Source organism: Rhinolophus sinicus, chromosome X (assembly GCF_036562045.2).
Source record: "Rhinolophus sinicus isolate RSC01 chromosome X, ASM3656204v1, whole genome shotgun sequence".
NCBI classification, from domain to species: Eukaryota; Metazoa; Chordata; class Mammalia; order Chiroptera; family Rhinolophidae; genus Rhinolophus; species Rhinolophus sinicus.
In genome coordinates this window covers 18,531,422-18,644,144 of record NC_133768.1, presented here as the reverse complement: position 1 = coordinate 18,644,144, position 112,723 = coordinate 18,531,422, and the positions used below count along the sequence as shown (strand labels likewise).

At 39.3% G+C, this 112,723-nt stretch overlaps 2 protein-coding genes, 1 non-coding gene and 1 pseudogene across 3 annotated transcripts; 2 read left to right on the top strand and 2 right to left on the bottom strand.

The window, feature by feature from the left end:
* Window positions 1–909: 909 nt before the first annotated feature.
* On the bottom strand, window positions 910–46,615 carry CXHXorf58 (chromosome X CXorf58 homolog). The gene is made up of 12 exons (XM_074324084.1): window positions 46,536–46,615; window positions 46,096–46,434; window positions 42,389–42,488; window positions 40,540–40,634; window positions 40,037–40,148; window positions 33,281–33,412; window positions 28,668–28,897; window positions 26,317–26,479; window positions 22,886–22,991; window positions 22,702–22,780; window positions 2,397–5,058; window positions 910–1,957 (listed from the first exon to the last, which is right to left on the bottom strand). Exons 1-9 carry the CDS (start codon window positions 46,613–46,615, stop codon window positions 22,902–22,904), a joined length of 1,341 nt encoding a protein of 446 aa, XP_074180185.1. The 3' UTR covers window positions 910–1,957; window positions 2,397–5,058; window positions 22,702–22,780; window positions 22,886–22,901.
* Window positions 23,480–23,634, bottom strand: LOC141569817 (U4 spliceosomal RNA; annotated as a pseudogene).
* Window positions 46,363–100,369, top strand: APOO (apolipoprotein O). Its single transcript, XM_019713813.2, has 9 exons — window positions 46,363–46,622; window positions 65,992–66,099; window positions 67,252–67,371; window positions 69,970–70,024; window positions 73,836–73,931; window positions 80,332–80,423; window positions 84,560–84,640; window positions 96,988–97,053; window positions 100,108–100,369. Exons 1-8 carry the CDS (start codon window positions 46,614–46,616, stop codon window positions 97,021–97,023), a joined length of 597 nt encoding a protein of 198 aa, XP_019569372.1. The 5' UTR covers window positions 46,363–46,613; the 3' UTR covers window positions 97,024–97,053; window positions 100,108–100,369.
* LOC141569791 (small Cajal body-specific RNA 3) lies at window positions 81,578–81,717 on the top strand. The gene has a single exon (XR_012493586.1).
* Window positions 100,370–112,723: the final 12,354 nt, after the last annotated feature.

Sequence of the window (112,723 nt, the reverse complement as noted above, 5' to 3'; positions counted from 1 at the left end):
TTTGCACCACAGGAAATTGGTAGATATGATTGCCATAAAAGTAAACTCACTTGTAAGCAATTAAAATTAAAAAAAAATTTTATTTGGACAAATTTTAACACAAATCTTCATGGTGACATTTTTTTATGAATAAACATTTTCCAGATGAAAGTAAAAGCAAATAAAAAATGTTAGAAATATTTTACCTGAATTATGTAGAAAATTGATATCAAGGGATTAAATTGATTTCATTTTGCTCAGGAAAATATGTTCTTCATAAAATTTCATCAATGCTGGCATGATTCTGATTAGAATGTTTTTACTCACAAACATGGAGTCACAGTGTCCTCAGGCTCAAAACAAGAGGAGGATCGAAACATCCTGTTCTTTAGTTGCTAGAGGCCAAAAAATGAAGAGGATTTGTGCCAGGGGAAATTGCATGGGTAAATGCAGAGTGGAAAAGCATATGGAATGCTTTGGGAATGATGAATTCCTCGCTGACAGAGCTATGGGAGCAGATGTTAAGAAAAAAAAAAAAAAAAGAAAAAAACCATATTCATGAATATTCTGTGGATCTGCAGATTTCTTTGTTGAAAGAGGATAAGATAAAAATTGGATCTTATAGCCCTCTAGTGTAACTCTTCACAGCTTTTCACTAAAATATCCCATGACCTTATAGGAAAAGAATAAAACCCATTAAAATAATGAGATTGACAGACAACATAATATAAAATTGTGAGCAGCCTTGAAAATAATCTTAAGGCAAATAGAGTTTTAGAAAAATAGATCCATATTTCTTCACCTTATGGAACACTTGGGCTTCCCTTAATGAGAGAGCAAGTGGAGAAGGATTTTTTTTTTTTAAAGATTTTATTGGGGAAGGGGAACAGGACTTTATTGGGGAACAGTGTATACTTCCAGGACTTTTTTCCAAGTCAAGTTGTTGTCCTTTCAATCTCAGTTGTGGAGGGCGTAGTTCACCTTCAAGTTGTTGTCCTTTCAGTCTTAGATGTAGAGGCCGCAGCTCAGCTCCAGGTCCAGTTGCCATTGCTAGTTGCAGGGGGCGCAGCCCACCATCCCTTGCGGGAGTCGAACCGGCAACCTTGTGGTTGAGAGGACGCGCTCCAACCAACCGAGCCATCTGGGAGGCAGCTCAGTTCAAGGTGCCGTGTTCAATCTTAGTTGCAGGGGGCGCTGCCCACCATCCCTTGCAGGACTCGAGGAATTGAACCGGCAACCTTGTGGTTGAGAGCCCACTGGCCCATCGAACCGGTAGCCTTCGGAGTTAGGAGCATGGAGCTCTAACCGCCTGAGCCACCGGGCCGGCCCGAGAAGGATTTTTTGAAAGGTACATTGCTCTTGCTCCACCAACTGTGTCCTGACTCAGAGATTCGGGCCTTTGCTAGCCAGAGGACTGGGCATTCGTCTCTTGATCCCAAGGAGCTCTACTGTGAGAGGGCAGTTTTGTTCCTGATTTTTGCCCTTTGCTTCGAAACCTCTGAGCCTCCCACCAGGCCTCTCACCCCCTGCTCCCAGCCCTCACCATGTTCCTCAGTCTGCCCACTGTCTTTTTCCATTTTTCCATTGAAACAGAACAACCCCAGTGACCAGCTAGGCAGAAGTAAGGGCAGACTGGCTGTGGTATAAAGCATATGCTCCCCCATTACTCACTCACTATAGGTGACAGACATAGGAAGAACGATTTCACTTACTGCCATTGGCTTCCAGTACCAGAGAAGGAGATGAAGAGAGGAGGGCGATAACCATCAGAGTACAAAGAGGTACAATAATAGAAAACCCATTAGAAGCTGAAACGTGGACTGGAAGCTGTGCCAATCAACTCACCCGCTTTCCAGCTGCAAGACTTATCAAGGGGGTAGGATCACTACCCAAAAGGACAGAAGTTGGGACTAAAGGTGACCCACACGTTCTGTTGCCACACTGAGACTGGAAGGGTCTTCCCTTGTTTGCATATGACCTAAGAGAAAAAACAAATTGGGGTCTACAATTTGGAAGGACCACATGGGATTGGACTATGGGATTAAAAAGCAAAAACTATGGGATTAAAAAAAAATAGTTGGAAGACTCAGAGAAAGGAAATATACTCCTGGAAAATTACTTGCATTCAAAGCCAGAAGAAAAAGTCAAACTATGAGGCATCTTCAAAAGACTGCACGAGAAGCAAAAGGTCATAGGTAGATGAAAAGCAGAAGTTGAAAAGATAGTTGACTCCAAGACTGTAAGAACATTCCAAAGGCAACACCACATTCAAATCCATATGCAGTCAGTAAAGAATAGAAAGGATGGTGTAGAAAATTCACCCACTGATGCGAAAGACATCCTTGAGATGCTTTCCGAGTGAAGATGAAAATGACAAAGAGATTCAATTCTTCACCACATGCTACATGAACACTTACTATGTGCCAGTCACTGTGCTAGATGCTGGATCTGAAAGGCTTTCACATTCTCTATCCTCAGTGTGTGACAGGCAGCCATTAAACCCTGAAACACAAATTAACATATAATTGCAAATTATGATGGTTGCCTCAACTGAAAACTGGCACTAAAGATTCCCCTTGTAGGCAGAGCCAGTTCTGATTGGTGGTTAGGGAGGGTCTGACGAAGGAATAGGTAGCTGGAGATACGAAGGATAAGAAAACTGCAAAGTAGACAGTGGCCAGGGGTGTGCAGCCCTGCAGCAGAAAAGTATGCGGAGCAGCAGAGTCTGAAAGAGGACCAGGGCACCTGGTTGAGGCGAGGAAGGGGAGGAATGGGGTGCAAGCTGTGACTGGACAGGTACTAGGGCCAGATCACACAAGGCCACCTAAGGCTGGGTGAGGAGTTGGTATTTTATTCTAAGGGAAATGGGAAGTTACTGAAGGGTTCTAAGTAGGTGGCTGATGCGATTTCTGTTTTAAAAGGTCAACTGGTCCCTGAAGTGGGGTAAGGATGACACTGAAGAGCTTACTGAGGGGGCCAGGGCAGTGTGAAGGGTGATGGCGACTTGGAGGATGGTGGCAGCTGACTAGACAGAAGTGAACAAAGTTAGTTTATGCTCTGGAGGTTACGACTGGCAGAACTTGGGTATGAATTGGGTATAGGAGGCACTGGGGCATGGATGGCCCAAAACAACTCCTGGGTCCATTTTGAACACAGGGCCTATGATGATGCCATTAATTACGAGGAGAAAGATGAGGAATGATTGAGGAGGGAACCGCAGGAGTGCAGGTTCAGGCCCATTAGGTCTCAGGTGCTTGTGAGGTGTCCAAGAGTGAAGAGGCCAAAAACATCTGGATATCTAAATCTGGATGCAGCTCAGAAGAGAGGTCAGACTGGACAGTCATCCACTGTTACAGATAGTACTTATTTATTTTGGGTTTTCTGTACCCTTTCCTTATGGAAATATTCGAAGATACACAGAAGTAGAAAAAATAGCACACTGAATCCCTATGTACCCATCATAGAGCAAACAATATTTTGTCATGAGAATGTAAGTCTCCTAGAGAAAGAGAAAGATGCCAATTACTCTAGTCTGAGTTTCCTCATCCAAAAAACTGGAATATTGTAACTGTGGAGTTCTGGTGAGAATAAAATGAAATTAACCATGTCAACAGTGTGCAGTAACCAATGTTAGCCAATCATATTTTGTTATTTTGGGGTGGGCAATATTGATCCAATATTGGAGAAAGAAAATATATCAAGGTTAGTAGGTGGAAACAAATTGAGTTAAGTTTCTAAACTCAGGAGAAAGTATTCAAATCATTGAGCTCTTGGAGAGAAGAACAAAACAGAAGCTGTTGACACAACTATGGCAAGTGTTGGAACTCTCGCAAAGGTGAGGCAAGCTGAGAACACAGTGAGAGAAAGCAAGTGAAATTAAGGTTCCAATAAAGTGTGAATTGTGCATATGACTCCTAGGTGCCCTGGCAAGGCAGCCCCCACCTTATGGTAATAACATTATCTTGAGGGAAAATGCACACAAAAATGGAGTAAGTAGTTAAGGGTCAGAACATTACATGATCTGGCCTGGTGAGGAGTTTGAGAAGCTTTTTGCTGTAAAGAATGACTTCGTGAGTAGACCCTCCCCACCCCCAAAACAAAACTGAATTATGAATAAGAGGGTTAAACTGAGCCTGTGCTCTGGAGCAGAGTCTCTCAAACTTGAACATGCACACAGCCACCTGGGGAGGTCGTGAAAATGCTCCTTCTGATGCGGTGGGTCCAGGATGGGGCCTGAGGGTCCGCAAGGCTTTCTGGGATCCTGCACAGCTGTTGCTCCTCCGTCTGACTTTGCATGAAGTCTGTCACTGAGAAGTTCTGTAATGCAAATACCTGCGCCTGCTGGCACTACTGCTAGAAAGACAATGGGACGTGGGACTGGACGACAGAAACCCATTCCCTCAGAAACCCTCCCGTAGAAAGGGGCTGGAGGCAGCTCACAGTCCTCCCGTGGGCATTATATGGCGCCGGAGGACTGGGAGAACAGGGAGGCAACAACTGTTGGCATTAACACTGTCACCCACGTGCGTGCCCTCAGGAACTCGACGTTCAGCGGAAGAGACAGGAAATGATGAGAGCAGAGCAAGATCGATATGGAGAACAGACAACGAACACCAAATTACAGGTGCTTGATGTTCCTGGCCAAGAGACGCATAATGAAAGATCTGTTAGAAAAAGGTTTTTCTAAGCTCAAGGAAGATCTCTATCTGCAGACTGAAAGAACTTACCCCATTTCAGGGAAAACGAACTATCAGACACAGACACATTTGGCAACAATTTTTAACTACAAAAGAAAAAAAACTGCAATCAAGACAGGAGAAAACAAATCATTTATTGAGGGCTTACCCTGCTCTGCACACTTGGTGCTTGACATGAATTCTCTCATTTAGAGGTCACAGCATTCCAGTAAAGGGGTGGTGCTGGCCTTTAAGTTGACTGGATTCAGGAACTCAAACCATATTGTCAGGATGCCTTTGCTCTCCAGCTGCCCTGGCTCTTTCAGTCCTCGTGGTGTCAGACAGGCTTCCTCCAGACGTGGCACAGGCAGCTCCGGGCTCACATTCTCCCAGCTCAGGGACCCTAGAAGAAAGAGACGGAGTCTCTCTCCTGGTTTCACCATAGAATGTCTTCAGTTGTCTTTACACCATGTGCTCACCCTTGGACCCATCACAGGGGCCGAGAGAATGGAGCAAGACAACTGGCCAGGGGCTGAGGGTACTATGGTTAGAAGTCCCACCAGAATTAAAAGGTTGGAGTGACAAAAAATAAATAAACAAATAAAAGAGAGCAAGGACAGTTTGGCCAACAGACGCAAGAGGTCCACGACAGGGAGGCCTATGAGTTGCCCCACTTTACAGATGACGACAGTAAGGATTAGAAAGGTCAAGTGACTTGCCCAAGGTCACACATCCAGTATAAGTTGAGGAGTCAGGATACAAACCAAGGTGGTCTGACCGGAACTCTTAACCGCTATGCTGTAAGGCAACAAAGTCAGTGTGGTTTCAGACTTCTCTGCAAATCAGCTTTCAGAAGAAAAGGGAGTGACAGCGAGACTTTTCAGAGAAAAAGACTGTGACCAATGATTCGTAGGCTCTGGCTCATTGTCTTTCACAATAATAGCTAACAAATATTAAACACACACTGTGTGACGGTCACTGTCCTACTCGTAAGTGCTTTTTATATATTGAGTCATCCAGTTCATGAACAACCCTGTAAGACAGGAATCTTATTATCCTCACTTTACAGATGAGAAAACTGAAGCCCAGAGAGGTTAGGTAAGTTACCTAAGACCCAGGATGGTGCCTCGGCAAGCTGATCTTGTGAGCCCATGATGGGAATCACTCTTCCATACTGCCAGGGTTCAAAAGCATATCAACGCCCACTTCTTGAAACACATTTAACAAAAATATTCACCACAATAATGAGAGAAAAAGAGAGAGTTCAAAAATGAGAAAATCATGTGAAAACTACAATGTTAGTTTTTAAAAGTGTAAATGACTCATCTGTATCTAAATGTAAGATTTTATTAACAAAGAGAAGGAGGAAAGTAAAAGTGAGTTCAACGTGGCTGAATCAAGGGGAACTAAAAGATTACCACTTCAGTTTAAAAATTCGGATAATTTAAGAAACATAGGCTGCAGAATGAATGCTTTTTAAATTATTGTTCTGCATGAATATTTTATTTAGCAGTTTTCTAAATATTGCTGATGCCATAAACTCCTCTACAGAGAAACAATAAGGTGTTTTTTAAGAAAGGTAAACAGTAGGTTTTTTTTTTAAAAAGTATGAACTCATGGATTCAAACTTATTTGATGAGTTTAATCCATGCAATTGTCTTTACTCACATTGTCCCAACGGTGACTAGTGGGAGCTTTAAGTTATATCCTGAGTCCTTGTGCCATAACCTAGAGGTCTCTGAAAGCTTTACTGCTATCAAAGCATCTTGTATATGTCCTTCCCCAGACCCACAGAATGCTTCAAGGTCATACTTACAATACTAAACGGTGTATCTATGCCTTCCAAAGCAATGAAGATAAAAGCAGAGAAAATACTCATAAGAGAGAAACAAATCATAAAACAAAGGAAATGGTAAAGAGGCATTAAAAATAGCATAGAAAGGGGCGGCTGGGTGGCTCAGTCTGTTGGAGCGCAAGCTCTGAACAGCCCTGAACAACAGGGCTACCGGTTCGATTCCCACATGGGCCAGTGAGCTGTGCCCTCCACAACTAGATTGAAGACAACGAGCTGCCACTGAGCCGCGGAGGGGCGGCCGGATGGCTCAGTTGGTTAGAGCACGGGCTCTCAGCAAAAAGGTTGCCGGTTCAATTCCCGCATGGGATGGTGGGCTGTGCCCCCTGCAACTAAAGATTGAAAACGGCAACTGGACTTGGAGCTGAGCCGTGCCCTCCACAACTATATTGAAGGAAAATGACTTGGAGCTGATGGGCCCTGGAGAAACACACTGTTCCCCAATATTCCCCAATAAAATGTATTTAAAAAGTAGCATAGAAAAAAAATAGCATAAAAAAAGGTGATGAACTAAATGTATTAGTTATGATGATAAATATATATGGAACCTACTACCATGTTTAAAAATAAAATTTCCATCTTACCATTTGCAACAACATGGATGGACCTAGAGAACATTATGTTAAGTGAAATAAGGCAGACAGAGAAAGACAAATACCATATGATCTCACTTATATGTGGAATCTAAAGAAAAGAATAAGTGAATTAATTAATCAGAAACAGTTTCGGAGACACAGAGGAAAAACTGAGGGTTGCTAGATGGGCGGGGGGGTGCGGATAAGGGGGAAGGTGAGGGGTTTAGAAAACAGTCAGTAACCACAAGATGGCCACGGGGTTTTGAAAATTAATTTGGGGAATGTAATCAATAATGTAGTAAAGATTTTGTAGGGTATCCAATGGATACTTGTCTCGTTAGGGAGACCACCTCAGGGATGATGTAGATGCCTGATCACTGCACTGTACACCTGAAGCTGAAGCTGAACAATAATGAATGTCAACTTTGTATGTATATATGTGTGTGTGTGTGTACTTACAAGAAGCGGAGTACAGCATTAGGAATAGAGACAGTGGAAATGTAGTGGCTCTGTGCGATGTCAGAGGGACAGTGGATGGGGGAGGGGGGTTCACACAGTGTGAGGGATATGAAAGATAAACGTCTAGTATTACTTTGTCTTGTGCACCTGAAACTAATAAAAAATAAATAAATAAATAAAAAATAAAATAAAATTTCCCAGACTGGATTTTAAAAAAATCAATTCTACGATATCTAAAAAAAGCACACAATGGCACAAGAAGATCAAATACAGAAAATGGGGAAAATATGCAAGACAGACACAAATGAAGGGAAACCAAAGATTAAATACTTAAATTAGTAGAATTTGAGACAAAAAGCTGAATGAAATGGCATTGAAATGTATAAAACCAAAATTAGAAGTATAGAGACTCAATAATACAATTCATAGGTCTTATTTCATAGCTTCTGGAAAGAAACATGCATACTAGACAATACACCTTTTTTTCCTAGTGCCCATGGAAGACTTAACAAAAATGGAATAGATAGCTACACTAACAGTGGCACTTAAGCAGGTTCACTTGCTGAAGAAGACTCATGACAAAGCTTACAAATGTACAGTTGTTTACCGGGCAAGGACACACTAAAGCCAGAGTGTGCAAGTCAGAATAAACATCACAGCGTATGACTCACAGCAGGGGTCTGGAGAGGCCAGGTGCAGGCTCCTATTGTCCCCTTTCTGTAAGGGCCAGGCCAGACGTCTCCTGGATGGGGCACCCCTGACATGTGCACAGACCATTTCGGAACCAGGGAGACAAAAGTGAAGTCTTTGCTAAGTTGTTTGTATTTTGCTGGTCACCTAGGCATAGCTCTGCTGCAGGCCCAGCAGAACTCTGGGGCGAGGGCTGGGGAGTATCACACCCAGGCCAGGTGCAACCCTTCAATCTCATTGTTATTAATAAACAACCGCTAACAAGTTGGGTCAAACTTCCCTGAAACTCTGTGGACTCATGGTTACACAGACACACTGTATACCAATGTTTCATGCTTTGACACGGAGTCAGTGTCAGGCAGGAGTTTTAATTTAACCAAACAACTCAGGTTAATTGCAGACCTGCCGTGATTAAGCTTTGCAGCACAATAGCAAAACATGAAGTCTATCTCAATCATTTCTCAATCATTTCCAAAACGCTGAAACCATATAAGCCCTATTTTTGGACCACAATTTAAAAAAGGAATAAATATGATAAATAGAAAGTAATCAAAATGCAAATTAAAACAAGGTGCTTTTTAAAAGACTATAAGTCTGATGAAAATTAATAAGAATGTTCATATCCAGTGTCAGTAAGAGGCCTAGGGGAACTAGGCCTCTTTATTCACTGCTCCTGGAAACATAAATTTATAGACTCTTTCTCAGGTCTATCTTGGTAATCTATCAAAATCATTAAAGGGTACATCCTCTCAGCTCAGAAATTACACATCTGGCATTTTATCTTGATATAGGCAGGCAACGGTGCTTGTTGCAGCACAGTGGATAATAGCAAAATGTCCAATAATATGGGGAGTGTTTCAGTAAGTTATATCCATATCCAATTATTCAAAATAATTTTGTAGAGGTCTGTTTGTGGCAGGCTCTGCTAGTTGCACGTCCACAATGTTTTCCCCTCTTCATCTACAGTAACAGAACCCAGATACTGTTCAGGGCAGCAATGTTCATTGCTCCAGGCACAATAGCACAGCAGTCCTGTTCCCATTTCCCCAGCTTACCTTGTACCAAGGAGTGGCCATGTGATCCAGTTCTGGTCGATGAAATATAAGGAGTCTACTGGGGGCTTCGAGAAAGTGTTTTGCTTTCCGAATAAACGGGAAAGATGCTGTTGATGTCAGCAACCATCTACCGCAGCCCTTATATTAAGTGAGAAAAATGAACTATTTGTTAAGCAAGAGCTGGTTGGGTTTTCTGTAACTTGGAGCCCAGAGAGTCGCTAGCTGTGGTAGATACTGTGATGTGCTTCCCCAGAACCCCCTTCAGGACTCCCAGATACTGGGGGTGCTACAGGCTGACAGTGTTCATTTGCCAGCTATCTCCAGGAATTGCACTCACTGAAGTTGGCTGCCTTACCCAGTGTCGCATCCCCTAGGAGTATAAAGGCTCAGTCTTCTTTCTTCCATTTGGGACAATTCTGCAGGGCCCTTCCAGCTCCAGAGCTGGAGCCCTTGCAACTACTGCACCATTGCCTAACTTCCCCTTCTGCCTAATGCTACGTTATTCCCTTTTCCTATGGTGTTGATCTTAAGAGCACTCCCTAATAAGCTTCCTGCGCTCAAATTTGTTGTCTCTGAGTCTGTTTCCTGAGTAACCTGTCACCCCCCACAGTATTAATGAAACATTTATTCATGTTTAAAAGATGTTGAAAATATATTGCTAAATGATAAACAGGTTATAAAGCAGTATGTATGGTGTTTTCTTATTATACAGATTATGTATCTGCATGGTAAAACTGTCTGCAAAGGAAAACACTAATATTTTAACTCCGGGACTTGTGTTTCCAACAATATGCTGGACTAGATGCTCAGAGAAACTCCTTCTATTAGGTTGGTGCAAAAGTAATTGTGGTTTAAAAGGTTAAAAATAATTGCAAAAACCGCAATTACTTTTGCACCAACCTAATAGTTCTATGAGATTAAATGCCAAAAAATTAATTGCCAAAAACATTAAATGCCAAAAAATAAGTTTTAATATTTTAACATATAGAGTAGTGGTGAGAAAGTAAGGGAATTCCAAGGGTGGGGTGAGGACACAGAAATGATAGGATAGCACAAATCCACAGGAGCTAGAGATCCTACTTCCTTTGGAGGTAGCTGCTGATTCCTGACAGCCCAGAGTCAGGTTTTCATGAGCCATTGCCGTGGGGAACAGGAGACAAAGCCTAGAGCCTGAGCAGTGTGCGAGAGGTCAGGATGGAACCCCTTGCCTTAAGCAGGACAGCCAAAGAGCAACAGCTTCAAGAAGTTCAACTGGAAAAGCCCACATTGCAGATGGCGCCGGGGGACGTCAACTCCATGGGAACAGCCAGGCACATGGGTGTGGGCCAGATCTGAACTGGAATCTCTGGGGCCCAAAATTAACACTATACCAAAGATAGAGTTCAAAATGGTCCTTGGTAGTGCCCACAACAAACTGCCAGAAGAAAACAAAAATTCTTCTTTGGAGGAATACATTTACAGACTTCAAAGAATTACCATAAAGTTACAATTTCAGAAAAAGAAATCACTAAATCCACGAGGGCCAGCAGAAACATCGCACTTCAGAATCAGGTACACACTCACACACACACAACTATAGATAGTGAGATATTTAGATAAGAACATAAAATAATGATGTTTATTGTCTATAAAGAATTAAAGGTAGGGTTGATAGAATAAGGGCACAAAGGTTACTAAAAGTGACGGGTAGATTTGAAAAAAAATTAAACAGGATTTTATACAATAAAAAAGTAATAATTTAAATTAGAAATGCAAAGGACATTCCAAACAGCAGATTGAACTAAAGAGAAAATCAGAGAATTAGAATATATATATATATATATATATATATATATATATATATATATATATATATATGATATAGGACAAAAAACAGAATGACAGAAAATATTAATTACAGGTTAAGAGAGGTCAAGAGAAATAGAGCATAGAGAAGGTTCAATACCACGTTCCCCCGAAAATAAGACCTAACCGGAAAATAAGCCCTAGCATGATTTTCCAGGATGACATCCCCTGTACATAAGTCCTAATGTGTCTTTTTTTTTTTTTTTTAGCTTAAGAAACAAATTTATTTTCTCATAGCTCTGGAGACTAGAAGTTCAAGATCAGGGTGCCAGCATTGCTGGGTTCTGGTGAGATCTCTTTCTCTGCCTTGCAGACAGCCGCCTTTTCCTAATGAGTCTTTTGGAGCAAAAATTAATATAAGACCCAGTCTTATTTTTGGGGAAGCATGGTATATGTTCCACATGGAATTCTAGAAAGAGAGAACGATAATAGAGGAAAAGGCAATAACAAAGAAAAAAGGTTTCAGAAATTATGAAAGGCACCAATCTTCAGATGCAGAAACCCAAGAATTCCAAGCAGGATGATTAAAATAAATCCACACTTAAACAGATTGTAATGAAACTACAGAATACTAAAGACAAGCAGAAGACTTTCCAGTAATGGTAGTCAGAAGACAAATAATATCTTTGAAGTGGCAAGAGAAATAGCTGTCAGCCTGGAATTTAATACCCAACAATTAAACTCTTATGAATGTGGGTGAAATAAAGATATTTTCAGACATAAACAGACATCATTAAAATAATTTTTAAAGAACACATCTCGGGAGGATAAAAATGATTCTAGGAGGAACATCTGGGATGTAAGAAGGAATAGTGAGCAATACTCAACATTATACTGAAAGTCCTAGCCAGTGAAAAAAGGCTAGAAAAAGAAATAAAGGGCCCACACATTGGAAAAGAAGAAATAAATGTAACAGTTTCTATTGACAAAAAACCTGTGCATGTAGAAAAACCCGGAGTCTACCAAAAAACTACTAGAACTAATAAGTGGGTTTATCAAGGCCATAGGAAACAAGCTCAATATAGAAAAATCAATTGTATGTCTCTATACTAGCAATAAACAATTGGAAATTGAAAATAGTACTATTTACAAGAGCACCAGAAACATGAAATTCTTAGGTATGATTCTTACAAAATATGTGCGAGATATGTATGCTGAAAATTACAAAACATCAATGAAAGAAATCAAAGACCTCAACACATAATGATGTACTGTCTTCATAAATTGGAAGACTCATAGTTACGATGTCTGTGGTAGGCAGCCTTTAAGATGGCCCCTAATGATCCCCACTTTCTGGTGTTCACACCCTTGTATAACTCCCTCCCTTTGAGTGTAGGCTACACCTAATCATATGTTTCTAATGAATAGGATACAGCAAAACTGCTGTCACTTCTTCGATTAGGTTGCAAAGAGTCTGTGGCTTTTGCCTTGAGCACTCTCTCACTCTCTCGCTCTCTTGCTCTGAGGAAAGCTAGCTGCCATATTGTGAGCTGCTCTAGGGAGAGGCCCACAGGTCAAGGAACTGAGGGAGGCTTCCAGACAACAGTCTGTAGGGAACTGAATTTTTCCAACAACCACATGAGCGAGTTTGGGAGCAGAACCTCCCCCAGTTGAGCCTTCCACTCAGCCCTGGCTACTAACTTGATTGCAACCTAATTAAAGGCCTTAAGGCAGAGGCATTCAGCTAAGATACACCCAGACTCCTGACCCACAGAATCTATGAGATAGTAAATATTTGATGCTGTAGCCTGCTTAATTTTGGGCTAATTTGTTATACAGTAATAGATAACACAATGGTAATTCTCCCCAAATTGATAAATTCCACGCAATCACAACCAGAATCCCAGAAAGACTTTTGCAGAAATTGTCAAGCTGACTCTAAAATTTATATGGTAAAGCAAAGGTACTAGAATAGTCAAAACATAGTTTTGCAAAAGAAAAACAAAGCTGGAAGACTCACAGTGCCTGATTTCAAGATGTGATAGCTAGAATAATCAAGATAGTGTGGTACTGGCAAAATAGACCCATAGATCCATGGAATAGAAAATGAAGAGTCCAGAAGTAAACCCACACATATATGGTCAATCGATTTTTGTCAAAGGTGCAAAGGCAATTTTTAGAAAAATAATCTCTTCAACAAATGTTGCTGGAACCTCTGAACAGTCATATGCAAAACAAACAAACAAACAAACAAAGAACCTCATTGTATACTTCACATCATGTACACAAATAAACTAAGCATAGATCACAGACCTAGATGTAAAACCTAAAACAATAAAACTTTTAGAAGAAAACACAGAAGGAAATCTTTGTGACCTGGGTTAGACAAAAATTTCTTGTCTATGACAATAAAAGAACAATACACAAAAAATTGGTAAGTTGGATTTCACCAAAATTCTGCTCTTTGAGAAACACTGTTAAGAAAAGGAAACTGGCCTGGTGGCTCAGGTGGTTGGAGTGCCGTGCTCCTAACGCCGAGGTCGCTGGTTCGATTCCCACATGGGCCAGTGAGCTGTGTCCTCTACGGCTAAGCTTATGAACAATGGCTCTCCCTGGAGCTCGGCTGCTGTGAGTAGCTGGAGGTCGGCGTGAGCTACCGTGTGCTGCCATGAGCAGCCAGTGGCCAGCGTGAGCGGCTGGCAGCCTGAGTGACTGGCAGCCAGCGTGAGTGGCTGGCAGCCGGCGAGAGCTGCCTTGAGCCACTTTGAGCCCAACAGACGACCGGTGACCAACTGCCTCAGCCGGGGGGGAGCACAAGGCTCATAATACCAGCATGGCCAAGGAGCTGTGTCCTACACAGCTACACAGCTAGACTGAGAAACAACGGCTTGAACTGGAGTGGGGGATAGGTGGAAGAAAGGGGGAAAAAAAAGAAAAACCTAGCCAACCCAGCATTCACCCACATGAAAGAAAAAAAAAAGAAAAGGAAAAAGAGTCAGTTGTCCTTCCATCACCATATATACTGACTCTGGGTGGTGAATATACAATGCAATATACAGATGATGTATAATATTATATAATAGAAATGTGCATTTGAAACCTACGTAATTTTACTAACCAATGTTACCTCAATAAATAAAAATTTTTTAAAAAAGGAAAAAGACAAACCACAGTCTGAAAAAAAACATTTTCAAAATATGTATCTGATAAAAGAATTGTAAGCAGAATACACGAAATTCAATTAATAAGAACACAAAATTCAATTAATAAGAACACAAACACCCAACTGAAAAATGGGCAAAATTTCTGAACAGCCACTTCAGTAAAGAAGATACATGGATGACAAAAAGCACAAGAAAAGGTGCTGGACACCATTAGTCGTTAGGGAAATGCAAATTAAAACCATAGTGAAACACCACTCCCCTCCCCTTAGAATGGCTAAGATGAAAAAGACTGGTAATGTCAAATACAAAGCAAGAATGTGCGGTAACTAGAACTCTCGTGGGTTGTTGGTGGGAATGTGAAATGTTATGGTCATTTTGGAAAACAGTTTGGCAGTTTCTTATAAAGTTAAACATACATAGGCTGAATAATGGCCTCCTAAATATGCTCACATCCTAATCCCGGGCATTTGTGAAAGTTATTTTATATGGTGAAAGGAACAAGTTGCAGATGTAATTAAGTTAAGGATATTGGAATGAGATTATCCTAGATTATCTGGGTGGGCCTGATGTAATCACAACGGTCCTCATAGGAGGGACACGAGGAATCAGGGTAAGAGAAGAAGGTGATGTGATGATGGAAGCAGAGGTTGGAGTGATGAACTTTGAAGATGGAAAAAGGGCCCTCCATCCATCTTCCTGTATCCCACCTGAAGAAGGAATACAAGTGGCCACTAGAAACTGAAAAAACAAGAGGAAAAGGATTCTCTCTGCAGAGCCTCCAGAAGGAATCAGCCCTACTGACACCTTGATTTGAGCCACTTATGACTCCTTTTGGACTTCTGACCTCCAGAACTGCAAAAGAATAAATTTGTGTTGTTTTAAGTCACTACATTTGTGGTAAATTGTTGCAGCAGCAATGGGAAATTAATACAACTTGTCAGACCACTCAGCAATCCCACTTCTAGATATTTACCCAGGAGAAATGAAAACATTTGTTTAGACAAAATCCTGCATGCAAATGTGTATGGTAGCTTTATTCATAATTGTCAAAAATTGGATACAAACCAGATATCCTTAACATAGTGAGTGCATAAACAAACGGGTACATCAACAAAATGGAATAATATTCAGCATTAAAAAGAATGAACTACTGATACACACAACAACATGGAATAATCTCAATGCCTTATGGTAAGTGAAAGAAGCTAGGCCCAAAAATCTACACACTGTGTGACTCCATTTATATGACATTCTGGAAAAAGACAAAACTATAAAGACAGAACAGAGATCAGTGGTTTCCAGAGGTAGGGGGTAAAGGTTGTACACAAATATCCATACAGCATTGTTCTTAATAGCCAAAAAGTAAAAACTATCCCGATGTTCAACTGATAGATAATAAAATGTGGTCCATCCATACAATGGAAGGTACAAAAACAAACAAAATCCTCAGTAGAAGAATGAGAAAGTTACTGGGGAAGTAAGACAAGGAAGGCAAGGCAGCCAATACAGGGCGATGTAAGTCCATTAACACTTTGGGTGACCGGAACTGACTCGTGCTGGGGAAATTCTGAGAACCAGTATAAAACACACACACATACCTTAGTTACTCCACAAATGACAGAAGGAGCTGGGCTATTTGTACACCAATTTCTTTCAGGCATTGATGGAGTCAGAGCCACTCCTGAGGGGCATACATTCCCTGGCACTTCTGGCCTGCTGTGTAAAAACCAGTGGCAGCGGGCTCCACAGCAGAATGCCCTAAACAAAGGTCAGTCCGCTTACCAAACACAAAAATGAAATCAACAGTTTTACTTGTTGGTCCCAATATTTATTCTTTTTCCAGATTTTGCATTTGTCTCTTAATCCACTCTTCTTTTTGTGGTTGTCTCTCTGTACTGACAATTTACAAAATCATATTTTCCCAGATTTAAATTTAAAAGGTTGTCTACCATTAGCACATTTCAGTGGTCTTCTTAATAATGCCATTAAATATGAATACAGAATTTTATGCCTAAGAAAATAAAGGTGGCCAGGGGCTGGTAAGTTGGAAGTTAGGCTCCATGCACAGAAGTGGTGAAGGCCAGGGGATATGGGCAGCAGAAACTACCTTCCAGAAAAAGATTTGTATTTTAGAAGGGAAATATGAATATCACAATTTAAGTTATTCCAAAATTACTCAAACTACAGGAATATATTCCTGGGAATGACACTGTAAATTTTTTGTCAAAAATAATATTTTTTGATGCTGTGCCTTCAGAAATAATCTGTGAAGGCAAAAAGTAACTGGCGATGCAGAGTCTTTGAATAGAGCATTTCTGTTGACTTTAGATTAATGCAAACCTGAATATCATCATTTGATCCTATTTTCCTTAGCATGTTAAAAGAATGAATGAACTTATTTGTGTTACGTGAGAAAGTACTTTGAATGAGAAAGTAATGGATTGCACGCTGAGAATAACCTATGGATTAATATTTAAAGTTTCTCAAGAGATGATGTCATAAAAAAAAAAAAAAAAACTCCTTGGAACAGATAGTATAATGGTATTAGTCATAGATTTCCAGAAATGCTGATCTAACAACTTTTAACACTGGAGGCTTTTTATTTATAGAAACTTGTAATAATTATTGATCCAAAATAAGCTCAGATTGTGTTTGATTCTTTCTTACTATTCTATGATGGAATGGTATAATTTAGGGTATTTATTTTTTTAGTCTGGTCCATAACCACCATTATCTTGATTATTTCATCACTTTTAGAAGTTTCTCGTATCTCTGCAAATGTTGGAGAATTTTGGAGATATAATTTGACAGGTTAATTTTAATGCCAAAGATTGCCATAATTTAATATTACCAGGGAGAAATGAATATTCACTTTTCCAAAAATACAGAAGGAAATGACTTACTTTTAGAGGACATTAAAAAATGACACACATGAATATTTTAAACTTAATGTCATTTCTATGAGTCATAGCTGAATAAAATACTGTAAATTTATATAGTGTTGAAAATTTTTGGTTTGGGGGCAATTTTCATTCTTTCACATCTTCCTGGTCCACAAATCTGAGCATCTTACACTACTTCCAAGCAAAGAATTAATAATAGTGGTGAAGAAAGTTCTCATTACTAAAACTTCATTAATTTTATAAATATATATAACATAAAACATTCACTAGTACACTATAAGAATAAGCCACAAAACTATTTTAAATTAAACCACACTTTCAATAATTTAGCCAAGTACTGTACGTAACAGGAAGCCTTAATGTTCGATTTTAAGCAAATCAACATTTCTTCCCGTTGCCAATATTAGTCTAGAAATAATTAGCATTAGTTAAGGAAACTATATTATTGGTTCATCATAGGAAAAAGTTATAGAGAGCCTCAAGTTATAGAATCGTATTATTCTGTGCCTTTAAAACTTAAGGTTCTGATTATTTAGAAATATGTAATGAAATTTCCTCCTGTTCTTTTAAAAATCCTTTATTGCTGAATTCCTACAAACTGTTCCTATGAAATTTGCAATCATTGTCCGTGGTGCTTGGTAAATGTACTATTATTAAAACCAGCCTTGAAAAACAGACAGAGGTTTCTATATAAGTGGGTTATACAGTTAATTTCTTCACGAAGACATTGCTATACTACTTCTATGTCATTATCAGGAGTCCGTTTGTCAGTTAATGTGTATTTCACACATAAGGCATAGGTAGCACTTTTGGAGATGCCTTCTGAGTTGGCGACCAAGCTAATGTTATAGAGTGAACTATAACAGTTTGTCCCTCAAGAAAATTCTGTCAGTTGCCTGAAATAATGAAAGTCTTCAAAAATTACTTTGTAATTTTATAGCATTCCATTCTGGCACACAATAAATGTTCAACATATATTTGCTGAGTTCATGTTTTTGTTGTTTCATTGTTGTTAATAATAAAGAATGAGTCCCTAGATCTGATCCACCCACCAATTTATAGGAAATACAGAGGGCAGAAGAACATGTTAAGCTACCCCAGAGGAATTCAGTCAGCAAAATCCAGATCATGGGAGATGCCACAGATAAACAATCCAGTTTTGTCAACAAATTGTAAAAGGACAAAAAAGAGGCAGACAGGGAACCTACAGATTAAAAAGAGGTAAAAGCCATATAAAAATAATGGGTGAAATTAAACCATAGTGTTTATGGATGCATGCTTAGGTGATGAAACTATAAAGTACTGAAATGATTACTATAAAAGTCAGAAGTACTCTTAGGAGACGGGGAGCAGATGGAGAGCTTCTGGGATGGTCAGCCATGGTTCTTTTCTTACATGGATGGTAGTTACAGAGGTGGCTTGCCTTACAATAATTCATTAAATTCTATATTTGTTTTATATAGTTTTTCTACAGATGTGTTATACTTAATAAAAAAGTTTAAGAAATAAACAAGAAATACATATATTTTCAAGTTACCAACATGACATCACAACACAGTTACAATAGGTACAAATAACATCAAGATAATAGATTATAGTAAAATGTAATAAAATTAGGAAGTGATGAGTTTTGAGTAACTGTGCTTTTAATATAATAGTTTACTTAGTTTATACAATTTAATTTATAATGTTAATTGTATTTAACAACTGGCTCACAAAATTCCTGGAAATTTAACCAGTTTGAACAAGTTAAGGATGAGCTACTCCAGCACACCCCTGCCTGTATCCCAACAATTCTGATTTTTTTTTTTTTTTTTTTTTTTTAGTATCTCGGCAAGTCTCTTGTTTTTGTTTTTTTTTTAAATTTATTTTTTAAATTTATTGGGCTGATAATTGTTAGTAAAATTACATAGATTTCAGGTGTACAATTCTGTATTACATCATCTATAAATTCCATTGTGTGTTCACCACCCAGAGTCAGTTCTCCTTCCATCACCATATATTTGGATCAAATATATGGTGAATTCTGATTTTTTGTATTTAAAAAAAAAATTGTTTCAAAAATCAAATGCATACTTGTATGCAGTTTTGAAAGTCAAACAGTTCTACAATAATTGTTATAAAATCCCCTAGACTCTACTCTTTCCCCCATTTTCTGACCCTTAGAGGCAACCATTTCAATTATTTTAATGGATTCTGTTTTTACATGGCTGTCTTCTTATAAAGATACTGGTCCTGTGACTATATATATATATATTAAATTATAGTTGACATTCAATATTATTTAGCTCCAGCTTCAGGTGTACAGTGCAGTGATCAGGCATCTACATCATCCCTGAGGTGGTCTCCCTAATAAGACAAGTGTCCATCGGATACCCTACAAAATCTTTACAACATTATTGATTATATTCCCAAGCTGTCTTTCATCCTATAATTTAATATATATATATATATATATATATATATATATATATATATATATATATATATATATATAGTCATGGGATGTGGAAGACACATAGGGAATAGAGTCAATAGAATTGTAACAGCTATATACGGTGTCAGAGGGGTAGTAGATTGGGGGAGGGAGATTCACTTTGTGAGGGGTGTAAATGTCTAAGTATTACATTGTTTTGTACACCTGAAACTAATTAAAAAATTGCAAAAAAAAAAAAAGATACCGGTCCTACTGGGTTAGGGGCCCACCCTACTCTAGTATGAGCTCATCTTTACTAATTGCAACTGCAACAGCTCTATTTCCAAATAAGGTCACATTCTGAGGTACTGGGGGTTAGGACTTCAACTTATCTTTTCTGGGGGAGAGGACAGGACACAATTTAACCCATAACAGTGGGGAAGGGATTTGGTGTTACAATTGCTTTTTAAACAGATTTTCAGCCAATTCTTTCTCCTTCATCCCTCACTTCCAAAGGTAAGCTGTTTGCTGTTGCCAATTCCTGAGTCTTCTGGAGGCCCCACAGTGTAAATTGGTTTGCTTCTTAACTTTCCTCAAAGCCAGTTTAAGATACAGTTTTCTCAGATCTGCTATGTCAATTACCACTCAAATTTTCCAACTGACAAAGTTCTGCCATTGTTTTCTCTGATCTGTCTTTATCATTGAAGGCTTCTGCCTTAAAAAACTCTTTATTGTTATTTTAGTGCGGTTTGAGGGAGGAGCAGAGACTTAGATATCTAAGCCAGCATTTTTAGCCAGAAGTTCTTCTACGTGTATCTTCATTCTCTCCTTATCAAGTGGTACCTTCTTTCTTAATTCTCTTGCATCTCAAACCACAACAAAACTCTTAAGGGTAAGAATTTCTCTAATTCCTATATATATGAATAGTGGTGTGATAGGGACGGGATAGGGTAGAGAATCAGATTTGGCTGATTCAGAGCCCATACTCTGATACTGCTTTGCTCCATGAAGTGAATAAGCAAACATGAATCTAATGCTCACCACTCAAAAAGTGAATGGCTGGAAAGCATTCTGACAATGCATATGAACAGCTCTAAAAATGTTTAAAATCTCTGATGCAGCTAAGTAGTACCACTCTCAAGATTTTATTGTAAGGATAATAATTCAACAGAATGAAGTGACAATGTGAACTTTCACTTGTGAGAAAATGGTAGACTAAATATTCTGAAAAACCATCCCACGGCAAAAACCATAGAAACCCTAGCCAAAATACACAAAAAAGAAAAAACAAAAAACAAAAAACTCTCCAAACTCATCCGATTTTTTAAAAGGTAGAGTTGAGCTTGTAAGAAGGAAAATCCTCAGGAGTGAAAAATAAAGCGGGAGCTACACACTAGCAATGAAAAGTGACTGATGACCCTGAGCTCATCCGTCACTTCCAGGACCTTAAAGTCTCGGGTTTGAATGACCTCATGATCTCATGTGAGTGGGAGACATGATCTTGGGCTCCGGGAAGGCCGGGGATTCGAACTGAGACCACTGCGTAAAGACAGACTCTCAAAGGACAGGAAGGTGAAACAAAATGGAGATAGGAGAAAGAGAATGTGGGAGAGTCAATATTCTTCAGTATAAATGAAAAGCGCAAAATACAATGAGAAAATCTTAAAAGCTGCCAGAGAGAATAATTGAGCAAAGTAAACAGCAATAGTCTCAGAGATATAGAAGAAAACCTGATGGTTGCTAGAAGGGAAGGGGGTGGGGATGAGGAAGAAGGGGAAGGGATTAGACAGCGTAAACTGGTAACTACAATATTTCCACGGGGATATGAAAGACAGTTTGGGGAATACAATCAATAATGTTGTAAAGATTTTGTAGGGTGTCAGATAGGCACATGTCTTATTAGGGAGACCACTTCATGGAGGGTGTAGATGCTTGAAGCTGAAGCTGAATAATATTGTATGTCAACTATAATTTAATATATATATATATATATATATATATATATATATATATATATATATATATATATATGGTCACGGGATATGAAGTACAGCATAGGGAACAGAGTCAGTGGAATTGTAATAGATATATACGATGTCAAAGGGACAATAGATTGGGGGAGGGGTTATCACTTTGTGAGGGGTGAAATGTCTAACCACCGTGTTTCCCCTAAAATAAGACCTGGTCAGACCACCAGCTCTAATGCGTCTTTTCAAGCAAATATTAATATTTTTGCTAATAACTGGGTCTTATTTTTGCTAATAACCAGGTCTTATTTTACTACATTATAAGACTGGGTCTTATATAACATAATATAATATAATACCGGATCTTATATAAGACCGGGTATAATATAATATAATATAATATAATATAATATAATATAATACCGGGTCTTATATTAATTTTCGCTCCAAAAGACGCATTAGAGCTGATTGTCTGGCTAGGTCTTCTGTTTGGGGGAAACATGGTATTGCATTGTTTTGTACACGGAAAACTAATAGTAATAATTTTAAAAAGCTGCCAGAGAGAAAAGAGAGATCATCCAAAAGGAACAACAATTAGACCGGCAGTAATAGTGGAACAGTAACTTCAGATTGTGGAGAAAAAACCACTGTGAATGTGGAATTTGATACTTACTTCACTTATGTATTTAAGAATAAGGGTGAAATGAGGAAAACCCCAAACTGAAGGAATTATCACCAAAAGAAGTGCATTAAAGGAGCTTCTAAGGGTGTACATCAGGATAAAGAAAAATGACCCCAGAAGGAAAGTCTGAGATTTATGAAACAACCATGATTTGCAGGTTAAAAACAAGATGGTACTAAAATATTGGATAACAATAACTTTTAAGACAAGAGGATGGTGATTAGCATTCTAATGCCCTTGGGTAGTTTTGGAGGGGTTAGAGCTATTTTGATTTAGACTTTAAGTACACATGCTAATATTTAAGAATAGAAATAGATTGTGTAACTTCCAAAACAATAGAGGGGGAGATGTGGAATCAAAAGAACAATCTGAAAGAAAACAGGAAAGGGGGAAAAACACATTAAAAAAAGCAGGAGAGATAGCACAAAACAAAATGGTAAAGATAATTCCATATATCAACAATTAAATCATAGTAAAGTGTAAGTGGTCTAAACTCACCAGTTAAAGGAAAGATAACCTCAAATTGGATCAAAACAAAACAAAACAATCCAGATATTTGCTGTATCCTAGAGAAAACCTAAAACACAAAGACATGGTATATTAGAATAATTAATGTTAGCTGCTATAACAAACAATCTCTAAGATCACTGGGGCTTAACGACAAAGTTTATTTCTTGCTCACATCACAATCCATCAGGTCAGGTTGCGGCTCCGGCAGTCGCTCCTTCAACCAGTGACAGAAATCTGGGATCCTTCAATCCTAGTTGTATCATCTTGGAGTTCCTTGCCTCAAGACATGTGAACAGGGGAGAGAACACATTGAAAACCATGCATGACCTTTCAGGGACCAAGCCTAGAAGTGGCATACATCACTTGTGTCCACATTCCTCTGCTGGTCCCAGCAGAACTGCAAAAAAAAGCTGGGAAATATAGTCTGTGTTCCCAGGGAGAATAAATGGAATTAGCACCGAGCCAGCTTCTGACACATAAAAAGGTTGCAAAAAGGGAAAAGTTGCAAAAGGATATGCCAGGCAGACACTAACCAGAAGAAAGCTAGAGTAGCTCTGCTCATATTGGACAAAATAGTCTTCAAGGCAGAATGCATTATTAGGAATAAAGATAGTAACTACATAAAGATAATAGATTCAATACACCAGGAAGAGACACTAATTCTGAAATTATATATGTACTTGATATTTTCAAATAACAAAAGACAGAATTATGAGAAACTGACAAGTCCACCATTATAGAATTTAACATATACCCTTCTCAGTAATTGATGTCACACAGACCAAAAATTAGTAGCACACAGGAAGGATAATACAATTAACAAGTTTCATCAAAAGGACATGTACAGGGAAAAGTTTTCAATTAGCAACAATTGTGCCTTGGATAAACCTCATGGCTATGATACTGCCACTGCACAAAGCTGAAAAAAGGACATGTATAGAATTTTGCATCCAACTACAGAGAATGCACATTTTTCCCCCCTCTGTATTGGATGCTTTCTTTCTTTTCTTTCTTAACAGTGCAAGAAACATTTATCTAAACTGACTATATACTTGGCTATAAAGCCAGTCTCAATTTTCCAGAATCAGTATCATACAAATCATGTTCTCTGATTATAGTGCAATTAAGTTAAAAATAAATAACACAAAGATAGCCAAAAGAAAGAAAACCATGTATAAAGATGTTCGTGCTAATGTTAATTACCTACAATAGTGAAAAATTAGAATCACTGAACTATCCAGTGATATGGGTATGGTTAAGTAAATTATGCCTCATCAACCCAATGGGCTATCATGTGGCCATTCAAAAGTATTTTTTAAATTAACTATGTTTAAGATACAGTATTAAGTGAAAAATGTAAATCTATGTGTTACTCATGATTATAACCATGTGAAAATATGTGTGCATTTAGACAGATTAGAAAGATATAAGCAAGTGAAAACAGTTGTTATAGTGATGAGATTATGTGTAATTCTACTTTTAAAAGGATTTTCTGTGATGTGGTTACATTGTTTAATGTAAGTTAAAAGAATCAATAGAAGACCTGATCTCTGGCAGCTGATGCTAGTTATATCTTAATATGAATTATCTTTTTATTATAACAATAGAATTTTAATTTAGTATACAACTGCCCACAATAAGAGTACATTTCCCAGCCTCCCTTGTAGCTAGGCATTATGATGGGACAGAGTCATAGCTAATGAAATATGAGAAATGGCTGCCCTTAAAAGTAGAGTCTGTCCTTCCTTTGTCCTTTTCCTTCATTTTGTTGCCTGAAATCTCGCTTAGGTTTGTTATTGCACATACTATGGGTGGACTAAATCTGATACACATTTGATTGAAATAGGGACTGCTTCTCAATTTAATGAATGAGAATATGTATGTTTTATATTCAACCAGCCTCGAGTACAAGCTCTGAAAACAAGGGGATTATTTTTGAGTATCAAATGAGGATATGTTAATATTGAAGAGTACACATTTATGTTAAATATGTTCTAGTGGGAATCATACACATTAACTCCAATCTTCTTTATCATTTAAGAGAATGTTTTAGCAAAGGATGAGATTAATTTATAGGCTGCTCTGCCTGAGTTAGATCAGTAATCAACCTCCACATTTTAAATGTTGAACAAAATCAAAAATTTAATTTTTAAAATTAAATAAATAATGCACTTTGTGTAATTATCACAGCTTCTGTTACGGTTTGATATAATCCAAGAACCGGGATCACAAAAAAATATCAATAATTTGTACTATATCAGGAATGAGAATTTATCAATTCAAAAGGAGATTGATAAATATTATTGAAAACAGTCTTTATACTTGAAATATATCCAGAGTACAACATTAAAGCAGATGCAACATTCTGTCCCAAGTACTTACAATGCTCAATAATGATTAGGTATGCTATGTCACGCTGACTGTAGCAACAAATTCATTATTATTTTTATTATAATTCAGAATAGGTCAATCACAAGCTGTTCTGTAAAAACAACATGCTACTAAAAAAAAGACACTGGAGGCTGACCCGACAGTAGCCTTTTATTCTGTGAATTCTAATATTTATGCTAAGCATGGCCTGTTCAGATATTTTTTTTTAATGAAGGAAAATCAAAATTGAAATAAAAGTTCTCGGGACTAATTTACTCATCATTTCTTGAACAAAACTGTATATGGCTAGTTCGAGGGCATCTAGTTGAAATAATTTATTCAGATTAAAATTCTGTCAGTAAAAAATATGGTACTACAAAAAGGGCCTAACAATCTGTGACGCATTTGGTGAAGAGAGCACACTGAGGCCTTGTTTATATTTTGCTTTCCTTTAGTGCTCATATTCATCATTTACAGACAGACAAGCAAATTGTTAAATAACTCGGTTTTCTGTCAATTAGCTGTGCATTAACATGATGGAAAATGATGAATATACAAGTCTTGACACCAGGCAAATAATCCCTTTTCCTTTTTTTCCAATTTGTCATCTGACTTGAGTTCATTAATTTTCACAATGTCAAAAGAGGGGGTGCAGAAGAGAGTCATCTGTTGTTCTTTTGTACCTGTTGTTCCTGCGGTTCCTAGGTAGAATTATAAATAAAAGCAGCAAGTGTTTTATATTTGGTTTTAAACACTTCGTTTTTATATTTGACTGTTTATACTTAGCCTCATCTCAAAAATATTTATAGCATCTTTTTTTAAAAATTACAAATACATGAATACATGTTCATTGTAAATATTCCTACAGAGTAAGAGTAAGGCAGACTTTACACTGTATAGCTTTCAATAAGTTCAAATACAAATGACTTCCACTGTGAGAATAGCCTGATTAGAGAGGTGCTGAATCCACAGTATCAACATACAGAGACAATAGGGGTTATTTTTTTGCCAGCTCAAGCTAATGTGGAGCCAAAACAGGTGGTATTTATCAGGTTTAACAATTTAAAAAATACCTGTTACCAAGAGGAATGTAGCTTTATACTAACCAAGGTATGTATATACCAAAGGTGTTTCAGCCTTGAACTTGAAGGTGAGGAAAATTCTACTTATGGAAGTAGAATTACTTTGTTTGCATATTGTCTAAAACAATGGATTCAGTACAAGTGAACTTACAGTTCCCACAGAAGCGTTTATTTCTTTAGCCATCTTATAAGCTTTTCTCATTTTTTCAACTTTCATTTGAGCTTGCTTGGATCGACGACCCAGATGTTTAATTTGACTTTGCTGTTGGTAAGGTCGATGTAAAGGTTGACAAATTGATGGGGATGAAGAATGCCTAGGAAATATTTGTATTATAGACAGAAAAGTTGCACACAATAAAATTTAAATGTAAAGCAAGTTCAAAATTTTATTAAAGCATCCTCTAGCAATATAGCATAGATATCAGTACTTGGAGCAATACTGCATGCATATTTTTAGGCCAAAGTTCTCATTTCTGCTTGAGTTACATAGCACAGTTCTTTATCTGCCACTTATGAAGGTGTATAGATAATGACATTGATTATGATGACGATGATGAAAATTATTAAAAAATCAGTTTTTCTGGAAAATACCGTGTAGTAGCCTAGCCATAGTAGCCATTTGCATCTTTTTTTTAACACATAGTAACACAAAAAAGTATTAAATTTCATATAGCTAAAAAAAAGCCGTTTTTATCAGTGTTGGGCTCAGACACAGCTGGTGCCACGCCCATAGCCCCCTTGGCCTTACCAACGCAAAGCACACAGGCCCAATTTCCAACTGTTAGCATCAACCTCACTCAGGCTGAGAGCTTTCTTGTGAAAACAAGAGCACATGTGTGGGGAAAGTGCCCGAGAATTAATACCTCCCCTCTGAAGTAACCCCTTCATCAATGACTAATGCGTATTGGTGTATAAATAGCTCAACTGCCTTGCCCCCATTGGATAACTGGAGTTGTATGTTCTATACTGGCTCGGACATTCCGGGGAGATAAAGCTCCAGTTACCCACAGTGGTAATTTGCTTGCTAACACACACTGTTCTGGCTGTCTGCCCTTCCGTTTCATTTCCTTACCTCCCATCTTATCAGTGGTGCCTGGGATCACCTCCCAAATCAGCTACTCATACGCAAATCCTTGTCTGATAGTTTGCTTCTGGGAGACCCCAAACTAAGACTACATTCAAAGAAGCCTTTAAGGAAGTACTTGTCCCTCTTCAGTTGATTTAGAGTTTGGCTACTTATCTGGGTCTTTAAAGTGAATTATTCTTGGATAATCAGTAGCATGAGTCCAAATAGCAAGGAGTCTAGGGTTATATATGGTGGCAGAGAAAATTACATCATTTATTTGACCTTGGTGGTAATAGGGTTAAGTTCTATAATCAGTGCTTACATGGATGAGTTAGAGAACATCTATTTCATGATGACAGACTGCGCCCTACACCAGGCCATCTGTCTGGCAAATGTATAGCTTTGATCATAAAAATAAGTGGGCTAAATTATGTTATTGGGTCAGCACCACTCATCTCTAGTCCTGAAAAAAAAAAAACCCAGCGTGTTTGTGTGACAATGAGTCACCAGTGTCTTCTTCATGTACTAAAGGAGCATTTCTCATTTCAAATATGATTGTGTGAAAACACACTACCAATAGGTCCTCTTCAGTCTTATTAGCTCTTTCTTTTTCTTAAAAAAAGAAAGCTGAATCTGTAAATGAGATGGGCTAGGTGAGACTTGGTAATGGAAAGAAAAAAAACATCATTGGTGCAATCATATTATGTTCATGTTGTTTCATATTAGAATACCGTCTATTTTACTACAACACGCATCTCTGTAATGTTAATTGGCTCACATGCTATGGGTAAAGAAGGGAATAGTGTCACTGTAATTTATATGCAATTTATCCTTGGCAAGGGAAGCCAGAATAGCAAGAATTGTAACCTTCAGCAGAAAAGAAAAAAGCTCTGTGCAGCATGGGCAATGGGAGCCCTTTTGGCTGTATTTATAAAAACAAGCATTAGCACGGGCACCTAGGGCTCTCTCCCCAGGGGCACCCCACCCCCACAATCTACCCTTACTGTCCTCCACCCTACTCCCGGCCTTGAGTGGCTCTTGGTTCTTGGCAGGTCGCACTGCTTCTCATGTCCACTTAAAAGGCAACCACCCTGGTCTAGGGCTCCACTTCCATCTGCACTATCTCAGTGCCCACTACCTGCTCTATTTAAAGAGTTGCCAGCATTTCTACTCCATTGCTGTACATTTTTTGTATTTGCTGTGGTGGCCTCCAGCCATTCCGAACTGCCTGTCTGGTGGTACAAGTTCTCTCTCAAGGTACCAACTGTCCTTTTTGTTAGTGCTCTGTTTACAAAGTTGCACAAATTTTGAGCAATCTGCCCCAACCCTATTTTTCCCATATGCCCTATTATTAACTTTTGTGAGCTATTTGGCAGAATGTGAACATTTTCAGAAATGCTCTTTATATTATAATCCCAGTAAAAGATCACTTTTACCTAACTTCAGAAACAATCCGCAGCTGGTCCCGACGCATCTCTTCTGTTCTTGGTCTCTGTGATAGATATTTCATTTCTTTTTGCAGACGGTTTGAAATTACTCCAGACTCTGCATAGTCAACTATGTCATGCATTATCATTGTCGTGGGAATGTTTTTGAGGTCTAATATTCTCCAACAGTTATTTCTGCCACCAGAAGATGCAGGGGTCTCATCCAGAAGTTTGGAATACTATACGGAAAAAAACGATTAAGAATGATTGGTTGTGGGTGCTCTAGAATGTTTTTAGACACATGTCCCAAGGTTCCACTCAAATGTCACTTCATCCAAAAAGTATTCCTTGATCTCACCTCTGAACTTTATTGGCATCTCTCTTCTATGACTCTTATTACTGACTACTTGATGTTTGGGCTATCTGTATACATCTTAGCTCCTCTACTGGAAGGCAGGATCCTTGTCACACTAAATATTTCTTTAATGTGTGAACATTTTAATGACAAATATAACTCAGACAAATTAAACTCAGGATGAGCCTAAACACTGATAATAGCTATGTGACCTGCACACCTGGTAGTGTTTGTTCATGACATGCTTGGGTTGAGTGGACATTTGTACAAACCTTTTTTAGAAATAACGAGTTCATCTCTGGAGCGAAATGGCAGATCTCACTATTTACATTTGGAATATTTGTAGAAATCCCACTTCTTTTTTAAAAATTTAAAATATCAAATTAGGAATTTAAAAATGCAAACATATATAATCAATTCAACCTGATAACTGTTCATTTAAGAAACAGGCATAGGGCAGGAGAAGCTATGGTGCTAGGAAACGGAGTAACAGCTAGGCAGATAGAGTCTCTCTCTGTCTCTCTCATCACACACACACTCACACAGACAGACAGACAGACAGTTCTCCCTCTGTATCATTTAGGCATGCATTAATTTTAATTACCACCATTTAGTTGAATAAGCCCAGTCCTCCAACACGGTTCCAATTTCAGTTACCACAGTATAATTGAGTAATTGCATCAAGTACAAGCTCTGCTGCTAGCTCTTCAGTCCATAGATCACTACATAAATAACAGATGTGTATGGTGATTAGTGACAAATCATGTTACTTCTTTCAAAGTGTGTCAGTGATTGGTCATTGCAGATCTGTTATTCAGTTCACACACAGACAGCAAAGTATGTGGTTGGGTTGCCTCTTTGTCTTCCAGTGAGAAAAAACGATTGTCCAAAGAGGGGATAGGCCAAAAAAGAAACAAAAAGTAGTGATGCTGGAAGTGAAATTCAAATAGAATGTAAGTGGAGTTCTAAAAGAAATAGGTGACCTTGGCGATGTTGACACTGCCATCATTCAAGAGACTGTAGCTAGGTATCTAGAGGTGAAGCTGAACTTATCAACATAAATGAGGAAACTGGCTGTGGTGAAAAGGATGAAGCTGTCCCAGAGGAGGTGATGCTGGCAAAAAGGCACTTCACATTAATGAAACTCTAAGATATAGCACAACATTTAAAGTGTAAAGGATAAAATGTTGGTGGGTGATTCAAACTTAGAAAGGCGTATAACAATTCACCAAGGCATAGAGAAGATGCTCACTCCATACTGTAAATTATATGAGAACAAGGAGGCAAGCACTTTGTAAACTACTCTAGTAAAACTGTTTTTTATGGCTTTATTGAGATTCACATCCCATACAATTCACCCATTTAAAGTATATAATTCAATGGTTTTTAGTCTAGTCACAGTTGATAAGTTTTTTTATACAAAGAAATAAAACACTGTAATTCTCAATGTTTCCAACGTTTTATAGTGTGCTAAATACATGTTGTTGTTTTTCATGTTCCTATGTATGTGTAACAGACAGTAGGAGAGTTTTTAATGTTTTGACAAGATTTATTTAAGGGTATGGGCAGTTTGGTTTACATGGTTTCAGCTTGCACAGTCTTCTTTGTGGCCCTTCACTACTGCACAAAGGGAAGACTGCCTGTATATTTTATTTCCTGAGAGTGGTGTAGTAAAATGGGTAAACATCTCTGAACTGGCAATGATCTGGTCTGCACTTACTAGCTATGTGATCGTAGGCAAGTTTCTTTAACCTCATTAAATTCAATTTTTCTCATGTCTTAAAAACTGTGCTGTGTCCATAAAAAGCTCACTAAATATCAGCAATCATCATCTCTGTCTTCCAGTATCTCAATCTGGGGACTTCTGTCTATCTATGACACTAATCCTTGACATAGTCACAATCTGCCAAGTATGAGACCCACGTCCTTAGCAAAGATAGTTGGCATCCCCAAGCTCCACTTATTTTCTGGTCCAATTCCCTAATATTCTAGGTTAAGGCTCTAAAACAAAGAAAACAGAATTGGGAGTCTCTAAGGTACTACTTTAATTTCATGTTTCACATTGAAGCAACTGAGTAAACAGTTAAGGCCATATATTATTATTATTATGAACTAGAATTTTGGGATCCCTTGTTTTTAGAACTTATAAAATGGAATAATAATAGTACCTACTTCTTAGGGTTATGAGAAGAAAAGGAGCTGGGATTCAGTCAATGATGGATCACATATATGATGGTGGTTCCTTAAGATTATAATGGAGCTGAAAAATTCCTATCACCTAGTGACATTGTAGCCATTGTAACATCATAGCTCAATGCTTTATTCACGTTTGTGGTGATGCTGCTGGAATCAAGCCTACTGCATTGCCAGTCATATAAAAGTACAGCACACACGATTGTAGTAGTGGGCTAGACCACCTAGGTTTGTAAGTGTACTCTAGGATGTTCACACGATGAGGGAATCGCCTTAGGACACATTTCTCAGCACGTATCCCCATCGTTAAGTGGTGCACAACTGTACAGCAGCACTTGCTATTATTATTATTAAGGTATCTAGTTTAAGTTCCCTGATTCAGCACTGCTCTCCTATCAGTTACGCAAACCAGAAACTTGAGAACCACGTCGGACACCTTCTTTTTGTTTACCTCCCTGCCTGTCACTAAGGCCCACTGCTTTTATTTTCCCATTATCTCTTGGTTTTCAGCCTTCCAGCCCTAAATCAAGATACCACCATCTTTCCTAAAATACTGCAGGAACCTCCAAAGTAGGAGAAGGCTTTTGCTGTCCTCTAATCCATTCTCTACACTGCAGCCACGTGGATCTCTTCCCTCATCAGATTAGAAGACCTCATTTCTTGAAACACTGCCCCAGCTTCTCATTGTGCACAGAATGAAGAAAAACACCACCTTACTATGGTTGAAAGCCCTGCATGATAATCTCTTACCAGCCCTCCAGACTGACTACATACCACACCCCACGTGCTCTCTCTCCACAAGCCCCACAGACCTGTTTTCAGGCCCTGCGGCTGAGACTTTGCCTTGGGTGTGCCACCTGCTCGGCCCCAGACTGGGGCTGTGACACACTGCTGATTGCCTGCCTATCAACCATTTCCTACTTCTCCCTTGCTCATGGAGCCCTGGTTTGTTTGTGTTTTTTTGTTTGTTTGTTTGTTTCAGGTATGGAACAGTAATATGCTCTGAGAAGGAGGGCCTTAGCACATGAGCCATGGTTGTTCAAAGTCAATCATGGGAAATGCTCCTATTTCCTTTGATTGGTGACAGGTTTAGGGGGAGCATGTGATCCAGTTATGACCAATGGGAGCCGAGGGGAAGTCTATGGGGGGCTTCTGGGAAAAATTTTTATTCTTGAGATAAAAGGATGCTAGGAGTCCCCTTCTTCTTGCTTAGGAATGCAGTTGAGAATGATAGTCATCTCGTTACCACGTGAAGGAAGCCAAGAGAACTATAGAGAAGCTAACCCAGAACCCTGATGTCCTTGAACTGCTGCATTAGCTCATCTAGGACCCTCCTATCCGGAGCCTTCTTACATGGGGCAATACATGTCCTTTAGTGTTTAAGACTTGTGGTTGGGAATATTCTGTTGCCAAACAATAATACAACCCTTCTTTACTAGGTCAAATTCCCATCCACTCTCCTAATAGAAAATAATAGTGAATGTCAACTGTAATTGGAAAACAAAATGCCTGTGCACTCTCTTATTACCATGTATTTACTTTGTATTTTCTATTGAGATAAAATTTACATAATATAAAATCACCATTTTAACCATTTTAAAGTGTGCAATTCAGTGGTTTTTAGTAAATTCACACTATATATCACCACTGTCTAATTCCAAAACATTTACATCACACCAAAAAGCAACCCCACATTCCTTAGCTGTCACTGTGCAGACACAAAAAGCCACATATTATATGATTCCTTTCACATGAAACAGCCAGAATAGGCAAATTCAGAGAGACAGAAAACAGATTAGTGGTTAAATAAGGGCTGTAGTAATGGAGAAATGGGGAGTGACTGCTTAATGGATGTGAGGTTTCCTTTTGGGGTGACAAAAAGGTTCTGAAACTAGATGGTGGTGATGTTTGCACAACGCTGTGAATGTACTTAACACCACTGAATTGTACACTTTAAAATGGTAAATTTTATACTGTGTGTATTTTACAATAAAAAATATATGATTCTTGGGTCAGAAGGCTTTCTTGTTGTTGTTTTTTGTTTGTTTTCAATATCTAAATCTAAATTCCTTACTTGTATGTAATCTTTCTGGGTGACAATATCTAATTCATCAGTTATTTTGAACTTTTGGAAAAGACGTTCATCTTCCATAATTTGATCATAAAATTTCTTTCTCCCCATTATTTTGGAAGCATCAACTGCTGCCTATAAAGAGAGTAGAAAAAAGACTTTTAAAATAGTAGAATGGCAATAATTATCAGCATACACTTTACATATTTTTCTGACAAATACATCAAATATTGTTCCTTCCTTCTAGCAGCTTGTTATTCAATAAATGGACTGTATTTACAAATAAAGTATCATATAGGGATTTTAAAAACTGCTTAAAATGTTTCCACAACCATATCTACATAGTTTTTAAAATGTTTTCATAACCATATCTACATAGTTTTAAAACGTAGCTAGAGGCGTAGCTGAGTCTACCATCCTCAGAGGACCAGTTTTTAAAAGATCTGGGTTTCTTCCCCTTTAAAAAAACATTCTTTTCCCTTAAAAAACAAAACAAATCTATAAGGCCATTCATGCTGTCAATGCAGAGAAAGCTTATCTGGTTATTAAATAGGTTGCCCTAGGAACTGCAATGAAAGGTATTATTGGGCCAACTCTCTTTTATGTGTTAGTTAATACATGGCCCCCAAATGGAAACATGTACATTTCAGATTGCTTGGACCTCCATCTCATCCTTTAGACTTCGTTCTCAGTAGTCAAAGATTGACAAACAAAGGGTTTTTTATATTTTGTACTCAAGGAAAGCACCTGAGAAGACAGATCGAAGAATCACAGAAAATACGGAGGCTCAAATCCTGTCTGGCCCTATCTGTACCAAACCCTTCTGTGCACATCTCTCCTTGTGCTAAGAGCTACACATAGACTTGAGTAGAGCCTTAAGTTTCCCCACCCTCCTTCCCACTCCTCATAAGCATGCACTGCCTCTTCTAACACATATTTGTATTATGTATCTGTGCTTTTGGCCACAAAGGGTGTGCTTCTGTGAGGGGAGATTGACGTAGATGCAAATTCAAATATCTTTTGATTTGAGATCAGTTTCCCTTTTCCGTTGCATCTCAGAATGTGGTATTTGTGAAAGTATGGGAACTCTGCTGATATGGGCCATAGAGGAGTGGTTGATCAAAACTCGGAATCTGTTCTTTTTACTTAACAATACAACAGTGAGCATTAATGTATTTTCTATTTCAATTCTCACTTTTGTTATCCAGAATATTCCTTTTTTATTTTTTTAAATTGCAAAGCTTAGAACTATTTTCCATATATGGAAAGAAAATATTCAAATGGTTGTTTTATTCCTAATGCACTAAATTAAAAGGGACAGAAATAGTTTACTAAAAATGTGATGGAACCTCCCTTTAGGCAGATCATTTTGGTTTTCCATTTCAGTAGATTCTTTATACACCATGCATCTAAAGAAAAGGCAGTATTGGCACGTATCTCCATTATGCTTCTTGCAATTAATTTTCTGTGGGTTCTAATTAATCATCCCTACAAGGATACTAAAGGTAAAAGCAAATAGTTGTACACTGAACAGGTCTGAAAACCATTTAATTTCTGCTTTGAGAATTTGTTTAGATACGATTATATTTTACTTTAGCTTAAGTTACTTAGAAAGGTATTTCTTGTCAGTTCCTCCCTACTCTAGTCCACTCAGCCACTACCCCGATCTCCCCAAGCCCCGGTTTCTTTATTTGTACAGTGCCTCTCAGCTGTGTGGTTCAGCTGCGTCAGGCCCATCCCAGTCTCTCAGCCAAAAAAACCCTATGCCTGGCAGCACAGGGCAGGCTCGCTGCCCACTTGTGACAGGGGTTTGAAAAAAGTTTGCCATACAATGGCCAAGATGTTTTTGCTCATACATCTGCCATGTATGGCCAGATTCAGGAAAGTCCTTTTGGAGAGGAAGGAATGGGAAAGAAGAGCCCAGCCCCAAAAGGAAGGGTGAAAACTAGGCAAGGATTCCAGGATAGCAGCCAATCAGACTAGGATTCAAGAGGCAGGTTCCATTCTTAGTGGGTGACTCAAAGGGTCAGAGGGGGGCATCTCTAAATTTGACACCTCTCCTGATACCCAGCATCAATGTGGCCCAGAAGCCCCCAAAGCCCTGTGGCTACTTGCTGGCCTAGATCCATACTTGGGCTCATCAAGTTACTCTATCTCAAGTCACTTCCCCACCCGGCTGGAAATCCTCCTTCATGAAGGTAGTAGTAACTGGTATCCCTGCATGGGAACAGTTTCTTGGTTTGGGACAGTTCAATTATATACAGGCTCAGCATTAATAAAACCATCATAACTGCTGGTGCTGTGTCGACTTCACAATGTGCAGACTACAGTGGAAAACACAGAGAAGTGTTCAAGTCTCAGTTCTGCCCCTGACAAGCCTCTCCAAGTTTTAGCTTCCTCATAGGCAAAATGGGAGTAGCATGTTATCAGGGGGCCGTAGAAGAGAACGTATTTCATGGGGTTGCTGACTCAGGAGGGGTTCAGAGCATGGGCTCTGGAGTCAGGCTCACTGGGTTTTGATGTCAGTTCCTTCCCTTTCTAGTTATAAGACCTCAGCAAGTTACTCAGTCTTTTAAAAATGAATGTAACGACAGAATCTACCTTCTAGAGTTTATGAGCATTAAATAATAATGCACATAAAATGTTTAACATCGTACCTGATAGTGTTCATTAAGGGCAGCTATTAATAATAATATTTTTCCCTTTTACAAAAGTTCCCAAGCCTCAAAAATAATGGGATCTTCCATTTAAAACAACAGTTGCTGAATGTTAACATTTAAGAGTTGTCAATTACCCAGAGGCGTTCCAGGCCATCGTGGGGGCACCTTTAGCACAGTGCACGTCAAACTACATTGTGCCTACGATCAGCTGGGGGTCTTGTTCAAAGGCAGACGCTGATTCAGTAGGTTTGGGGTGGGGCCTGAGAGTCTGCATTTTGAATAAGCTCCAGGGGAGGCTAGTGCTGTGGGTCTGCAGACCACATTTGGAGTAGCGAGGCTTCAGAATATTCTAAATATAGTCAGTGGACTAACTACAGTGACAACCCTCTGTAAATAAGTGTTGCTCTGAAAATAGATCATCGAAGTAGGTAACTGAAATGAGATCTCTTTTTTTTGTACACATGGCTATCCAATTGTTCGAGCACCGTTTGAACTGCCTTAGCACCTTTGATGAAAATCAACTGATCATCCATGTGCGGGTCTATTTCTGAATATTCTATCTCACCGATCTACTGGGGTGCCAAAAAAATGCATGCACATGACTTGTATTCATCTTTTGTTATCAGTATATCTTGAGTATTACAATTTTAATACAGTTTTTTTCCTTTCTTAAAATGTGTACACATTTTTTTGCACCCTCTGTATATATCTATCTTTATGTCATCACTACACTGTTGGGATTACCGTGGCTTTTAGGTCTTGAAATCAGGTAGTGTAAACTGTCTAACTTTGTCCTTCTTCTCCAAAGTTTGTTAGGCTATTCTATATCCTTTTACTTGTTTTTGATTTTTTTTTTAAATACATGAGACATGCCATTGAAAAATGATAAGGAAATAAAACTAGAGATGGAAATAAGAACAAGGGAAAAGCTGGAACAACAACAACAAACATCTGTGAAACTCCCCTCCTTCATAAGTGAACTTAGATTAAACATCTGAATAGACTAAAACTGACTTATTTCTTTCATATTAAGAAATAGGTAAACTTATGGGGTGGCTGGTTAGCTCAGGTGGTTAGAGCATGGTGCTGGTAGCACCCAGGTTGCCAATTCGATCCCTGTATGGGCCACTGTGAGCTGTGCCCTCCTCAAAATAAAAATAAAAATATAAAATAAAATAAAATCTTAAAAAAAATAGGTAAACTTAGGAAAGTTGGATCAGTTTGCTAAAGACACAATTTCTACATTCAAAGAACAAAGGAGTTGAGTAAACTCACAGTGAGAAAAATTCTACTTCTACAGGTTCTTCTATCAACCATGAATCCAAGTGTTACCAGAGTTTGTTCTGAAGCTGAACTAAAGGGAAAAAAGAACCTTAAACTGTTCTGTCCAAGTTGGGTATGTTCCAATCATTTAAAACCCTTAAAAATGTTTAATGAAAAACTCAAGCTGAATGGTATGATCACATTTTTACAATAAGAACAAAACATTTAAAAAATATATTTGAGTGTGTGTTTTCATGGGGAAAAAATGAAGGATACACAGCAAACTATTAACACTGATCACCCCAGGCGAGTAAAAGCTATAGTACAGAGAAGAAAGGCATAAAGGCATATTTTCCTTTTCTTAAATCTCTGTGCTATTTCCTTTTTTTCCAACAGTTACTTTGTAATTTAAATAAAAACTTAAGTTATTATACAGCATTTTTTATGAGCTTTAATATACACATTGTGCTTTCCAGTCACGGCCTCGAAGGTTCTCATTTGCTCCAGCCTGGGGACAGTAGGGGCCTCCAGGAGGAGACCTGGGAGAAATTCAATTCCTGGAAAAGCCCCATTATATAACCTCAGAAAAGCAACAATTGACAGTATTTTATAGGGCCGACTACAAGCTTACTCTGTAGATAAATGTGGCATGAAAGCAGCATAAATATCCACTTTGGCATCTGAAGTTATTCTATATAAATGAACAAATATTAATGTTTCTGAAACACCATATTCTATATGAAGACACATAATCCGTTTTGATACATTTCTGAAACTGAGTTCAATTTTCTCTGACACTGCCTGAGAACAGAGAGAAAAGCAGTCTCTTTTCCTTTTCTAATATTCTTCAGAGAATAAATGCTGCACATTCTGGATCTGATCAGAAACTGCCAGGCTGTGTGGTCTTCTAGCCTGAATTCATGCCATTACTGATGATTTCAGATGGGCCATACTTTTCATGTAAAATATTTCCAGAAGGCTATAGGGAGACAACCTTTGATGTACGGTTTATAAAAGGCTAAATGTGAGAATGCACACATTTTTTACTCCATTATAGACATATATAAGGGTTAAAGGAGTAAAATCTGTGCTGTAGATCTTTGCTATTAAAAGTATGGTCCCTGGACCACCAGCAGCGGCAGCCCCTGAAAGCTGGTTACAAATGCAGAATCTCAGGCCCCATCCCAGATCTACTAAATCAGAAACTGCATTTTTAACAAGATTCTCAGGTGATTCCTATGCCGTAGACACGATTTTGGTGAATATTCATTAAACTTAAAAGTATGAGAGCACATACAAAAAAGGATAAATATTATAAAAGTTCATTTCCAATAGTCCAGCACAGTTTTTCTAAATATGGTACCAGAATTAAAGAAACAATGATAAAATGCCATTAAAACAATATGGCATCAAATGTTCTGCATCCTCATATTGGAGTCCCCACTTTTTTTCGCCCTATCCCTACTTCAAATCAGTCATGTACTTCTGTCAATTTTATCTCTACAAGACCTAATTCCTACCATTAAGACTCTTATCCTCATCATTACGATACAGGCTTTTCCCGCTTGGTCTTCAACTTCCTACCTCTTTCACAAAGTGTCCTTTGAGTGGTTCGGGCCAGTTTGCTATGCTCTCTGTCTAAAGTTCTACAGCACTCACAGATGCGCTGTACAGCTTCATAGCTAACCGTCAAGTGCCTCATTTACTTATTGGTAAATGTGTATTTGTTCTCATTTCCCCAAATATATTCTAAGTTCTTTGAGGAAACAGACAGCTTACATTTTTTTTATCTCCCCATAGCATTAGCACAATACTTAAAAGTGCTTCATTAGATCTTAGCAATCATCTGGATTAGGTAGTTCCAGCTCCAAAAACAAACAGGAAAAAAAAATTGACCTTTTCTTGTCAGTTGAATTATTACGATAGGAGTTTATGATAACAGACCAAGTCCTTATGTCAAAAACCTACTGAGAATTTTGTGTATATTTAAATTTTTACTAACTCACTAACTGAATTCCCCAAGTTATTCAGTCACGGTTGTTCTTACAATGTTCCTTGTGGTTAAGAAAACCATGGTCATGGTTTTCTCCACTGTGACACGTCTGTTTGTCCTCATAGCCACCACTTACTTACAGCCCAGGGCCTGACATACAATAGGTGATTAATATATTTTGTTAGAGGAATGTTGCTTGTGCCTGGAAAGCAGCTCATTTACTTTAAAAAGCTTGGGAATGTGCATAGGTTATTACAAATACAGATTACAAAAACAAATACGATAAAAGCTTTGTAAAAAATAAAAAAAAAGTCTATTATTGGGGCAGCTGGATGGCTCAGTTGGTTAGAGAGCCGAGCTCTTAACAAGGTTGCTGGTTCAATTCCCACCTGGGATGGTGGGCTGTGCAACTAAGACTGAAAATGGCGACGGGACTTGGAGCTGAGCTGCGCCCTCCACAACTAGATTGAAGGACAATGACTTGACTTGGAGCTGATGGGTCCTGGAAAAAACACACTGTTCCCCAATATTCCCCAATAAAAATTTTAAAGAAATATGCTATTATTAAGAAACCAACATTTTAATACAAAGAATATTGGTGGGTATTTTCTACGGCCTTATATAAGTAATTATTCCAAATTATTTTTAGCTAATAAATAGAGACACTTTGAAACATGATGTTTTAAAAAAAATACTGCCTGCTTGCTGGGCTGTTTAATGGTGGAATAACTTAGTCTGTATATTTAAATGCAATTCAGATCCTACCTATCTACATTAAGATGTTAAGATGTATAAGATGTTAAGAAGCTAAGTTAACATAAAATGTACATCGTGAAACATCACCTCACTTGATGGCTTTAACATATTTTTTCCGCTGAAATACTTGTAACCATGGCCTTCAGTATGAAGAAATATTTTAAACACGATAAAAGGTGGAAATGTTTCGCCACTAAATCTGAAATAAAGACCAAATATTAGTCATTTAGCATCAGGTTTGGGGCTCAGTTACTTCTCAGTATTGAAGATAGTTCACGTAGTTTCTTGCATGCAGGGTAAAGACTATGCCAGAGCATGGAAAGAACTGGTAATGAAATGGATTAGAGAAGATGAAAGAGCCATACTTTGGTGTGTGTGCTCCCAACTATTGTCATACATGTGTCAGACTGGACACATCATGGGAGATGAAAGCCACTCGTTTCTTCACATAATAAATGTAAATAAAAGCAACCCATTTACTTTGTAATTATATCCTGAGAAGTTATGAGGACTTAAGAAAATAAATGTCTAAGATTTATTTTCCATATTAACGAAGTACATCTTGAAATAAATCAGCATAGAAACATTACCTGAATTTAACTTTACACTTCATGCTTGGATCTTTAACAAGATCAGCCTCTAAGGGGCTCACTTTCTTCACTATTTCATGTGTCACACAATGTTCCTGAAATAGACGATGGTGCTATAAATGGAAGGTGGTACCCTGCCCAGACGCAATTTACCGAAAATAACAGAGGTGGCATGATAAAGTGAACAGTATACCAGACTGGGAGTTCTGAAGACCTGGGTTCTAGTCTTGGCTCCTCTACTTATCATCTGTGCAGCCTTGAGTCAATTACTTTATCCTTTTGGCCTCCAAGTTTGGGTATGTGTTCCTCCTTGAGGTCCCAGGCACTGTTCTTTCCCTATGACAATACTTTTCACTATGTATTGTAATTAATTGTAAACTTGTTTGTGTCTCCTACTAGACTGTAAGCTTCATGCAGGTAAGGGGGTGCCTTTCTTCTTTACCACTGTATTTCTAGCATCTAGTACAGTGCCTGGAACACAGCAGATGCTTAACAAGCATTTGATGCAAAATGAGGAAGATAATAGTACTGATACTGGCTTTTAAGCACCTTTTATATACCACATACTACATTAGTTGCCTTATATACGTAACCTCATCTAATCCTGACAACTCAGCAATATCATTCAAATATTACCATTCCCATTTTACAAATGAGCGGGCTGAGGCTCTGGGAATACCAAAACTTATCCAAAGGCATACAGGTAGTAACTGGGGAAGCCAGGATTCAAACTGACATCTGTTTGACTCTAAAGCCCCCACTTTTCCCCCCATGAGACTCTGCCCAACCTTTATGCCTATGACAATCACATAAAAATGTAGGCCAAAGGGCTTTTACAATGATAAAACATTATCAATATGAGGTAGTAACTTGAAGCATTAGGATAACAGATGAAAAAAAGACTTAATTTTCTGTTACTAAAATTATGACAAAACCAGTATTATGACACTTAAATACAAGTTCTGTATGTGAAGACAATGGACAATGGATCTGCAATGTCACAAGTTTACTTGGGTGTGTTTTCTCTGAGGTATTCTGCTTTTACTGACATCAGAAATGGGTCTGTGGGTCAGATGAAGTGTACACATTGCTCAGACTGTATGATTTTTTTCAGAGCTGCTAAAATTCCCTTAAGGTGACTATTACTAATTATAGACTACTGTAATCATGGCTGACTTTATTAGGAGAATATCTGGTGTTATATGAAGGAAGGATTAATACTCTGCCAGGGTTGCCAGAGTTGTTTTTTGGGGGGAGTGGGAGATACACATTTTTCTTTTTATTCAAATAGGACCACATTACTCATATTGCTCTGCACTTGCCTTTTTCACTAACACAATATCTTAGCTATCTTTCTACTGCAGAACCATATGCAAGGCTTCAAGGTTTAACACTATGAAAGCACCAATACTTCTTTAACCAGCATCTTATTGATGGACATTATATAGTTTACTTTTTTTGCTGCTACAAGCAATACTGCGATGAAATTGTACATATATTGTACAATAGATTCCTAGAAGTGAAACTGCCGTGTGGAAGGTAAGGGCACTTTTAATTCAGAAATTTTTACTGTTGGAAGATCACTGTCTCACATCTTTAAATAAGAAACTGAAATTTTAAGAAACATCATATTGGTTTCAGAAAAAGAAATAATAGTCACCTATGTTAAAAACAAGTCCAGAAATAGTCATTTAGGGCTAATCAAAGAAGCAATCCCAGAACCCCACGCAATAATATTAGATTTAAATAGGAGAGAAAAAAAGGTTATATATTCTATCTTGACTTAACAGATCTTTTAGCTTGATAAGTAATTAAATCTGTCAGAGAAAACAAAAAGCAAAATACATACTGCTGCACAAACTGTTCGCTTTAGGAGTCGAAATGTTGTTTTGTTCAGATGAGACACCCAAGCTCTCTGTATCGTTAGAGCTGAAATATCTTCACGAGTTCTGAAAGGAAAATAAGAGGTTAAGATTTGTGAGGTCGTCGTTTTCATTTTCCTAAAATCTTGGGGAACTCTGAATTTATGCTTCCTCCTTTTGTACCTCCCCACCCCCCACCCTAAGACTGACATAATGAGGAACATTTGGATGTGGAAATTGGAACTGGTCACTTGCAGAATCTAGTTAAACTGAGGATATGAAATACTTGAGAATCTTTTCCTTGAGATTAAAAAACCATCCTGGCTAAAACTGTATCATCAAAAGGCATATATATCATAAATAAAAAAGTGTGAGACAAACTTGCTTTCTAAAAACATCCATGACCTAAAATGATTCTGTTATAGTTAATTCTTAAAAACACTGTCCAACTTGTTCAAGTGCTAAGAAAATAGAATGTGGAATTGTAGAAGTTATGGGCCCAATTCTCTTCTGGGAGCAGCTGGCCATGCTCTTGAAAAAAAAACTCCTTTCCCTGATCTTTGCTTGAACCAGGTTCATCCCAGTCAGGTCAGAGAATTATTTTGTGATCATGTCCCAGCACTGGCAGGTTGTAGGGATCTCCCTCTCCCAAACCCTCCAATCCCATCATTACCGGTCACAGGGCTACATGCAAAGCGAGGTCCTCCTGTATCATGTCGCTGTTGGCTGGCAAAATGCAGACTACAAGGTGTGGAGTAGAAAAGTCTTGGAGTATGGAAACAAACCTTTGACTCCGTGCCGATGACATTTATTAGCTGTTTAACCTTCTGCAAACCACTTACCTTCTCCCAGTTGCTGCTTCTCACTTATAAAACATAGTAATAATAAGACTGCTTCACAGGGTTGTGTCAGGATCAAAGAGATGCGTGTTAACATGCTTTGTAAATTAAGAAATACTATAATTATAATAATTATTCAATTCAAAAGTAATTTTAAAACATACAAAAAAACCCTCTAATTTACAAAACAAGTGCTTGATGTTACTGGGTCAATATGGTATGGAAACGGTTCAGTTGTAGAAAATGATACAAGGCAAATGATGGCTACTTACGGTGGTACTGCCTTTGTCTTTACGTTATCTGAGAAACGTACTTTGCAGCCTTTTCCCAAGCGTGGCTTATTGGATTTTTGTGTATGTGCCGCTGAAGAGAGCACAGGATTATTGGATTTTTGAACACCAGTAACTGGTGCCTTTGAGGAAGGATTCATTTTCCTTAACAATGAAGTACTCTGAAAGTACATAAATTAAGGATTTGAGATCATAATCTATATTGTTACTTTGGATGAGACTCAAGTGTCATATGATTGTTGCACTAATTCCAGAACCTCTTAAAAAGGAAGGCCTCGTGGATCTCTCAATGTTTACAGTCTTTGTGTCCCCAAAATATTATGAAGAATATGGGAAAGAAAAGTGGATCCATCCATCGCCTTCTTACTGGTCTCCCTGTCTCCAAGCTCTTTTGTCCTCCTATTCATCCTGCACAATGCAGCTGGACTTCACTTTTTAGAGTAATAATCCAGCCTTATCGCTCTCCAATTTAAAATCTTTCAGGGACACCTCATTTCCTCCAAGCTGAAATCCAGACTCCTTAGAATGGCATTCAACTCTTCACAATCTAGTTCCCTTCTCTTTCAAATCTCAAAATACCAACTCACACCAACATTCCTGTCTACACTCTGGGAGAACAGGAACTTCTTGCCAAAATCAATCAATGTTTTACAACTCTGGGCCACTGATCATGCCCTATCCTCTACTTGGAATGACTTCCCTGCCACCAGGAAACATCGATTCACCCTTGAAGACCCTAGCTAATGAATGCCTCTTCTTTGAAGTTTTCACCTTGTTTACAGAACAGCTCACTCCTGTCTCCGAGGTCCCATAATACTGTATGTTTTTTCTCTTACAGTACTTCTTATGTTGCACCATAATTTGTTTTCTTGGCTGTCACCCCAACAAGCTCATTGAGGGCAGGAGGCAGCTTGCTAACGATGGAATCCCCAATGCCTAGCAGAGTGAAGGGTTTTTACACGCTCATCTAAAACTTTTCCACCCTGGTTTCATCATGGAATAGCTGTGAGACTTTGGGCAAATCCCTTAACCTCTCCATAGCTCAGTTCCCACCTTGGTAAAGTGAGAGGGTGTGTACTAAATGATCTGATTCCACCTCTGATTTTCTATCCTTTGATGCTTTACTCCAATTTGGGTGCAGTTCCCAAATTCTTAGTCACTGTTTAGATTCTTCTACTAAACCAGGGGCTCTTCATCTTTTCTTTTGGTGCCATGTACCCCTATGGACAGACTCCTTCCAAGAACTAGGTTTTTAAAAATGCATAACATATATAGGATTACAAAGAGCTTCAATTATATGGAAATCATTGTTGCAGTATTTTCAAAAACAAAATTATATAAATGAGTCTTCTTTATGCATTAAACAAGAGCTCTAATAACTACTGTACTTGTGAAGTGGTAATGAGTAGAAATGATATTTCAAAAAATCTGCCATGACTATAACATGATGTGAAAATATCTGTGCTTTTTATTGATGGCAAAGTCACAGGTACTGCTGGTATTACTTTGGTTTTTTGCCTATTCTATAATTGAAAGAAATGCTAAAGTTCAGTTAGAGGTTAGTGAAAATAAAGCTGTAATATTTTCCCCATCCAAGTTCATGTACCCCCTGAATTAAGAACTACTGCCCTAATTTATCACTATACTTCATTTTTATATACATATGACATTCCATTACTAATGCAGAGCCTTCTCAATATTTTTTGTTAGAGATGTGGATGGGGGATGGCTTGGAATACACAATTCACTTGAGAAGGAGAAAAGGAGCCCTTAATGTCTAGGAGCTGGCCTGGCACTCACAGTTAGGCTTTGGTGTTACCCTGGCGTCCTAACCGCACCCAATCCAGAGCAAAAGTCCTGCTTCCTGGAACTCGTCTCCAAATTACCCAACCAAAGCCCAAATCCTATAATAAATCTTTCTGACACCCTCTTACTGAGATGCCCTGCTGTTTACCAAGGTGTTTGTTTTCCCCACATCAATGAGAAATAAACCCAACTTATTCAATTACATTGGTGCTCCTAGTGGTCTTTGCCTGGAGGGCAGTGACATGCCACCACACAACTCCCCCCAAATCTTCTGGATGCCGGCCTGGATGGGTTTACACTTTCTATGTAATCCCATAATACAGAATGAAATATGAACACACCCCTATCACAGGCTTTAAAGGTAGACTACCTAGGTTTGGATCCTGGCTTCTCACTTTTCCTCTGTGGGGCCTTGTACAAATTACTTCTTTGTGCCTCAGTTTCCACATCTAATAGATTAGGAATAATAATCGTGCCCACCTACTTGGGTTATTGGAAAGATTAGATATGTTTAAGAAGCTTAGAACAGAGCTAGGCATATAGTAAACGCTGTGTTAGAGCTTGCTATTCTTGTTAATAAGATAGTTATTGTCATTATTACTTATTTCTTCTAGTATTAAGGGACAAACATTTGATTCCCAGTGGGGGGGGGAGGGGTAAGGTCAGGTCCTTTCGAGACTAAATGATGTGGCCAAGTAGTTTAAATTTAAAATCTCAGAAACGTCCAGCCCATGGTAAAAAAACAAAAAATCTGAAAACCTTTTGTGAGGTAAATCCAGGCCCCCGAGGTCAGCCGTTTCGGCCTGCCGGGCTTTCGAAGACGCCGGAGGCCCTCCGAGCGCCCCCGCCCGGCAACCTCCGCGCACAGGATTCCCAGCCCACGCCGCCGGGCGCCCAATCACCGCAGCGAAAGCCGATTCCCAGAGCCGCGCGGCGCGCGGCGCCTCCCTTCTCGCGCCCCAGTGTGCCGCCCACACTTGAGCTGGCGCTTTCCAGCCGCCTAGCAACCGCCGGCGCAGGGGCGGAGCCTCTGGGAGGCGGGGCTTGAGTCCGCCCGCCGCGTGAGGCGCGACGCGCTGCAGCTTAGCGACGTCGCTTCCAGCTCAGGCTTCCGAACTGAGCCTTCGCGGGGTCGACTTGGCTGTACCACCATCACCCACACCGCGGCCCACTTGCGTTCGGAGGAATCAGGGCCCTACCCGGCCGCCGTAGCCGCCTCTCTGTAGTGGGCGGGGCCGAGGCTGGGTGACCCCGCCGGAGCCGCCGTTGCCAGCGACATGTTCAAGGTGAGAGCGTGAAGCCGGGTCACAGCTGTCGCCGCCCCCTCCCGGCCTCCCGGAACCCTTCCCGCGCTCTCGTGGGCCTCTCTGGGGGCCAGGCCCTGCTCACCCCGAGGCTTTTCCCGCCTCCGGGCTGGCTGCGTCCCGGCGCCGCGGTTCATTCACCTGTCCGCTTGAAGCCAGCGGCTGCCGGGCGGAGGGGTGAGACTCCGGGGTGGGTGGGTGCTGCCATTTGGGTCATGCTCTCGTGAATAAAACACTTTGAAACATTAAAGTGGCCCCCCAAAGTATTCACCCCCTCCTCAGCTGGTGCCCTCTTGGGCTTATGGGTAGGGTGAGGCTAGCTCCGGGCACTGCGGGGTTAGGCTTTGGTTGCCTGGCAGGGTCAGGTTTCAGAACCAAGTATGTGAATGGGGGAGGGCCGTTCTCTGAGAAGCTACTGCAGGATGTGGGGGAGGCTGGTATAGGAGTGGCTAGGTGAGGGGGGAAGCTGGAGCTTTGCTCCCCTCCTCAGCGAGCATTATTTAGTATTGACAAGTCGACCCCCTTTTTTACATTTTATGAGTTTGTGTCCTTTGAAAGAAATTGACTTGTACAGTGAAGACTTTGTTTGAAAACCTGCATTTTAACGTGAAGCTATTCTACTTTTAAAAAAGTAAATGATAGTTTCTATCATGAAAAACAAATCACAAGCTACCAGAAATTAGAGTACAAAATTGTCTTTAAGAAACATAGCACCCATAAAATAATGCTAATGAAATTTCAAAACTGTACTTTTTAGTTGTATTGTGCTCCTGCAATGTACTTTGGGCGTATTTTAGTACAGGCTGTAAAATCAGAACATGGATTTTGCCTTCCAGCCCTAGCGGTGTGACCTTGGGCAGGTCACTTAACTTTTCTGTGCCTGTTTTCCTATTGGTGAAATTGGGCAAATAACATCTACCTCATAGGATTGTTATAAGGAATAAATAAGTTAGTATGTGTAAAGCACTTGGAAGGGGCTCTGGCACACAGAAATACTATAAGCATTTGCTTTTGTTTTCTGCTCAGTTTAGTCAGGATGACAGATCCCATAAGCAACTTGCATTTGTTTGATTAATTTGTGTTGAACACCTATTATGTGCTACTAGGAACCCAGCTCAGTGTTAAGGTTGCAGTGACAAAGGATATGCTGTGATCAGTTTACATGGGTATCAGCAATGTAAAAAGTGGTAAAAAGGAGAGCCAGACCTACTCTGCTTAACCAGCTTTTTTTTTTTAACTTTATTTATTTAAGTGTGTTTTTCCAGGACCCATCAGCTCCAAGTCACATAGTTATTTCAATCTAGTTGTGGAGGGCGCAGCTCACAGTGGCCCATGTGGAGATCGAACCTGCAGCCCTGTTAAAACCACTGTGCTCTAACCAACTGAGCTAACCGGCCGCCGCCTAACCAGGGGTTTTTAACCTGTGGTCCTCAGCGTCTTAAAGTGTCTGGATAGAATCCAGGGAGTCCCCGGTGGAAAAAATATCTTTATTTTCACCAACCTCCAACTGAAATTTAGCAATTCCTTCAGTTCTGAATGTAGGGAACTGTCTCAGTTATCGATTGCTGGAGAACGAACCGCTGTAAGCCAGTGCCTTAAAACAACAATGATTTATTCTCACCATCTACCGGTTGGCTGGGCAGTTCTGCTGGCATCCCCCAATGGCTGAATTCAGCTGGTGGCTGGCCACACGACAAGGTTGTCTTGCTCCCATGTGTGGTACCCCTCAATGTGCCTAGCTTGGGCTTCCTCATGTGGTTACTGGGTTCCAAGAGGGCAAGTCCCAATGTGCAAACTTATCTTTGCATCGCATTTGCTGATGTCAAAGCAAGTCACATGGCTAAGCCCAGTGTCAATATGGTGGGGGACTACACCAGAGCATGAATAGGAGGAGGTGTGGTCCACTGGGAGCCATTCATTTCATCTACAGCAACAAATCAGAGTAGTATTAGCAGTACCTGTCACCAATAGAAGTCACAGGACCAACGCAAGTCACAGGTGTTACAGATCTCAAAATGTCATTTATGTTCATCACTACTTCAACATTATAGTAGTTATAGGACTCACTGTTAGATCTTTTTATTTAATAAGCTAATAAAGAAGCACATACGTATTACTATTGGATTTCGGATTTAAAAAATATAACTATTGCAACATAATTGGTATTTTATGCAATTAGAAGCATTATTTTGAGGGGTCCATAGGGCTCACAAGACTATTGAAGAGGTCCGTGGCACGAAAAAGGCAAGGAACCCGTGGCAACTTCAAGGGAGGCGTCACAGAGAAGGCATTTCAATTGAGTTGTGAAAGACAGGAGTTCCTGAGGTGGATGAGCTAGGGAACGTCAGCACCACTTCTCCATTGGAGGAAGTGCCAGTAACTCAGTTCTGCTGTGTCAAGGGAAAGAGAGTGAGCTGAAGGGATTCTAACATGTCGTTTGAATAGAAAAGATCCCAAGAAACCTCGGAGAACACCAAAATGTAAGGAGTAAGCAGAGGGAGAGGGAAGGCCAGAGGTGTTCGAGAAGCAACTTTTGAGAAGTAGAGGTAAAAGCACAAAAGAGTGATGTTTAGAAAATCAAGGGAGGAAAGTTTCAAGAAGGGCAGGCTATGTTAGGATGCTTTCAGCTGGGAAAACCCACTAGCTTAAATAGTAAGGAAAATTATACCTCAAGGGCCAGAGGAAGAGTGGATTCCTGTGCATCAGCAATGCCATCAGGACCCAGTCTCTTTCCTTGGGTTTCAACAGTAAGATCGGTTCCCCTATGGTTGCAGGATGACTGCCTGTAACACATGCTTTCCATTCACTAAAGCAAGAGAAAGGGAGAGGACAGCACTCCCATGCTTGGATTATGATGTTCCTTGACCATAACTTAGGTCAGGTATCTGCCCCTGACCCAGTAGTGAGTGGCGGGAATGCCGTGCTCTGATTGGCTTAGACAGGAGCAGCTCCGGATCTTGTCACTTTACCCTAATCACATGGGAGAGAAATGAAATAATGAACACAGTGGGGGAGTGGAGACTGGATGTGCAACCAAGAATGTCCATTGCAGAAAGATGAGTTAGATGAATTTGGAGAAGTGATCATTGATTTGGGCAATTTGAAAAGCTTCCATGATACATACCGGTTTACTGATGGAAGTGAGAGCTAGGTTAGTGTGGTTGGTGACTGAGATGTAAATGCACACAATGGCGCTTGATAAGCTTGACTGTCAAGGGAAAAAGAGAGACTATGCTAAGTGGAAGGACGTGTCGGGGCAAGATTCTAGAGTTGTTTTGTGCTGGTTGCAGCAGTCAAGATTTGGCAGTGTTTATGGCCTATGAAGGAATGTGGAAAGGGAACTTTTACAAGAGAACCCCTCCCTCCTGTGAGAAGCAAGAAGGATGGGAGTGATTGTAGACCAGTGGTTTTCATCTGGATGGTATCACCCATTGGAGTACACTTTGGAAACTCGGGTTGTCATTGACATCTTTAATTTAGTGGTGTTGGACATTTATATGCTGAAATATATAATTCTTACAGATCTTTCCTTTTTCTCCATTATGTTACCATCAAATCAGTCTACTGGTCTCTGTTTTTGGGGACTTATGTATGTAACTGGGTGATGAATTTTATTTCAAGATAGCAAAAGAGTTACTTAAAAATATTAGTCATAAAATGGCAGTGTTAGGTCTAGTCATTGAGAACTAGTGCTTCTCAAACTTTTAGTGTGCATGCAACTCTTGTTAAAATGCAGTTTCTGATTCTGTAGATCTGGGGTAGGGCCTCAGATTCTCCATTTTTAAAAAATCTTCTTTATTTATTTAAGTGTGTTTTTCCAGGACCCATCAGCTCCAAGTCAAGTAGTTGTTTCAGTCTCGTTGTGGAGGGCACAGCTCACAGTGGCCCATGGCGGGGATTGAACCGGCAACCTTGTTGTTAAGAGCACCGCGCTCTAACCAACTGAGCTAACTGGCCGCCCCCTGATTCTCCATTTTTTAACAAGTTCCTGGGTGATATAGGTCTGCTGGTCCCCCATCATACTTTGAATAGCAAGAACTGAGGTAAATGGGTAGATGAATGGTTTCTCGTGTTTTCAAGGTGAGTGATTTTCTGAGCGTGGTGGAATTTGGAAGAGGCACTGACCCAGGAACAAAACAAGATAAGAGAGGCTTTGAGGGCTCTGCTGAGAGCTGCTAGGGCAGGTCTGTCATGATTGCAGTCCAGGAGCGGGGACAGAGCAGATGGTAGGATTGATCTGGATGTCAGAGTTATCAGCTTGGGTCACCTAGGACTGGAGGGCAAAGGAGTTGATAGTATAGGTGTCGGTAGAGAAAGTACAGTGTGTGTGATTACTTATGTGCATATATACAATTAAAACATTTCAACTGTTAAGCATTGTTTTAGCTATTCATCTTCAGGTCAGTAGGGGGCACTAGTGGATTAAAAAACACGTGAAAAGCTGCCCAATATTTGCATTCTATCGCAGGAAGCAGCTTTTCTTTCTTTTCTTTTTTCCCTAGTTCCTTGAATTTATTCTATTTTTTATTATTATTAAATTTATTGGGGTGAACATTTATCCATAAAGGTATATGTACTCTGATGTTCATTGCAGCATTATTTACAGTGGCCAAGACATGGAAACAACCAAAGTGTCCTTCAGTAGATGATAGGAAGCAGCTTTTCTGTACTGATTCAGAAAGCTTGAATGCTGAATACATACACCCGGTCCCCAGATTCACAGTAGTAGATTTCATTCATTACACAAATGGTTATCATGTGCTGTAACCTGACGGGTACAAATGAAAAGACCCAGTTTTTACCTAGGAGAGAGTCCCCAAATATGACAAATAATTTCCAGGGCCCTAGCCACAGATAAGATTTAGTTATAAGTGAGGTCCAGGAACTACTAGTTGTTTCTTTTTTAATTTTTTATTGGGGAATATTGGGGAAGAGTTGTGTTTTTCCAGGACCCATCAGCTCCAAGTCAAGTCGTATTTGTTTTTTTTCAGTCTGGTTGTGGAGGGTGCAGCTCAGCTTCAAGTTATTGTTTTCAATCTAGTTGTGGAGGGCCCAGCTCGCTGGCCCATGTGGGAATCGAACTGGCGACCTTGGTGTTAGGAGCACTGCTCTCTAACCAACTGAGCTAAGCGGCTGCCCCAGGAACCTCTAGTTTTGAAAAAGCTCCCCAGGTGACTGTGAAACTTCCATTGCAGGAGCTCACAGTGCTGTTAGCAGCACCGACATAAACAGCCTATTCCGATGCAGTGGCATTAAGGGCTCTAGTGGAAAAGCTGGAGAATATAGATGGAGCAGTGGATCTCAACCTGGACTGCACATTAGCATCCCCCTGGGGAGCTTGGCAAGTCTCGATGCCCAGGCTGCCGGCAGAATCTCTATGGTTGGATTCTAGGCATCCAGTTTTAGAGCTTGCAGCCAACCTTGAGAGCCACTCACCCACTTGGAAGAATGAGCACCAGCAGGGGGCATCAGGAGACTGGGGGAGACTGCTGGCGCTGACCTTGGAAGCTGGGCACACCAGCTAGAAGGGGCCTTCCTGCCAAGTAGAGCAGAAGAGCACATGCAAGGACACAGAAGTGACACTGTTCAGCGCAATGTTAAGACTAGCACCAACCTGAAATTGTTGTGTGGGTTACATTAACTCAGGCCTAAAGCTTAGCACAAAGTAAGTCTCGATAAGTGTGAGCCGTTAGTAGTAACTCATAGTTGGCCTCTTGTAGGAAGGAGGCTGCTACGGGAGTATTATGGTGGTGCACATTCTCGGGGCTTTCTCCAAGAAATTTTCGTTTCCAAACTTGGTTGTTGACGATGTGGCAGACGAGGGAGAATTCAAGGATGCCGCCCAGGCTTTTGGCTTGGGAAATTCAGTGGCAGTTAGAACCATTCATTGAGATGGGAAAGTGGGAGAAGGCCAAGTTTGATTTGGGGGGAGATGATCATTTGATTTTTACGTGGTTGGGCTTGTTGAAATAATTGTGGAATTCAGAGGTGATCATTAGTTGTCATGGAACCCAAGGGCATGGAGTTTTCATGAGGTGTGGGCAGGAGATGGGAGAAGCATCGGATGCCTCGAGGGTGAGAAGGTGCCTCAGTGAAAGCTGGTCTGTATCCGTTCCTTCCTGAAGGACGTGACCTGTACTCAGAAGTCAGCGCTCAGAAGCTCCTAGGTGACTGTGACTGTATCCTTGACTACAGAGCATTATTATGTCACATAGTCTCTGGGGCTGTTTGCTCTTGATGTAATGCCCTTATTGCCTGTCTCAGTTTCTGAAATTAATTTTATCATGAATAATATGTTACTAGTACAAACAGGAGAATTACACTGCCAAATGGAAAAGGAAAATCCTCTGTAAATTGGAAAAGAAGTACTGTAACTTTATTTTACTTGATTATTTTAAATGCTACATATTTTGAAAGATAATATTTTTTTTTCCTTACAATGTAAGCATCTCTGAGGGAATTCTTCTGAAGGAATTATAGTGAATAGGTTTTTACTCACATAAATACATATTTATGTGCAGAATTAGTGTATTTTTCCCCCCTTTCTTACTCTTCAGAGATGTTGGGGTAGGTAGGTCACAAAGAAGAAAATACTGCCCCGCACCGCTGGGCGCGCTCAGAAAGCACAGGCTCTGCTTCTAGCTGTAGTGTTTCTGGTTTCTGGCTGAGTGACCTCGGTGAGGTTTCTTCATCTCTTGGAGTCCCCTTATCAGGGTACGGTGGGGGCAGTCATATGCTCATCCATGTTGCACAGGATCGGTGGGAGGTTCAAATGTGATAACGTATGTGGAAAGCACAGTAAACTACCAAGCACGATATGAATATGAAGTGTTTTCAGTGTCGTCTGCCTCACATCTATCCACTGAAGTGATCTAGAATTTCAGGTTAGCACTGTGGATTTAGGACTGCGGAAAGTAGATCAAACTTGGATAAATTCACTTCTCATTCAGAACTGAATTCTGCTTAGGCCACTGTAACATTCTTCCGTCTACTTCTAAAATGCACGTAGCCTCTCATGTGCAGCTGACACTGGAAGAGGAGAAGGAAGCAGTAGATGAATTATACCTTAAAAGCATGAGAGGCAGAGATAAAATGGAGAACAGCAGGTAATGCGCTAGACATTTATGACATATGAATTTATTACCCCAGGAGGCTTATGCATGTTTACAGACTTTCATGATATGAAGGTTTAATTTATAATCCGTATGTATATGTGCTCCACACCCGTGTCCTTTCTAGACTAAACTGAAGCTTCTTAGAGGCTAGGAATGAACTTTGGTATTTGTTTGTATGGTACATGTAAAATTACTGCAAGTAATTAGATGCATAGAAATCACTATAGCAAAGATATGTATCTGTTTCAAAAACTAGAGCGTTATTTATAATATGACAGGAAACTACCAAAAGATTTTTTTAAATGAAGGAATTACAGGAGTTTGCATCAGATGATTTTCTGCAATAGTGCTTAAGTGGAATTTTAGGGTTAATGCATACAGCATGAAACTATGTGGATACTTTCAGGGGGAAAAAAAAATCTCAGTCTAAAGATGTATTTTAGAATTTGGAAGTTGTTTTTTATTTTTGCTGAGGTTTCTTAATTTTTGCATGGCCTCATGCCAGTTTTATTAGAAAGCTTGAACGGTGCCAGTTTCTTAATGTAATTAATGGGTTTCAAAACTCGTCTTCAGTGTACACTAAAACTTGTAGAAACCAGAATTTAGAGCAAGGGTTATAGGGTTTTTAATATGCTTAAGAGCCTGTAACTTTGAATATTAAGCTGTATTTTCATGATAATACCATTACAGATGGTACAATTGTATTTTGAATGAATATTGTTTTAAAGGCACTTTAAATACAGTCACCCTTTGTTTTCCGACTTCTTTGTGACTCTTTGAAGCGACAAGGTGTATGTTTATTCAAAGCCCACGCTGGCTCCAACTTAAGAATGTCTTTGATTGAGTGAGGATAAGGAACCCTTGGTGGAGCTAGAGATAGATTCACAAGTGCATGTTCATTGCTTTAGTTGGGAGGGGTACCCAGTGGTCCCCTTTTTTCAGATTGCCTATTTGTTCCTTTCAATGGTCTTTTTAAATAGGACATATGAAAATAATAGGGGCGGCCGGTTAGTTCAGCTGGTTAGAGCGTGGTGCTGATAACACCAAGGTTACCGGTTCGATCCTGCATGGGCCACTGTGAGCTGTGCCCTCCTTAAAAAAAAACACGAAAAACAAAAAACAAAACAAGACAAAAAACTGGCTCTCCCTAGGAGGGCAATGCAGTGAAAATAATAAAGGTTCACTTTTCTTTTTTCCCCCATCCCACAAATGTCAGTCCTTTTGAAATATCAGCCTGTTTTTCTTTGTGCTCGTTGAAATGAATCTCCTCTTGCATTAGAAGTAGATTCGTGTGTCGCATTATGAGATAGGTTAAACTAGTGAGTAAGTAAGCACAAAGTGATAGGAGGACTCCAACAAGTTTACTAAGTCTTCACTAAGTTTACTTACCTCACTTGGCAAATATTGACTCTCAGCCTGTTTATGGAGTCACATCATTTGGGAACACTGTTAAAAATTGTTGTGTATAGTCCAAATATTGATGGACTTTTCTTGTTTTTGTTCCTTATTTTTGCAAAAATTTTTATTGTGATTCCAGATTTATCATAGCTGAATTGAGCCTTGCACATGACTTTTTTCCCCGAAAGAATTTTGCAGTTTCTTTTCCTTAAAGAAGAAGCTCATGACTAACTGAGATGAGGTCGAAGGCAGTTGTCGTCAGTGAATTTGGTTTTCTCTGTGCACACAGCGTCTATCAGGAAATGAAACCTATTGGGAAACGGTCGGTGCACACAGTGGTCTGTTAGGAAATGAAGCCTAGATAGACTGTACTTTGACAGAATAGCTCTTCCTCTTAGAAAATGTAGGGTTTTTTTAATTGCTTAAAAACATAGAAGCATTTGAAAGGCATGTCTTGAAGTAAATGTTCCCCTGTGATTTTTTGCTATCTATGTTCTCTTAACTCAGGAAAGAATGAATGGATCTTGGGATGCCATTTAAGAGAGAGAAATATATATATACACACACATACATACATACAGAGGCTGTCAAAAAATGTATACACGTTTTAAGAAAGGAAAACTATTAAAATTGTAATAATATATACCTGTAATGAAAGATGAATACAAATCACATTTGACTTCTGCAATGACAAGAGGTGCTCAAAGTGGTTACCATCAGCGTCCAGACACTTCTGATTACGGTGAACTACTGCTTGAGCAACGTTGACCAAAGCGTCTACTTGTATACATTTTTTGGCACCCCCGGTATATACTGGGGGTGCCAAAAAACGTATACACATGACTTGTATTCATGTTTTGTTATCGGCACATAGTAAGTGTTATAATTTTAATACAGTTTTTTCCTTTCTTAAAATGTGTATACATGTTTTTGTCTCATATATATATATATATATATATGTATATGTACATATACATATATATATATATATGTATATGTACATATACGTATGTATGTATTGGAGTTTTAGGTAAGCAGTGGTAAGTTTCTGTCTGCATGAGGAAGTTCAAAATAAATTTGAAACATGATAAATTATATGTCATCTGTGTTCCAAGTCTGTGAAACCAGTACATCCCAACCAGATGACTCAAAACCTGCCTGAAGGAACAATTATCTCATCACTCTTTGGCCCTGAGGTTTTTCTTCCTGTTTATCAGTCAAGTTTATTATTTTTGTGTGTGAATTTAACAAAATCTGGTAACTATTTTTAAAGAGCAGGAAATGAAACAATCACAGATGAAACAGGTTTTTTTGCTTTGCTGACCTAATTTTGTGGTGAATCCTGCCCTCCAAAGATAAAATAGAAGTTGGTTTTCTGTAAGAAAAGAATAATATTAATCTTGAAAACAGCCTCAGTTTTCTTCTTTCGTCATCTCTTCAGAGCATTCTGTTTGTAGTGGGTGAGGAAGAACAAGGAAATATAAGTTACTCCAGTACAGAATTAAAAGTTTGTCATAAAATAGTTCTGTGTTTGTTATAGTTGGAAGAGTTTTCCTTTTTGTTGGTTAAAGTCTGAATTCTTAAAACATTGGTTTCATAATCCCTTCACTATGAAACAGATTGAAATGATTGTGGTTTCTATCGTTGAAGTATAAGTGCTCCCAAATGTATACATCCAAATGAGTGCCCGTCAAAACAGTCTTTGAGAGGGCAGATTTAATTATCCTGTCTATTTCTTCCAAACACGCTGTCACTGATCAATATATTTATTCCAAAAATATCACCGTTCAAAACATTTTGTCCCTGTATGTTTGGAGTTATCTTTATAATTTCTGGCAAATTCTTTAGAATATCCTCAGGAGCCAGCCCTTTTTGTTCTTTGCATGTTACAACAGAGATCAATATTCACTGTAAAAACTTCAGGAAATACAGATAATACTAAAGAATCACCCTTAATCCCACCATCTATAGATAACCACTGTTAACATCTTTTCAGACTCTTCTTCTGAACATACTGATATATACCCTCAGTTTGACATTTTCAAAAAAACTCACAAACTTCTTCCCTCCCCCGCTTTTAAAACAAATGTCATTTTCTTATCTGCTTTTCTCATTTTTATTTCAAATATATTGAGACTGATTTTCTTATAAGCGTAAAATTTGACCTGAAGGCATTTAGAAATGGAAACCATAAGAGCACATGTTAAAAGTAAGTTTCCTTTATTAATTTGTTATATAAGTAGTTGCAATAGATTCTGACTCAGTATATGCTCTATCAAGGTTACTATTTTGAAGAAAAAACATTATTTTTTGAGGAGGCGTAGTTTATTTTTCTTTCCGGCTGCATTGATTTTTTTCTTTTTTACCATCTTAACCATTTTTTTTAGTTCCATATATATTTTTTGTTGTGATAAAAGAATCACATAACAAAATTTACCATCTTAATCATTTTTAAGTGTGCAGCTTGGTAGTGTAAAATATATTCATACTGATGTGGAAAAGACCTCCTGAGTTTTTTCATCTTGCGAAACTGAAACTCTATACCCATTAAACAACTCCCCATTTCCTCCTTCCCCCAGCTTCTGGTAATCACCTTCTACTTCCTGTTTCTATGAATTTGACTACTTTAAGTACCTCATGTAAACGAAATTATACAGTGTTTGTCTTTTGTGATTGGCTTTTTCACTTAGCCTGGTTGTCCACAGGTTCTGCTGTTCCTTGTGATGTAGGAATATTTCTCTCGGCGTCCCCAAAAGATGTAGGGGCCTTTGGAGTGAGTGAGTGAGGGCCAGGGTCCTGTCTCGTGAGACCGAAGAATGGAAACACGGACCCAGGAGAGGCAAAGAGTTTTAAAAAGAGGATAGTTTATTGAAAGCAAAGGGTCAAAGCTCCCAAACAGGAGGGGGTCCCGAGTGGGGGTGCCCCGTGACTGAGGCAAAAGCTCTTACTTTTGTCCCTTCCCTTGCCTGCTTGGGGAAGGGGCCTGGAGCCTTCTAATGGAATTCATCTATCAGGTTTGTCCTGTTTGCCCATCCTGAAGGGATTAACGAAATAACCCAGTCCTATCTATCAGATCTGCCCCTTTGTCCAGCGAAAAGGGATTTGAGATTATTTATTAACCCCAAGGCGCTCTCATACCTTTGTCCTGGAATGAAGGGGACATTCCAGAACCTGGAGTGTCAGGATATGGCTGCTTTTTGGTTTATTCCACCAGGAACCTCCGTGTCTACCTAACGACATGCTAACTAACCTGTCTCACTTGCATGTATATACACCACATTTCCTTTACCCATTCATCTTTTCGTGGACGCTTGGGTTGCTTCCACTTTTTGGCTATTGTGAATAATGCTGCTATGGACATGGGTGTGCAAATATGTCCCTGAGGCCTTGCTTTCAATTCTTTTGGACATATATCCAGAAATGGGATTGCTGGATCATATGGCAATTCTATTTTTAATTTTTTTGAGGAATCTCCATACTGTTTTCCTTAGTGGTCGCAGCACTTTACATTCCCACCCACCATGCATAAGGGTTCCGGTTTGTCTATATCCTCACCAACACTTGTTGTTTTCTGTGTTTTTGATTGTGGCCGTCCTAAGGGGTGTGAGGTGAGAAAATACCTATTTAAAAATTATAGAAGTAATATTGAAATAACTTTTCCTTGTAAAAAGTCAAAACAGTATAGTTAATTGTCAGGTTTCCATTGCCTCCTTCCCTCTAACCTCCTTCTCAGAGAAAGCCTCTGTTACCAGTTTGGTGTGTTGCCTACCAGATTAGAAAGGATTGCTGTACAAAATATAGGTACTATACTGGACACTCATTTTGGGAGGAGGACATATTCTTTTAATGTATCAAGACTATGGACTCATTTAGTTTCTCCGTTTTTAATTCAATTTATGACACATTACTAAGGCCAGCAATGTAACCTGATTTGGGCAAAATTATTGATTTTTTTCCATCATTTTGTTTTACCCTAAATTCTTTCACAGTTTATTTGTTGTTTTATGTTCTTTTTTTAGAACAAGAATAACCTCAAAAGCATTGTCAGTTTTCATAGCTCTTTAAAAAAAAATCCATTTTAGATTTTTACCTCTTAAATAACTGAAAAGAATCAGATTAAAAGCATTTTATTTTTAAATGAAAAATGCTTTCAGATGGAAATGATTGCAGGAAAGTTTGATTGAAGATCAAAGAACAGTGTAACATTTTGGGGGAAAACATATAATCGTGCATTTATTTTTAAAATGTCCCCAAATACATTTATTTTCCACAGTAATAGAAATAAAAATGATCTTCTGCAATAACTTTGGAAACAGCTGCACATTTTAATGTGCAGGTGATATGACAGCTATGTTATACAACAGCTAAAGAGCAATAATTAAAGCATTAGATTTATTTATGCAATTTTTCATACCAAACTATTTTGAGTAGATTATCATTGAAACCCCATCTGACCTTGATATTAAAAGGGAACTTTTTGATTGGGAATGTTTTTAACATTAATGCAGCCGCCATGGTTCATGATTGCCTATGTTTGCTCCATGTACAGATCGTATCTACTCATGGGTGTAGCTGAACAGACTGTGGTGTGTAGGAGTCATTCTCATGTTCCGAACCTGTGGTTTCGTTTGTTCCTGCTCTTTACAGAGGATGTACCTGGTGGCACTGAGTCTTAAGATCGAGCTGTTGGGTGACCCTGCTAAGGAAAAAGGAGGAAGGGAGGAAGGGAAAAAGGGCGGCGGGCAGGCAGGCAGGCGCCAACTTTCTGATGGTTGATTCTGCCTTCTCTCTGCAGTTGTTGCCCAGAATTTCCAGTTGTGGTACATTATTGCTTTTTCCGTGTTAGAACTTCTGTCCCTTGTCTGTTAGTGCACTTATCACGGCTGGTGTGATTATTTGTTTATCTGCTTTATTAGACTGTGGAGGCAGCGACCACACCTTATTGTCTTTGAAGCCCATTATTGTTTCATTAAAGAGTTGCTTTGATATTGTCTTTTGACTGTGGGGCTTGTGGGACCATTAAATGAGGGAGGGGAAACTCGGAAGAAAAGAGGTTTTGGAGGAAGATAATTCATTATGAGGTAGAAATGGAGAAACCTGGTGAAGATATCCATGGGAGTTAATCATACACGCCTGAGGCTTAGGGACAGGCTGGGGCTGGGAATACGGATTTGGGCATGAATAGCACAGGGTGGGAGTGAAAGACTTAGATGTAACAGAAATTGCTCTGGAGTGAGGAGAGGGTTAAGACGCAGCAACCTCGGAGAGATGGGCAGAGGAAGAGAAGGCCCCAAAGGAGCCCGAGAGAGTGCCCTACAAAGCCTGTAGAATGGAGCCAGAGTAGAATCTTGGAAACAAAGGAAGAGAGAGTTTGAACATGGTGGAATGGTCACCAGTTTGAGGGTACAGCCGAGATGCCAGATGTCCATTGGAGTTTAGTAACTTGGAGGCCATTGGTGGCCTTGGGAAGAACAGTTTTAGGTACTTTGAGTAGTGAAGGGAGGCGGGAATAAAGTAGAGAAAACGAATAGTCAGTCTTTCTAACTTGGAGTTGAAATGTAATGAACATACAGAAAAGTGCACAGATCACAAGTGAATTTTTACAAACTGACCAAACTAGTGCACTTGGCACTCTGGAAGCCCTCATGGCCCTTCTAGTCACCCCCTAGCTTGCCAAGGTGTCCACTGTTTTGCCTTCTAACTGTAGTCTATTTTAAAAATAAAAATAGGGTGATAGTTAGAAGGGAAATTAGGGGTGGAGGCTATTGGTTGTGTTTTAAGATGAGTAAGATGTTCTTGAATGTAAATAAATCCCATAACTTCTCTAGTGGGTGTCCAGTCATTTCTTTTTATGTCAGGACAATTTTCATTTCATTATTTTAGATGTTTTTAAAAGTAAGTATGTTTGAGTGTTTATACAAATTAAGTTGAATAACTGTTCCCCAAGCATCTGTTTGTGGAATAGTGATTTTCTAAACTTGGCTGATCATGAGAATAGATTCTTGGGCCCCTCTAGGTTTACTGAATGAGACACTCTGGGAATCTATGCTTCTAAAAAACTGCCCAGGTGATTCTGAAACCTTGTGCACACAGGCCTGCAAAGCAAGGCTTACATTTTATCAAAAAGGAAACTGGTACATATTTTAAATGGAAGGTCTACTAAGGTGATAGATCTGTAATTGTGGGTGAGTCAAGGGTTACCCTTTTTAAAAATGGAAGATATTATATACTGGATTCTCCATAAAGTTGAAAAAGAAAGCCAGTTGTAAGGGTTTGGAGACCCACCATTATTAAGCATCCTTGAATAATTCTGAGGGTGGCTTATTTAGCTTGAGGCTTTGTCTTTAAAGCAGTTTTACTGGCACACAATCAGAAAGTGGTCTTGGACCTAGAGTTCTGGGCAGTGTAGTTTTACTTGGAAAACAAGGACTGTTTAGGCCTCTGAGGACCCATTTTGATCTGAGTGTTTATGACCTTACCAGATTCGTATCTTTGTTAGCTGTGCCCAAGGCTCTGCCCTTGCGGCTGGAGCTGAACGCTGAATTCTATCTTACGCCTGCGTCCTTATACGAAAAATTTTATTTTGAAAATTCTGACCTGAGTCTTTTGAGTAAACTCATAAGCTTCCTGGAAACGCTGTAAGGGCAGGGGCCGCGTTTGCTTAAGTGTATGTGCTGGTTAGCACTATGCCTGACACAGAGGAGTCATGCAAGAAATCTTTCTTTCTGAAATAAAATTCCAGTTGACCTCTTCTAATTGTTATATATAACCTTGGTTACCTTCCCAGGTTTGTTTTGCTCTTATCAGTCCTTGATGAGCTTCAGTGGAGAGAGAAGCAAAAGCTGTTAAGACGGTGGCCTACTCTTTTACAATACTTCTTGTCAGGGCTCTATCCACCCAACTGCCAATCCTGGTGCTGTTTCCATTGACGATTAAGCCTCCTGTGGACTATGTAAAACAAAAGTTGAAAGACAGAGTCCAAAGGTCTAAGATGGAGAACATACCTTGATAGGGAGAATATAAGATATCTTGCTGGGGAATAGAATCAGACAGAAAGAAAGAAAGGTTTAGCCATATGAGCCAGAGAGCTTAATGGGACCCCCCCCCCCAGGTTTGCAGAGCTAAGGATCACCAACTCACTTTTGTTTGAGCCAAATTTTAGTTTTCCCTATGCTGTGTATCTCTTACAGCTATATTAAAAGCCTCAGACAAGCTAACACATTGGGGTCCTTACTTTATTAAAAGCCTCAGACAAGCTAACACATTGGGGTCCTTCCTTTGAGACTGACCCTTGGCCAGCAGTTCCCACCCATATTTGGGCCTGAATTTGGCATGGTTTAGGTGCGCATGGATTCTTTTTGAGATACAGTTTGCACAGATTTTAAGTTGTACAAATCTTACAACAATTTGAGTTTTGACATCCCACATCCCAAACAAAATACGGATCACCCCAGAAAGTTCCCTTGTGCCCCTCTCAGTAAGTCCACCTCCTCCACCCTTCACCCCCAGGCATCAACTGTTCTGATTTCTTCACTATGTATTAGGTTTGAGGCCGTGGATTTTAAAACATACGTATTTTCTTAAAGTCTGCATGGTGAGAAATGTCGCCAATAATATTTATTCAAGTAAATCAGTACCTCTCAGTGTGGGGTGGGGAATGCCCCCCAGGAGACTTTTGGCAGTGTCTGGAGACATTTTTGACTCATGACTGGGAGGGGGTGCTATTGGCGTCTAGTGGGTAGAGGCTAGGGATACAGCTAAGCCTCCTCCAGTGCACGGGACAGCCTTACAGCCGAGAATGATCCAGACCTAAACAGCAATCGTGCGGAGATTGAGAAACTCTGAAGTTCTGTGCTCTCTCTGCAGAGAGAATTCAGACTCTGTGGATTTCCCAAGTCTCCTGGGATGACGTTTGTTTTTTCTTTCTTTTTGTTTGTGGACAGCCTGCAGGAAACTGAAAGGGCAGCTACAGGAGGTGGCTTTCTTAGGTGCTACCGCCCTGTGGCCACAGTTCTTGCCATGGAATGGGAGTGAGGGTGGGCTTGGGGCAGGGGAAGGCTAACAGGAGAAAAAGAGGAAGAAAACAACTTGGGCAATAAAGGCAGGCTTAGCATAATAAAATGAGAAAAATGGATAAGAGGGAAAAATAAAGTACAAATTAATAATCTATAAAAGTTCAGTAAAATGTTACATTTAAAAAGTAAACGAATTGAGATTGAGAATAATCAAGTACAGAAAAAGTGGGAATCTGAATCAAAACAGTAGAAGGCCATGAAAAGAAAAATGGAATATGTGAAAAGTAGATAGTATTAAGGACTGAAAGCAGGGACTGAGAATTAAGAAGGTTAACATAAGGCATTATATCAGATGAGGGTGAAGATAGGGGACACTATGAGCCCCAAATGCTCGGAGGATCAAGTGCTCCATGGGGAGTGGGGAAGGGGCGTGGGAGCAGCTCCTGCCTGTGAGGAAGGGCCCAGGAAACAAAGTCCAGGGCGGGGCCAGCTGGCTCAGGGGAAAGTCCACGACTCAAGCAGTGTTGTCAGTAGGTCATGGGCAGCCCCAGGGAGGGGGCAGAGAGCACTGAGTGTGCTCCTCTCGAGCCCTGCAGCCTAACAGGCCCTCTGCTGGGGTGTTGGGAGGGGCCTCACGGACTGTGTCAGCACTAGCTGACTGACCTTTACCCTGGAAGCAAAAGAAATTTGTAGCAGTAGTGCCTGGAAATGAAGACCTTTCAAGATGAACACGTAATACTTCAGGGTGTGTTCATCATTTCTAAAACAGTTCAAGTAATAACCATTCTTTTAAATCACATCTAGCTCTTTATTTGCTTCTGCAATCTGGGAATTTCCTTTTTTGTGTGTGATTACAGGCATACAATTCAACAGACATTTTTGTTGTTGTTGTTGTTTTGGGGGGAACACCCTTTTTGTTTTGTTTTTTTAATTTTATATTGGGGAACAGTGTGTTTCTCCAGGGCTCATCAGCTCCAACTCATTGTCCTTCAATCTAGTTGTGGAGGGCGCAGCTCACTGGCGCATGTGGGAATTGAACCAGCAACCCTCTTGTTCAGAGCTCGCGCTCTCACCAACTGAGCCATCCGGCCACCCCATTTTTGTTGTTTTATCTAACGTGTTTGGTGAGTATTACAGAATAGCTTAGTCTTTCATATTACAGGCACTGCAAATCTCAGCAATATGATTTCTGTGATGCTAAGTCATGCCTAAGTAGTTATAACAAGTCAACCACTCATTTCTTTTTCCCCTCTTCCGTCCATTCATGCAGGCAGTACACAGTTACACAGTTACTGAGCGTTTATGTGCCAGGCACTAGGAACGCAGAGTAAGACACAGCCCCATCCTGAAAGGGCTTCCAGTCTGATAGGGAGAACTTGATCAGCATAAATAAATGGATAAATAAGAAAAGCAACGAATTTCCCTGCTCTTAGGCAGTTGTACAGAAAGACAAAGCAGAATAGAACATTCTAAGCCTAGGAATCAGCAGGTGCGAACTCATGAAGCTGGGAAACAACATGGGAGAAATATAGGGCGTTTCAGTTTAGTGGGAGAAGGCCGAATGACAGAGAGGAGCTTAGCGAAGGTGGTGGGGGACAGACCGTAATGGGCCTTGTTTGGTCCACATAAAAGTCCTAGGTAATAAATACTGAAGGAGCTCAAGTAAGGGTAGAAGATAATCAGGTTTGCAGGTTAGAACGATCGTTCTTGTGCATTGTGGTGCTTCGACTCATCAGAGGGCCAGGTGAGCAGTGAGAATGCTGCTAAAACAATGCAGGAAAGAAATGAGGGCCCAAGGGAAGGTTGTGCAGGAGGGGCTAGAGAAGGTGACTGGCGATCATTTAATGACCAGACTTAAGGACCAGTGGGATGGGGTTGGTGGTGAAGATGACCTCCGAGTTTCTGATCAGATTGTCTAGTTGGGTGTTTGTACCATTCCTGAGAGAGGAAGTAGAGGAAGAAGGCCATGTTTAGGGGGAAAAATGCTAGATGGTAAAGTGCTGTGTAGATGTAGGGGATAATTGAGGGAAAACTTGGACTTGATTCCACAGCACACAGGCCTCGTGTGGACTTGGAGGCACAGGCAAAGGCTTGCTGAGTTGGTTTTAGACATGCTTGGTCTGGGGAGCTGATGTCCCATCTAGGTGGAAATGTCCACAACTGATAGGATAAGTGAGTTGGGAGCTCAGGAGAAAGCTCCGGGCTGGGGCTGCCTTACCTGGGAGTCACTGGCTTCGTGGCAAAGCCATGGCGGTGAGTGCCCCAGTCGGGGAAAGCAAGGCACGGAGAGACTGAGTTTGTGAACCGAGATCGGAGAGACCAGCTCTGTATGGGAATGGAAAGGGAGAGCTTCTGAACGTTTGATTGTTAGAATTACAGCAATAATCTTCACTCTGTTCATTGAATTACTAGGTGAGATTATTAACAGTGCTTCTGCTTATTGTGTGTGTGTGTGTGTGTGTGTGTGTGAGAGAGAGAGAGAGAGAGAGAGAGAGAGACTATTTTATAATTTTAAATTTATTCCATAGCATTTTCTCTTATTTCTAAAAGTGCCTATGTCTATGTGTGTATGTACATATCTTTTATTTTACTTGAAAGGCTAAGTAGAAAAACTGAGGCATTACTGTCTTTGGGAAATTAAAGGTGACCTGAAATTTTAAGTCCATGAGAACATGTTTTTTAGGTTTTGACTTCCAGAAAACTTCAGGAATACAGCACAGTAAACCTTGCATGCAGGAGTGGCTGAGGTTGCGAATACGCTCAGGTTGTGCACACTCAGTTTGTAACATTGAGAGAAGACTTACGATTGCTTGTTTGTTTCAGGTAATTCAAAGATCCGTGGGGCCAGCCAGCCTGAGTCTGCTCACCTTCAAAGTCTATGCATCACAGAAAAAGGACTCACCTCCCAAAACTTCTGTGAGGGTTAATGAGGTAACATGCTGTTCATGTTATGATACATTTTGAACATCTGATGTACTTACTATAGGAAGTATACAAATTGTGTATCAGGAAGGTATGATATGTTAGAGGATATTTAATAGGAGGAAATGTATTTCCTTATAGTTTGTTTTCCTTTATGGGGAGCTACTAAACTGGCTTTCTCAACAGATAAACTTTAATTGATGGTATTTAGCTTAGGGCATAATATTTCCTAGATTTTTAGTGGGGAATCTGCTGTGTCCCAGTAGATTGATTGTAAGCACAGCTCGCTTCTAAATGATCTGCCTGCTTCTAGACTGCTTATCAAGCCAAGAAAACATTTGCATTTCCCTTCTCTAAAAAAATGAAAGGCCTAGCCTCATTCTGCTTCTTGGCTGGATTAGAGGCTCTTAAGTAGGTGCTTAATAAATATTAAATACATAAAACAAGAAATCTTCTCTCCATTGTTTACATTCTTTTTTTGCCTATACTTCTCACTGGTATTTGGTTTCTGTTGACTTTGAATAAAGTGACCTAAATATCTACTTTTAGTCATGAGCAGGGTTACTTAAAAAGAGCTTACATAAAGCTACTTAGCTTATCTCTTGCCCTTTACTCTGTTCTTCTCAGCCCTTAGGACAGTAGTATTTTTTGAGGGTGAAGAAGGTAGGCAGTGGTGGCTGTGAAAAGTTTCTTCTCTGGGCAGGGGACAAACCTGCTGCCCTGCTTTGATTAGTCCCAGACTAAGCATTTGAACTAAGTAGCATGCTCTTCAGTTACTCTCAATCTTTTCTTTTTTTCACCCCCCTCCAACTCACCTGTTAGAGTAATATTACCCTTTTTCCAAACTAAATCTATGGTGGTATACCAAATTTCAGTATATAAAATGGACAAAGGGGGACTGCTTTGTCTGCTACCAGTAAGGCAGGGGGAGGGTAGAACGTGGCCCTGCCCTTTTGGCCTTGGCCTTATTGATTATTTAAGGAAATAAGTAAGGTGGAGAGATCCTCTGAAGCAAGGTTCAGGGTGCACGTAACCCTTAGGGTCCCTACAGTTCATGAATTACTAAAAATATGTTGCTGACAAATTTGATAATTGATTATGTTATCTCATGACTGTATACACTTTTTCATTTCATTTTGTTTTGTTTCTTAATGTATGTAGCTTTCACTCTACTCCGTTCCCGAGGGTCCATCTAAATATGTGGAGGAGCCAAGGACTCAACTTGAAGAAAGCATCTCACATTTCCGACAGTATTGCCAGCCATACACAAGTTGGTGTCAGGTACAGCTCTTCTGAAAATGGAGTGAACGCATTTCTGTTTCGAGTCAATAGTGAAGAATTTATGTCGGCTGCATGTTTTCAGAAAAAAGCACGATAAGGGGCCCCAGTTAAGAGTGCTCAACTTACAAATGTTCCTCAGGGCCATCTCGGGGGTAAGAGGGAGCAGAGAACCCTAGCTTCCTGGTGGTGGCTGTTGCCATAACTGCAGAGAATTTCCCTCTCACTGGGCAGCACGTGGCACCTCGACTAGAGATTGGATGGCTGGAAAGGATCTTGTTGGTCACAGCTATGAAAACTTCCTTGTCCACTAGGAGAGGATATGGGGCTGGAACTCTAGTAGAAGGAAAAGGCCACAATGTAAGCATTTATATCAAAATTGGGAAGCCCCACCCCCCACCCCCACTGCCCCCCAGCCACTCCCGATTTTACAAATCAGTACTACTTTATTTTTTAAAATTATTTTTAGTTTTCAATTACAGTTGACAAATCAGTACCACTTTATACAGGAATGGTTACAGAGTATTTTGAATGCTATAATAGGGTAAATAACTAAAAAAGGGTGGAATTACATATTTCAGTACTGAATATTTGCCCCAATAATCAAAGAACTACCTATAGAGATTGGCTTCTGTTACTGCTTAGGTTTTAGATCAGGCATTTGTCATTATGTTCATGAAAGCATTTCTGTGATTTTTAACATTGAAAACCGAAGTTTACAATCTACAGAATGCTTTCGAGGGGCTTTGATACGTATATTTGCTGTACTTAGTCTTGATTTTGAAAATTGATGAAAATTCGTAAAAAAGTATATAGATGTGTGTGACATGGTGTAGATTTACTTTGCTTGAGATTTACAAATTCAGTTTTCATCCAGAACTTATTTAAAAATGTTTAATTCCTACTGTGTTATCAGTGCTGAACCAATTTAGAAAGAAAACAGTATGCATAGACTCTATCAATAGTATAAATTAGGCAGTATATTTAAGTATCATAACCATATTATGGAGTTATGAAATACCTAAAGGCTTTATATATACCGTGTTTCCCCCGAAAATAAGACCTAGCCGGACCATCAGCTCTAATGCGTCTTTTGGAGCAAAAATTAATATAAGACCCGGTCTTATTTTACTATAAGGCCGGGTCTTATATTAATTTTTGCTCCAAAAAACACACTAGGGCAGGGGGTCTGGCTAGGTCTTATTTTTGGGGAAACACGGTAATGTATTCTAAAATGCTTGCACTTTATTCTCCTGTTGTAGAAGATTTTTAAACCATGTCCTGGTGGTTAAGATAAGGTCAGCAAATTTGTGCAAATATTTTTGTATCATGTAGCTATGACTACTGTTATTTCTCTCTCTCTCTCTCTTTCTTTCTCTTGTTATAAAAGTCCTTTGTCTCTTTCGCTTTCAACCTAAGTTTGCCTTCTGTTTTTACTTTTTTTTGTCTATGTGTGATACTCAGTGCAACAAAATACGCCCTTTAGATGATAGAATAGTTATCAACATGTTTATTTGCACTACTGCTACATAAAAAAATTTTGTGATTGTAATGGTTTTATTTTCCTGTAAAACAAAATCTTCATGAATAGAAATGTTTCTAATTCTTGGCTCCTTTTTCAGGCCAACAACTTCTAACGCCTATCTTCAAGAACTAATTTAATTTTTCTTCATGGTAAAAAGATTATGCTAGCAAAAGAAGTGGGCAATAGACACTGATCTGTAGTTTTTCTTTTTTATGGGCAGAAAAGAACAATAATGAATTTAATTAGCGATGTTCAGGTTTTTTATGTTCTTTATTATTTATGTTCTTGAGATTTACAAACTAAGTTCTTGTCCAGAACTTATTTAAAAAAATTTAATTTCCACTGTCTATATCAGTGCTTTTATTATTAGATTTAGCACTTATTATTAGTACAACTTGTTCTGACTTGAACTAAATTGAATAAAACTGATCCTTTTCCAAGTGGCAGCTGGTTCCAATACCTCCTGATACCTGTATATCTCTTTTTTTCATCTTTACTGTAGGCTTCTTGAAGGTGGGTACTGTCTAGCTAGCCCCTTGTTTTCTTTAGGATCATCTGATGTGCATGTAGAAAGCCTTTTTATTGTTGTTGTTAAGTGAATGTTAACATTTTATTTGCTTCAGGATTGGGGTAAGTATCTTTCCAAACTGAGACATAGACTTCTTTGTCCCATTAAAGCTGGTCATTCCTGTTTCAAATGGGCAGTTTCAGATACAGGCTCTAAAATCATGGCAAATCAGGAAACAGACTTAATATGAAAAACAGATTTATTCTCACAGGGAAAAAATTGCCACTTTAATTATCAAGGGGATTGATTTTTGTCCATGCTCTTCAATTTTAATAGACAATGAAAAGGCTGGGTTGTTGAAACCACTCTACTTGAAATCTTTGCTTCTTGTGGCAATCATAAGCCATTCTGCTGAGCAATTTGTGGTAAAGGGAAAATTACAAAAGAAAAAAGAAAACACAAAAAATTGGATAGACAGTATATCTTTATTCAAAAAGTATTGATAACATGATAATTTATTGTTCTTCCTAATCAGCAAAACTTACTCATTTTCTTTTCGCCTTTTTAGGAAATATACTCCCAAACTGAGCCCAAGATGCAAAGTTTGGTTCAGTGGGGGTTAGGTAAGTTGATTTTTAATGAGGCATAATCAGTTTCTTTTAACTGGAATCTTTAACTGGGGTTCCAAGGATGGGCTCCAGGAGATCTGTGAATTCCTTAAAATTGTATGCAGAATTTTAGAACTACGTAAGTTTTTCTGGAAAGACAATCTTTTCATTAGATTTCAGAGGATTCGTGTCCCCAAACACTCAGGTAAGTCTCTTCAAGATCATTAGGATTGTTGGGCTAGCAAGTGCAGATACACTGGATTTTTTTTCTTTAAATCTTTTCCAGGTGCATTGTCCCTAACTCATGCTAACCCACAATAACTCATCAATAGGTTTCCAGAATCTGGAGAGCTCTTTTGCACAGCTATTAATAAACTTTATAGAAGTTTAGAGGCAGAAAGGAACTGGGTAGGTGTGCCTAAAAAAGGCCATATTGCATAATTAGTAGTGTTCTTAAATTTTTTTCATTGTTTTTTATTGTCCTTGATTTTTTTCCATGTCCACTTAACGCATACGCTCATAAACTGGGTTCACAGTCTATGACTAATCTCAGTTAGGAACTGGTAACATATTTCATTCCCATTAATTGGGCATCTCAACAAATCAAACTCTTGTTTTTACAAGTGTTTGTTTCCATGACGGAATAAAGTAAACACGAGTATGGTTATTTCTTTGTGAAGAGTATCTGAGAATATTGATGTGCTGATACCCCTGAAACTACCAGAAAAATAAAATTTTCACTTGAAGACAGACATATTAATAGCCTACCAGTTCTTTAAATTATTCACGTATGTTAATAAGTACCATCTTAATTGTATTAATTTCATAAACATTTATTTAGTGCTTATTATGTGCCAGAACTAGTCTAAGTGCTTTACAAATATTAATTTATGTATAATCCTCGTAACAACCCTGGCAGTTAGGTACTTTTTTACCTTCATTTTTTTTAACCTGAGGAAACTAAAGAACTCCTGATCTTTTTTTATTATTATTATTAGTTTTAGGTGTACAAAACAACGTAATAGTTAGACATTTATACCCCTCACAAAGTGATAACCCCCCTCCCCCAATCCACTACCCCTCTGACATCGTATATAGCTGTTTGAGTTCCACTGACTCTATACCCTGTGCTGTACTCCACATCCTGTGACTATATATATATATATATATATATATATATATATAAAATTATAGTTAACATTCAGTATTATTCAGCTTCAGGTGTACACTGCAGTGGTCAGGTACTTATACCATCCATGAAGTTGTCTCCCTATACGACAAGTGTCCATCGGATACCCTATAAAATCTTTACAACATTATGGATTATATTCCCCAAACTGTCTTTCATATCCCCATGGCAATCTTGTGGTTACCGATTGTGCTTTCTAATCCCCTCACCTTCTCCCTCATCCCCACCCCCTCCCATCTAGCAACCCTCAGTTTTTTCTCTATATCTCTGAGACTGTTTCTGATTAGTTTGTTCATTTATTCTATTCTTTAGATTCCACGTTTAAGTGAGATCGTATAAGAACTCCTGACCTTTTATCTGTACATCTGTGACTGAGGAGTTCTCTTCATTGTCACCTGTCATGTCCCATTGATTCATAGCAGTAGGCATTATTTGCAATATGTCTTTTTTTCTTCTCTTGGACTCATAGTTATTGCAAAGGCTCTTGAGAAGAAACGTTCCATTGTGAGGTATATTGTTGTCTGCCAAGGCAGTCAGTCCATTTCACAGCAGTCATGGCCAAGACATGTTACCAGAAGCTGGGCTTTGGCTTCAGTATAATCTTATAGCGTGTCTTCTTTCCCATTTCTTTGTGATTTACACACTTCGGCTCAGCTCACCAAGGCCATCTGGTTGTCCTATCAAGTGCTTTGTGTGCATGCCTAAAATTGAAAACACCGTGCTGATAGGCAAAAATAAAGGGAAGTAGAAAATTGTTTCAAATGACCCAGATAAGAAGATGGAAAGTTAAAACTAGGTTAAAGACAAAATAAGTAAAAGGCCAGATGGGATTTGATACCAACAACGCAAGCCCTATAGTAGTATTTAAAATGATCATTGCATTTCCCAGAGAACCCAGGAAAAGGAAAACTGGCATGAGTCTAGTGTTATCTGGGGGAGAGAATTACTGAATGTTCCAATTAGTGCAGTTCCACATACATTTGTTAAGTCACCATCATGTCAGGCATTGACGATCAAAGCTAAGACGGTGATCCCAACTACTGACTACAATAAATTTTTCAATATTAGTGCGAACACATTCACAGACCACTATTGAAGGTATAGAGGAAGGAGACTAGTTTAATAGCGATTGGGGAGATGGGAGCAGTTAGGGAAAGATTCCCAGGGGTGGGACTAGAGTGGCATTCCATGCACAGGGCACAGCATGATCAAGGCTTGGAGGTAAGACTCAGTATTACGTGTGCCAGAAACCGGAAGCAGGTAGGGAGTGCCAAAGATGAGGTTGAGAAAGAGATGTGAAGGCTTTTTAAGTTATGACCTAGCTGAAATCCATTTGTTAATTCATTCAGTATCCATCAACTCCTAGCAGCATTTTAAATAAATTATCTGTTGAGTGAACAGCCACTATTACCACTGAGGAAAGTAACATGGGAGTCTAAGCAATCGGCCGTTAAGGAATGGATGTTCTTGAGGAGACATAAAATAAACCCCAATTAATTGAACACAAGATGCTGTAGGATTCGGTACCACAAGAAGGTGTAGAGAATAAATGTGATAGGACTTTAGAGGTGGAAGAGAGGTGTGTGGGCTGATGAGCACAGGAAAGGCTTTTCTGAGGAAGTAGGACCTAGAGCTGCCTGTTATTTAGTGGGATTGGCTCAGTGGAAAGAAGAGGCGGCAGCACGTGAATGAGGTATAAGGCATGTTCAGGCATGGCAACTAGGCTCCTGTGTTGCATTTATTTTTATTTATTTTATCACTATCAACAGTGACTATTTCCCGCATAGACTTGTACTACAGTTCCTTCATTATCCAAATTTATTCTGTTCTTGAGTTTGAATGAGTTCAGATGGCAAAGGATACTTTTTTCCCCGACTCTAATGTATTTGGTTCCTGAGTTTCAGAGAACAAGCTTCAGAGACAGATTTATGCAAATATACAGGCATACCTCATTTTATTGTGCTTTCCTTTATTGCACTTTGCAGATACTGTGTTTTTCACAAATTGAACGTTTGTGGCAACCCGCGTCAAGCAAGTTTATCGGCGCTATTTTTCCAATAGGCTCGGATGATGGTTAGCATTTTTTAGCAGTAAAAAATTTTTTTAAATTCAGTATGTACATTGTTTTTTAGACATAATGCTATCACACACTTAATACACTACACTGCAGTGTAAACAAAAATTTGTATGCATTGGGAAACCAAACAGTTTCTGTGTCTCGCTTCATTATGGGGGTCTGAAACCAAACCCTCAGTATCTCCTAAGGTATGCCTGTATTCTGTGTTTGGATAACAAGAGTTTGGATAGCCCTGAATTTGTATCTCTCCTCATGTGAACAGTTGATTCAGATCTATTACCTTTAGGGTGAAGGTACCTTAATACTACTGTGTTGTCAGCCAGTTGTCAGACCAAAAGTGTTTGGAAATTGGATACTTGCTATGTGAATAGTAAATGTGTATATGTATATCACACAAAAAGAATGTGTTGAAAAGAGGCATATTAGGTGAAAGCCAAAAATATACATACATTATTTGAAAAGTGTTTGCTACTATATATACTAGTTATATATAAGATTTTTTTGTTTTATTTTTTAATGAACAATTTATGGAACTGTTTCCTGATGTGATTCTATTGTAGACAGCTATGAATATCTCCAAAATGCACCTCCTGGATTTTTTCCAAGACTTGGTGTTATTGGTTTTGCCGGCATTGTTGGACTTCTTTTGGCTAGAGGTAGGTACAATTTTGTGTTTTTTTTAATAAATAGTTCAAAAGGGAGAGGTAAGATATATATTTGGTTCTTTCTTTTCATTTGCCAGTTTTCAGAATAATGAGTTGGATCCTGAGTATGGTCTTCTTCATATGCAATTGAGATGGTTATTTTCTCCAGTATATTTGATTTTAAGCATATATAGAAATTGTAAAAAATAAAATGAAAGAAATTGTATACTCTTTAGTTGAAAAGAGAAATTACCATATTTTGCCGTGTATAATGTGCACTTTTTTGCCCAAATTTGTGAGGGAAAAATAAGGATGTGCATTATACCTGGGTAGTACTAATTCTGTATCTATATAAATGTTTTTAATTCTTTTATTTATGCTTATGTGTTAAAAGTGTAACTCTGGAAATCAATGACAATATCCGTATGCAAAATAATACCCTGGAATATGATAATCGGTTTTATTGAAATTACGATGAACTTGCAATGATGAAGAGTTCTTGGCCTTCTATGATTTGTAAATATCGTACATTTATTACCGGTACATAAAATTTCTTGTACGTCGTATCTGTTCCTGTGTTTCATAATTACTTGTTACATAAAATTTCTTGTTCCATAATATGTTAAAAAATAAATGATAAAATTCCTTTATAATGCAAAAAACAAGTACTTAAATGTAAACAAATAAAAATTTGAAGTAAAAAATTAAAATGAAAGACTTTTTCCCTGAAAGTTTGGGTCAAAAACGTGGGTGTGCATTATACATGGGAGTGCATTGTATACGGCAAAATATGGCAGCTATCATTTATAGGCACATTTACTTGATCAAATTACTGTCGCTCATTGGTACAGAAAGAGTGAACTTTTGTTAACCAAAGTCTGTCATACGTGAGACCCTGTTCCCAAGTTGCACTGTTAAGATCAGGTGATAACTGAAATAAGTCAGACAGAAAAAGCAGAGAACCGTATGATTTCACTGATACGGGGTATATGAACCAAAAACAGCAAAGGAACAAGACAAACAAATGAGAAACAAAAACTCATAGACACAGACAATAGTTTAGTGGTTACCAGAGGGTAAGGTGGGAGATGGGTGGGAGATGAGGGTAAAGGGGATCAAATATATGGTGATGGAAGGAGAACTGACTCTGGGTGGTGAACACACAATGGGATTTACAGATGATGTAATATAGAATTGTACACCTGAAATCTATGTAACTTTACTAACAATTGTCACCCCAATAAACTTTAATTAAAAAAAAGATCAGGTGATAACCACAGTAAATAAAACAGTGATTTCAGAGATTTTATTAATTTTTTGATGTGTCATAGCTTCAATCAGAGATATAAATATTTTAAAACACTTAAAATTAAAAGTTAACAAATGTCATCTTAAAAATGTTAACTACACTACTCTGCTGGATTATAAAACATAGGCAATGAAGGATAATAAAATACTTCACTATAATGAGATGAATTGTATGAACCACTTGAAGTTTCACTGATGGTAAAATTCAGACTTTACAAAAATTCCTAAAATAGAAAGTTTATGAACCCTCTAATCAGACCCCCATAACTACAGAGACTAGTTTGGTACCCATTCCTCCAATTTTAAAAACCTTTGCTATACATGCCTTAACTGTTATTTTAGAATTCCGGAGATGCCGCACTGGTGCCACTCCAACCTGTGGAATGAAATCCCATCGGCGTTTCTGGGCCCTCCTCTTGTGTTGTGCAGAATATAATATATAAGAATTAAATTTGGAGTTCATTTTTACTAATTAACTCACAAAAGAGTTAAACCAACTTCTTTCCCTCCTCCTTTCTGTAAAGCTGTCCAGAAAAGCATTCCTGTCTTACTTAGGGAGTGATGGAATTTATGAAGATCCCAAGGCCTGGGTGTTGGGATATTGGCTAGTGTAGGGAGCTGGGAATGTGGGATGCAGGGAGATGAGTGTTCCCCTTCCTCTCCGTGATTAGAGCATGTGGGGAGACTTTCAGCCCTAAAAAAAGCTCCCTGTGCCAGGCGTGCTTACGTTCCTACACTGTTGAGTGTTTATCCCCCACACATCCACTGGGGTGACCATCCTGAGGAGGATTGGAGACTGTCCTCTCCTGGGCAGAACGGCAGCATGAGGTCACCCACCACTGTGAATCCTAGGCCTTTTTAAAAAAATATTTATTAGATTTATTGGGGTGACATTCGTTAGTAAAATTATATAGGTTTCAAGGGTACAATTCTATAATACGTCATCTATATATCACATTGTGTGTTCACCACGTCAGTTCTCCTTCCATCACCATATATTTGACTCCCCTTTCCCTCATCTACCACCTCCCTCCCTGCTTACCCTCTGGTAACCACTAAACTTGTCCGTGTCTGAGTTTTTGTTTGTTTTGCTCGTTTGTTGTGTTTTGTTTTTGTTTTCTTGTTTATTTTTTCCTCTCATTTTCCTTTTACTGTGAGGGCTCAATAGTATTAAAATGATTTAAAACCTTAATTCTTTTTCAAAATACGCATGTGCGTACACACTCACTCACACATAACAGGTCTTTTCCTGTGGGTGCTGGGGAAAAGGGCCTGAGGTGAACAACGTCAGGTGGTCACTAGGCAAGATGAGTGGATGGTGGGTATGTTTATGGGTGAACTGAGTGATTTGCACGCTCCTCCAGGTAGATGGTCCCCTATGCTGGCAGCAGCAGGATGGGCTCAGAAGGGCCCTCCTGGTAGGGTTTCTTTCTCTTTTTTTTTCAGTCTAACATTTTATTAATTTACTTTTTAATTTTTTTAAATAAAAAATTGTATATATTTAAGGTGTACACCATATTTACATATATATAATATATATATATATTTAGTGAAATGATTACTGCAGTCAAGGTAATTGACATATCTTCTCCCATAATTACCTTGTGATGAGAGCATCTGAAATCTCCTCTGAGTAAATTTCCAGACTTCACTATTATTAACTGTAAGCACCCTGATACACATTAGATCTCTAGACTTCATCTTACATAGCTGCAACTTTGTGCCCCTTGACCAACATCTCCCAGTTTCCCCCACCTCTCCGCCCCTAGTTACCACCCTTGTACTGTCTGCTTCTGTGTTTTTGACTTTTTTTAGATTCCACATGTCAGTGAGATCATGCAATTTTTTTCTTTCTCTGTCTGGCTTATTTCACTTAGCATAGTGTCCTGTAAGTTTATCCATGTTGTTGCAAATGGCAGGGTCTCCTTTTTTAAGGCTGAATAATACCCCATTGTATGTATTAGGTTGGTGCAAAAGTAATTGCAGTTTAAGAGGTTGAAAATAATTGCAAAAACCGCAATGACTTTTGCACCAGCTTAATAGCTACCGCAATTTCCTTATCCATTCATCCATGGTCAGACACTTAGATTGTTTCCTTATCTTGGCTATTGTGAATAATACTGCGATGAACATGGGAGTGCAGATATCTCTTTGAGATACTGATTTCATTTCCTTTGGGTATTTACCCAGAAGAAGGTTTGCTGGCTCATATGGTAAGGTTTCTTGAGCATATCTGCTAAGGTAGTCTGCCTCAGTTGATGACGATGGCCACGGCTGAGGTGAGTGGGTGATCGTTCCGAGGAATTGGGCCCAGCTAGGTCCCTCAGAGGTGGCAAGTGGTTGTTGCCCACTATTGTTGCCCCCTGGTGGCTCCCCCAGCACTGGCAGCCACTGGTTCCCCTCTGGCAGTGCTGATAGTTACAGCCTAGACCACTGGCTTCTTGGGAGGTGTGGGCATGGAGATGGTAGAGGCAGGCGATTGCTCTTCCTTCCTGAAGTTCTGGGCCACCAGCTCACTGTGTGAACCAGTAGGAGCTGGAGGCCCAAGAGCTGCTGGTTATCAGCTTTCCCCAGAGGAGTTAAAAATGGCTGGTTGGCAGGTTTGCTGCCCTTCACCTGGTCCTCACCGTGTGAGCTGCCCAGATGCTTAAAGCTTCAGGTGCACATACAGGTGGGATCCCAGGGATGTAACAGGCTTTTCTATTCTGGAATAATTATATCCTTTCAATCAAAGCAATAGGACAGGGAGAAACATAAATTTGTTAATAGTCTGTTCTCTTCTATAACCTCAGTTCCATCTTTGGGGATTTGTCTGTTTCAAACCAATAAAGTAGCACTTACATTATTCTAACTGTAAGTGTTAGTAGCGTACATTGCACTAACATCTGCGCACATCCCATGTAAACACCCTGTGCCTCTCCGTGGAGACTGCTTCTCGTGGCAAGGCCATTTTGAGTGTGTTCTTCTGTTTGACCCTCTACGCGCTTTCTTAATCTCATTCTCAGCTTTCTCCCAGCTCTCCATCCTGCTCTCTGTTCTCTCAGTTCCCCTTGCCCAGGGCTGCACATCCTCTCGCAGTCTGGGCTGAGACTCAACACCGCTGTTGTCTTGGGCCGTGGCTCCACACTCTCAGGTTTGACCCCCTTTTCTGGGTTTCATGTCATCTGCTTGCTTTGCTCTGCCATGTCGTTGAACTACATGCTTAAGTCACCTTCAAAAAAGCCTACGTTGGAGGGAAACTTTCCAATTCTTTGCAAGTCTGAAAATTATCCGCATACCAAGTGATAGTTTGGTTGGGCATCGAGTTTTTTTTTCCGTCAAAACTTTGAAGGTCACATCTTCCAGCATCCTGCATGGCAGGATGTGAGAGTCAGCAGCCAGTCTGGAGGCTTGTGTCTTTTGAAGTCACTTTTTTTTTTCCTGGAAACTTGGAGGATCTTCTCTTAATCTTCAGTGTTCTGAACTTCGATGGTACTGTGACTACGTATAATTATTTCATTCCCGGTTGGGCATTTTGGTGGCGTGTAGCCTTCGACTGTAGGAAGATGCCTATCTTGTATTTCTTTGAAACTTTACTCTCATTCTTTTTCCTTCCTGAATTCATATTAGTTAGTGACTGAGCTGTTTAAACTGATTTTATATGTCTCTTATATTTTCTTGATTATTTCACTTTATTCCTTTTTTTTAACTTGGTCATTTCCAAGAGCTCTTTCTTGTTCTCTAAATGATCCTTTTTCGTTGAACTCTTCTTTTACTGTAGTAGCTTCTTGAATTTACTCGATGGTACTTAATTACGGGTTTACTTTTTGCTTTTAAGTTCTTCTGTTTCCTTCGGGGTCATTTTTTTCACTTTTGCTTATCTTGATCTTCTCTTTGGATTGCAGGCTTTCCTCAAATGACTAGTGATTCTTGGTTGTGCAGTCATGTTTAAGTGATTGAAATGCCAATAAGAACTTTTTGTGCATCGATGGAGCTTGCTGGCAGGCCAGTTCTACCTCAGGGTGCACTGAATGGGAACTGAAATTACCGGCGGGGGGGATCCCTGGACCCAGTACCCATGTGAGGGAGGCTCTATTCTCAGGCACTTATATGTACACACACCAGCTATCTAGGTTCTCAACAGAAAACCCCATTTCTTTAGAGATACCCTGTCCACTTCTTACGTTTTTGCCTGGAGAGATGGCTGGCCACAGGCGGTTTTGCTTTGGGATGACATGGGAAAGGAGAAGGTCAACTGGTCCGTGCACAGGACTTGCATCTGTCCCCCTGTCTTGATCTCTGGTTGCCCTCTCCACCCTCCACAATACCCGCCCTCTCTGGGCTGCCAAGCCCTTTCTCCTTCTCCTCCACTCCAAGGACTCCAAGGCTGTGTGCCCGCCCTCTTGCTTCCGTCCATTCTCCGTGTTCTGAAAATTGGTTGGTACTTCTTATCTGTCAGTGGCCCCTCCACACATTGTTTCTTTGTTGTGGGTTCTATTATCTGTATTTTATTCTTTTGCTGTTATTGTCATGGAGTATTAGGAAGGCTAGGAGAGGAATACTTGTGTTCAGTATTTAAATAGGAAGCCAGTTTACTATGAAAGAACATAAACCTTAGAAAACAAAATAATATGTGGTTTTCTTTCCAAGACAATCTTTTCTTCTGCTTCCTTAGACATAGTGGTTCTCTTGAAAACATGCTGATGAAAGAAGCCAGTCACAAGGACCGCATATTATGTAATTCCATTTATATGAAATATCCAGAGTCGGCAGATATTTAGAGATAGAAAGTAGATTAGTGGTTTCCTAGGGCTGGGGGTGATGGGGGATGGGGAATTGGCAGGCAACTGCTAATGGATGTAGGGTTTCTTTTGGAGGTGAAGAAAATATTCTAAAGTTGATTGTGGTGATGGTTGCATACCTCTGTGAATACACTAAAAACCATTGAATTGTACACTTTAAATAGGTGGGTTGTGTGAATTGTATCTCACTGAAGCTGTGAAAATGTGGCACATTCTCTGTCAATCTAGGATCCAAGAAGTGTTATTCAGTGTTAGATATACAGGCAAATTGTGATGGTAAAGATGGAATCATCTGATGGTGTCCACAACCTTTTATTTAATAGGTTCAAAAATAAAGAAGCTGGTTTATCCACCTGGTTTCATGGGAGTAGCTGCCTCTCTTTATTATCCACAGCAAGCCATCGTATTTGTGCAGGTAAGTTAGACCCAGTAAGCTAGGATGTCCTTCATTCTTGCTTATGTGTGTATGTGTGTACTGTTTCATTTTAATTTATTTGTAGCTTTTATAACACCAGACTTGTTTGCACATGTAAATGAATACAGCAAATTTAAGTGTTTTACTCCACTATGTACCTCAGTTCTGGCCCTCTTTCCAATCATGTCAGTATTCAGAGAATGCACACTAATTTGAATATTAATAAAAGAAAACTTAAGGTAGCTTTTTTTGCATATTGACATGGACATCAAGAGAAAGGCACCTGTCACCCCAATAAATTTAATTAAAAAAAAAAAAAAAAAAAAGAGAAAGGCACCTGAAACTAATAAAATAAAATAAAATAAAATAAAATAAAATAAAATAAAATAAAATAAAATAAAAAAAAGAGTCTCAGATTCCGAAGCTGATAGTTACAGGTCATTCTCGGTGTGGGCGTATCCAGTCACAACCTCCCTCCTCAGAATTGCAGGCACATGCCTGTGCTCGGTCCTCTGTGCCTTGTCCTGGTCCTGGGGCCAGCCTCGCTTTCTTTGCTGGGGACTTTAGGGAGTGCAGCCCCCTCTGCTGGGAGCACCCTTCTCCGGGTATTCAGTTGGCTGCTCCTTTCTTACCCATCAGGCCTCAGCTCGATGGCCTCCTAGCAAGTAGAACGCAGTGGCAGGCAACATGGCTAAAGCTGAAGTCTTAGTCAGCTTGAGCTGTCGTAACAAAACACCACAGACTGTGGGGCTGGAACAACAGAAATTTATTTTCTCACAGTTCTGGAGGCTAGAAGTCCGACCTCCAGGTGTCAGTAAGGTTGGTTTCTGGTGAGGCGTCTCTCCCTGGCTTGCAGACGGCCGCCTCTCGCTGTGTCCTCACAGGGCTTTTCACTGTACGTGCACATCCCTGGTGTCTCATCCTCATCTTACAGTGATACCAGTCATATCGGATTAGAGCCCCACCCTTATGACCTTATTTAACCTTAAAAGGCCCTACTTCCAAATATAGTCATATTGTTAGGGCTTCAACATATGCCTTTGGGGGCAGGACACAATTCAGTCCATTAATAGCTGGACCAGCGGGTCTCAAAGTATGGTCCCTGGACCAGCAGCATCAGGATAACCTGGGAACTTGTTAGAAATGCAAATGCTCACAGAACGTGAAGGAAGCAACCGTGTGGACAAAGGCAAAATGCCTTTTGTCTACGAATTGCAGTGATCCTACATAAACATGGAGGTCTCTGTCTGGCTTAGGACAGCTGGCTAAGTCTGATGGTTCCCCTCCATACAGACTTTCAAACCAGCACTCCAGGTACCGATTTCCTTGCCATTTTGTTTAATATCTGCTGATTAAGTGTGCCGGGTTATTTATAGACAACCAAATGTGGTGACTTACGCATCCATCTTAACTGGTTTTTGAGATATCGCACAGTTTTTGAAAACAGGAGTCCAATATGCTGATTGGTGCTAACAGTTGGGGTACATTTAAGGTGCTTGCATTGGTATGAAGGTTTTACTCAAGTTAAATGGTATTTGCTCCTGCTGAAATACATCTGTAGCTGACGAGGAGAGAAGACAGCAACTGTCATGTCATTTCTCCCCAAAGTCATTGTGGGTTTTGGATTTGAGTATTTTTTCTTTTACTTTCTCCCCTCCTTTATGACCTTTGGGACATTCAGAATACCCAGTGAATGCTCCCCCATCAGCGGAATGTTATGAACTTTGCTGGTGGTGGTGGTGTGATTATCTAATTTTTGTGATAGGGAAACAAATTCTTTTGAATCAAAATACGTAACAAAAAATAATTTTAAAAACGAAATGCAACTTCTCAGGCCCACACCAGACCTACTGACTCAGACCCTCTGAGGGTTAGGGTGAGCAATCTGTATTAAGAAGCCCTGCAGGGGATGGTAATGCCCACGATGTTTGAGAACCACTGATACAAAGTAGACTCCTTCCGGGCAGTGGTGTCTAGCTTAGTGGGACTCTATACGTAGAATCTCGGAAAATTGGCAAGAGCAAGGCAGGCTGTAGGTTTTGAGCTCCTGCACAGCTTAATGGAGACGGACCCAGCTGCCAGAACCGCCATATCACACAGACTCGGTCCTAGGAGGAGCAGCAGTGCTGTCACCACAACTGGGCTCTGAGGGCTCTGAGCTGTGAGGGCACTGATGTGACACTGAGCTCCCTGGAGCCCTTGTGACAGGATGGAGTCTAGATTTCTGGATGCTGCTGCAGTGGGAAATGGCTTGGGTGGCAAATGCCAGTCATATCTTTTTAGCATGGGCTCCGCATTGTTTATAGCAGTCCTGGAGGCAGGCAGTTAACGTCCCTCTGCCTGCTTCAGCCCCCCAGAATCATGTCTACCTGCTCAAGAGCATAAAAATAATCTAACATCGTGCCAGTCCATTGCAGTTTAAACAGAAAATGGAGAAGGGAGGGTGGGCCTGGCTGCCAGTTGAAAAGCTTAGGTGGCTGCCCTTAGGGGTAAAAGACTGTTTTTAAAAATCTTGTATGCGACAGGGTGTGTTGCATAAAATCTTTTGTGTTAACAACTAAGATAGTAGGATGCAAATCTGAGTTGTGTTCTAATTTATTTTTAAAGTCAGTGGGAAGGAGTTTTGTCTTCTATTTTGTAGAATAAGTCAGAACAAAACAATTAACTTTATTTTCACTTGATATAAAACATTAGTGATCTGTTTGGGATGATGAAAATGTTCCAGAAATGGATAGTGGTGATGGTTGCATAACATTGTGAATATACTTAATGCTGTGGAATTGTATACCTAAAAATGGTTAAAATGGTGAATTTTATGTGTATATTGCTTCGATGAAACAAAATAAGCATCAGTGATTGAAAAAATTTTTCTGATATTGTTTTAGTGTCGTGTAGTTCCTATTTCACAGTTTCAATTTTTTTTAATTATTACCCTGACATTGGATAAGCCTCGTAATAACTTACGTTCTGTTTTCCGTTCAGTAGTATTTCGATAAAAGTGCTGTAAGAAAACCCTTAAAATGATAGCAAATGTTATTTTCCTCTCAGAAATTTATAACCCTGAAAACAGTGTCTTATGCATGGTAAATGCCCTATATGTTTACCGATGGGTCTGAGAATAACATTGCTCTGTATTTTAAGAACAGTTAGAGCAACTGGAAGAACATAACTTGTAAGAAACCAGCACATTGCAACGACCACTGGACTTACTAGCAGCATGACTTTAGACAAGTCACTTTGCTCCTGAATATTTCCTTATAATCTTTGCCTGCTGACTGCACCGGGTTGTTATACAGAATAAAGATAATTCTGTGAATGTGCTTTGTAAACTAAAATGCTCTATATGGATACATTATTACAAAAATTAGGAAGAGAATAATAATTGCTTTCAGAAATTTGAGGTACTGTCATGTGGAAGAGTAATCAACATTCTTTTTTTAAGTAGGACCAGAGAATGCAAGTTACTGGAAGCATTTTTTTAAAAAGAAAGCTCAATACTTAAAGTTTCCAGCCATTAACGCCAGCTGGCCAAAGGTGGACAAGCGCCTTTTAAGGCAGTGAACCCCCTGACCCCCAAATATTCTCTGAGACTGGGGAAGGATTTTGGGTCAGGAGGCAAAATCCCTGTAGGAACTCAAAGACTTTATGTTTTGGGGGACCTGGGAAAACTGAGAGCATCTTCATTGGGTTTACCAGTTTCGTACCTAAGCCCCTAAAATGAATGGTTGGTTTTCAGCTTGGCAAATGTGACTTGGTTGGCTGTTACATACTACATGTGATAGGTAGACGAAGCCTTCTTTCTGTGTCTGATTTTCCGGAATTTCCCATATCAGCAGTGATAGCCTGCATTTTTCCCCCTTGAAATTGTGAAAGTTTGAAATATACACCTGATCGATGGCAAATTGTTTTAAATGATAACCATACACAACCAAACTATTTTTCTTCTTATTCTGTCATTCTTACTATTTATTTGCTCACGTTGCACAGTTTTAATGTGTATGTCCCACGACTGTGTATGTCCCAAGTCATGTGCTTAGATGCAGTTCTATTGGGAAAAGGAAAAAGGAAAATAGAAAATTCTTTTCTTTACCAGTCATGTGTGGATTAGCAATAGCTCTTTTATATTTTGTTTCAAGGTCAGCGGGGAGAAATTATATGACTGGGGTTTACGAGGATACATAGTCATAGAAGATTTGTGGAAGGAGAACTTTCAAAAGGTGAGAAAGCTTTTTAATTATCTTCCTTTTGGTTTAAATATGTGGTTTCTCTGAGGTTTTGTAAAATTCTTGGATACCCTGTTGCTCAATCTTGCTTTTTCTGTTTATTTGTTACGTCTCTTGCTTAAGACTGTGTGGTGGCCCTTCCTGGAGGAGCAGTAGAACTCCTATACATTTGCTTGTTATCAGAAGGGCTGAATAAGTGGTAACCATAAAACACATTCCACTGCATGGGCGGGGGGTTATCACTTTGTGAGGGGTGTCAGCGTCTAATCATTATGTTGTTTTGTACACCTGAAACTAATTTTAAAAACAAAAAAAACAAAACACCACACACATTCCACTGCAGTCTTAGACCATAATTTCCATTGTATTGTATGTATAATTTGCTCAAGGTGTAGTGTATTATCTGAAAGTTTTGTCAAAACTGGACTCAAGGTAACATACTATTCTCCCAGGTAAAAGACAGATAACCAAGACTCCTCTTGCTATTTCACTTGCCATGAGCTCTGTTCTTTCCTTGAGCAGCACCATATCTGTTCATCCCCAGCCTTCTTGGTCCAGTTAAGGGCATGAGCCACGGCGTGTTGGGGACCAACCACCACCAGCTACAGGCCACATTCTCTGTGCTGACTGGTGGACAAGCGGCAGAGGGAGGAGGTTGTATAACTAAGGAGGTGTCATCTTGCATCTCTTCTCACAGCCACATAGCTGATTGGATGTTGCCCATGTTTGCTGGAATTTTGTCTCTTTCCCCTAATAAGGAAGAGTGAGTACAGAAAAAGGCATCATGTCTCAGAGGCAGGCACAGTTCGCTGAGGAAGAATTCAAGTTCTTACTATGTTAATATAATATTATATTAACATACTTTCTTCATTGTAAATTGAAGGAAGTTCATTTTGACTCCTGTCATCTCAAGTCAAAATACTACTCTTTTAAAAAGCATAAACCATCTCAAGATTAAAATCCAGCATTTGAAACTGGAATTTGAAATTAACAGTACAGAATAAATATAAGCCCTCCTCATTGTATACGTACATAATCTTCCAGTGACATCTTGACTAATTTCTGTATTGATGGTTTCTAAATGAGTTAGTCTCTATCAAGCCTGTTTAAACTAGCTCTTAAGTGGGAAGTTTGGTATTAATATCAAGTGCCCTTTGGCAATCCCTTTTAAAGAATAAACACTCATTTTATTTATTTTCATTTCTCTGGCATTTTCTTTGGAAGCTTCCTTTCCTGTTTAAAAAATTCCCTAAGTCTGCACTGAGTTTTATATGGGAAAGAAAATACTGGAATGTCAGGGAAGCTGTACACAGCCCTAGAAAGAAATGTGGAAAGTGAAACTCAGCCTCAGGTCTGAGTGCTCAGTGTGTTGTGGGGTCCCCGCCGGAGCCTCTTGCTTGGAAATAGCCCTCTCTGCTCTGATTCAGCCCAGTGCAGGAGCAGCGAGACTGTGATTGGAATGCAGGTTAAACAGGCCAGCATTTTATGGTAATTTGAAAACGTTAGATATTAAAAGTACTCCAGTTTATATGCGAGTGTTTGGGGAGTGAGCCATTAAAGCTGTCTGCTTAGCTCCTGGCTGCTCTGTATTTCCTTCTCCAGTCTTCTATGCCCTAGTCGTTTTTCAGAGTCATTGGAGAACTTAGTGTTCTCCCATTTGTTTACTTTCAAAGCATAATTTTCCTGACAGCTGTCTGTTCTCAACAGAAGGTAATAAAATCGATGGTGACTACTTAAACATTTAGCACAAGTTTTAAATGAAAAATAGCAGAAAGCTCTATTAATTCAAGATTTGATATACTTAGAGTTCAGGAATTATTTGATAGTGGAATGCCATTGTTTTTTGATTCCCCTGCCCTCCTCTTGTTGGAGTTTGTGAGTTTCAGTGTTTTGTTTTTGTTTTATTAATGAGAACAAAGATTTAAGCTACCCTGGAACAGAAAGCTTTCAGGGCCCAGGAGCTGTCTCTTTGAAGAGAATTGGGGGACACTTCATGAAAGAGATTTTTGTTTGTTTCTTAGCTTGTTTGGAGATTGGTTTTCAAGTCAGGCTTCAATTACATCTCAGTTAGGTACAATCTAATTCATAATTCTACTATAATGATATAACAGATGTACATGCTTTTGGTTATAAATAGTCAAAGAAATTTGTGGACAGTATGTTTAAAACAAGGCCCTGAAATTTTAAGTGGTGTGAATGATAGCTCAGTGCTCAATTATATTATTTCCCATGGAGCTGTATTACTCTCAAAGACCCTGAATATGTCTATGGCATTTTTCTGCTCTGCCACATCCCTTTTCCCTTTTAGGAATTCATTCTAAATGTTTGCACTGAATCTTCTACCAATAAAGTGTGGATGAGGTAGTCTTTCAGTTCAGTCATTGTCATTGGTCACTTAAGAGAATTTTTTCTGTGTCAGCTAAAGTGAACTCTTTGGGGTGGCCGGTCATTCAGTGGTTAGAGCGTGGTGCTGGGAGCACCGAGGTTGCCGATTCAATCCCCACGTGGGTCACTGTGAGCTGCGCCCTCCTTAAATAAATAAATAAATAAACAAATAAATAAATAAGGTGAACTCTGTCAGAACTGTGAAGCAAAGATCGGTGTGTCCAGAAATACTGTCATTATAGGGTGGTCTAGGGTTTGTTTTTGTTTGAGATAAAAGAACATAGAATAACATGCAGTTGACCCTTGAACAACACAGGGATTAGGGGCATTGACCCCACATACTCAAAAATCCATGTATAACTTGACTCCCCCAAAACTTAGTTGTCCTTTGGTATCCATGGAGGATTGGTTCCAGGCGCCCCCCCTGCAGATGCCAAAATCTGCAGATGCTCAAGTCCCCTATATAAAATGGCGTAGATCAATGCATACAATCGGCCCTACATATACGTATGTGTGGACTCCCAACCGTGGATCAAAAAACAGTACAGGTATTTATTGAAAAAAAAATCACGTATAAGTGGACCCACGTGATTCAAACCTGTGTTGTTCAAGGCTTAACTTTATATATACAGTTTAAAATCCAACAATATAATGACCACACATATACTAAGCACCCATCCGCCTTTTAAAATGAGAAATTACTAATGCTTTCCAAGTTCTCCACGGGCCCTTCCATTTCCCCAGAGGGAACCACGATCCAGAAGTTTGTGTTTTTCATTCCTTTGTTTATCTTTAAACTTTTCTTTTAGTTTAACTACATACATATACAAGTATATTCTAAAACACTGTAGTTGAGTTTGCTGGGTTTTTGCCTTTATAATGTAAATATTTAATATAAATATTTAATATAAAAATATACAAATATATAGAGTTTATCTAGATGGAGTCTTATTATGTGTATTATTTTGTAACTTGTTTTGTTCCCTTAACGTTATGTTTATGGGCTATGTATGGCTGTAGTTTATTCATTTTCACTGCTGTAGAATATTTCTTTGTGGGAATATACCCTGCTGATGGCCATTTGGGTGGTTTTCAGTATTTTGTTGTTGCACACAGAGCTATGAGCATTTTTGTACGTGTGTCAGGGTTTATTAAGAGTTTTTCTAGGCCGGATTCCTGGTTCATAGGGTCTGCACATCAGTTTTACTAGATGGTGCGGCGTAGGTTTCCAAAGTGGTTGTTTCCATTTTTGTCAGTTTGCAGGTTTTAAAATAATTTTCCCTGTGGGGTGTGTATGTGTGTTTACTTTATTCCCTAATTTTTATTTTGAACAAAATTTCAAAACCACAGAACAGTTGCAGGAATAGTACAACAAAAACATCCTTCACTTAGATTCACCAATATACACTTTGCTACGTTTGCTTTGTCTGTCATTTTGCACATGGGTGGGCACTCACACTCTCGTGTATTTTATTTTTCTGAATCATTTGATATCTAGTAGATATCATTGTGCTTTCCACCCGTATCTGATTCAGCATGTATTGCTAAAGAACGTGAATATTCACTAATATAATCACAATGCCATTATCATACTCAGGAAAGTTAACATTTCATTGTTTACATAAACATTACCTAATATACAGTCCATATTCAAATTTCCCCAGTTGCCCCAATAATGTGCTCTCCTTCAACAACTTTTATTTTTATAGCTGAGGGAATTATTATAAGGCAAACACCCTTGTACCCATCATCTAGGACAAAAAATAGAACATGACCAGCCACCCCCCAAGCCCCTGCACGTAGCCCACCCCAATCCAGTCCGCTTCCTCCATCCAAAAAGACCTACTATCCCGACTTCTATAGTAGTAACTTCCTTGTCTTTCTTTATGGCTTTATTACCCAAGTAGTTATCCCTGGCACTTTAGTCTTGCCTGTTATTATTCCTGACTTCATATGCCTTTTAAATCTTTTTTTTTTCTTTTTGCTGTTTAAGTCACTTTTAATCTACAGGCTCTCCTTCCATCCTTTTATTTTCCTTACAATGTATCTGTTAAAAGAACCTGGCATGTGGGATCTATAACGTTTCCAACAGTTTGGGTTTTGCTGATTGCACACTTACGGCGCACTCAGTTGAACAAGTTCCTCTCTTCTCTGCCTTTCCTGAATATTGGCGGCTGCATCCAGAGGCTGCCAAATCAGGTTCATGTCTGATCCTGTTGGCAAGGCTGTAGGTCTGTGTAGGCACGTAAGTGTGGTTTTCACTTTGCTCTTCATGTTAGTGGCAGTTGACGCCCAATGCCTAAACCCCTTGGTTCACTAGGGGTTGGAAAATGGTGTTTTTTACTTCTGTCATTTCATTTTCACATATTAGTGGGACTACTTTAATAAGGAACCACTTGCCCTCATCTACTCTTTAGTTACCCAGTTATAGGAAAGACAGGGTGAATACTTTTTTTCCTCTTGTTTATCCAGTTTTTACAGTAATGAATTCGTTCTCGCCCATCCTCAGGAGGTCATCAATTCGGTTTTTTTAAAATATCATTATGAATTTGTAGATTTAAACATATTTGGGTTTGAATGCTTTGTAATTCTTATCCTTATTAAACTTCAAATTGTCCCAGTTTGGCAGGTGGAAGTTGGATCTGTGGTAGTTTCTTCACTATCTGGTATGTCAAATGGTCTCAGAATTTTTCATTGTTGTTTTAATGTATATTTACTTGATTAGTAATGAGGTTGAGCGTCTTTTCACAGGTTTATTGGTTTCTTCTTGAAGTGCCTGTTCATGTCCTTTGCCATTTTTTGTATGGGTCATTTGTTCCTCTCTTAACGATTTATTTTTTCCTAGGTACTAATACTCTGGGTCAAATGTTTGCATATGTCTTCTCCCAATTTGAGGCTTGTCTTTTCAGTTTTGGTGTCTTTGATAATCAGAAGTTCTTAAAGTAGTCGATTTATTAATTTTTTCCATTCCAGTTTTCACTTTCTGACTCTCGTTACTTAATAAAAGCATAGGACTATTTATTGATTGTCCATTGCTAATTTGATACCCTTTCAAAATAGTCCCAGCCCCAGGTCTGAGTATCAGAGATGGAGGCCAGTTGTGGGTGTCAGGCCTCAGGGTCTTAGATGGCTCTTGTCCTGTACTTAGCCAAACACAGCCGCATGTCTCAGTAAATGTCATGTTTAGTTTTCACTAGGTGTTAAAATAATGTAACAAGATTAAATAATGTAAAATATTGTATGTAGAATGACTGTTAGAGGCCAACACAACTAAAAAAAGAAAAATGTTAATAATTCTTTAAATGGCAAAGAAATACACAAACACGTTGCTAACATGAACACTGAGCAAAGCTTCTGAAGCTGAGCTTTTAATAATTGTATTCAGGCTCTTGCTGGCTCAGCAGGAAAATGAAAGGGAAGCAGCAGTCACCACCCTGAGTAAATATGCCCTGCTTTCTCTTCCTCCATTTGACATTCCTTAGCTTCCTAAACACACTCCACTTTAGCTGTAAGTAAGTTATGTGATTTAAATGATTTAAAACTGATCATCTTTGAAATAAGCCAGTCACAGAAAGAGAAATACTGCATGATTCCACTTACATGAGGAGTCTAAAATAGTCAGTCATAGCAGCTGAGAGCAGAACGGTGGCTGCCAGGGGCTGGGGCAGGGAGACGTGGGGAGGTGTTCACTGGGTATGAAGTGTCAGTTATACAAGATGAATATGTCCTAGAGATCTGTTGTGCAACACTGTGTCTGTAGTGACTTAAAACTTGGTCAGGAGGGTAGATCTCACATTAAGTGTTCTTACCACAATAAAATAAAAATAAGGACAAAGTGGTGGGTTTTCTATAAATCTAAATTTGTTCTGAATTTGTGCTGGTTTTGCTTTCTAGTTTTTGCTGTTTAAAATTCTAAGAAAAAAGGTACCAGGCAATGAATTTTCCTTTTTCTTTTTTTAACATCATTACTTAGCAAAATGAAAAGTTAGAAATCCAGGGGGGAAAAAGATCATCTCCTTTTTTGAAAGGTGTGCACTTTTGATATCAGAAAAGGTGGACCATGCAGCATGCAGCAAGGACTCTGGAGTGAGCACACTGGGCTCCGCCCTCACCGCCCCTCCTTACAAGCCTGGAAACCTTGGGAAATTGCTCCAGAGCTCTGGGAATTGGGGGTAGTAGCTTATGAGGGCTGTTTTGAGGATTAAATGAGTTTATCCATGTGAGAAACACATAAAATGGACAAGCTTTGGCACAATCGCCATGATAGATATCACGTGACACTGTACATTTTCACTTCTGTCTGAGAAGATCACATCCCCTGATGGAAAAGGGAGCCATAGGGTTTATCCCCATTAATCAAGAGCCTTCCTACCAGTGTTTTAGTTTTTTATTGCTGCCGTAACAAATGACCATAAATGTACTGGCTGAAAGTAATACAAATTTATTAGCTCAGGCTCTGTAGGTCAGAAGCCTGGTGCTAAATCAAGGTGTCAGTAGGGCTGCAGTCCTTTCTGGGGCTCCAGGGGAGAATCCTGCTCATTCAGGTTTTTGACAGAATTCAGTTCCTTGCGCTTATAGGACCAAGATCTGTTTTGCTGGCTGACGGCTGAGGGCTATTCCCAGCTTCTAGAGGCCGCAGCATTCCTTGGCTCATAGTCCTCTTCCTCCATCTTCAAATTCAGCTGCTGCAGGTTGAGTCCTTTTTTCTTCCCATTTGTCTGACCCGGTCTTTTGCCTCCTCCTTAGACTATAGGAACCTGTGCAATTCGACTGGGCTCACTCAGATAATCCAAAATAATCTCCTTGTTGTAAAGTCAGCTAACTAGCAACCTTAATTCCAATGCCTCTTTAATTCTCCTCTGCCTTGTAAAGTAACACAGTCACAGGTTCCATGATTAGGTTGCAGACCTCTTTGGGGGGCCATTATTCTGCCTGACACATTTAGTGAACTGGAATTTCACTGGGGTCTTTAACAGGTCATTTATCCTTACCTTTTATTTCTTTATACCAAAAGTTAAGTGACCTACCACATAGCATAGGTAATGTTTATTGAGCACTTGCTGTGAGGTTGACCCTGGGTGCTAAACTCTTTGCTCACGAAGAATTTGTGAGGCAGGTTCTATTATCCCCGTTCTACAAATGAGGGAACTACACTTTGGAGAAGTAACTGATCAAAATAATTCTATTGGTGAGGGATTCAGACATTTCAGTGGGCTGCTATATACCTCAAAGGTTTGGCTGGAAATACCCCTTCAACATGGCAGTGTGTATTAATTAGAAATAAATGTTTCAATTTTGCTAATAGAAATGATCATTCATGTTCATGGACGTGGTAAGAAAATAAATTTTCTACTGTAGCCTAGCCAAATTGGCACATAAAACTGAGGATCACAGTGCTGTTGAGCTCATTCCTCTAGCCCTGTGTAGTCCAAGATGGCAGCCACTAGCTACTGAGTCCTTGAAATGTAGCTAGTCTAAATTGAGGTATGCTATAAGGATAAATTCACACCAAATTTAGAAGACATAAATATATGGTGATGGAAGGAGAACTGACTCTGGGTGGTGAACACAGTGTGATATATAGATGATGTAATACACAATTGTACACTTGAAACCTATGTAATTTTACTAACCATTGTCACACCAATAAATTTAATTAAAACAAGAAAAAGAATGTAAGCTATCTCATTTTTATATTGATTATATGTTGAAATAATAGTATTTTAGGTATGTTGGGTTAGATAAAAGGTGTTAATGACTAAAAAAACAATGAAACCCAATACATGTGAAAATTAGATTATAAGGAGACTGATTGAGTTATAAAATAGTTTAAATAAAATTATTTTCTGAAAATGCAAAAAAAAAAAAAATAATTTCTGGCTTGTGCTAAACCACAAACTGTCTTTTGAAGTCAGAATGTTGTTTTTTCTGAGGTCATGGAGGTTTCTGCCAACAGAGATCTGATTTGTAACAGGGTGGCTCAATATTTCTTTAGTGAGATATTTGACTGTCATGTTTTGTTATGCTATAAGTGATATGTAACCAAACAAGAAAATTTTCCTAGCAACAGAGTTGTTTTCCTCACCCAGAAGAATGTTTTTATGTGCTTACTTTATTCATGTCCAAAACATTAAAAAGCTTATGAATTTAGCATCTTATATTTTTGAGATTGAAATGCTGGCAAGTATAGATAATAAACTATATAAGACTATAACTAGAACTACTTGGCAAACATTATGTTAAAGTAATTCAGACCTAAAGTGTATTTAACTAGAGAACCACATAGTTTTTATGACAGACCCAGTTGTCGGATATGGTTATCTCGCTTACCTCCATAAGCCTCTTTTTAACTCTTGTTAATTACATATCTAAACTTTTTTTATCCTCATCAGGTCTCTAGCTTCTTATACCCCATTCCATTTGTTTATTCAATAAACGTTTGAATGCTGTGTGTTAGGAGGTTCTAGGGATACTGTGCCCTCATGAAGCATGTATTAGTGAAGGATTCAGACGTGAGTAAAAGATTTACACAAATCAGGAAGCTCATGGGTGCTTTCTTTGCATATGAAGAAACGGTTCTTATCTAAATCAAAAGGCAGTAGACAGGGAAAAGCCTTGATCTGAAGGATGAATAGCATTTAGCCAGGCAAAAATTGGGGTTGTTCATTCTAGGTCAAGGGATGCATTTTGCAAAGGTCTCATTCCAGGAAAGAGCTTGGCAAGTTGGAAGAGCAACAGCAAAAAGGCCTCTGAGTCGGTTGGTCTCTCCCTCCCCTCCCCTCCCCTCCCCTCCCTCCCCTCCCCTCCCCCTCCCTCCCCTCCCCTCCCCTCCCTCCCCTCCCCTCCCCCCCCCTCCCCTCCCCTCCCTCCCCTCCCCTCCCCTCCCCCCTCCGTGTGTGTGTGTGTGTGTGTGTGTGTGTGTGTGTGTGTGTGTGTGTGGCTCTGGAGGACTAGAGTAAGGCACACAGGTACTGTACCTCTGTTCAGAGCAATAAGGAGACCTGGGTATTGTATGATGATCCATCAAGCAATACATATGGCCTTGGTCATGTTCCATGGTCAAGTGGATAGGTGACCATAGAACATATCATCCAAACCAGGATACTCTAGAGAGCAAAAGGGGGCACTATTAATTATGCTGGGACAATGGGTATAACCAGTATAATTTGCACAAGCCAGGATGTATGATCCCCATGCTTAGAGACCAGTTCTCAACCACTCCAGTAAGTTGCCTGAAGTTGCCTAGAAACCATGCTCTGAAATTACAGGGTTAGTCACATTTCCTGCTTTCTCACTTTTGCCCCTCCTTCACCCATAGATAACTCACAGATGGCCACCAGGAGAACCTGCACTGAGTTTAGACCAAGAATCACAGCCCCATTGCCTGCTTAACTGCAGCCTACTGTTTTTCAGATTGCCGTCTCACGAGAGCACAGATTCTTGACGTACATCAGGTCTTACTGCCGTGTTTTTAGAATGAAAGTCTTAAAAACATATAGGAAAGAAAGTAAGGCCTTAAACATTTGGCACATGAACTTTTCCCACTAGAAACTTTCCTACATCGTTTCTCATGGATGACATGACCTAATTATATGTTCCCACATGGTGGCCAGGCAGAATGGGTGTGGTCTGATTATAACCTCTTTCAGAGTAAACATGTTTTGTGATTTGGCCCCTATGGTGGATGATGCACAGAGCAGAGTACCTACAGGAAGTATCCCAATAGGTGTCAAACCTTTAACAATGACCATGGCATTATTAGTAAAGAAACCTCACTATTGATTTGATTTTTTTTTTCATAGAATCAGCTGTTTGGCTGAATCTGTATAGTGAGAATTAATGGAGCTTTATTTCCTGCTCTGCTGTGTGCCTCAGTCACTCTCTACAGCAGGGCCCTCCAGGAGCCTTAGTAATTCCTGAAGTTTACTGAGAAAATGGGTCACTGTGCATTATAATAAAACTTAATGTTTTTTAATTAAAATTTATTGCGGTGACAATGGTTAGTAAAATTACATGGGTTTCAAGTGTACATTTCTGTAATACACTGTCTGTATATCACATTCACCACCCAGAGTCTGAAACTTAATGTTTGTATTCCGCCAAATATGGAGGACTGTCACTTTGAGATGTTCCACTATTTCTTTAGAAGTTTCACTATTTCTTTTTAAACTGTACTAATATTCTTTTTTAAAAATCCGTTTCAGGTGTACAAAACAACATAATGATTAGACCTTTATATATTTCACAAAGTGATAACCCCAATAAGTCTATTATCCGTCTGACATCATACATAGTTATTACAATATTATTGACTATATTCCGTATGCTGTACTTTATATCCCCGTGACTATTTGTTCATAGCTGACATTCAGTATTATTTTATATTAGTTTCAGGTGTACAGCGTAGTGGTTAGACATTTATATAATTTATGAAGTGATTCCCCTCGGTAAGTCTAGTACCCATCTGACATTATACATAGTTATTGCAACATTATTGACAATATTCCCCGTACTGTTCTTTATATCCCCATGACTCTTTTGTAACTACCAATTTGTACTTCCTAATCCCTTCACCTTCCTCACCCAGCCCCCCTAACTCCCCTCCCATCTAGTTCCCTGTTTCCCCGAAAATAAGACCTAGCCGGACAATCAGCTCTAATGCATCTTTTGGAGCAAAAATTAATATAAGGCCCGGTCTTATTTTACTATAAGACCGGGCCTTATATAGTATAATATAATATAATACCCGGTCTTATATTAATTTTTGCTCCAAAAGACGCATTAGAGCTTATTGTCCGGCTAGGTCTTATTTTCGGGGAAACACGGTGACCATTCGTTTGTTCTGTGTGTCTGTGAATCTGTTTCTGTTTCGTATGTTCATTTATTTTGTTCTTTAGATTCCACATGTAAGTGAGATCATATGGTATTTGTCTTTCTCAGTCTGACTTATTTCACTTAGCATAATACCCTCTAGGTCCATCTACTCATATGTTGTCACAAATGGTAAGATTTCATTCTTTCTTATGGCAGAGTAATATTCCATTTTATATATGTACCACCTCTTCTTTATCCAGTCATCTATTGATGGGCATTTTGGTTTCCATATCTTGGCTATTGTAAATAATGCTGCAGTGAACATAGGAGTGTAGATATCTTTTCGAATTAGTGTTTTGATTTCTTTGGATAAATACCCAGGGGTAGAATTGTTCAGTCGTAAGGTAGTTCTATTTTTAATTTTTTGAGGCACCTCCATACTGTTTTCCATAGTGGCTGCACCAATTTGCAATCCCACCAATAGTGCACAAGGGTTCCCTTTTCTCCACATCCTCGCCAACACTTGTTATTTGTTGATTTATTGATGCTAGCCATTCTGACAAGTGTGAGGTGGTATTTCATTCTGGTTTTAATTTGCATTTCTCTGATGATTAGTGATGCATCTTTTCATGTCTATTGGCATCTGTATATCCTCTTTGGAGAGCTGCCTACCCAAGTCCTCTGCCCATTTTTAAAATTGGATTATTTGTTTTTTTTGGTTTTTAGTTGTATGAGTTTTTTATAGATTTTGGATATTAACCCCTTATCAGATGTCTCATTGGCAAATATCTTCTCCCATTCAGTAGGTTGTCTTTTCATTTTGTTGATGATTTGCTTTGCTGTGCAAAAACTTTTTAGTTTGATGTAGTCCCATTTGTTTACTTTTCCTTCTGTTTCCCTTGCCTGAGGAGATATATCAGTAAGGATATTATTAAGAGTAATGTCTGCAAGTTTACTTCCTATATTTTCTTCTAGGAGTTTTATGGTTTTAGGTCTTACATTTAAGTCTTTAATCCATTTTGAGTTTATTCTTGTACATAGAATAAGAAGGTGGTCCAGTTTCATTTTTTCACATGTATCTGTCTAGTTTTCCCAGCACCATTTATGCTAACTACTAATATTCTTACTTTCTGTTTTACAAGTCAGGAAATGTGAAGAATTCACCTGGAAATAAGTAGACTACTCCACGCTCTGCCTGTTTTAATCAGGTAAAAAACAGGAAAACTCTGATTATTTTCAGCATTGTTAGCACCAGCCGAAATGAGTTGTCTTTAATTAATTTTATTTAATTAATTCTAAATTAATTCTAAAAATAATTAATTATAGAAGTTTCAGCTTTATATGGAAACATAAGAGTCAGGACGATATTTCATTTCATCTTTAATTTCTGGGCTTAAGTGCCATGACATATATAATCGTGTTTGTTCTTGAGATGTACCTGGGTTTTTCAGACAAGCTAGAACTTGACAGTTGCGATTTGTCTACAAAACTATTTTGAACAATTGAAAAATGCCATTATTTCTTAGGTTTATTTTTTTCAAACAACACTTCACTGTAGTAAGCACATTTTTATTCATCTAATAGTCATTCAGTAAACATTTGTTGAATGCATGACTGTTGTAGAGAAGCTCAAGATTATATAGAGATATTATCATGAGTGACAGGGAATTCATAGGTGTAATTATTCTTTCTTTAAAGATTGAATAACCAGAGACTGGAGAAATTCAGGATGATAACAGATGAAGTCAGAAAATCAGTTTGATTTCTTCTGATCTTTTACTCAATTCACTATTTATTTTCATTTGTTTAATATTTATTCATCGAATACCTGCTAAGTACAAAACACTAGTTATATTAACATTATTTTGTGTATGTATTAAAAATTATATAGTAATCATGGTACATCCATAAAGAGGAATGTTATGTATCAATAATGTTTAATTGCTTGGGAACATGTACACAATTATTAAATAGAGGGGAAAAAGGGTAGTATGATGCATTTTTAGAGGATAAAGACCAAGAAATACAACAAAATATTCAAGTAGCACCCCCTTATCCACAGCTTCACTTTCCATGGTTTCAGTTGCTTATGGTCAACTGTGGTCCAAAAATGTTAAATGGGAAATTCCAGAAATAAACAATTTACAAGTTTTAAATTGCATGCTGTTATGAGTAGTTCCATGGAATCTTGCACCGACCTACTGTGTACCGCCCAGGATGTGAGTCATCCCTTTGCCCAGCATCTCTATATTGTACCTATAGCACAATAAGATATCTTGAAAGACCACATTCACATAACTTTTATTACAGTATATTGTTGTAATTGTTCTATTTTATTATTAGTTATTGTTGTTAATTTCTTACTGTGCCTAATTTATAAATTAAACTGTTTCATAGGAAGTTTATGTCTAGGAGCAGGCATAGTGTATATAGGGTTCGGTACTACCGTGTTTCCCTGAAAATAAGACCTAGCCGGACCATCAGCTCTAACGTGTCTTTTGGAGCAAAAATTAATATAAGACCCGGTCTTATTTTACTATAAGACTTACTTATAATATATAATGTAATGTTATATAATATAATATAATATAATATAATATAATATAATATAATATAATATAATACCGGGTCTTATATTAATTTTTGCTCCAAAAGATGCATTAGAGCTGATGGTCTGGCTAGGTCTTATTTTCAGGGAAACACGGTATCCACGGTTTAATGTATCCGTTGGGGGTCTTGGGACATATCCCCTGTGAATAAGAGGGACTTCTGTATATATCTTGTTATGGTAGGACTATGGATGATTTTTATATATTTTTCTTTTATATAACTTTCTGTATTTTGAAATTTTCCACAATGAATATGAATTTTGTAATTTTTTTATGTCAATGTTACATTTATTGTAAATGATGCTGTTATTTAAAATTCATGAAAGCCCTGGGTTTGAAGTTTTTCTTTCTCAAGTTGTCTCCGTGTTTTTGGAGACCCAGAGAGTCATATAATCTTAGAATTGAAAGGGGTCACCTGGCCTGATTTCCAGCCTCAAACATAAATGCCAGAGATGTAAATAAGATCTGCCCATTGCGTTTGACTGATAGGTCTCTTCAGTCCCTTTTAAACTGTAATAGTTCCTTCTCCCTCATTTTTCCCTTGTCACTTATTTGTTGAAAACCTGGGCTTATTTGTCCTTTAGAATTTCCCATCTTGTGGTCATGGCTGAGTACATCCATTTAATGTCATTCTGTTTATTTGTTGGTTTCTCTCTTCCCTACATTTTCCATAAACTGATAGTTGGATCTGAAGGCTTAATCAGATTTAGGTTCAATTTTTTCGTAAGAGTACTTCATAGACAGTGCTATGTTTAGCTATGTTGAATGAATGAATGAACTTGCTGGGTTTTTTTAACTTAATGTATTGTGCACATCTTTCCCTTTTGGTACTTACAGATCTCTTTCATCCCCCCTTTAGCTGCGTAATAATTTACTAGTATGGACTACCATGATCTATTGAATCCTAATTAATGTAGGTTGTTTCCAGTTTGTAATTTTTAACAATGCAGTAAATCTATTGAATTCTTAGAGAAGTCCAAAACAGATTAGTAAACTGAGACAGAAAAGGTAAGCTAGTGGTTGACGTGTTTAATTTAAGAATTTTTGTTTTTTTCTTAAAAGATCAAATGAGTAGTCACTTAAAATATTTATAAACCTCTAATTACTAAGTAGATTCATTACATATTAGGAAAAAAGTTACGTGGAAAAGAGCTTGTTTGTCTTTAAATTGCTTTAAATTGTCTTTAAATTGCTGTATGCCTCATTCCAGAAAAGAATGATGGGGTGATGTGAGGAAAGGTGTACGTCAGACTGACAATGATATAATCACGTTCTCCTCCAGTAGATGGATAGAAATGTAGTAGTTTGGTTTTCAGAAGGGCTGATATATGATATGTGCTGTGCCATTTAGGCATTTTTTATTTATTCATCCATCCATCTGTTTAATTATGCTCAGATGCACAGCCAGTTGAGAATCTGAATGTAGTATTGATGAAACACAATACCTCCCTGGTTTTTAGTTGGCCCATCTGTAAAGTGGGAACAATTGCACTTTTCTCTGGCTCCTTATGAGTCTCATAGGTCATATAATGGTAATGTAAATATTTGATACAATTTCTCTCTTTAAAACTAAAGAATTTTCAAAGTGTAAAATTTTAGAATTGTTTTTATTTTTTCTGGCACATTTTCCTTATATTTTTCTTTTTCTTTCAGTTATAGGTAAACATTGGAAACTCCATGCAGTAAGCCAGTATTTCTACAGCAAAATGGCAGAGAAGTCAGTATTGAATGTAATAAAACTGGCTTTCTTCTTCAGGAAAAACTACACTAGGCCTCTTTGTTATCTTGGGTGATGCCATATTACAAGGGGACTAATCAGAAATCCTTTCACCTAGAGATAATGTACAAGCCTTAGAACTCCTTGTTCTTATGTTGCTATTTATGTACACAATTAAAATTCCAAGTTAAAAAAAAAGTTGTCTTTTTTGTGTGTGGATATTATGGAGAGTACAGTTTAAGCGTATCTGGTGCTTGTGCGGGGTGTGTGTGTGGTGTGTGTCTCTGAGTACATGCACATGCATGTGTGTGATGTGTATGTGGTATGTGTCTCTGAGTATATATGTATGGAGGGTGTGTGTAGTACGTATGTGGTATGTCTGAGTGTGCTTGTATGTGTGTATTGTGTGTGTCTCTGAGTGTATGTGTGTGTGTGTATGTGTGTGTGAAAACCATTTCTTCTTAGGGCAGTATCAGCTGGCAATCTACAGAGTCTGCACCCCACAATAGTATTGAGTTGAGAAGAGTGGCTCTGGAACTGAGAGATGACGCTTTGATAGCCTGAACAAGGAACACAACCTGTAAGTAATAGTCTGCCCCACACTGATTAGAAGACATACAAAAGAAAATAGTGACTGGGCACCCTTGGGTGCTGTTGCCTCCCAGCATATACAGAGCATCCAGCTCTTGAATGCCAGTGGGAGAGGCATAATTAAGTAGGCTCTGTCCTCTGCCAGTGGAGGAATGCTGTGTGGTTGTGTGTGTGGCTTCTCTGTATATAGGCCTTGTATTCGCCTTTGTGGCCCCTGAATGCACAGCTCATTGAACTCCATATTCCCGGGAACAGTAGGAGCCTCTTTTGATTTGTCAGCCAACCAGGAGAGATGGTGGGACAACAGTATGTGAAAGAGAAATGAGAATTTCCAAATTTCACTCAGATTTGGAAATTAACAGTCATCTTATAATAATATAGCATCAACTTAATTCCTGATTGTTGGTCTTCCAGAATTGATAGCAGTTGGTAAGATAGCAATACATAAACAGAACATGCACATGTTAGTGTTAAATACATTTGATAGGTTCAAAATGGCAGGAACGGTGCCAGCATTGTTACTGGATTAATGAGCTGAGGCAAATTTGTTCCTAGGATAATCCCACTAGTGACCCAGAAGTCTTTTATTTTCTTTTATGCTGAAATACTTGGGTTACTCTACCATTTAAATATATTAAAGCTGTGCCTAAATTATAATATCATGATAAATATACTATTATTATTTCAGGCCTTTCCCATTGGCTTGGCTTCCTACATCACCTCAAGCAAGTAGAGGTTCCACGGGTTTCCTCGTTCTTGAAATTGCTTGATCTAGAGAAGATGAAGAAATGGCCCACACTACAGCCTTCCCTGGGGACCATTAATCAAAAGATATTTGAGTGCCTTCTGACTGTAAGCTATTACTTCCCCTTTTTAACCCTTTATTCAGTATTTAGACATCTTCACTCCTTCGAGGGGGATGTTGGGGTGGGGAGATCATAGAGTCTGGTCCTAGTGGTACCTGGCCCGTATTTAGGACAGTAGAGGACTCACCTCCCAGCCAGGGTAATTCAGTTGCCCTTTATACTATAATCTTTTCCTTTTGCAGTTGTTTGTATCCAGTGCTGCCTTTTTATACTTAACTCTCTTTGCATGCCTTCCATGAACCCCAAACTGTAGGGAATATAAGATTTACGTATCATAATATCTTGCTTTTCTCTAGCTCTTCATACTTTCCAAAGTGCTATTTTATGTCTTTCCTTCCTTGGCTTATTCCTGACCTTGGTATGCTTGTACTGCTTTTCCTCTGTCCTGAGCTAATACTCTCTACTTAACATTTACACTTTTTATTGTTTCTTATGACTATTTGTCCTTATAATAAAACTGTGAGTCTCAACCCAGTTTGTGTGTAACTTAATCAGCATAGTTCTTTTTGAATAACTTTGGGGACTTTGGAGGGAATGTTCTCTGCCACGCAGAGTGATTGCAGCTCCTCCGAAGAGACAGATGTGGTGTGCTGTGTTCTGTGATACTGCGGTTGTTGGTTGGAGTCCCAAGATCATTTTTGTCAAAAATCAAGATTTAAAAGCAGTTGCTTCAGTGAGGAGAAAAAGGGGCTCGGAGCACTGAAGAATGTTTTCATCAGTCTTCTCGCCTGTTTCACCCCTTGGGACTAAATCAAAACAGTAGTGGTAAATAGAAGAACCAAGGCCAGCTGAGGGACCCCCCACCTGGGAAGTGGAGTAGCAGGTGCCTCGGCCACTGGGTCCACAGTTTTTGTCGTTAGTGCTGTGCTGGACCCGAGCCCAGTAGTGGCCCATGGAATGCAAAGCACTTCCCTGATGGATCAATGACGTGATATCCAAATGGCCTAAGAAAATTAAAAATATGGGAAAACAGTCTTGCTTGTGGTTAACTATCAGATCAATGACAGTTAACATTAGGCCATGTAGTGAATATTACTGATGTTGATTACTTTAAAGGTAAAAATTCAGAATCCTTGAATTCAGCAAGAAAAGAGACAGATTCTGTTCTCCTCATTGTCCTGTTTTATTGAATGCACTTTGCACTGATCTTTTGCAGAAGGCTTGGTATTTAGAGAAACATTTCTTTGTAACTAGCAGTATTCATGCTCATTATGTAAGCTGAAGGATTTACCCTGAGTGTAAAAGTTTTCATTTTTTAATTCAGTGCACCTTCCAGTCTAATGCAAGAACCACTGTCAGAGGGACCAGCAATATACTACAAATATACTAAACTCTCATCCAAGGTTTAATTGTAATTAAAGGTAAGTATTTGGAATAATGGCTTTGTTCACTCCTGGTTGAAAGAAACTTGCTTGAGGTTTTGGTTTTCACCCTGTGTTCCTCCTGTCTGATGTTTTGTTTCTCTTCTGATAGGTTCAAATTTCAAATCAGTAATTAGCCAGCACATAATTCTAAAGGTACAATTAGGTCAAACTCCAGACATGACCGAAGTTCAAGCTTATTTATGTTTATGAAATGATAGCAAGTAGATTTCTGGGTGGAGAAAAAGTTTGTTTTTCTAAGGCAAGCATTTCGCTATTTCACATTTTGTTCACTTAGCAGTGCTGAATGAGCCGTCTGTATTTCACATTTCAAAGCCTTTGTCTTCTCCATCCACTCTAAAGCTTTGTTGTTGGCCTTTAGCTATGGCTCTGGAAGGCAAAAGAATAGCGAACGAAGTGACTCTTCTCCCTGCCTGCCTCCCACCTGTGGAATAGTCTCCATACTCAGTATTCGCAGTTAGTCTGTAAACTCTGTTCTCTCAGGTACACCTTGGAGGACTCTCCCTTCAGTGCTGGCCTGTGTTAGGAGTGGACAGGACAGATGGGAGAAAAAGTAAAAGGCAAACATGGAGAGAAATACAGGATTCAAAGACTGTTCCCCACACTCAAAAGTGAAGACCCAGTGAATCCCTCCAATGCTTAGATGGTGCAGTACTGGGATTTTGTTAGTAACCCCAAATTCGTGTGTGGTTGGAGGAATAATTTTAAATGTTTTATTCACGACAGGGAAAATAATCAGCTTTTAAATATCAGCCATCCAGTTTATCTTCCATGTCTCTTCTAAATGATGAGAAAATGGCCTTTGGGTAATGATAGTGTCAGATAGTACATCACTTCCTCCTGAAAGCCCAGGAAGAGAAGAGGAAGGGGATTCTGAAGATGGCATTAGCTCTCAAGGTGTGAAAGGGAAGAGGGAAACAATGGGACTTGTTTGTTTTTTGCAGTAGACTTAGTGAAACTGGTTGACTCTTGAAACCCTGTGCCCATATCACACTGACGCAAATACAAATAACAAACATATTTTTAAAAATTCTAAGAAAAGCAAGGAACTTAATATGAAGTCTAATTTACTTTGTAAACTTTGGTTCCATGTGTCAAATGGGGCCCCTCCTCTAATGAATGCAATATGATATGTTTCTCCTCATTTCAAAAAGTTTTAGGTTACAGTGTGTCTTTGTATCTCTGGCATTTGGGGGATCATACCTCTGATTCATTTTCTGAATCCTCCATCAGGAAGGAAACCCTCACTTGCTCAAGAGGGAGGCTGTGATCTTTTGGGCAGCATGTTCCCTGGGATTGGAAGTCTGGTTGTTTCCAGGAAGAAAAGCAGAGGCTTCTTAGTGCCTTGTTAGCCTCACATCGCCATCGACGCTTCAGAACCGGAAGTGGCTGTGGTGCTCCCAGGGCCTTCCCTGCTTCATGCACCCCACTTGCCTCTCTAGGTGAGTGTGTGGAGGAAAATGTGTGTCCTTTCTGCACCTCCCCACTATCCTACCAGGCAACTGTGGCAGTATTTTCCACTCCTCACTTTGTGTTACTGGCTCTTTGTGCTCCTTTTGACCTAAAGATGCTTAAGTTAATAGTAACAGATTTCTTTGTGTGATTGCTGTTTTCCCCTTGGGACACCTTCTGTTCTTGTTACTCCTTTCTAGGCCGATGTGAGATTTAGGAAAAGCTTGCACCCTTGCAAAACATCTTTACCTTGTTTGTACTCCTGTTGAATTCACCACGACTCTTACATTTCTGAAGAACTGAATTTCCAGACATGAAAAACTTTTCTCTCTGACGCCTGGATCACCTTCTAGATTTCTTAAGGCCTCATACATGTTCTACCCTTGTTAGCTGACACGTGATCTCTAGTAGATGATAATCTCCTGAGGCCAGGACAGATATCTTTCTACTTGGTGTAGCCATGGTGCCGACCTAATGCACTGATGTGTACATTGCAAAATGTGTGCTGAGTGAATTCTTTAAAGTTCCAAATTGCGTTACAATTTGGTTTTAGTCGAGCCTTCGAGGGTACCCATAGGCATTGAATTTGTTTGATTGCCGCCAACCTGAGAGTATGTGTCCCTGTTTCTGACTTCCAAATCTGAAAAACAGAGGAAGTTGGGCTCAGTGCTCTGTAAAGGCCTTCAATCTTTGTGACTTTTCCCCTTTAGATTTATTAAGCACCCATTGAGTGCATAGTGTAGATATTCTGTTATGGTGGGCAAGGGGGAGAAATACAGTTTACAATTCAGATGTGAAGACAAAGCAAGTACACAAAACAATCAGAATAATTACAGGGCAGCAGCATTATAACATACAGATTAACTATATATGATCGTGATTGCAATATTGGTCTTGTGCGAAGAAGCACCCAAGGATATTTATCTAAAACACGAATATAATGTATCTAGGCAACGGATTTACGTTTTTTTGTATACACTAACTTTTTTAGAGAAGGAAGGAAAGTAATCAGAGGAAACAGGCCTGGTAAAATGGGATATTGGCTTTGGATGGATGATTTTGCTTTTACTGAGTTAGGACCTAACTCACGCTTTCTTTATGTGATGATCACTTTTTTCCCCTTGAAACACCTTCTGTCCCCAGCAAGTCCAGCAAGAGTAAGTCCAGAGTTGGGCTGTAGCTCATTCCTTAATGTTACTGCCTGTAGACAAGATTTAATGTCTTATTAGTTTCCAGTATGAATAGGAATTTAAACACCTGGCTAAGAGTAGTACCAGTTGAGATGCTGCAGGTCCTGCTTTGATGAATAGATATGTTTAATTTAAAATTAATGTTCATTTGCATAATAAGATATGCCACTGTCCTTTAGAAATCTCTTAGTAGGTTAGATATGCCACCATATAATATTTACTGTTGTAATATACATATTTTTTATTCATAGATAGGATAAACTTCAACCCACTGAAATAATGACAAATTCACAATGTTACCAGACACCAACTTTAAATGTTTCCTTAAGTAAACGTCACATTAGAACTTGAGTGAGTGCCGTGGCCTCTGTGCAGAAGAGAGTTTACATAGCAGGTCACATAGATTGTTTGTGCAAATGATTTAGTAATTTGTGGCAAACACCTGATTTATGCCTGGGAATTGGGCATTTTGGTAGTTGTTAGGCAGGGGCTGCCTATGTGACCAGCCACCAGTAAAAACCCTGGGTGCTGAGTCTCTAATGGTCTTCTCTAGGCAGAAGTATTGCTCACATGTGGCTGCATTTTTTTCTACTGGGGAAATGAACATAATGTGAAGGTGTCCGCTCCTAAGCTAGGAGGGAAAGAGCCTACAAGGCTTGTGCATGGATTTCTCCAGACTCCGCTTATGTTTTTTCCCTTGCTGGTCTTGTCTTGTATCCTTTGCTGTAATAAACCTAACCCATGAGTACAACTATGTGCTGAGTCCTATGAATCATTTTAGCAAATTGCCAAATGTGTGGGTAATGTTGGGGACCCCCCCGAAATAGCATGTTGAGATGGTATTTGTTTTATTTATGTTATGCCATCTTCCCTTCAGCTTTAGAGGAAAAACATAAATACAAGGACTGTTATACTTACATTAAATATTTCCAGGTCACAAGACATTAAAAACAGTTTTTATTCGTCTTCCTCAAGCAAAGAGAAAATAGTTTTTGAAAGCCACAGAAAACTCTAAGCTCCCTTGTTTAGACCAAATTAGTGATTGGATTTTTTTCTTGATTCTCACAATAGAGTCTTTCTTCCTTCCCTCACGCTATGGAGGCAAGCTGTTTGGGCTGGTTCATAAGTAAATAGGTCATAAACTGCACTCCATTCAAAAGTGACGTACTTATGAAAGCATTTATTTGTCCTACAGAGAGAGCACTGGCTCATTTCAAATATTGTTCTCAGCCTAGATCAGAATGCTAAAGAGCACACATTGCACATTTTGTTTTAAACACAATAGTCTGATTGTTTGTTTTTTGATGGTGCCATAAATATTTCCCTGGGAAAGCACTACCAAATAGGTAAGACTTTTAGAAGACTGTGTGGGATCATAGCCCTAAATATAACAGCTCAAACTAGAACTCTCAAAAGACAACATAGGAGTAAATCTTGGTAAAGAAGTAAATCGTGACCTTGGATTGGGCAAATGTTTCTTAGATACAACACCAAAAGCACAAGTGACAGAACAGAGAAGTTGGACTACCTCAAAATTTAAAAACTTCTGCACTGTAAACAATAATATCAAAAAAATTAAAATACAACCCATTGAGTATGGGAAATATTTACAAGTCATATATCTGATAAGAGAGTGTACCAGATAGATAAAGAACTTTTACAGCTCAACAATGAGAGTACAAATAAGCCAATTAAAACTGGGCAAAGGATTCGAACAGACCTTTTTTCCAAAAATGTTTTCCAGTTTATACAAATGGCTGATAAACACATGAAAAATAAGTTCAACATCATTAGTCATTAGGGCAATGCAAATGAAAACCACAATGAGATACCACTTCACATCTACTAGGATGGCTATCATCAAAAAGACAGACAATGCAAGTGTTGAAGAGGATGTGGAGAAAACAGCCCGGCAGTTCCTCAGATTGTTAAGCATAGAGTTATGACGTGATTCAGAAATTCCAATCCTAGGTATATACCCAAGGGAAATGAAAACACGGTTTGCACAAAAACTTGTACACAAATGTCCATTGCATCATTATTCATAAAAGCCAAACAGGAAACAACTAAATGTCCATCAACAGATGAATGGATAAACAATGTATTTTCATACACTGGACTGTTATCCAGCCGAAAAAAGGAATGAAGTACTGATACTTGCTAAACTGATGATGCTTGAAAACATTATGCTAAGTGAAAGAAGCCAGTCACATACTATATTGTAAGACCACATATTGTACGATTCCATTTATTTAAAATGTCCAGAATAGGCAAATCCATAGAAAGTAAATTAGTGATTGCTTAGGACTCTGGAGGGTGAGAGTGGAGTGTGTCAATAAGAGTTCAACTAGAAACAGAGCAAGTACCATGTTTCCCCCAAAACAAGACCTAGCCAGATAATCAGCTCTAATGCTTCTTTTGAAGCAAAAATTAACATAAGACCCGGTCTTATTTTACTATAATATAAGACGAGGTCTTTATAATATAATATAATATAATATAATATAATATAATACCAGGTCTTATATTAATTTTTGCTCCAAAAGACACATTAGAGCTGATTGTCCAGCTAGGTCTTATTTTCGGGGAAACACTGTAGGAGATAGACGAGATCAGACAATTAAGTTCGCGAACTTGTTACAACAATGTTGCTAACCTTTTTTGATATCAGAGGGATTATTCATTATGAATTTGTACCAACTGGACAAACAGTTAACCAAGTTGGCTGTTCGGAAGTGCTGAAAAGGCTGCGTGAAAAAGACGACCTGAACTTTTCGCCAAGAATTCATGGCTCTTGCATCGCGACAATGCACCAGCTCACAGGCACTGTCTGTGAGGGAGTTTTAGCCAGTAAACAACTGTATTGGAACAGCCTCCCTGATCTGGCCCCCAGTGACTTCTTTCTTTACCCAAAGATAAAGGAAATATTGAAAGGAAGACATTTTGATAACATTCAGGACATCAAGGGTAATACGACGACAGCTCTGATGGCCATTCCAGAAAAAGTTTCAAAATTGCTTTGAAGGGTGGACTAGGCACTGGCGTCGGTGCACAGCTTCCCAAGGGGATACTTCGAAGTTGACCATAGTGATATTCAGCAATGAGGTACGTAGCACTTTTTCTAGGATAAGTTTGCAAACTTAATTGTCAGACCTCATATATTGACAGATTTATTGCCAGGGATTGGCTTAGGCGTTTGTAGGGGTTAGCTAGGCAAGTCCAAAATCCATAGGGCAGGCTGTCAGGAAGAACAGGCTGGAACTCTCAGGTGTGAGCTGAAGCTGTCCACAAGTGGAATTTCTTTTTTTAAGGAGGACACAGCTCACAGTGGCCCATGGGGGATCGAACCTGCAACCTTGGTGTTATTAGCACCGAGCTCTAACCAGCTGAGCTAACCGGCCACCACTAGTGGAATTTCTTCTTCGACGAAACTTCGGTTCTGATCTTAGGCCTGTCGACTGAATCAGACCCACTTTTTAAAGTCAGCTGATTATGAACTTGAATCGTATCTCAACCTTCACAGCTGTACGTATGTTAGTGTATGAGCACGTGGGAACTGTAGTGTAGCCAACCTGAGACACAGAACTGACTGGTGGGTCCAGCTGTGGAGGGCGAGTAGCTGCTGACAGGTTTCTTTTTGAGGTGATGAAAATGTTCTAAAATGGCGATGGTTGCACGATTCTGTGACTACGGAAAACTATTGAATTGTATACTTTAAATGGGTGAATTGTGTGGTTTGTGAATTATATAGTATTTGTAAACCTGTGTTCGTAACAGCACTATTCACAATAGCCAGGAGGTAGAAGCAACCCAAATGTTTATCAAGGGATGAATGGATAAATAAAATGTGATACAGCCATACAACGGAGTATTACTCAGCCTTAAAAAAAGAAGGAAATCCAAAACAAATAAAAATTTAAAAAAGAAATCCTGTCACATGCTACAATGTGGATGAACCTTGAGGACATTATGCTAAGTGAAATAAGCCAGTCACAAAAGGATAAATAAATATTGTGTGATTCCTCTAATGCGAGGTAACTAAAGTAGTCAAATTCATAGAAACAGAAAGAATGGTGGTTGCCAGGATTTGGGGGGAGAGGGAGGTGGGGAGTTCTTGTTTAATGAGTATAGTTTCAGATTTGCACAATGAAGAGTTCTGGAGATCTGTTGCATAACAATGTAAATATACTTAACTCGGTTGAACTGTGTATTTGGGACTGGTTAAGATGGTAACTTATGTGGTTTTTTTTTTAATCACAATTTAAAAAATGAAAGGAAAAAAAAAGACTGTGTCCTGCATTGCCCGAGTAGCACCCCTTTATCTGAACTCTGTCTGCCCTGATACCCTGTTCTGTCCTATACAGTGTTGTATATAGTCTCTGAAATGAGAATGAGGGAATTTCTCAAAATGTAATCAAAATGTAATTAGGGAGTTCAAGTGACACTGGCTCAATTGTTTTTCTTTGTGGTTTATTTAATTTCATTAACCAATTTCTAGGAAGCTGATGATATTTATAGATGGTGAGTTTGCAGGATAGAAATTGAGGTAGAGTTGTTTACATTCATTTTTTCTAATTAAGACAACTGGTAAAGGCAACTGAAAATCTGGTCTTGAATGATAGAAATGTGGCTGCGTGGCGCTTTTCTGAGTTTGATGGACAGCAGGGGCGTCCTCTTCAGGGAAGTGACACAGAGCCCAGACCTGTGGTACCCGCCCTGCTGTATTCTGAAACTCTCTCTGGCCCCAGTTTCAGGTTTTGAGTGGGGAAGTAGAGCAGCTCCCAGCTGAAGCATTGAATCAGGAAGTATTCCCACTTCCTGGTTTACCCCTTTCCTCTCTAAGATCTACTGCCACTTGTCACAGTTGACAAGATTCATCCAGAACTGGTGAGGCCAGGCAGGCTGGAGGCCTTGTTCCTTCTGACAGGAGTGCCCTCGCCTCAGTTGGTCCAGAGGTTCTCAATCAAATGCTTTGGCCCCCCAGGCAATACTTGACAATGTCTGGAGACATTTCGGTTGTCTCCAATGCTCAGGACAGCCTCACAGCAAAGAATGACCTGACCCCCAATGTCACTAATGCTGGGGGTGAGCAGCCCTGCCCTGGACCTTTGCAAAACCAGCTCCTTATCATCCAGATCTTGACCTAAATCCATGTTTGGTTAGGTGGGTTCTGATCAGCCAGCGTAGGTAGTTGCATTTTCCTTGTTGCACTACCACTGTATTTTGTCTCTTTTACATCATCTTCCCGCCCAACCTTTCCCCATGTACAGTATCCTGACAACTAACATAAATTCCAGAATCTGCAAAGATTAAAGTCCTTGTTCTTCCTCACGGCTGTATCCTCAACTTCTTGCATAGTGTTTGGGGCTAGTGAGATGCAATCCATATTTGTTTCATCAATGAATGAAAAGGATTTAACTTACTCTAGTAACTCAGCCTCCACCCTCCACCTGTGAGAGTTTCAGCCCTGCCGTCGAGGTCACCAGTCCAGATCATGCCAGCTCCTCTTTCTCTCTTAGTCCTGAAGCCTCTGGCCCCTTTCTGCTTCCCCAACTCCTCCTACCATGGTGGGAACAGGGGAAGAGTGAAACTTCTGGGTGAATGCCCTGGGGGAAGCAGACCTGTGGGACTCAGGGGAAGTCTCTGTAGCATTTACCATCAGAGGAGTGGGGGAGAGATAGGATCATGGGAAATAAAAAAGCTAAATAGAAAAGGGTGGGGTGGGGGAGTCCGAGAGTACCTGGCCATTCAACATTTTAGAGTGGGAAAGAAAGGAACTAACATTTAGTGAGTGCCTTTTAGGTGCAGGGCAAAGTAATGTCATTTAATTCTTTTAATAGTTCTGAAATGAGGACACTGGTCCGGCATGATCAAAAAACACATCTAAGGCCACACAATCAGGAAGTGGTAGAATGAGATTTAAATCAAGGGTTGTATGATTCCAAAGGTCATGCATGTTAAAGTCTTTGGGGAGACCAGATAAGATGAGTTCTATACTCAAAGGAGCTTCTAATGTGGAGGGGAGGGCAGGCAGGCCCACAAATTAGCATATGAAAGTTATAGCAGGTATGACCAGCTTGGAGGTACAAGTGTCACTTCCCTGTAATAAAATTAATTGCTCAAACACCCACATACCCAAATTAGTAGGCAGTCCAGTATTTCTCTCTCCCTCTTTCTCTTCTCCCACCCCACACACACACTGCCCCCCACCAAATTGTGTGCAAGGGGTTTACAAGGTCTGAATTGATAGGTCCTAAGTGACTCACACACACGTGGTCATTACCACCTGGTCACTACTGAAATTGTCATTGTAAGTGGTGGTCCAAAGTTACTATTTATATTCCTATAGCTGATTTATACTCATGGATTCAGCCACTGCTCCAAAGGGGGTCCCCATGCCAAGGTTGTTGCAGCCTCAGGCACGTACCACCAAACCTGCTATGATCCTATATGGCCACAGCAATATTTCTGGTTCCACATGTTCTTGTGGAACCTGGCCATCCCTCCCACCAAGAGGTGGACTAATTCTCCTCCCTTTGAATGTGGACTGACCTTAGTGACTTGTTCCTATCAAATTAGAGGCAGCAGAAGTAACACTGCGTGACTTCTCAGGTTGGGTCATAAAAAGTGACGTGGCTTCCACCTGGTTGCCTCGCTATGCTCACCCTCGGAACCCAGTCACGATGCTGGGAGGGAGCCTCCCATAGGGAGGCCACGTGTTTGTGTTCCACTGACAGTTCCAGCTACTCTGTGAGCAGACAGTCAGCGTCAACTGTCAGACATGTGACTGAGCCAGCCTTCAAATCTTCCAGCTTGAGACATAGAGGAGCAGCAACAACCTGTCCCTGCTGTGCCATACCAGAATTGACAACGCACAGATACCCCCGTCTTCCTCATTTTTAAAGGCCTAGCCATAGGTCAACCTTGGTGTAACCATTCTGTTGCCTCCTAGGGAGAAGTATTCTGTTTTGCCTTTATTTTGACATAATGTTCATCATATATTAAAGCTACTTGTGTCTTCCTCTCAGGTGAACTGTGAGCTGTCTTAGAGGATGGCCCCACACTGTGCCC

Bases quoted from the DNA above. Each gene is read 5' to 3' on its own strand.
- APOO (XM_019713813.2), top strand. The intron at 73,932-80,331 runs GTAGGTACAATT...TTTATTTAATAG, and splicing joins TGGACTTCTTTTGGCTAGAG to GTTCAAAAATAAAGAAGCTG. The intron at 84,641-96,987 runs GTGAGAAAGCTT...CTGTTTTACAAG, and splicing joins GGAAGGAGAACTTTCAAAAG to TCAGGAAATGTGAAGAATTC.
- CXHXorf58 (XM_074324084.1), bottom strand. From the start codon at position 46,615: ATGTCGCTGGCAACGGCGGCTCCGGCGGGGTCACCCAGCCTCGGCCCC. The intron at 46,435-46,535 runs GTAGGGCCCTGA...AGCCTGAGCTGG, and splicing joins GAGGCGGCTACGGCGGCCGG to AAGCGACGTCGCTAAGCTGC. The intron at 33,413-40,036 runs GTGATGTTTCAC...CTCTCTTTATAG, and splicing joins TGTTAAAGCCATCAAGTGAG to GCAGCAGTTGATGCTTCCAA.